The sequence below is a fragment of the Symphalangus syndactylus genome, chromosome 22, assembly GCF_028878055.3.
Source record: "Symphalangus syndactylus isolate Jambi chromosome 22, NHGRI_mSymSyn1-v2.1_pri, whole genome shotgun sequence".
NCBI classification, from domain to species: Eukaryota; Metazoa; Chordata; class Mammalia; order Primates; family Hylobatidae; genus Symphalangus; species Symphalangus syndactylus.
In genome coordinates, this window is record NC_072444.2 from 12,456,081 (window position 1) to 12,598,835 (window position 142,755).

At 48.5% G+C, this 142,755-nt stretch overlaps 1 protein-coding gene and 3 long non-coding RNA genes across 6 annotated transcripts in view; 2 read left to right on the forward strand and 2 right to left on the reverse strand.

Moving 5' to 3' along the window:
• The first annotated feature begins 557 nt into the window (after positions 1–557).
• On the forward strand, positions 558–45,618 carry LOC129471951 (uncharacterized). 2 transcript variants are annotated; one of them, XR_008653814.2, is made up of 3 exons: positions 558–654; positions 1,460–1,537; positions 45,512–45,618. It is a non-coding gene; the product is annotated as an uncharacterized lncRNA (long non-coding RNA). The 2 variants fall into 2 exon arrangements; XR_010118932.1 differs by lacking the exon at positions 45,512–45,618 and adding an exon at positions 4,162–4,305.
• A 150-nt stretch (positions 45,619–45,768) lies between these two features.
• On the reverse strand, positions 45,769–49,822 carry LOC129471950 (uncharacterized). The gene is made up of 3 exons (XR_008653813.1): positions 49,750–49,822; positions 48,113–48,166; positions 45,769–45,930 (listed from the first exon to the last, which is right to left on the reverse strand). It is a non-coding gene; the product is annotated as an uncharacterized lncRNA (long non-coding RNA).
• Positions 49,823–52,962: 3,140 nt separating this feature from the next.
• Positions 52,963–53,364, forward strand: LOC129471947 (interferon-induced transmembrane protein 3-like). Its single transcript, XM_055261135.1, has one exon. The coding sequence runs from the start codon at positions 52,963–52,965 to the stop codon at positions 53,362–53,364; it is 402 nt and encodes a 133-aa protein (XP_055117110.1).
• An 82,314-nt stretch (positions 53,365–135,678) lies between these two features.
• Positions 135,679–142,755, reverse strand: part of LOC129471949 (uncharacterized) — a 14,044-nt gene continuing 6,967 nt past the window's right edge. The window contains exons 2-4 of one of the 2 annotated variants that reach the window (XR_008653812.2): positions 138,748–139,664; positions 138,488–138,605; positions 135,679–135,862 (exon numbers count right to left, since the gene is read on the reverse strand). This is a non-coding gene — a long non-coding RNA (uncharacterized lncRNA). Of the gene's footprint in view, positions 135,863–138,487; positions 139,665–142,755 lie in introns of both variants that reach the window. The other variant, XR_008653811.2, reaches the window with a different exon arrangement.

Here is a 142,755-nt window from a genome sequence, read left to right on the forward strand (position 1 = left end):
GGGGAGAAGGCCTGGCTTACAGAGCAATGATCAGAGCGGGCCCTTGGCCATGTGCCCAGCTCTGTATATTAACTAAGCAGTTTCTGTATATTAACTTACGTAGTCCTTACATCAAGCTTATGAGATTCCTGAGATTATCCTGCCCATTTTACAGGTGAAGAAACTGAGGCCTGCATTCAGCAACTTATTCTCACAGCCAGCAAATAGCAGAGCTCAGAGGCAAACACAGATATGAGAGTGCCAGGGTCAGTGCTTGTGACTACTACGTAGGCTGCCTCCTGCCTGTAGATTTCACACTCAGAGTTGGGGGGTGGGTTGGTGATGGAGAAAAGGTGAGATTCCAGAGTGAGGATGCTAGAAAGTGTAGCTATGCAGGCAGAAGTGGGAGGGTGGCTGTCATAGCCAGAGAGAATACTGAGCACATTGTAACATTCCAAGAAGGCCTAGAGTGGAACCCTCACTCCTTCCTGGGTTGGAGCCTGTTATCGCCTTGAAGGCAGAGGCAGAGTTTTCTAGGCCTTTCTGTCTCCCTCCTCACCTAGCAAATGTCATTCACATGGAAGATACTCAAAAAATGATGCGTAGTTGAATTTCCAATCAGTTCCCACTGACAATACAATTTTATAGGTATTTCATGTGCTGAACATCCTGAGAGTAGGTGGTGATTGTAAAAGGTCCATTGTAACCCCCTTGATGTAGTTTGGATGTCTGTCCCCTCCAAATCTCATGTTGAGAGATGATCCCAGTGTTGCAGGTGGGGCCTGGTGGGAGGTATCTGGGTCATGAGGGCGGATCCCTCAGGAATGCCTTGGTGCTGTCTCCATGGTAATGAATGAGTTCTCCCTCTGGTAGTTCATGTAAGAGCTGGTTGTTAATTAAAAGGGCTTGGAACCTCCCTGCTCTCTTGCTCCCTTTCTTGCTGGTGACATGCCTGCTTCTGCTTCACCTTCTACCATGAGTAAAAGCTCCCTGAAGCCTCACCAGGAGCCAAGCAGATGCCAGCACCATGCTTTCTTTTTATTTTATTATTATTTTTTTTGAGATGGAGTCTCGTGCTGTCACCCACGCTGGAGTGCAGTGGTGCAATCTCAGCTCACTGCAACTTCTGCCTCCTGGATTCAAGTGATTCTCCTGCCTCATATCCTGAGTAGCTGGGACTACAGGTGCACACCACCATGCCTGGCTAATTTTTGTATTTTTAGTAGAGACAGAGGTTTCACTATGTTGGCCAGGCTGGTCTCAAACTCCTGACCTCAGGGTGATCTGCCTGCCTCAGCCTCCCAAAGTGCTGGGATTATAGACGTGAGCCACTGTGCCCAGCCATCACCATGCTTTCTATACAGCCTGCAGAACCATGAGCCAATTGAACCTCTTTTCTTTATAAATTACCCAGCCCTGAGTATTCCTTTATAGTGATGCAAAATGGACTAACACACCTCTGATGTCTTTCCTTTTCCAGGAGAACTTTCCCAATGAAAGAAAACGAATGAAACTATGCCTGCTGTCATTCCCAACTTCATACTGGGCCCTGTACTAGGTAATTTATACTGGTATCTCATACAATGACACAGACATGTATATTACATGACTTTTCAGTCTCAACAAAAACCCGTGATATGGTTTGGCTCTGTGGTCCCACCCAAATCTCGTGTTGAATTTTAATCCCCAATGGTGGAGGTGGGGTCTGGTGGAAGGTGATTGGATCATGGAGGTGGTTTCTAATGGTTTAACCCCATCCCCCTGGTGCGTTCTCAGGACAGAGTTCTCATGAGATCTGGTTGTTTAAAAATGTGTAGCACCGGCCAGGCATGGTGGCTCATGCCTGTAATCCCAGCACATTGGGAAGCTGAGGTGGGCAGATCACGAGGTCAAGAAATTGAGACCATCCTGGCCAACATAGTGAAACTCCATCTCCTAGAAATACAAAAATTAGCTGGGCATAGTGGCACATGCCTGTAGTCCCAGCTACTCGGGAGGCTGAGGCAAGAGAATCGCTTGAATCTGGGAGGCAGAGGTTGCAGTAAGCCAAGATGGCGCCACTGCACTCCAGCCTGGCGACAGAGCGAGACTCCATCTCAAAAAAAAAAAAAAAAAAAAGAAAGAAAAGAAAAGTGTGTAGCACCTCCTGCTTTGCTCTCTTCCTCCTTCTCTGGCCATGTAAGATGTGCCTGCTTCCCCTTTGTCTTCTGCCATGATTGTAAGTTTCTTGAGGCCTCCCCAGCCATGCTTCCTGTACAATCTGTGGAACTAGGAATCAAATTAAACCTCTTTTCTTTAGAAATTACTCAGTCTAAGGTAGTTCTTTATAGCGATTTGAGAATGGACTAATACAACTTGTAACCCTACATTGGCAAAACTAACAAACCCAAATCCACTAAGGTAGTGTATCAGTCCATTTTCATGCTGCTGATAAAGACATACCTGAGACTGGGTAATTTACAAAAGAAAAAGGTTTATTGGACTTACAGTTCCACATGGCTGGGGAGGCCTCACAGTCATGGTGGAAGGCAAGGAGGCACAAGTCACATCTTATGTGGATGGCAGCAGGCAAAGAGAGAGCGTGTGTAGGGAAACTCCCATTCTTAAAACCATCAGATCTCGAGACTTATTCACTATCATGAGAATAGCATGGGAAAGACCCACCCCCATTATTCACTTATCTCCCACTGGGTCTCTCCCACAATATGTGGGAATTATGGGGCTACAAGATGAGGTTTGGGTGGGGACACAGAGCCAAACCATGTCAGGTAGTCACCGTCTCTGTAAGTGGTAGCTTCCAGCCTCTCTTTTCTCTTTTTAAGCAATTTTATTGAGGCAAAATTTATATTCCATAAAATTTACTCATTACACTTCAATGCTTTTTAGTAAATTTACCGAATCATGCAACCATCATCACAATCCAGTTTAGAACATTTTTACCACACCAATAAGATCCCTTGTGCCTATTTATCATCCTTGATTCAATTCTCAGCCCAAGGTAACCACAGATCTACATTCTAACTCTATAGAGTTGCCTGTTCTGGACATTTCATATACATGGAATCATGTATTTTTTTGTTATAGAATCATGGTTTTTTGCGTCTGCCTTCTTTCACTTAGCATAATGGTTTGAGCTTCATCCACATTGTAGCAGGTATCAGTGTTTCATTCTTTTTTTATTGCTACCTAATATTCCATTGCGTGGACCTGCCATACTTTGTTTATCCATTCACCTGTCCACAGCCATCTGGGTTGTTTCTAGTTTTCAAGTATTATGATAAAACAGCTAGGAACATTCGTGTACAAGTCTTTGTGTGGGCACATGCTTTCATTTCTCTTGGGTAAATACATAGGAGTGAAATTGCTGGGTCGTATGGCAGATGCATATTTAACTTTTTAAGAAACTGCCAAACTGTTTCCAAAGTGTCTGCCCCATCCTTACATCCCTGCCAGCATCATATAAGGGTTTCCGTTTCTCCCCATCCTCGCTAGCATTGGTTCTTCTCTGTCCTTGCCAGCCTCTCTTCTTAAGGTAAATGACTACAGTTGATTTTGTTTTATTTTTTATTTTATTTTTTTTGAGGCAGGGTCTCACTTTGTCACCCAGGCTGGAGTGCAGTGGGAATGATCACAGCTCACTGCAGCCTCTACCTCCCCAGCTCAAGCGATCCTTCTACCTCAGCCTCCCGAGTAGTGGGGACCACAGGCATGTGCCATCATGCTGGCTGTACAGTTGACACTTGTTGAAGACTTACTGTGTGTCAGGCACAGGTGGCTGTTCCTCAGGCTTTGTCCTCACAATCCTATGAGAAGGTGCCCTCGTACACCCATTCAGCAGACAAGGGGACTGGGGTGTGGAGATGTGAGGTGTCTGCAAAGCAGGATGAAAAGCTGAGTGTGTGCGCGTCAGGCCCAATGAGAGCAGAGGGGAGCTGAAGGTGCATCTGAAGTGGAGCAGAGAGGCACTGGGCCTGTCCCGGAGAAGCCTGAGGTCTGGGGCCTGGAGGAGATGGGAAAATGAGGCCAGGAAATGTTCCCTGGACAACAGTTAGGAAGGTCATACTTCCCAGGGAACGGGCATGACTGGGAATGACCAGCAATTCCCAAGGCCAGTGCCCGGGAGTCCAGGCCCTCCTGAGTTTCTGTTCCATGGAACAAAGGGGCCTTTGCTCTCCCTCACAGGCCTAGAGAGAACCACAGATTTGGGTGCCCAAAAGAGGCAGCAGCCTGTTCTCCCTGGGGATGAACTCTCACATGGCGCCTTGCTCTGGACCCTCATCCATTAGCCATGCCAAGATTCAAGGAAGAAAGTTACCATCCAGCAGCCGGCAGGTAGGAGGTGGCCTGCTCTCCGTGGCCCTCAGTAAATCACAGCACTCAGTTGGCGTCTTGCTGGATTGCAATTACAATCCTTCAGGCCCGACACAAAATCATTGGGCTGGTAAGAGGAGAGTACCTGGGTAATGTGTTTAACAAAAATTAACCTGGTTAAGCCCTGACTCTATAGAAAATGAGAAAGTGTGGATGGGCCTAATCGATTCGTCCACAGCCCAATTTACTCCAGGGCTGGCTTTGGGTTTCAGTTAAGTGTGTCCACCCGAAAACAGGGATACTCGTTTTATTAAATTACCTCTTTGATTATAGAGTTCAGAATATGGCAGAGTTTGTTTTTATGCTAGCCTTGGGGGCTGGTGGATGGAGGAGAGGGGGTTTTGGTGCACACATAGGCTTGCACACGCTTGCACCCATGCACACGCCCCCTTGTCCATATAAGCATGCAAACAAATCTTTCCAGGGTGAGAAGGGTTAGTAAATATTTACCTCCCCTCCCACTGGGAGTCGAAAGTATGGATTTGATCAAATACTCATTTACTCTCTGCCCACCACCACTCCCCATCCCCTTGGCCTCTTGGCAGATAAATGATGTTATTTGAAGGTATTCTTGAAATTTCTGATGGAGACTGTTTCTTAAGTGCTTTTAGAGTAGGCCTATACTTTGTAATACTTGTCATATTCTGGCTAGTAAACTCCTGGCCTTTAAAAGCCGGAACCTTTCTCTGTTTCCTGAATACAAGGGAATAGGTCATTAACTATGAATTTCAAATGAAGCAGATTTACAGTATATATCACAGAAATATGTTTCTGAGAGACAGCAAATACCAAGGAATCCATGGAGCAGAACAAGCCAAGAACTCAGGGAAAGATCAGCTGGTCTGGGGAGTAGGCTTTTGTTTTTCTTTCTCACGTTTTTGTGGCTTACTTGGCCCAGTCCAGGACTCTTGTTCCAGGTTCCTTCTAGAAACACCTTTCTGGTTCCTTTTGCTCCCACTTCAGTGTGGAGCCCTACCCGGTGAGGGCCCTAGAAGACTTGACGGTGGAAATGACCATATCTGGAGGTTAATCCTGGGGAGCTGGGGATGGGGAATTGGTTGGGTAGGGTTAATTAGGGAAGTGAGAGAGATAGTAATGGAAGTACATTAAGGTTGGGTCAGCTGGTTTGATGGTTTATGTGTCAACTGGCTAGGCCATAGGACCCAGTTATTCAACCAAACACTAACCTAGATGTTGTTGTGAAGGTATTTTGTAGATGTGGCTTACATCTGCAATCAGTTGATTTTAAGGAGATTACCCTAGATAATACGGGTGGGTTTCATCCAGTCAGTTGAAGGCCTTAAGAACAGAAACTCAAGTTTCCTAGAGTAGAAGAACTTCTGCTTAAGACTTCAGCATCAACCCCTGCCTGAATTTCCAGACTGCTGGCCTGCTCTGCAGATTTTGTACTTGTTGGTCTCCAGAATCCTAAGAGTCAATTCCTTAAAAATCCATCCACCCATCCAACCATTTGCCCATCCATCCATCCATCCATCCATCCATCCATCCATCTGCCCATCCATCCACCACCCATCCACTCATTTATCCACTCATCCATCCATCTATTCATCCATGCATCTACCTGTCCATCCATCCATCCATCCATCCATCCATCCATCCATCCATCCACCCATTCATTCATTCATTCACCCATCTATCCATCCTATTGGTTCTATTTCTCTGGAGCACCCTGACTAATACAGCTGGCTCCTGGCAATAATTTTTGGAGCTCTTTCCCTCATCATTTCTCAGCATCCTTTTTCACTGGCCACCATCTTGAATGGGAGAGCCCCATGTCAGCACTTTGCACAAAGCCTGGCACATGGTGAGTGGCCCAGTGAGCATTAGCCAGTTCCACTCTTATTGCTCCCTACCTGGGATGACTTTTCAGTTTCGTTTGAGCTCTCTGAAGTTGTGGTCACTATTGGCTGCCCACTGAGCCTTCACCTTTCTTCTTATAAATAAATAAATCGAACCCTGGTTTTGTTCCAGCAATAGAGTGCTCAGCTCCAGGGGCTGGGTCATGACTGGTCTTGGCCAGTCATAGTACTTCTACCTCTCTTTGCTGGTGATGGGTCTCTGGTGGGTATGTGATCCAGCTGTGGGCCAAGAGATGGTTGGGGAAAGTTGCTGGGGCATTTGGGAACATTTTTGGCCTGATAGGAGAGGCTCAGGTAGCAAATACACTGTTCTTCCTTTCTCTCTCTTCTGGATCTTTGATTTAAAATAAAATTTAGATGAAATGCACACATCTCAATGAATTTTTGCATCTATGTATACCCAAGTAACCATTATGCCCATGCATATATGCTACCCAGATCAAGGTGTAAGCCATTTCCAGCACGCCAGAAGGCTCCCTCCTGCCCCATCCCAGTCAATAGCTCCTACCAGAGGTAATCATTCTTCTAACTGCCACTAACCTTTTATCACCATAGATTAGTTTGTTTGCTCCTGAACTTTACATAAATGAAATCACTCATAATGTCTTCATTTGTGCATCTTTTGCTGCACATTATGACTGCGAGAGTCACTTATGTTGTTAATGGTAGCAATGCTTTATTCTTTTTTTAATTGCTGTGAGCTTTCCATTTTGTAAACACACCCCAATTTATTTATCCATGTTTCTTATTTTTATTTATTTATTCATATGTTTATTTTTAGTTTTTAGAGACAGGGTCTCACTCTGCCCCCCAGGCTGGACTGCTGTGGTGCCATTCTAGCTCACTGCAGCCCCAGACTCCTGAGCTCAAGTGATCCTCCTGCCTCAGCCTCCTGAGTAGCTGGGACTGCAGGTGCATGCCACCATACCTGGCTAAGTTTTTAATATTTTGTAGAGACAGGGTCTTGCTCTGTTGCTCAGGCTGGTCTTGAACCCTGGGCTCAAACGATCCTCCTGCCTTGGCCTCCCAAAGTGCTGGGATTACAGGCGTGAGCCCCTGTGCCCTGTCTGGGGCCCATCGTGACTTTGCTCCTTACTCGTGGTGGTGCTGGCGTTTTGCGTGGCTGTGCTCATCTCTCTCAGCAAAGCCAACTGGCCCCGTTCACACCCTAACTTCCCCAAGAAGCCTTCCCAGATGTCCCCTCTAACCCCACAATGCCCCCATTTCCAGCTGTGACTAATCTGTCACCTCTGAACTCCCACCAGACTGCAGTTGTACCCGGAGGAACTTTATTTAGTCATGCCTTCATTCATCTATTCAACAAGTATTTGTTAAGTGCCTGGTCCAAGTAACTATTCTAAGCATAGGGGATATAGCAGGAAATAAAACGAGCCCAGGTCCTGCCCTCATGGAGGTTTTTTCAGATAGGGAGGTAGGGTAGATAGGTCACATATCTGATGATGGCCATGCTGTGGAGAGACGCCCGTATGGGGAATAGGAAGAGTGAGGGATGGGCAGTCAATACTTTCAATAGGGCTTTCAGGAAGACTTCACTGATAAGCGGTGGTGTGAGCCTTGTAGGTAGCTGGGGGGAAGGGTGTTTCAGGCCGTGGGGACGGAACGGCAAGCGCAGAGGCCTCTGGGAGTATTGAACAAGGAGTCTGAAAGAGTGAGCAAAGGGACCCTGGGAGAAGATGAGGTCGGACCATGCAGGATCTTGTAGGGCAGGGTGAATACTTTGGCATAGGCTGTGAGTGACATGGTAGCTACTGGAGTCTTTGAAAAAGGTGTTATCTGAACTGCCTTTCATTTTGTTTTGTTTTGTTTTGTTTTGTTTTGTTTTGTTTTGTTTTAGAGACAGAGTCTGCACTGTTGCCCAGGCTGGAGTGCAGTGGTGCGATCTTGGCTCACTGCAATCTCCGCCTCCCAGATTCAAGTGATTCTCCTGCATCAGCCTCCCGAGTAGCTGGGACTACAGGTGACCGCCACCATGCCCAGCTAATTTTTTTGTATTTTTAGTAGAGACAGGTTTTGCCATTTTGGCCAGGCTGGTCGCAAATTCCTAACCTGAGGTGATCTGCCCGCCTCGGCCTCCCAAAGTGCTGGGATTACAGGCAGGAGCCACTGCGCCTGGCCTTTTGTTTTTTGAGCTGCCTTTCCTTTTAAAGCTCTCTCTGTTGCTTTCTGTTGAGGAAAATATTGTAAGGTGTGCAGAGGGGTCAGCAGGGTGTCTAGTGAGGAGGCTGGTGAGAGAGGGAGGTGCGGGGGCTGCAGCCATGGAGATGGGGGTGATTGGAAATCCCTGGAGGGCAGTTTGGGAGTGGTGAAGCACCCAGGCACTGGAGCCACCTGTCCTGCCTTCGACCTCAGCCCCATCGCTTCACAGCTACTTAACCTCTGTGTGACTTAGCTTCCTCATCTGTAAAATGAGGATGCGAGTACCTACTCCATACAGCCACCACGAAGACTGAACAACTTTTTTTTTTTTTTTTTGAGACAGGGTCTCTCTCTGTTGCCCAGGCTGGAGTGCAGTGGAATGATCGTGGCTCACTGCAGTCTTGACCTCTCAGTCTCAAGCGATCCTCTATCTTAGCCTCCCGAGTATCTGGGACCATAGGTGCATGACACTACACCTGGCTAATTTTTAAACTTATTTTTTATAGAGACAGGATCTCGCTCTGTTGCGCAGGCTGGTTTTGAACTCTTGGCCTCAAGCAATCCTCCAGCCTCAGGCTTCCAAAGTGCTGGGATTACAGGTATGAGCCACCCGCCTGGCCAAAGGTTGAATAATTTAATACAGAAGGTGTTTAGAACAGCAGCTAGCATGCAGCATGTCTTACATGTGCTAGCTAATATGCAGCGGTGGAACCAGTGAGTCTGGCTAGCAATTAAATGCGATAGAGAAAGAGGGTCAAAGGTGGTTTCAAAGTTTTAGATCTAATATCTGGAGGAATCATGGAGGTGAATTTTAGATGAGTTTGAGATGCCTATTGTCACTTAGGTGGAGGTGCTCAGGAGTTCGGTGTACAAGTTAGTGGCTCACAGCACAGGCTGAACACCAACACGGAGGTGTTACTTTGCTCACTTGAACCTGCAGAATCCTTAGTTCCTAAGTTGTATTGTGTTTCGCCGGTCGTGTATTCAGTCTTATAAACAGTAGTCTCTTTAGTTAGCAGGAAATCTCCTGACTCTCTAGGCCTAGCTTTCTCCCTTAGGCCTGGGGCTTCTAGAAGATTCCAACGCAAACACAGTACAAGGCCAGGATTTGCGGACAGGCTGCCCATGGTCTGGCAGGAGTAACGCTCTTCTTAGGGAATCACAGGGCGGGGCTTGTCCTTGTTGGGAGAGGCAAGAGACAGGCCTTCCTTCTGGGGCCTCCATTCTATGCCTTTTGGAGATCTGAGTCTCTGAGCCTTGTAGTGATTCCTGGAGCACCAGCCCCATAGGGAGCTGGACTTACCTTTCCAACAGCTGGCCCCTGGATGCCCAAAGGACAATATTCCTTCCCTCCCTCTCTCCTTTCTTCCTTCCTTTTCTCCTTCTTTTCTGTTAGCCTTAAAAGAAGATAATAACTAACGAATTTTTATGTATATGTATGTATGTATATCTCTCTTTATCATCTTTCTATCTATACCACCATCATCCATCCATCCATCCATCCATCCATCCAACCATCTCTATCTATCTATCTATTCCTTTCAGGAGGATTTTGGGGATAAAATACATTCACGGGGCGTTCGTTTTGAAGGGGCCTTTAATTTCGTGGAATCCAGACTCCATTTTACTGCTCAGAGAGCAAAGTGACTTTCCCAGAGTAACACATGTCTCCTGCGGCAGAGCAGGGATTAGCCCCCAGGTCTCCTGAATCCCCTTACCCGTCCTGCGGCTGTGATTGCTCTCAGTCACCACACAGCTGGCAAGCCTCGGGGTGAGGCTGGAGGTCTCTCTGCCAGGGTCCTCTCTGAGGCCTGATGCAGCCTGCCATACCTGGGGCTGCCCCTAAGGTGCCCTGCTGAGGCATTGCTCCTTTTGCGGGGCACTAGCTGCGGGGGTCTGTTCCTGCGGACCCCTGATTCGGTGACAGATGAATAAAGTACACCAGCACACAGATATTCTGCTCTGCCAGTCCAGCTGAGGGTCCACTTACAGGCTCCGAGCTGAGTTCTGTAAACAGTTGTGACTCAGCCCTGATCAGCTGGTGAGGCTGGCATTTATTCAGTAACACTAGTTAACAAAAGTTGCAAGTAAACACCACTAGAGGGTAAAGATTAAAGGCCAGGTTCTGAGGCCTAAAGCAAACACCATTTGTGAGTAATAAACTTCTGCGGACCTCCCTAAGTAGGAGGCAGTAAAGTACCTGGTAGGACAAAGGTCAGTCTTAAGCCCGTATCAGTAAACAGGTTAGTAAGATAAACTTCCCACATTCCTTTGTACTTGCACCCTAATCATTCTGGCTCCTGCAAAGAGACCCTGGCTGCCTTCAGCCAAGCAATCTGAAGCTATGCAAACTCTCAGAGCTTCCAAGATAGTTTTTGGCTATTACTATAACTATCTGTAATATTTTTCCCACCAGCCTGATTGAACCCCAACACCCCGCCCCCTGCTGCCCTCACCTCCTAGTGTTTCAGTCCAGGCCACCTGGCGTAGGTGACTTTGCTGTTAGGTGACACCTCTCCACTGGGTTTTTTCTAGGGCATCACGGTAAGAAGAGCTACCATTTGTTGAATATTTACCATGCACCAGACACTGCACTTGGCACCCTTGAGGGGTCAAGGTCAGGCAGGTCATTGACTACCCAGAGATCCCAGCTACTAAGTGGTGCAGGTGGGAGGTCTAGCCCTTGGGTCTTCATTAGTTGGTCTGCAGCTGCTGGTGTGGAAACCACCTTGTACTCCCGGGAAACACACTGGGCAGGGGACCTGAGGGCCTGGGCTCTCTAGCTAGCTGTGTGACCTTGGTACGCTCTGATTTGATTTTCTCATCTGCCATGAGCCTCTCAGTTCCAGCCCTGCCTTCCACGTGCTGTGCTGCAAACTGTAAAGTGCTGTGCACCCTGGAGATGAGGCTGCCCGTCGACTTGGCTCATCTGCTGATGGTCATTCAGTTCAGCCGGTGCTGGCCACGTAGTGCTAGTATCCTGCCTCCATCTACCTCCTCATCTGCCAGGGATGAAATGTACCACACGAGAGCTCCCTCTGGGACCAGGGATGGGCTGTGTTCTCCTGCCGCTGCAGCTTTGATTTCTCTCCTCTTTGATGTGGGGGCTGGAGGATGGGGCGAGGATCCTGCTCTGTGGAGCCAGACAATACTGCCTTTGTGAACCCTGCCTCGGGGCATCTGCCCACAGAAACCTGCCCGCTCAGAACTGCCTCTTGGGGAAAAGCAGCCTTCGGAAGAAGGGGAACAATGCACTTGTCATGTTGAGGAGCCAGCGGAGCCTGGGCCAGGGCTGGTACTGGGTGATTTAGGAGGCAGACTCTGGGGCCCTGTTAGCACTTGAGAAAGACATGGCATTAGGCTGGCAGGGATGGGAGCCTCTGGAATGTGTGGGAAGGGTGTGGTCTTCTGTGGCTCCAGGATCGAGTCCCCACCTACTTCTCTCATCCTGTGCCACCTTGTCCCTTGGCCCCACTCTCCAGCCCACAGTGGCGGCACTTCGTCCTGCCTCAGGGCCTTGGTGCATATAGGGCCTTTGCTCGAGATTTTAAACTTTCAAATATGCAGAAAATTACAGAACATAATTATCCATATACATCTGGGTGCCTATATCTGGACAGATATGAACATTTTGTCACTTTTGCTTCAGAATACTGCTTTTTAAACCATTTTTATTCAAAATTCACAGCGTAGAAAAGGATATGCCGCATCCTCCCTCCCTGAACCTGCAAGCACCTAGTCACTCTCAGAGGCCTCTGATGCCATCGTTCTAGAGTGCGCTTTCTGAGATATTCTGTGCATACTTCCTCCCTCCCTCCCTCCCTTCCCTCCTCCTTCCCTCCCTCCCTTCCCTCCTCCCTCCCTCCCTCCCTTCCTTCTTCCTTCCTCCCTCCCTCCCTCCCTCCCTCCCTCCCTGCCTGCCTTCCTTCCTTCCTTCCTTCCTTCCTTCCTTCCTTCCTTCCTTCCTTCCTTCTTTCCATCTTTCTTCCATCATCTATTTGTGTCAGTATGGACACACGGTATTTATTTTATACTTTGGGTTGTAATCTAAAAGTTTATAGGGACTTTTTTTTTTTTTTTTGAGACGGAATCTCACTCTGTCGCCCAGGCTGGAGGGCAGTGGCGCGATCTCTGCTCACTGCAAGCTCCACTCCCAGTTTCACATCATTCTCCTTCCTCAGCCTCCCGAATAGCTGGGACTACAGGCGCCCGCCACCAGGCCCGGCTAATTTTTTGTATTTTTAGTAGAGACGCAGGTTTCACCGTGTTAGCCAGGATGGTCTTGATCTCCTGACCTCGTGATCCACCCGCCTCGGCCTCCCAAAGTGCTGGGATTACAGGTGTGAGCCACCGTGCCCGGCCTGTAGGGACTTTTTTTTTTTTTTTTTTGAGATGGAGTCTCGCTCTGTTGCCCAGGCTGGAGTGCAGTAGCGTGATCTTGGCTCACTGCAAGCTCCACCTCCTGGGTTCATGCCATTCTCCTGCCTCAGCCTCCCGAGCAGCTGGGACTACAGATGCCTGCCACCATGCCTGGCTAATTTTTTTTTTGTATTTTTAGTAGAGACGGGGTTTCACCATGTTAGCCAGGATGATCTCCATCTATAGGGACTTTTTAATATAGGGAGTACATTAAGTCAGGGAAGGAAACTAGTAGTTTGCTTTTTTAAAAATTAAGGTAAAATTCACAAAATATAAAGTTAACCAATTTAAAGTGGACAATTCAGTGGGAGTTAGTCTATTTATGATGTTATGCAACTACTGCTTTCGCCTAGTTCCAGGACGTTTTCATCATCCCATTAGGCAGTTACTCCTCATTCTTCCTCTCCTCCAATCCTTTCCCCCACAATCTGCTTTCTGTCTCTATGAATTTGCCTATTCTGGATATTTCATGTAAATGAAACCATACAATATGTGACATTTTGTGTCTTATTTTCTTCACTTAGCATGATGTTTTCGAGGTTCACCCATGTTGTAGCATGTCTCAAGCACTTTATTCCTTTTTGTAGTTGAAGAATGTTCCATTGTAGGTATATATCACAATTTGTTTATCCATTCATCCATTGCTGGACCATTGTTTCACAATGTCTTTTGGCTGTTTTGTATAGTGCTGCTATGAACATACATGTATTTGTTTGAGTAGCTGCAATTTTTTTTGGGTATATATCTAGGAGTGGAATTGCTGGGCCATATGGTATCATTTTGAAGAACTGCCAAACTGCTTTCCAAAGTGGCTGCACTGGCTGGGAGCGGTGGCTCATGCCTGTAATCCCAGAACTTTGGGAGATAGAGGTAGGTGGATCACTTGCGGTCAGGAGTTTGAGATCAGCCTGGCCAACATGGTGAAACCCCATCTCTACTAAAAAAAAAAAAAAGAAAATTAGCTGGGTGTGATAGCTCATGCCTATAATCCCAGCTACTTGGGAGGCTGAGGCAGGACAATCAATTGAAGCCGAGAGGTAGAGGCTGCAGTGAGCTGAGAGAGCCTGGGTGACAGAGCGAGACTTTGTCTCAAAAAAAGAAAAAAAAAGTGGCTGCACCATTTTACATTCCCACCAGCAACATATGAAGTTTCCAATCTCCCTCACCCTTGTCAACACTTATTATTTTATTTATTTATTTTAAATTACAGTCATGCCAGTGAGTGTGAAGTGGTATCTCATTGTGATTTTTAAAAAAATTCTTTAATTGACAAAAATTGTACATATTTATGTGCACAATATGATGTTTTGAAATATGTATACATTGTAGAATGGCTCAGCTGAGCTAACTAGCATGTACATTACCTTGCATACTTATTTTTTCTGGCAAGAACACTTAAAATCTAGTCTTTTCACCATTTTCAAGTATATAATACATTGTTATTAATTACAGGTGCCATATTGTACAATAGATCTCTTGAACTTATTCCTCCCATCTAACTGAAATTTTATATATTTTAACCAACACCTGCCACCTCTCCACCCCTCACTGTGGTTTTGACTTTTATTTCCCTATGCTTGTTAGCCATTTGTGTATCTTCTTTTGATAAATGTTTATTCAAATCCTTTGCCCATTTTTAATTGAGCTATTTGTCTTTCTGTTGTTGGTTGCAAGAGTTTCTTATGTATCCTGGCTACTAGACCCTTATAAGATATGTGATTTGCAAATATTTTATTACATTCGGTAGGTTGTCTTTTCACTTTTTTTGCTGCAGAAAAGTTTTTAATTTGATGAGGTCCTACTTATCCATTTTTTCTTTTGCTGCCTGTACTTTTGGTGTCATATTTAAGATTTCACTTCTAAATTCAAGGAGGTTAGATTTGCCCTTATGTTTTCTTTTAAGAGTTTTATGGTTTTAGCTCTTATATTTAAGTTGTTGATCCATTTTGAGTTAATTTATTTGTATGGTATGAGGTTGGAATCCAAATTCATTTTTTAGCATGTGAATATCCCATAAAATAAACTTTAAAAGGTTAAAAAAAATGGAAACAATCTCAAAGTTGCAAGAATGGTACAAAAACCCTTTTTTTCTCATATCGTTTGACAGCAGGTTGTCAACATCGTGCAACCTACTGTTTTTTTTAAGAGGTTCTTTTTAAAAAAATTTTACATGAAAATATTTCATCCTCTCCACACCTCCATCCCTCATTCCCCACCCTGCTTGGCCCAGGACATGCCTAGCAGCAAGTCAGAGGCAGGTAGAAGCTCAGGTTTAGGCTGCCTGAGATGCCTCAAGCACTTTGGTCCATAGAGACAGTCAACAAGTGACTCTGGTCTCCAGGACCAGAAGGAGCCTGGTCATATCTGACCGTGGCTGTAAATAGGAGTCTGGCACCGGTAGTAGGCCCTGCTGACAGAGGATCGGTGAATGCCAGCTCCCAAGGGTAGGCCCAATGTTGTGGGAGTGGGGCAGGGTGAGGGCAGGAAGAGCACAGTCTCTGGGTGTCACACCCTCACCTGCTTGTCTGCCCTTACTCCTCAGGGCGGTCCTGGAAGAGGGGTTATCCCCTCAAAACCCCCTGCCTAGCCAGCCCTTGGCCTACAAGTTAGAGGAATGTGGTCGCTCTCTGCTTACCCTTGGCCTTGGACTTAATGGGCAATGGGCAGATCATGGCTGGGTTAGTAGGCTGGATGAATTTTTTCCAGCCACCAAGCCCACTGATGTCGTTACCACACCTTTGCTGTGACAGGGCTCTGGTCTGGCCCTCTTGGGCTGTTTCTGACCCAGGATGGCATTCGGATGAAAATAGTGAAGCCATCTGATACTTTAGTATCAGGCACCATTGAAACTTGAGTGTGCATTTCTCACAATCAAGGTAGGTCTACAGAACCGTCGAAATCAGGACATGAGCATGGATTTGTCACTGCCGTCTAATCTTCAGACCCCATTCAAGGTCCTCCAGTTGTCCCCATATAGCAAAGGACATGATTCAGAATCAGACAGCTGTCATGTCTCTTTAGTTCCCTTCACTCTGGAACAGCTCCTCAGCCTTTCTTTGATTTCCATGAGCTTGATGCTTTTGAAGATTACAGGCTAGTGTTTTTGTAGTTTGCCTCCTGAGCTCAAACAATCCACCTATCTCGGCCTCCCAAAGTGCTGGGATTACACGTGTGAGCCACTGCACCTGGCCTATTTTTTTTAATAGGCTTTATTTTTCAGGACAGTTTTTGGTTCACAGAAAAATTGAGTGGGAGTTACAGAGATTTGCCATCTACCACCTCCCCCTACATATACAGAGCCTCTCCACTATCAACGTTCCATGAAAGAGTGGTCCATTTTTTATAATTAGTGAATCATCCAAAGTCTATAGTTTACATTAGGATTCACTCTTGGTGCTGTACGTTCTATGGGTTTTGAAAAATGTACAATGACATGTATCCACCATTATAGTATCATATAGGATAGTTTCGCTGTCCTAAAAATCCTCTGCACCATTCCTATTCATCCCTCCCCATCCATATTTTTGCCTTTTCTGGAATGTCATAGAGTTGGAATTATTAAGTATGTAGTCTTTTCAGATTGGCTTCTTTCACTTAATAATGTGCATTCAAATGTTCATAGCTTGATAGTTTGTTTTTAGTGCTGAATAATATTCCATTGTCTGGATGTGCCACAGTTTAGTTATTCATTCACCTACTGAAGGACAACTTGGTTGCTTCCAAGTTTTGGCAACAAAAATGTTATAAACATTGTGTGTAGGGTTTTTTGTGGACATGTTTTCAACTGATTTGGATAAATACCAAGGAACACGATTGCTAGATCATATGTTTAGTTTTGAGTATATTATGCTTAGTAAGAAACTGTTAAACTATTTTCCAAAGTGGCTGTACCATTTTGCACTCCCACCAGCAATGAATGAGAGTGCCTGTTGGATTTTGGACATTCTAACAGGTATGTAGTGATATCTCATTGTTGTTTTAATTTGCAATTCCATAATGACATATGATATTGAGCATTTTTTCATATACTTATTTGCCGCCTGTATATCATCTTTAGTGAAGAAAGGGTCTGTTCAGGTCTTTTGCCCATTTTTTAATCAGGTTGTTCATTTTCTTATTGTTGAATTTTATGAGTTATTTGTATTTTTTTCTTCCTGAGTTGGGGTCTTGCTATGTTGCCCAGGCTGGAGTGCAGTGGCTATTCACAGGAATGATCGTAGCACACTACAGCCTTAAACTCCTAGCCTCCAAGTAATTCTCCTGCCCCAGGCTCCCGAGTAGCTGGGACCACAGGTGTGTGCCATGGTGCCTGGCTGTATATTTTGGATAACAGTATTTTATCGGATATGACTTTTGCAAATACTTTCTCCCATTCTGTGGGTTGTTTTCTCATTCTCTTGGCAACGTTTTTCCCAGAGCAGATGTTTTCAATTTTAGTGAAGTCCAGCTTATGAATTATTTCTTTCATGGATTGTGCCTTTGATGTTGTATCTAAAATGTCATTGCCTCACACAGGGCTAACTAGTTTTTCTCCTATATTATCTTCTAGGAATTTTATAATGTTGTGGTTTACATTTAGGTCTCTGATTCATTTTGAGTTAATTTTTGTGAAGGGTGTAAAGCCTGTGTCTAGATTCATTTTTTTTTTGTATGTGAATGTCCAGCTATTCTAGCACCATTTTTAATCAACAAAATAGTTTCTGTTGATTAAAAAACTATTTTTGGTCCACTGTATTGCCCATGGTCCTTTGTCAAAGATCAGTTGACTATGTTTATGTGGGTCTATTTCTGGATTATCTATTATGCTCTATTGATCTATTTGCTTCCCCTTTTGCCAATGCAACACTGTCTCGATTAGCGTAGCTCTATAGTGAGTGTTGAAGTTGAATAGTGTTAGTCCTCTAACTTTGCTCTCTTTCAGTGTTGTGTTGGGTATCCTGGGTCATATGCCGCTCCATATAAAATCAGTTTGTCACTATCTACAAAATAATTGTAGGATTTTGATTGAGATTGTATTGAATCTATAGATCAAGTTGAGAACTGGCATCTGTCCAGTTCATATTCCATGAACATGGACTATCTCTCCACTTATTTAGTTTTTGATTTAATTAATCAGAATTTTGTAGTTTTCCGTATATAGATCTTGTACTTATTTTGTTAGATTTATAATTAGGTATTTCATTTTTGGGGTACTAATGGCATTTTTTTGTTTGATTGTTTTGTTTTTTTGAGATGGAGTCTCGCTCTGTCTCCCAGGCTGGAGTGCAGTGGTATGATCTTGGCTCACTGCAGCCTCCGCCTCTGGAGCTCAAGCGATTCTCCTGCCTCAGACTCCCAAGTAGCTTGGATTATAGGTGCCCACCACCACGCCCAGCTAATTTTTGTATTTTTAGTAGAGATGGGGTTTCACCATGTTGGCCAGGCTGGTTTTGAACTCCTGACCTCAAATGATCTGCCCACCTTGGCATCCCAAAGTGCTGGGATTATGGGCGTGAGCCACTGTGCCTGGCCGGTATTGTGTTTTTAATGTCACATTCCACTTGTTCATTGCTGGTACATAGGAAAGTGATTGACTTTTATATATTAACCTTGTATTCTGTGACATTGCTGTAATTGCTATTCATCCCAGAAGTTTCTTTTTTCTTGATTCTTTCAGATTTTCTACATAGATATTTCTGTCATCTGTGAACAAAGACAGTTTTATTTCTTCCATCCCAACTTGTATGTCTTTTCTTTTTTCTTTTCTTTTCTTTTCTTATTGCATTAGCTAGGACTTCCAGTATGTTGAAAAGGAGTGGTGTGAAGGGACATCCTTGCCTTTTTCCTGATCGTAGAAAAGCTTCTAGTTTCTCACCATTAAGTATGATGTTGTCTATAGTCTCACAGCCTTTTGGCTAAGATCAAGTGAAGTATGATGTTATCTGTGGGTTTATTTGGTAGATGCTTTTTGTGAAGTTGAGGCAGTTCCTCTCTATTCCTAGTTTGCTGAGAGTTTTTACTTATTTTATTTTATTTTTTTTTTTTGAGACAGAGTCTCGCTCTGTCACCCAGGCTGGAGTGCAGTGGCGCGATCTCGGCTCACTGCAAGCTCCGCCTCCCGGGTTCACGCCATTCTCCTGCCTCAGCCTCTCCGAGTAGCTGGGACTACAGGCGCCCGCCACCACGCCCAGCTAATTTTTTTGTATTTTTAGTAGAGACGGGGTTTCACCGTGGTCTCGATCTCCTGACCTCGTGATCTGCCCGCCTCGGCCTCCCAAAGTGCTGGGATTACAAGCATGAGCCACCGCGCCCGCCCTTACTTATTTTTTTATGATGAATTGGTATTGGATTTTGTCTAATGCTTTTTCTGCATCGATTGATATGATCATGAGATTTTTCTTCTTTAGCCTGTTGATGTGATGGATTACATTTAAATTATTATTATTATTTTTAAGACTCAAAGTGTCGCTGATTTAGCCAGTGGGAGCCCTTTTAGGCTGCTTTCTGTCCTTTTGAAAGGACAGTGTTTTCTTTCTTTCTGGCACAACAAGATGTTCCAGGCCCATCTTATACTTTCCAGGCCCCAGCCCTGGAACAAGCCAATTCTCTAAGGATGTGTGGTTCTTTTCAGGAAAGAATGTATTTAGAAACCAAGATCTGGGCACTAGGTGTGCTGGTTGCTGTTGTGGGTGGGGGTGGTGGCAGCTGCTCCCAGGTATCTCATTACTTTTCTATTTATTTCACCCTACTGAGGGCTGACCTCCTGTACACACGTCCTCCTCACTATGCTTGGGGCCTGATGCTTTGCCCCTGAGAAAAGGCAAGCATTTCCATTCGATGTGTTAGATTTGGGATGCTGATTAGACATCCAACTGTGGAAGTTGAGCAGGCTGCTAGAGCTAACAGGGGACGTTCGGTTAGAGATAATCAATGTGAGGGTCTTCGGTGGACAGGTGACATTTAAAGCTGTGGATTGGGTGAGTTCCTAGAAGCCTAAGAGATGAACCCTGGGGTACTTGAGAGTTAGAAGAGGAGTCAGCCAAGTGTCCTGAGTATGTCAGTTTCCTCATCTGTAAAATGAGTATAATACCTCTCTCATTGGATCATAAGGATTAATGAGTTGATACGTAGTAAAGGCCTTAATGGGGACCTTTCCATCCTCCCCCGACTTGTGGTCTGTCTTTTCCATTGTTCCCACCAGACTCTCCTATCTTTCTTACTTGCTTGTCTCTCCCAATTTTCCTCATCTCTGCTTTCCAACACACTCAGTAAAGGGTACACGGGGCCCATCTTCCCTCCTTTCAGTGAAGACTGACTTGGAAAACCTCCCTCAATAAATTAACATTGACTCCTCTCTTCCTCCCCATCACTCACCACCTTTTGTAAGAAAACAACTTTACCATTACATTTGAGGTCCTTTGTGTGCTTCCTTTTCAATCTTATCCCCTAACCTTCCCACCTCAGAGGTATTTTAACTGTATGACTGTCTTTCTGAGAATAAATATTGTCTAGTTTTTGCATTTTTGAAGTTTATAAGCATATAATCTTATATTCTTCCATGACTTGCTTTTAATAGTCAGCGTTTTGTTTCTGAGATACATCCATGTTGCTGTACATAGTTGTAATTCATTATTTATTTTCTCTGCCATATTATCTCACATTCTACATGCATTTATTTATGCTCCCCATTTGTTTTATGCATTCTCTAGTTGGTTGACTTTCTAATTATTTCCAGTTTTTGCTGTTACAAACAGTGCTACTATGAGCATTTTGTCTACATTTTCTAGTGTGTGTACAGAATTTCTCCAGAGTAGATACCTAGGAAGGGAAGAGAAGGTACATTGTCAGCTTTTCCATATAACATAAAATTGTTTTCTAAGGGGCTTGATTCAATTTACCCTCCCACCAGCAGTATATATATTCCCTGTAAGATCAGAATCAAGCACTATGACCGACTTTGTTCAACAATGTACTGTTCCACGATCCTTGATTACACTCAATATGATTAGACTTTGTGATTCTGCAAATGTGGTAACACATTGCAGTTTTAATTTGCATTTTCTGAATACTAATGAGGTTGGGTGTCTTTACATGTCTATTAGTTATTTGAGTTTTCTCTTCTGTGAACTGCTTGCTTTAAGTCTTCTATTAGATTGTTTTATTTTTTACTTCTTGGTTTATAAGAGTTCTATATCAGATGTTAATCTTATTATGGATGGCAAATGTCTTTTCCAAGTTTGTGGCTTGTTTGCTCACTTTGTTTATAATGCATTTTGATAAAAGAAATTCACATTTTATGTGGCATATATATATATATGATGGAATACTACTCAGCCATAAAAAGGAATGAATTAATGGCATTTGCAGCAACCTGGATGAGATTGGAGACTATTATTTTAAGTAAAGTAACTTAGGAATGGAAAACCAAACATTGTATATTCTCACTCATAAGTGAGAGCTAAGCTATGAGGATGCAAAGGCATAGGAATGACACAATGGACTTTGGGGACTCAGGGGGAAAGGGTGAGAAGGGGGTGAGAGATAAAAGACTAAAAACTGGGTGCAATGTATACTTCTTGTGTGATAGGTGCACCAAAATCTCACAAATCACCACTAAAGAACTTACTCATGTAAGCAAACACCACCTGTTCCCCAATAACCTATGGAAATAAAAATTTTTAAAAAAGGAGTTCACATTTTAATGAATCAATTTTATCATTCTTTTCATTTGTGGTAAGTTCTTTTATCTCTTGTTTAAGAAGTCCTTCTTCTACCCCAAAGTCATAAAAAATTATTCTCTTTTATCTACTAAAAACCTTTTTAAGTCCTTAATCTACTTTGGCTCATTTCAGTGTATGGTGTGAGGTAAGGATCTAATGTCACCTCTTTCCCCTATATATAACCAATTGTCTTGCAGCCATCTTTGAGGAATCCATCCTTTTCTCATTTATCTTTAATGCCAAGTTGGTCATAACTTTTTTTTTTTTTTTGTGACAGAGTCTCACTCTGTCACCCAGGCTGAAGTGCAGTGGTGTGATCTCGGCTCACTGCAACCTCTGCCTCCCAGGTTCAAATGATTCTGCTGCCTCAGCCTCCTGAGTAGCTGGGATTACAGGTGCCTGCCACCATGCCTGGCTAATTTTTGTATTTTTAGTAGAGACAGAGTTTTGCCATGTTGGCCAGGGTGGTCTGGAACTCCTGACCTCAGGTAATCTGCCCGCCTTGGCCTCCCCAAGTGCTAGGATTACAGGCGTGAGCCACCGTGCCTGGCCAGGTCATAACTCTTGTGTTGATGTATTTCTCTTTCTAGCCTCTATTCTTTCTATTGATCAATTTGACTATCCCATGCCAGTATTTCATTGTGTTAATAATTAACAGCTTTAAAATAATCTTTGATATTTTTAAAGACAAATCCCATTTTGTTTCTCTTTTGAAGTATTTTTGTGTTTTGTACTGTGGCATATATTGTAGAATTAGGCTGAATGTTCCACAAAATAAATACTGCTGGGGGTTTTACTGGAATTGAATGGAATTAAATTGAATTTATAGAGTAGTGGAGGGAAAACTGTTGTGTTTATTTTGTTGTGTCTTTTGATTGATGGTATCTTTCTGCATTTATTTAAAGAGAGATGTTTATTTTCTCTACAAAGGCCTTGCACAATTTTTGTTTGATTTGATTCAGGGTACTTTATATTTTTTTGATGTTACTGCAAATTTTGTTTATACTACATTGTATTTTTAAACTGTCATTTTCAAATTTTATTGCTGGTGTTTAAAAATGCAATGGATTCCTGGAGCTAAACTACTCGGAGACGACCTGCTTCTGGGTCGGGGTTTTGTACTTAGCAGAGCAGCTGCCTTGCTGCAATCTATTGAAAGTCAGCTCTCGACACAAGGGTTTGTAGATTAAAATAAAGACAAGAAAATATTTACAAAATTTTTTTTAAAAGATTAAAATACAAAAGTTAAAACAGGCTGGGGGCAGTGGCTCACACCTGTAATTCCAGCACTTTGGGAGGCCGAGGCAGGGGGATCACTTGAGGTCAGGAGTTCGAGACCAGCCTGGCCAACCTGGTGAAACCCCATCTCTACTAAAAACATAAAAATTAGCTGGGCATGGTAGTGGGTCCCTGTAGTCCCAGCTGCTCAGGCGGCTGAGACAGGAGAATCGCCTGAACCTGGGAGGCGGAGGTTGCAGTGGGCCGAGATTGCACCACTGCACTCCAGCCTGGGCAACAGTGAGACTGTCTCAAAAAAAAACAAAAAAACAAAACCAAACAAATAACAAAAAAAAGTTAAAACAAGAAAGTTTAAAAAAGAAATGCAATGGATTCCTATAGACTTATTCTGTATTCTATAATCATTCTTCATATTTTTATTAATTCTAATAATTTGTGTGTAAATTTTGTTTCTATACATAATAATGGCATTATTTTTCTTCGTTTTTCATGTGTATACCTCTTGTTCGTAAGTATTCTGTAGCTACATTAGCTAAGAACTTCAGTATAGTGAGAAGTAGAGCCATTGATAGGGTCTCCATAATGAGATCCCTAACCAGCTCATGATCTTAAAGAGAATGCTTTCAGTGTTCATAATTGAGTATGATGTTTGTTTAAGGTAGATTTATTTCTTCTCTTTCTCTCAGGTACCTTTCAACAAGTTAAGAGATTTCCTTTTTACTTTTTTTTCTCAAATGCTTTCAGCAGAATCACCCTTTTACTTCTACTTTGCAAACTTTTATTTTTGTTATCATGAATGGATATTGAATTATACCAAATGATTTTTCTGCGTAACTGAAATAATCACCTTCTTCTTCTTCTTCTTCTTCTTCTTCTTCTTCTTCTTCTTCTTCTTCTTCTTCTTCTTCTTCTTCTTTCTTTTCTTCTTCTTTCCTCCTCCTCCTCCTCCCCTCCCCCTCCTCCTCCCCCTCTTCCTCTTCCTCTTCCTCTTCCTCTTCTTCTTCTTCTTCTTCTTCTTCTTCTTCTCCTTCTCCTTCTCCTTCTCCTTCTTCTTCTTCTTTCTCCCTCTCCCTCTCCCTCTCCCTCTCCCTCTCCCTCTCCCTCTCCTTCTCCTTCTTCTTCTTCTTCTTTCTTCTTTCTTCTTCTTTTGAAACAGGGTCTTACTCTCTCGCCCATGCTGGACTACAGTGGTGCAATCTCAGCTCACTGGAGCCTTGACTTCCTCTTCCTGGGCTCAAGAAATCCACCTACCTCAGACTCCCAAGTAAATGGGATCACAAGCACGCACCACCATGGCCTGGCTAAGTTTTGTATTTTTTGTAGAGACTGTGTTTCACCATGTTGCCCAGGAACTCCTGGACTCAAGGGATCCGCCCACCTCAGCCTCCCAAAGTGCTGGGATTACAGGCATGAGCCACCATTCCTGGCCTATTTTTCTTTTTTTTTGAGATGGAATTTTGCTCTTCTTGCCCAGGCTGGAGTGCAATGGCACAATCTTGGCTCACTGCAACCTCCGCCTCCCGGGTTCAAGCGACTCTCCTGCCTCGGCTTTCCGAGTAGCTGGGATTATAGGCGCCCATCACCATGCCTGGCTAATTTTTTGTATTTTTAGTAGAGATGGGGTTTCACTGTGTTGACCAGGCTGGTCTCGAACTCCTGACCTCGTGATCCGCCCACCTCAACCTCTCAAAGTGTTGGGATTACAGGCATGAGCCACTGTGCCCAGACTGTTTTTCTTCTTTAATTTGTTAATGTGGTGAAGTATATTAAGTGGTTTTGTAATGATAAACTAATCTTGGGTTCTGAAATAATAACCACAGCTTGGTTATGGTGTATTTATTACCCTTTTTGTTACCTATGCTAGGGCTGGTTTTCTAGTATTTTACTTAGAATTTTTGCATCTATGTTCATGAGTGAGATTGGGGTTGGTTTTCTAGTATTTTACTTAGGATTTTTACATCTATGTTCGTGAGTGAGATTGGCATGTAATTTTTCTTCATCATACTGCCCTTAATAGGTTTTAGAATCAAGGGTAAGCATAATGAAATGAACTGGGGAGTGTTCTGTCTTTTCTATGATTCTGAAATAGTTTGTGTGAATTTGGAAATATTTTCTCCCAATTTTTTTGGATAAAATCATCTTTGTTGATCTTTTCTTTGTGAGGTTTATATGGAAGCAAAAATTTTAAATAGTTTTAGGGTTATTCAGAATTTCTATTTCTTCCTGAGTCAGTTTTGGTAATTTATACTTCTTCCTTGGAATTCGTCCAATTTGTCTAAGCATTCAAATTGTTTGTAATATCTGCTCATCTTTTCATTCTCCATAGCATCTGCAGTTATGACCTCTTTTTCATTTCTATTATTATTTGAATTTTCAGTTTTTAAAAATCAGTTTTGTCAGAACATCTTTCAGTTTTGTTAATCTTGTCTCTTATTTTGTGGCATAAATTTTGCCACAACATATTTTGAAAAGTTTCAAACCTATCAAAAGTTGCAAGACTTATTCATTATTTACGTAGATTCACCAAGTGTTAACATTTTGCTGTATCTATGCCCACTTTCTCTCTCTCTCTTCTCTTTTTTTTCTCTCTCTCCTCTTTCTCTCTTCTCTCTCCCTCTGCCCTCTCTGTTTCGCTCATTGATTTCAGAGTTATTTTAGGGTAAGTTAGAGATCTCATGACACTCTACCCAGAAACAATTAATCATATATTTCCTAAAAGAAAAGACATTCTCCTACACAACACAATACGATGATCACACTTGGGAACTTTAACATTGGTAAAATACTATGATCTAATATATAGTCCAAAATCAAATTTCTCCAATGTCAAAATAATGAACTTTATAGTTGTTTTATCTCTTTTAATCCAGGATTTAATCAGGTATTGCATATTGCATTCAACTGTCATGCTTCTTTGCTCTCCTTTAATCTACAACAGGTTACCAGCCTTTTTGTTTTTTTTTTAAATCTTTTATAACATTGGCATTTTTGAAAGGTTCAGAACAGTTAACAGAATGCCCCTCTATAGGCAGAAAAATGGCCTTGCAAAGATATCCATGCCCTAATATCAGGAACCTGTGGTTATGTTACCTTATATGGCAAAAGAGACTTTGGAGATGTGATTAAGGGCCCTTGAGATGGTAAGAGAATTCTAGATTATCAAGGTGGGCTCCATCTAATCACATGGGTCCTTCAAAGTAGAGAACCTTTATGGGCTGGGTCAGAGAGATGAGGTGGAAGGAGGAGAGTTTCAAAGCATGAGAGGGACTCAACCTGCTGTTGCTGACTTTGAAGATGGAAGAGAGGATGTGAGCCAAGAAATGGAGGTGGACTCTTGAAGCTGGAAATGGCCCTAAGCTGACAGCCAGTAAGGAAATGGGGATTTCAGTCTTGCAACCACAAGGAGCTGAATTCTGCTAATAACCAGAATGAAGAAGAAAACGGATCCTCCCCTGGGGCCTACAGAAAGGCATACAGCCCTGCTGACACCTTGACTTTAGCCTGGTGAGATCCATCTCAGACTACTGACCTACAGAACTGTAAAATAATATATTTGTGTCGTTTTCATCCACTAAATTTGTGGTAATTTGTTAAAGCAGCAATAGAAAATTAATACATCCTTAAATTCGAATTTGTCTGATTGCTTCTTCATGGTTTAGCTTCAGGTTTATTGGTTTTTTTCAACTAATTCGCTTTTAGATATATTAATCCTCTAAAATGTATGTTCTCGATTTCATTAATTTCTACTCTATCATTTCCTTCATTCCACTTTCTTTGGAGTTATTTAAGCAGATATTTAACTCAGTTTTCATCCTTCATTCTTTGTGATATAACCATGTAAGGCTATACATTTTCTTCTAAGTGTTTCTATACCTCATCCTACAAGTTTTTTTGTTTTTGTTTTTTTCTTTTTTTCCCTTTTTGTGGAGAACCAGGTCTCGCTATATTGCCCAGGCAGGACTCGAACTTCTGGGCTCAAGCTATGCCCTCACCTCTATCTCCCTAAGAGCTGGGATTACTGGTGTGAGCCACTGTGCCTGGCCTGCATCTTACAAGTTTTTATATATTTACATTCTAAATATCTTTTAATTTCTACTGTGATTTTGTTTTTGGTCCAGGAGTCAATTAGAAATTTTTTTTATTATAAATTAGGAAACATATGGAGCTTCTCCAGTTAGTTTTTTGTTTGTTTGTTTGTTTTTCGAGACTCGCCCTGTCACCCAGGCTGGAGTGCAGTGGCATGACCTTGGCTCACTGCAACCTCCGCCTCCCGGGTTCAAGCGATTCTCCTGCCTCAGCATCCCGAGAAGCTGGGACTACAGGCACCCGCCACCATGCCCGGCTAATTTTTTGTATTTTTAGTAGAGACGGGGTTTCACCATGTTAGCCAGGATGGTCTCGATCTCCTGACCTCGTGATTCGCCCACCTCCCAAAGTGCTGGGATTACAGGCGTGAGCCACCGCGCCCGGCCTTCAGTTAGGTTTTTGTCATTGATTTTCTAATTCATTTGTATTGTGCTTAGAGAATCTGATCTGCATGACACCAAATCTTTGAAATATTTATGAAAATTGTTTCATTTATGCTTGAAAGTATGCTGAGTGCAATAGTCTATATACATATTCATCACATCAAGCTTCTTAATCACTTCAGTCAAATTTTTTGCATGCCTAACTGACTACTTTTGGTTTGTGTTTTTAGTTTTTCAATTACTGAAAAAAGTGTTAAAATCTCTACTATGATGGTGGATTTGTCAATTTCTGTCAAATTTCCCCTAAATGTTTTTAGGTTATATTATCACTTGCATATAGGTTTAGAATTATTGTATCTTCCTGGTAAAATGAACCTTTTATTATTACTTAGTGACCTTCTCTATCCTTAAAGACACCTTTTGTGTTAAATTAACTGATGTTAATATAACTACCCAATCTTTTCTCATCTTGTTAGTATTTGCCTAGAGTATATTTTTCTATTCTTTACCTTTTAGCCTCTCTGGCTACTTATGTTTTCATTGTGACTCTCATAAATGGTACTTACCTCGTTTTTAAAAAACCTACCCTGATAACTGAGATTTTAGGTAATCTACAATTTATTTGTATTTTTTTCTTTGTATTTTGCTGCTTCTGTTTTTTTCCCACTGTCTTTTCTAGCCATTTTGGGGAGAGTGATTATTTTTTTAATTCCATCCTAATTATTGCCTTGAAAGTTATATACTTTATTGCAGTTCTTTTAGTCATTATTCTATACCCACTTACTTAATCAGATTCTAAAATTAATCACCATTATCCTCTCCCCACAAATACAAGCATCTTCTAAAACTCCATCATCCCTCTTCCATTCTATTGTTGTCATGTATTGAAATTCTACTTTTTAAAAATTTTATTTTAATAGACAGGGTCTCACTCTGTCACCCAGGCTAGAGTGCAGTGGTGTAATCATGGTTCACTGCAGCCTCTATCTCCTGGGCTCAAGCAATCTTCCTGCTTCAGCCTTCTGAGTAGCTGGGATTACAGGCATGCCCCACTATGCCTAGCTAATTTTTTTAAAAGTTTTTTTTGTAGAGGCGAGGGTCTCTCTGTGTTGCTTCTGATTATGAACTCCTGGGCTCAAGTGATTCTCCCACCTTGGCCTCCTGAAGTGTTGGGATTATAGGTGTGAGCCACTGTGCCTGGCCACCAGCTTGGGTTTTTAATCCTTATAATATTAATGGTTTGGTCAATTCTATTGCTTGGATCTACTTACATAGTCACCATCTTCCTTGCTGTCTGTTCTTTTTGCCTCTTTGACTTCCATCTGGGATCATTTTCCTCCTGCTGAAGGAGTACTTTAGCATGAAAAAAAATGGCAGGGGAGATCTGTTTATGGCAGACTTGCTCAGTTTTTATTTGTTTGAAAATGTCTTTGTTTCAGTGCCATTTAAAAATATATTTTTTCTAGCTATAGAATACTAGTTATGTTTTTTCCAACACATTGAAGACATTATTCCACTGTGTTTTGGCAACTCTTATTGCTGTTGAGAAGTCAGCTGTTAATCTAATCGTCATTGACTTAGAGGCCATCTGTCTCATCTCCTTGGCTGCTTTTATAAATTTCTCTTTTTTCTTTGGTGTCTTGCAGTTTCACTGTGCTATGTCTAGGTGTTAGAGTTGCCAGAAAAAATACAGAATGCTCAGCTAACTTTGAATTTCAGACAAACAACAAATACATTTTTAGTATCAGTATGTTCTAATTATTGCATAAGGCATATTTATACTGAGAAAAATTCTTCATTGCTTATCTGAAATTCAGATTTAATTGGGAGTTTTGTATTTTTATTTGCTAAATATCATAACCCTATTAGGTACTGATTTCTGATTATTTATCTGCTTGGGCTTTTTTTTTAGGTTCTTAAATGTGTGGCTATTTACTTTCATTATTTATGCAATATTTATGAAATTCATGGACATTTCTAGAGATGCTGGGTGATTTCATGACCATTGTCTCTTCAAATATTGCCTCTGCCCCATTCTTTTTCTCCTTTTCTTTTGTAATCATGATTAGGTATATGTAACAATTTTTCACACTATTCTCCATGTATCTCACTCTCTCTTCTTTATTTTCCACTTCTGTGATTTCTGCTTCATTCTTCTTCAACTGTGTCTAATTTACTGTTAAACTAATCTACCAAGTTATAAATTTCAGTCATTCTGTTTTTTCATTTCTAGAAGTTCTTTTTAAAAAATCTATGAAGTCACTTTTCTAGATGCTCACTGTTTTTTTTATTTTGCATTTTTGAGATGGAGTCATACTCTGTTGCCCAGGTTGGAGTGCAGTGGCACTTGGCTCACTGCAGCCTCAACCTCTTGGGTTCAAGCAATTCTCCTGCCTCAGCCTCCAAAGTAGCTGGGATTACAGGTGCCTACCACCATGCCTGGCTAATTTTTGTATTTTTTAGTAGAGACGGGGTTTTACCGCATTGGCCAGGCTGGTCTCGAACTCCTGACTTCAAGTGATCTGCCTGCCTCAGCCTCCCAAAGTGCTGGGATTACAGGCGTGAGCCACTGCGCCCAGCCGATGCCCACTCTTTACTCATAATTTCGAATACCCTTTGAAAACATCATTAAACATGTTGAAATCTTTTAAAATCCTATGTCTAATGATTCCAGTGTTTGAGGTCTTCGTGGGTCTAAATCTACTACCTGTTGTTTCTGCTGATTCCTGGTTACCTTGTGTGTTATGGAATTGTGACAGTGAGTTCATCTATCAGAATGTTACCTCTGGGCAATCTCTGAGACTGTGTTGAAGGTGGATTCCTACAGGGGATTTGCATTGACTTCTGCCAGAAGCCTGTGGTCGATACCAATTTGAGACCACTTTAAACTAAATTCTTGGCATGGTATTTTTGGACCATCCAAGTAGAGTGAATTTAGGCCGTAAATCCTCTTATTGGGATTGGCTTGTAGCTACACATTCTAAAGGAGGGCTTTCCTCTCTATCATCATTGCCAAGGCTCAGTATAAGCAATTTGCCTTGTAGTCCCTAGGGAGTAGAGAGTAGGGTGGTTTGGTTCTAGTTCACCTTGACACCAATGTATAACTTTTTGGGGTCTTGGCTTTATGCAGAGGGGATTTTCTGTTGCAGTCCTCACCTTGGGTGGGCTCTGGGCTTTGTCTCCGATCTCCACTCCACGTAGCTTAAGGGCATCATTATCATCTCTGAGTTCCAGCCTTCACTTAGTTTTTGGTTCTGAATATGCCTTATGTTTTTGAGAATTAATTGATGCAATTAAAGCTTTTCTTTTTTTTCTTCTAGCTGGCATATTTGGTTGTTTCTGGTGGGAGTGTCTAAAGAATATCTAGTACACCATCCTGCTGGAAATAAGACCTCTTTTTCTCCTGCTAGTAATTCTTTAGTGAAAACCTGTAAGATCAGCTTCCGAGGGTTCTTAATTTGTTTTTGGAGTCCAAGTAGAGGACACTGTAAGATATGTCAGTCACAGCATTGAATCTTTAATTTGGGCTAGCAAATTCATTCATTCATCAAATTTTATCAAGCCTCTGTTAAAGGCCAGGGTTTTTGTTGGGTCCTGGGGATTCAGGATGGACAAGGCAGACTCAACTCCTATCTGCCCTCCTGAGGCTGACAGTCTAATGACTTGAATTTACAGTACAGTACTAAGCACTTTACATCCTTGTTTAATTTAATCCTCATTACAACCCTGTGGGTTAGGTACAGTCCTTTCTAGGTTAGGAAGAGAAGGCACAGAAAGACTTTGTAAATTACCCACGATCAGACAACTTTCAAGAGGCAGATCAGGAACTCAAATTCAGGTCGTTCTGCTCTACCGTCTTTGTCCTTAACGGTTATGCTCTTGGTTGTGCCAGGAGAGGGCACTGTTGAGTATGCCAGGAAGAGAGGGTGCTTTCTTTTTTATATGTGTGAAGGAATTTGCCTGTAGAAGCCATTGTCAATTTTCTTAGGATAAATTTCAGTGACAGGTCAGGCCAACCCACCATCAGAGTGTAGAGCTCCAAGGTACAGCACTGAGGCAGACGACGGCTCATTTTCCAGACGTCAGTAGCTATTTGTGTGACACCATAACACCATTCCTAGATACTTGCCTGTGCTCATGGAAGACAACCAGGAAGAAGGACTCAGTAGCATCCAGAGCGGTACCGTGGGGTCATGGTGCTGTTGTTGCTGCTTACTTCTAGAATATGCACCCTGCAGAGCAACAGTGTCAGAAGCCAACCCTGTCCTTGAATGTGAGGCTAGCTGGTTTCCTGGATGAAAAATCAGGAGATCTTGGTGGCAAGATCCTTCCCATCGGTGGAACTCAGTTTTCCTCATATATATAACAAGGACATCGGACTCTATGTTCTCTAAAGGACCCTTCCACCTCCAGCACTCTGTGCTTCTGTGATTTTGTGTGATGCCCAGAGAGGGACCATTTTCTATTCTGTGTCCAGGGAAGAGCAGGGGGTAGAAAGTTAGGGAGCAGGAGCCCTAGCTTTTCCTGCCCCCAACTACTGTCCCAGTTTGGCTACAGTGAAGTGAAATAGTGCCACATGTCCCAATCTTGCAATTCCTGGAATTCCTACAACTCCTTCCCAAACCAGCCTCAATGACATCTCTTCTAAGAGGCCCTCCTTGATCCTCCTGTTTTGGGATTCCCAGAACACTTTGGCCAGACTTCTTCTGTAACACCTGTGTTTCCTTTCTTGCTAGACTGTTGAGCTTCTTGAGGGTCAGGTCTGGGTCTCTTGCATCCCCACACCCCCCACAGCATCCAGAGCAATGCCAGGTAAGTGCATGAATGCAAGAAGATCCAGCTTTTTTTTCCTCAAACAAGTCTATGGGTAGGCCCAGATTTAAAAATAGGTAGCTCTTCTATATTCTATATATATATTGTAAACACATTTTATATAGCACATAAACATAAAATAGTATTTCTATGGATTATAAATGTTCATGGTGGAAATTTAATAAAGGTTAAAAAAAAGTAATGATGAAAATAACCATCCTCACGCACCCCCTCTCCCGTCCTCTGATCACCCAGGGAATGCCATTGCTAATGTTTTGGTGGATTTCATTCTAGTCTTTTTTCTACATGTAACAGTCCTGGCCACTTACTACATATAGAGTTTGCTTCTCTGTGCTTATTACTCAGGAGTTGTTGGAAGCCTTTCCTCATAGCCTTAAATGTTCTTTGAGAACATGATATTTAATGGCTGTCGGGTGTTTCAAACCTATTAAGGTCGGAGCTGTGAAGAGCTCAGCTGCCCAGAGGACCTGAGCTCAGTAGTGAGAGGCTTGTGGGGTCCTTGGAGGCTGGAAGTAGACCATCTCCATCACCTCTGCTCTCAGGAACTGTGCGGTATCTCCTCTAACTCTCCTAAATGATGGCAAGGAAGGCTGTATAGAGACAGAGCCTCTGGAAAGCTCAGAGAGATGAAGTGACTCACTGGAAGTGGCCAGCACACACAGTAGAGGAAGACGCCTATTCCCAAGCCTCCTGCAGTTATTTATTTATTTATTTATTTATTTATTTATTTATTTATTTATTTATAAGACGGAGTCTTGCTCTGTCGCCAGGCTGGAGCGCAATGGCACGATATTGGCTCACTGCAACCTGCGCCTCCCGGGTTCAAGCAATTCTCCTACCTCAGCCTCCTGAGTAGCTGGGATTACAGACCTGTGCCACCACTCCCAGCTAATTTTTGTATTTTTAGTAGAGACGGGGTTTCATCGATTGGCCAGGCTGGTCTCGATCTCTTGACCTCAGGTGATCTGCCTGCCTCGGCCTCCCAAAGTGCTAGGATTACAGGCGTGAGCCACCGCGCCCGGCCCTGCAGTTATTTTTCACGTTGTCGTTGGCAGTCGAGGTTGCTGCCGCACACACCGAAAAAGAGGAAACAGTAACGTCTGGAGCAGGACCCTGTGGTTGGGCTGCTGGTGGGAGGCAGCCGGCCCTCCTGGGAGGGAGAGTTGGAACCTCGCTCAGTTTGGTGGTGCTTCGGCTTCCCGGACCTCGAACTCCTGGGGCCCGTCCGCCTCCCTGCTCTGGCTCCAGACGCTGGCTGGAATGCTGCTCAGCACATTAGCTGTGAAGTTAACTGGCTGCGGATCACAAGTTCACCGCTCTCTGTTCAGGGTGGCAAAAGGAACCTCGTCTGGTGGCCAGAGCCAAGGGAGGGAGAGAGTGGGAGGCTGTGGGGCCCCTGAGCAGTAAAGCGTCTTCTCTGATGACTCCTCTCCCTTACATAGTCTTCAGTGACTCCTTAGCATGGAGAAGAGGCTACTGAGTTGGCTAATTATGAAGGGGGAAGGAAAAAACACAAGAAAACCCCGAGCTAGCCTGTAACATAAAACGCGGCCTCCTCGAGACCTTTGTCGTATTGTTCTCGTTCCAGAAACTTGGGGTTTCTCACCCGTGTGATATCTGTGCCTGTGCGTGCACCATTTGTCACTCTCAAAAACTGGCCCAGGAACACTTGGTGAGGGGTTATTGTGCGGCAGGAACGGCTCTTACATGGACAGGCATTCCTTTCCACCCACATGCTTGAAAACTTCCTGGTTATAATTAGAACCATTTCTAGCTGTTCTGACACTTACAGGGGGAGTGTTGGTAGGGGGCCTGCCCAGAGCCCTGACCAAGCTGCAGAAGGCAGAGCCAGAAAGTGGGTTCTAATCCCACCCTCGGCCACTGTGGCTATTAGCTATGCTTCACTAAGAGTCTTCAGGTTGGAAGTCCTTGGACCGTGAAGGAGAGAGCTGCACCCCCGCCTCGCGCCACCCCCGTCACATCCTGATTCTGTCTCTCAGGCCTTTCTCTCTCCTTCTGCCGGGCAGCCTGGGAGGGAACAGTTCTAGCCTGAATCCACAAGACGTTTGAATTTTGATATATTTCCACATAAAAATGTCAGCTTTTTAGTGGAAGGGACTTTAGAAATAATTTCATTGTGTGGTTTTCAACTCTTGGGGAGACTTCAAAAAAAAAAAAAAAAACCACCTATCTGGGCCCCACCCCAGTCTCCCAGCTCAAGTGGTATTTTGAAAGGCCTCTCAGGTGGGTTTTCCTTTTTAATTAAACTTCTAATTTTGAAATAATTGTAAATTCACATGTAGTTGTAAGAAATAATACAGAGAAATCCTTCGTTCTCTTTGCCTCGTTTCTCCCAATGGTAACATCTTGCAAAACTATAGTAGGGTATTGGCTGGCCGCTGTGACTCACTCCCGCAATCCCTGAACTTTGAGAGGCTGAGGTGGGTGAATCCCATATATATATATATATATATACATATATATATATATACACATACACATGTATATATATGTATATATGTGTATACGTATATATATACACGTATATGTGTATACGTATATATGTGTATACTATATATATACATATAGACAGAGAGACACAGAGACATATATATATATATAGAGAGAGAGAGAGAGAGAGAGACAGAGAGAGAGCTCACACCTGTAATCACAGCACTTTGGGAGGCCGAGGCAGGAGGATCACAAGGTCAGGAGATCAAGACCATCCTGGCTAACACGATGAAATCCCATCTCTACTTAAAAAAATACAAAAAATTAGCTGGGCGTGGTGGCACGCACCTGTAATCCCAGCTACTTGGGAGGCTGAGGCAGGGAGAATTGCTTGAACCCGGGAGGCAGAGATTGCAGTGAGCCGAGATTGTGCCACTGCACTCCAGCCTGAGTGACAGAGTGAGACTCCATCTCAAAAAAAAAAAAAAAGTGCTTCCTGCTGAGCCCTCTGCCCATTAACACAGGTTCTCTTGTTATTTGAAACATCTTTAGTGACTTATACTGTGCCATGTAATGTATTGGTCACATCCATCAGGTGCACTTGGCTGGTGCCCATGTCTCTGGGTCCACAGGCCCATGGGACTGGAACCCAGACCTCTGAGGAGGAGGCAGTGGCAGGCTAGTGTGGGGATCTGGGTGGGTGAAGGTGGGGGCAATAAAGCTGTTCTGCAATTGTTGGAAAAACTATAAAGTGGATTCAGCTGCTGCTCCCAGAAAGCCTCTGGCTGCCAAGGTGAAGGAGACAGAATTTAATACAAAGAATTGTTAACTAGGTATGAAGTTGTTTTTTTTTTTGTTTGTTGGTTTTGTTTTGAGATGGAGTCTCACTCTGTCGCTCACGCTGGAATGCAGTAGCACGATCTTGGCTCACTGCAACCTCTGCCTCCCTGGTTCAAGCGATTCTCCTGCCTCAGCCTCCTGAGTAGCTGGGATTACAGGCACGCATCACCATGCCTGGCTAATTTTTGTACTTTTAGTAGAGACGGGGTTTCATCATGTTGGTCAGGCTGGTCTTGAACTCCTGACCTCGTGATCCACCCGCCGTGGCCTCCCAAAGTGCTGAGATTACAGGCGTGAGCCACCAGGCCGGGCCTCTGAAGTTATTAATTAAGTAACCAAAAGGGTCAAAATAGAACGCTGAGGTATCATAGAAGTAATAGCCCCTAGAGCTGGGAGAACAAAAGGAAGAAGTGGGAATTAGACAGAGAAACTCGGCCTTCTGAGGAGCAGGTACTTCGCAGCTGGGGCTGGTATTCCTAATCTCAGAGGAGAGGCCTCGTGGGCCCTGGACCCAAACTTTTAAGGAAGACAGGCAATGAAGCTGGTTCTGCAATTGCTGGAAAAACTGCAAGCAGATTCAGCTGCTGCTTAGGAAGGACTTGCTCCTGCTGGGGTGAAGGAGCATTCCGAGGGTGACCCTTTCAGGAACAGGAAGCGAACGGAGTGAGTCCCTTCCTCTTCCAGCCTTTCCAGCCTCCCATTAGTCCCCTGCAGGCGGAGACAAACTAGCTGGTTAACAGAAACCTGGTTTGTGGGGTCCCTGCCCCAGCATCACAGAGTAGACATGGAAGGGCAGGTTTCGAGGTGAGAAGCAAGAGCTCAAGGACCGGCATAACAGCCAGGAGTTCGGGCTCTGCAATCAGACAGGCCTGGGTTGCAATCCTGGCTCTTTCCAGCTCTGTGGTTTGGAGCAGGTCACTTCACCTCCTGGAGGCTCAGTTGTCCCAGAGATGAAGTGAGGATAATAATGTTCTCATTTATGAACTGTTTATGAAACTGAAATGAGAGAATGCAGGTAAAGCAGTTGGCAACACGCCTAGTACATGGAGTATTCAATAAATAACACTTTGTAATGCATATACTCACAATCGATATATAAATGAGTGGTTCTGGGGTATTTTGAATAGGAGCCTGTGACGATGGAAAGGGCAGCGGCTAACAAGCCAGAGACCTGAGCTGTCATCTCCGCTCTGCTTGCTGTGTGACCTTGTAAAAATCACTTATCCTCTCTGGACCTTAGCTTCTTCAGCTGTAAAGACAGAGGTTGGAATACGTGGTCTCCAAGACATCTTTCTAGTAGATCAGACATGGCCCCTGCCATCAAGGGGCCATGGACAAGTCACGTTTGTAGCAAACGTTTATTTGTACAGGGAATGAAAAGTAAACTGGTCAATGACATCTAGTGGATGGAAAACAAGACTCCGTGTACTTAGGGTTCACATGGTCAGGACAGGGTCCACTTGGAGTTCTTCTAGCAAAAGAACAGCGCAGAGAGAAGTTCAAGATGCTGATGAAAAAAGGAAGCAAGGGAGGAAGAAAGGAGAGATGGATGGTGGGAAAGAAAGCACCCCTCTTGGCTTTGGAATGGCAGCAGAGTCCACACCCTCATTTGCTGGGGAAACACTTGGTCTAGCCCAGTGGGTCCCAAACCTGGCTGATTGTTCTTTTTTTTTTTTTTTTTTTTTTTTTTTTTGAGGCAAAGTCTGGCTCTGTCGCCCAGTCTGGAGTGCAGTGGCATGATCTCGGCTCACTGCAAGCTCTGCCTCCCGGGTTCATGCCATTCTCCTGCCTCAGCCTCCCAAGTAGCTGGGACTACAGGCGCCCGCCACCACGCCCAGCTAATTTTTTGTACTTTTAATAGAGATGGGGTTTCACCTTGTTAACCAGGATGGTCTCGATCTCCTGACCTCGTGATCCGCCCGCCTTGGCCTCCCAAAGTGCTGGGATTACAGGCGTGAGCCACCGTGCCCAGCCCCTGGCTGATTGTTCTAATCACCTAGACAGGTTGTAAGAATATTAATTCTTGGGCTCCGTCTCAGAGACTTAAAATCATTAGATCTAGGAGTGGGACCTGAGAATCTGTCTCTTTAACAAACAGCCCCCTGGAGGCTGCTTCACAGACTAGTTTTGGGGAACCTCAGCGTGATTTTGTAGAAGGTGTTATCCCCCGTCATTACAAGTGATGTCCTTTCCTGGCACATTGTCATAGCCACTTAACATGAATAAGAATAGGTAATGTTTGTTAAGCACTTACTATATGCCAGGAATTGTTCTAAGCATGTGTACATACACACAATTTATACTCATCTATATTGATGTGTGTGTGTGTGTGTGTGTACACACACCTTCCAATAACTCTGTGAAACAGGTGCTATTGACATCCCTGTTTTTACAGATGAGGCAATCAAGCAATTTAAAGGTTAGGTAAGGGCAGAGCTGCTTGTAGCTGGGTGTTGGGGTGCATACAGAGTCGAGATCATAGCACATGTGCCAGCAGAGCGCTCTGGTAACATGAGGTCACAAGTGTGGAATCAGGAGAGGCTGCATGGAGAAGGCAATCTTGGCTAGTTCTGCTTGTCCCTGGATAGGAGGACACACCACCTGTGATGACAGTCTGCCTGCTGGGCTTCCTTCCCTGTCCCTATGACTTCTGCTTTGTGGACACGAGGCATGTGGCAGCCAGGGCCAGACGGCACCTTCCGACCCAGGGGACCAAGCCCCCTTCGGGCCGGTGGTCACTTCCTCCTGCTTTCTGTCCACGGGGAGTTCCACATTCCTAGGGCTCTGTGGGGCTCCAGCTCTATGACAGGGGATGAGATAAGTGTCACTCAGACCCCATCTGGGCTTAAGATGGGAGAAGAGGAAATGGGCTGAGTTTGCCGCAGGCACGGTTTAGAGTTACATACCAGGGGGTTTCTGAGGTGGTTTTAGGGGAGAGGCACCAGGGGAGAAGCTCTTGATCTGGGCTCTGGGATCAGCCAGGCCTGCAGTCAAGTCCAGACTTGTGATCTTGAGCAAGTTACTCAACCTCTCTGATCTTCATTTCCCCACCCATGAGAAAGAGATAATGATGGCAGCTGCCTGCCCATGGGGTGGTGTGCACTTAACTGAGATGGGAAGTGTAGGCACTTGGCACAGCTCACAGCACATGAGATGCACCTAATAAATGTCTGTTTTATTGCTATTTAAAGATCTTGGTCAGGCACGGTGGCTCATGCCTGTAATCCCAACACTCTGGGAGGCTGAGGTGGGACGATCGCTTGAGCCCAGGAGTTCAAGACTAGCCTGGGCAACTTAGTGAGACCTCGTTTCTGCAAAAACCTTAAAAATTAGCTTGGCATGGGTGCATGGCTCTGGTCCTAGCTTCTCAGGAGGCTGAGCTGGGAGGATTGCTTAATCCAGGGAGTTGAAGCTGAGGCTGCAGTGAGCTGTGATCACACCATTCGGTGGACAGAGCTAGATCTGGGCTGAGTAATGGAGCTAGATCCTGTCTCAGAAAAAAAAAAAAAAATCTTTAAGGGCACATTAGATACCCACTGCTCATTATTTTCTGCCTCAAAAATGGAAGCGGTGGACCACACTGTGGGAAATTGACATTCATCTCTTCTCTTTGACATACTCTGGGCTGGGGTGGGACACAGGGAGCTCCCCAGGCACTGGGGAGCCTGTGCCTTTTTGCGGAAGGGGGTGGCAAATGGTTTCCCAGGATTAAGCCTAGGCATGCAGGAAGGGTAGGAGTTAGCAAGAGGACCGGGAGTGAGAGGTGGCTGAGGGAATGATGTTCCAGGCAAAGGGAACTGCAGTTGCAAAGGAGGGAAAGTGTGATGCATTCTAAGAACTGAAAGCAGTACTATGTGTTGGCCTTAGAGAAGAGGGAGGCTGGAGGGGAGGAGATGAAGCTGGAGAGATGGCCCCTGCAGGACTTCAAGGTCTCTTCCTTCTCCTGTAGTTGGTGAACCTTCAGGGGAGGAAGACACCAGCAGCTTGGCTGAGAATCGGAGGGGCCCAGGTGAAAGCTCTCGCCTGGCTGCCTGGGGATGAGTAGCTTCTGCTCCATCATCAGTCCCTGGGGTCTAAACAAGTCCCGACCTGCATCGCGCTTCCTTTGTGTGTGCATAAGGAATTCTGGTCTTTACCACTATTTTCCCTGGACAGCATTTCTGTTTCAGTGATCCTTGGCACCCTTCGCTCTGCCCATTCCCTATTATTTAATTTAAAACCATTCATCTAATTAGCATCTGTCGGGAATAGTTTTGGTGTGGTTTTGCCTGGAAGGACTGGGCTGCATTGGGCGACATGTTGGATTTTTTTTTCCAGCTTCAAGACTCCACCATAGGGTTCCCACATTTATTTTGGCCCAAGAATGTTCCGAGGCAGAGATCAGAGGCTAGAGATTTGGGAGCCTCTGTTGTCTCTGGGGCTGGCGGCTTCTGGCAGCAGTGCTTAGTCTTTTGCGTTGATCATCAGCTATTTCTCCATCCACAAAGGGGCTGGCGCTGGGGATCTACCTACCTTAGGGAGTGTTGAGCGGGACCCGTGGATTTGGGACGGGTTTGGGGTTTAATGTTCCAGCTCCCTTCCTCGGTCTCTGAGGTTCCTGTTCTACCTCCACTCTCCCATCCAATCTTTTTCTTTTTCCTAATGTTCCTTTGTGTTTTTGTGTCAATAAGGAGCTATGGCAGGAATCAGTGGGGATCTCCCTCTTCACCTGGATCCTTTGTGGTGTCCTCTTGTCACTTTATCTTATTTGATCTTGATCTTTTCTGAGCCTTTGTTTTGTTAGGGGCCTTTGTTCCTAAATTCACCCTAAAGGCTGAACTCTGCAGCATCATTGAATAAAAAGGGCTCAGAAGGTAGAATCAGAGAGCTATATTTGCCTCTGGGACTCCTCATGTACTTGTGTGTCTCTTGGGAAACCACTTTCCCTCTGAGCCTCGGTTTTCTCATCTGTAAAATGGAAGATAACGATGATGATGACGATTGATGATGATGATGATGGATAATAATAATGCTTAACATTCATTGTACTCAATCTCCACCAGGCACTGAGATAAGACATTTACATATCAATCTCAGTAAACCCTTAGAGTAAACCTGATACAGAAACTGAGGCTTAGAGATTATATGACTTGTCCAAAGTCATAGAGTAGCAGAGCCAAGACCGGAACCCAGGCCTGCGTGATGCCAAGCTCATGAAATCTGCCCTAGGGTTGTTGCAAGGATAAAGGGGTCACAAGTGATCGAAGGTGCTTTGGCAACCTCACAGTTAAAGGTAATGGAAGGGATTCAGAAGACTTTGGAAAATGCCTTCTGAGTCTTGAGTCTCTGGTTTTGCAGTATGTGTGTCTCACAGTAGAGTGCAGTGTGGATAGATAGTAATTAAGGGTTTGGATGAGAGACCAGAAGAAGGAAGCAGAGTAGTCTTAAAGGCTGCACCCTGTGGTTGTTTTGTTGCAAGCTGTTGGGTTTGCTAGCCTTTGACATCATCTGGAATGTCACAGTAGGAGTATTCTTTGCAAACTAGTGCAAGGGTTGGATTTATTCCACGTCAGGGTTAGACTAATGATCATTGGTGAAAACATCTTCAGAAATTGGATATTTGGATCTGTTCTTTTTAGGGTCTCATATTCAAGGGAATGCATAGGAACAAGAGCCACTGGAAAAACACTGTTGTTGGTAGCTCATTACACCCCAAGCTGTGGAGTCCCTGCCTGGGTCAGGAAGGGAAGCGGGTGTGACTTGGAGAGAAGCTCTATTGAGCACAAAGGACCCTTGAGACTAAGTCATTTTTCTGACCATGATTCTTTTCAAGAACATCGTGTCCCCTTCTTCTTATGATCTGCCACTGCACAGAGCTTTGTCCAGGCCACACTCTCTGGGACCAGCCCAGGGGGTTGAGCTGCCTCGGACTCCACAGCTCCTTCCTCTGCAGGAAGAGGGTGGGGTGGGGGGCACATGTGGAATCTTCTCAGAAGATCTGTTGGGTGGGAAATGGTTGCTCAGGAGGAAGGAACCCCCCTGCATTAATCTGCTTACTCAGAGGGAACAAGAAGCTGCCTGGGTGGATGAAGGATGAGGACAAGAGTAGGGACTCTGGCATGTGTGACCTTGGTTGGGGCTCAGTCTCCTCATCTATACAGAGGGAATGATGGGCCCTGGTCCTTGAGCTTCCAGTGGCCCACCGGGATCTCCTAAGGGACAATAGATCAGATCTCCGATGAAGACCCTGGTCCAGGCTGGCTTTTGTGAAGATCCATTTTGGGGCTCCATTTACTACAGACAGCACACAATAAAATTGAACTGCTGCCTTCGAATCCCCATAGCACCAATAATGTGTAGAGATCAGGGAGAGTGAGAAGCCACAGGGAGCCAGGGACGTGGTCAGGTGGTGGCCTGGGGGTCAATATGGAGAATAGGGGTTGTAGGGGCCAGAAAAGGGATAGCAGGCATGGGGCAGGCGTGGGGCAGGCGTGGGGCAGGTACGGGGCTGGGGTATTTGACAAAGGGTTTTTTTATTTTTTTTGAGATGGAGTCTCCCTCTGTCACCCAGGCTGGAGTGCAGTGGTGCAATCTTGGCTCACTGCACCTCTGCCTCCCCAGTTCAAGTGACTCTCCTGCCTCAGCCTCCCAAATAGCTGGGACTACAGGCATCCGCCACCATGCCTGGCTAATTTTTGTATTTTTAGTAGAGATGGGGTTTTACCATGTGGCCAGGCTGGTCTTGTACTCCTGACCTCAAGTGATCCACCTGTCTTGGCCTCCCAAAGTGCTGGGATTACAGGCATGAGCCATCGCACCCGGCCTTTTTTTTTTTTTTTATTAATAGGAGGTGAGGCTTGAACTAGGTCAAAAAGGATGGGCAGATGTCAGAATCCCAAACACCACATTTCTTTTAGAACTTTCAGGGCAAATATTACCTCCTGTTTATGTCCTCAATAAAGGGCACAAACATGTGATCACTGAACCAGAGGTGTCTGGAAGCAGGCCAGTATGAGACAGGAGTCCCCAGGGACTCTGGGGGGACGGTTCTCCTAGACTCCAGGGCAACAAAGACAATCAGCCACCAAACAGATCCTGCAGCATTTTGCTGACCCATAGGTCCTTGAATCCGTTTATAAAGGGGGTTGGGGGGGGTCCTTCAATCCCCTTCTGTAACACGGGGAGTCCTTGAATCCCCTTCTATAACAGTAGAGAATGCTGTTTTGTTCAGTGGCTCCCTTCGGAGATTCAGGAGCAGTGGATGGGCATCAGGGCTAAGGCACTGCAGCAGGGTCCCCAGTCACTCCAGACTACTGGGGCCCAAAACTGGCTGCATCTCAGAATTACCCTGGGGAGCTTAAAAAAGCACAGATTCTAGTACCCCTCTGCTGGCCTGAAGAATCAGAATCTCCGGGGGTGGGGCGCTGGTATCTGTAGCTAGGAGAGGCTGATGCAGGCCAGGAGGTCTGTATTTGAACATCTCTTTTTCTGGGTCATTTAGTCCATGCAAAAATGTTGGCCTGGACTTTCTAAAGTTCCCCACCAGCCTCCATGTCCTGGTATAGATTTCTGATGTGGGCCATGGCTGGGATGTTGGAGGAAACCTATGCAGCCTGTCCCCCTCATGTATGTAGAGCTCCCACCACTTGCACCTCAGCAGCTCCAGTCCGCAGGGGAGCAGATCCCCTGGACCCTCCCCAAGCTCTTCTCCAAAGCAGGAACCACTTAGCATCGACAGCTGTCCTTTGTCCCAATGGAGAGAGACCAGGACATGCATAAATGCAATTATAAAAGCAATTTTTCTCAGACAGGAACATATAAGACAGTTCCTCAGCATTCAAATTATTATAATGAGCCGAGTTCCACTTCAAAGGGGGCTAATTTAATAAGAGGAATTGCTGGGGCTCTAAGGAATTCTAATTAGATTTCTTTCCACACCCACCTTGTGTATTTTTCTGAAGAGCAGCCAGGGCTGCTAGATTGTGTTGTGTTTGGGTCCAATGTGAAGAAACTGGGAAGCCAAGCCTAGCCAGAGAAGGCCATCCATCTGCCTTGAGCCTGACAGCCCAGCGGGAGCGGGGCCTGGCCACCACGAAAGTCAACAGGATTCAGGGCAGCGGGGATGGGGAGGGGGCTGGGGGTTGCAGAGGGTTTCCTGTGCCAGTCTGGGGACATGGTGGGTGGGGTGGGCTAGGAGAGGGAGGTCTGGAGCCAAACTGCCTGCGTTTGAATCCCAGCCCTTCCCTTTCCTAGCTGTGTACCTGGCATTACCTCTCCACACCCCCTCAGTTTTTTAATCTGTGAAATGGGGCTAAGGATAGAACCCACTCCATTAGGGACTTGGGAACATTATGTGTGCTAGGGCACATAAAGCGGCTAGAATAACACCTGGCACAGAAAACTATTGTTATTACTCTCTAAAATAAGGAAATCAAAAGATGGGAAGGGCTTCCCAAGGTCAGGACTGATTTAATTTTGCAGGAACCCCTTGGACTCAGAAGTCAGGTTGGAGGAAATACCTGGGAAAGGATCCATCTCTTCTATGGTGACAAGGCCAAAGAGACCTCAGCTCCAATCCTGGCTTTGTCACTTATTAGCTGTGTGACGTTGGACAAATTGCTTTACCTCTCTGAGCTTCTGTGTCTTCATCTATAAAGGAATGATAATAAACTCAAACAAACGAAATGTTGCATGGGGCCTGGCTCATAGTGGGGCCTTAATAAATATTGTTATCAAAATCAGTCATTTTATAAAGCAAATATTTCCAGGTATTTACACCTCTGGAGTATCATGCGTCTTACGATTAGTGGTGTCTTACAGTTGCTGTTGCCTGGGCAAACATGAAAAGCTTTCGTATCAACACTTGCAGAATGGGAGGGAGTGGCTTGGTAGAAAATCCGAGGGGAAATTAGGAACAAAATGGTTGTGGGAGGGATGTGGGAAAATGGTGACACTGACATGTTTAGCAGCGTTGCCCAACACAGGAGTCAAAAGTGAGCCAATGGATCGCTTAAGCCCCGGAGTTCAAGACCAGCCTGTCTGGGCAACTTGGCAAGATCCCATCTCTATTATTTAAAAAGAAAAAAAAAGGATAAAACAAGAAACTCCCCACAAACAAACAAAAAATAACCCCCCAAACCAAAAAAACACAAAAGTGAGCCAGCGCAATGCCACACGATGACAAAGCTGGGGTAAGAGCCCAGCACTCCTCGCTTTTTCTTCTTTCATGGAATCATTTGGAAAATGCCACGTCACCAGTGCTCTTGAAGGTAAGAGGACAATATTGTGTGGGAAAACAGGAACTCCAATGACTCTAAGTTGAAAGGAATTCAGAAGAGCCTGGCTTTGAATGTGAAGCAGTTTTAGGGAGATGGTAACAAATTTAGGTGCCTTATTTCATTTTATGTATATGCAAGAGAGATAGACGAAAACCCACATCTAAGTTGAAAAAGCTTTCTCTAAGCATGTAATCAAAATTCTAAGTGATGAGAAAGCATTGAGTCATAGTTTATTTTGCAGTGTTTTCCATTCTGAGTGGTGCAGACATTCATGGTGTGTTTTATGATCAATGTTGTCTTAGATCTGATGACTTACTTTTGATCCTATTTTTCATCTTCTCACACAAACCTGTCTACATTGGGACCAAGAGGATGTTGGCCCTGCCTGTTCTGAGCGTGTCCTGAGTCTGGCACTGTACTCTACATTTTACGTGGTATTTCACTTATTCCTCCTGTCTTAGTCCATTTGGATTGCTATAAAGGAATACCTGAGACTGGGTAATTTACCAAGAAAAAAGGTTTATTTGGCTCACAATTCTGCAGGCTGTACAAGAAGCGTGGCACCAATGTTTGCTTCTGGTGAGGACCTCAGAAGCTTCTAATCATGGCAGAAGGGGAAGGGGAGATAGAGTGTCCCATAATGAGAGAGGAAGGGAGCAAAAGAGAAAGGGGAGGAAGGTGCCAGGTTATTTTTAACAATCGGTTTTCCTGTGAACTAGTAGAGCAAAAATTCACTCATTCTTGCAGGATGGCACGAAGCCGTTCATGAAGGATCCATCCCCATGACCCAAACCCTTCCCACTAGGCCCCATCTCCAACATGGGGGATCAAATTTCAACATGAGATATGGAGGACAAACATCCAAACTATATCACCTCTCAACGAGCCCATAAAGAATTTTCCTCTTCACTTTGCAGATGAACTGGGGGCTCACACAGGAAGTGGCTAGCCTAAGATGGCAGAGCAAGAACTGGATCCTGGATTGGAATGCATTGAGCATGTGGCTCTATCCTGAGGGTGGAGGTAAGAGGTATGGCCTTCCTCCAGAAGTTTCCCTTCTGCTTTGTGCGGTGCTACTACCCAAGAATCCTCTGTGGCCTGTGTAAGACCTCTCAGATTCAGGGTCAAGAAACATCACCAAGACCCAAAGTCTGGAGTCATCATTTATCAGGCAATACATAATTACCATTTATTGGGTGCTCAGGAAACACGTCAGTGACAGAAACAGTATTGAATTAGGTGCCAAGAGATATGGGTTCTAATTCCAGTGACATCATTCACTAGTTGTGTGGCCTTGGCCAAGTCACTTAACTTCTCTGGGCCTTGGTTTGGTCATCTGTAAAGTGAATAGTTTACAATGAGATGTTGGTAGGGTCCCTTCCAATTGTAACAAATCTGTCTTTTATGCAGGTCTTGGGGGCTGGGCGAACTTGACAATGGATTTAGTCCACCTGGAGTCAGGCAGGAGCTCTGGAAGCCTCTGATGGACACAGGGAAGCAACTGGCCTTCAAAGGTAGGGTCAGTGCAGGATGGATGGAGAGCACAAACACGCACTTCTTGCACGCTGGGACACCAGGATCTGGAGCCTCCGAAAGATCTGCTCCTGTCCTGGGAGGGATGTTGGGCCCCCTGGTGATGTTTGTTCAGAAAAAGTTCTGTGGGCAGCCCGGGCCTAGGAATATTTTTGATAAAACAGCACTTGAACCACATTCTTTATGTTTCACCTTATTCCAATCCTGTGCAGGATTGGAGGTGCATTAGGGCTGGAAGGGGTTCAAGGGGCTCCTATCTGCTCTGATTGGTTTGTGGAGGAGGAAGCAGTTATGTAACTGCTGCAGCTGTGTCTTTCTTCACTTCCCAAGTCAACTGTAGAGTTTTGGGGAGACGGGACCTGCTTGCTTCCCCAGGAGCCCTCACTGGGCTGAACAAAGAGCCGAAGAGGTCTTGGCTGCTGCAGGTAGCCTTGCCATGCCTGAGACAACTGGAACCATTAATACACACAGTTATTGGGGGCTTCCAACGTGCCAGGCGCTGGGCTAGGTGCAAATGCATTATCTCTGTCCGCATTGTGGCCATGCAATGACAGCTCTGGTTACTTGACGTGAGTCCTTGGCAAGCATCATTTCATTTGATGCAGAGGTGGCACATATGGCAGATGGGCTGAGCCTAGGGCTTGTGGCCTTAGAGGACATGGGTTCACACCTTGGCTTTGCTTCTTTCTCATAACCTTCTGAAGTTCTTAACCTATTTAAGCCTCAGTTTTCTCATCTGTAAAGTGGAGATAATCATAGTGTCCTAGGGTATTAAAAAGGTTAAATAACACATGTGATGTGCTTTGCACAGCTTCTGGCATATGTAGCAGGTGTTCAATCAATACTAGTAATTTTCTGTGTCGAAAATAACCTGCCTGCAATCTGAAAAGTTAGGTATTACATCTCCATTGCAGAGTTGAGCAAACAGAGCCCCAGAGAGGTAAAATGACTTGTCTAAGGTCACACAGTGAGTAGATGTCTAGGCTAGGATTCAAAGCCAGGACTGCCTGACACCCATTGCCTGTTCCCCTTTACTCAGTGTTCTGATGCCTCCTCGGGGACCAGAGCTGCTCTCCTCCTCAGGTGTCCAGTCCTGGGGGGACAGGCTTCTACGGCACTGTCCCCAGAGATCTCAGATAATGGGAGACAGTGTTGCTGAGTGGTTAGGGTGTGGGATCTGGAGTCCACCTTCCAGCCTTACGCTCCCTGGCTGTGTGACTTTGGGCAAGTGACTTGACCTCTCTGGGTCTCTGTTTCCATATAGGTAAAAGGAGGATGGTAATGATAATATTGAGGATTGAATGAATGAATGAAGAAATGTCAAGTGTTTGGTGTCAGGCCTCCCTGTGTGTCAAGAACTCAGAGCTGGATTTCCCTAAGTGTAACGTTGTTAGGGTTACCGTGATCACTGTGGGGCAGCCATCCCCTTTCTCCCCTCCGGGTACACCAGAGCCAGAGAGCAGCCCAGCAGGGCCTTCAGGGGCACCAGGATTTTCAGACAGTGGCATAGCTGTCGTCCTCCATTTCCCTGGCCAGGGCAGGGGTCCAGTGGGGCTGGCCGGCAACACCTGCTGTCAGGATCTGATTGGAGTTTCATTAGTAGGAAAGGCTGGATCCTGGCACCTGCACACCTCCAGGAGGGAGTGTGGCTCCCAATGCCCATCTGGGGACATTGCATTAAAGGGTTCCTTTCCACAGGCTCAATCTTCGATGCCTCAGCCCTCCCCGAGCCCTGACCACAAGCCAAATGGCGCTGGGCCACAGTATCAGGGTTCTCCAGCGACTCCATCCTCCAGGGAGGAAGAGGCGGTAAATTTCCGAGCTGGGACAGAACCCAGAGTGGCTGGAGCAGGCCAGCACCTCGCCTCATATACTTGGAGCCTGGAGACATCAGGCAGCAAATGAGAAGCATTTGAAGGTTCTCTGACTATTTTCTTTTTTAATTAATTAGTTAATTAATTTTTTAATTTAAAATTTTTTCTTACCTCTGGTTCAAGTTCTCATGACTGATTCCTTAAGGTTGCAACACATGAACACGCCTTTCCTCCAAGAAAATTTAGAGAATTCAGGTTAGCAAAAAGAAGAAAATAAAAGTCCTCCATAAACTTATAATCTGAGGATAATGTCTTTTAATGTTTTTTCCTTCCTGTCTTTTTTCTATGAGCAGATATACATACAGGCTTTAAAAATATACCTTGAAAATAGAAGCATTCTCTATGTGAAGTGCTTAGCATATTACCCAGCACATAGTGAGTACTCAATAAACCTTTACTGTTACTACTATTATTTCTATTTTATAGCCTGATTTTTCTCTCTTAAATGGAATTTCGGCTCGATGAGAATTAGAACCTTGTATGCCTCATTAACCTCTGTTAATCTAGTGCTTAGCACATAATAGGTGCTCAATAAACATTTTTAAATAGATGAAAGAATAAACATTTTTCTATCTCGTTAGATTTGCATCTGTAATATTTAATGACAACATAATAATGCATTGCTGAATTTGTTTTTAAACTTGGCTGGTAATTGTTTGAAAAAACCACTCCCAACCTCCTAACTCTCCACGTCAGTCAATCCCCTCATCCCAGGCCTCATCCCCACCTTAACGAGATGGAGGCTGCTGGGTTCCCCAGAACTTTGGGGACCCAGCATCGCTTCAGAGAAGCCAGAAGCCAGCGTGTGGGCTGCCAGCGCCCTCTTTGGCTCACAGAAACCACTAATCATTGACTTAAACCGTCTAGGTAGCACGCAGACGAGTAAAACCCCAACTCCTGCATTTTTGATGAAGCTGACATTAGACAAACACTCACAGCTTACTTGGTCAGACCCGGCAGTGAGGGGCTGAATCAATAATGAAACACTGGGAGGAATAAAGCATTAAACAGGGCGTTCTGCAAGGCAAGCAGCTTGGGGGTCGTCAAGTCAGGGGACCCAGGATGGCCCGTGGCCAATAGTCCTTTCTGCCTGGCTGCCAGGCAGTGAGATGGCTGGGCATGCAGCTTGTCCTCCATTCCTACAAGTCTGGTAGGCAGTGTGACTTCTTGGGGAAACCTCTAGGCCTAGGCTAGAAGCCCGGAAACATGGAAATAGTATTAACTTTGTGGCCTTAGGTTATTTTTTGCCTGTCTGTCTCAATCGGGAAAATAGATCCTTGAACCAGGACACCACGGTTCTTCCCAGCTGAGAGATTCAGTGCATTCAGCTTGAACTTGGGAATACGTATGGTCCAGACATAAAGTCTGTTAAATGTCAAAAATGAACAGGACCCAGGAAATCCACCACAGTTCCTTTCTTTATGCTGGAGAGAACAACCTCCTTCTGCCTGTTCTGACGTTCTTGGCCTTGGGGTCATTGAGAAAATACTTCATTAGGTCTCTGTTCCATCCAGAGGATGTTTGAAGATAATTCTCTTAGAGAAAAGGACTCCAAGCTCCAGATTCCACCTTTCACCTTAGGTCACATCTTTGGGTGCGATAAGACCCTCAAGTTTGGAACAGAAATCTGGCCAGTCCCCAAAGACAAGAGGCTGAAAATAGGGAGGAAAGATGACCCAATGGGAAGGAGTAAACTATGGATTCAGCTGCCAGGTGGGAGTCTCTGCATTTGCTCTAAGACATCTTACCTTTGCCTGCTCATTTGCATTCTAGAACTTCAGTACTCAAAGCCTGGTCTATGGACCAGTGACATTGGCCATGTCTGGGAGTCTGTTAGAAGTGCAGCATCTCAGCACCCGCTCCCACATCTACTGAAGCAGGATCTGCAATTTCACATTCAAGCTGGGGGAGCTCTGCTCCAGAGAGTCCCACCCATTGGGGACGGGGTGGAGGTATGTTGCTGTGCACAGGGCTGTTGCAGAGAGTGGTGTTACAGTTTTGCATCATTCAGCTCATTCAGGAGTCTCTGGCCTCACAGTGATGGTTTCACTTCATGGGAGGGGACACTTTTGAAATACCTTTTCTCTGAGATGGTTTATTTATGCTTATTTTTGAAACCAGATTGAGTCAAGGGACATACAGAGTTTCTGTCTGTTAGTTTAATGGCATTTCAGAGGACTTTCCCACTCTTTCGGTTGTGAGAGTAAAAATAATACATTCAACAATTACTCAGAGCCTGCTAAGGGCCAGATCTGGGCTTGGGGAGGGGATCACAGGCTGGGATATGATACAATCTCAGGAACCCCCATAGCCAGGCAAATCCCCACACAAGGCCTCTAACTACAGCAAGGGACTCCTTAGACACTGGATTTACCTTTCTTACTCGAATGAACAGAAGATCTTAATCATAGAGGAACTGCCTAGAGAATTTATTCAAATTGTATTTGCCAGCCAGGCACGGTGGCTCATGCCTTGTAATCCCAGCACTTTGGGAGGCCGAGTGGGGGGTGGATCACTTGAGGTCAAGAGTTCGAAACCAGCCTGGCCAACATGGTAAAACCCTGTCTCTGATAAAAATACAAAAAAATTAGCCAGGCGTGGTGGCAGGTGTCTGTAATCCCAGCTATTCGGGAGGCTGAGGCAGAATTGCTTGAACCCAGGAGGCAGAGGTTGCAGTGAGCCCAGATCTCGCCACTGCACTCCAACCTTTGCAATAGAGCAAGGCTCCATCTAAAAAAAAAAAAAAAATGTATTTGCCTGGGTCATCTCCCAGAGCATCTGATTCAGTGAAACTAAATGAGAAAGAGCTTCCATGGTGATTTTGATTCTCAACTTTGACCCACTAAGAATTACCGCTTTCTATTTATTTCTGATTTTTAATTAAATTAAATTAATTAATTATATATATATTTTTTGAGACGGAGTCTTGCTCTGTCACCAGGCTGGAGTGCAATGGTGTGATCTCAGCTCACGTCAACCTCTGTCTCCTTCCTGGGTTCAAGCGATTCTCCTGCCTCAGCCTCCCGAGTAGCTGGAATTACAGGCATGCACCACCATGCCTGGCTAATTTTGTATTTTTAGTAGAGACTGGGTTTCACCATGTTGTTCAGGCTGGTCTTGAACTCCCTACCTCAGGTGATCCGCCTGCCTCAGCCTCCCAAAGTGCTGGGATTACAGGTGTGAGCCACTGCACCTGGCCTTATTTTTTACTGTTTTGAGATAGAATCTTGCTCTGTCGCCCAGGCTGGCGTGCAGTGGCATGATCTCGGCTCACTGTAACCTCTGCTTCCCGGTTTCAAGCAACTCTCATGTCTCAGCCTCCCAAATAGCTGGGATTACAGGCGTGCACCACCACATCTGGCTAATTTTTTTGTATTTTTAGTAGAGACGGCGTTTTACCACGTTGGCCGGGCTGGTCTCGAACTCCTGGCCTCAAGTAATCTGCCCACCTCGGCCACCCAAAATGCTGGGACTACATGCGTGAGCTAACGTGCCTGGCCAGAGTTACTGCTTTGTAATGTAGTCCAATTATTTCTTGCCTCTAGGTGATGAAATGGACTTGTCTGCTATGATCAAAGGACCGTGTCATTCCCTGGGGCAGAGACTGCTTGCTGTGCACCGAAGTTCATTCTCCTCCCCTTCATGGGCATATAGCCCGACCACAAGTCCCAGCCTCCCTTGGGGCTGAGAGTGGTCATGTGACCTTGTTCTTACTAATAGAATGTGATGCATATCTCTCTGGGCTAAGCCTTGAGAAAGTGGCTGGGTCTTCTCTGTGAGCTCTGCCCATTCCCTACAGCTGAGTCCTCAACCATGAGGGTGATAACATGTTCCCAACAGATGTCAGAGCCATCAGGTGGAAGAAACCTGAATCCCTGAATCTCTACATGCAGTTGAGATACCTGCCAACTGTAAACATTCACCTTGGATATGAACGAGAGCAGGAATATGCTTGCCTTTTTTGCTCTTAAAGACACTGCATTTAAGGGTCTTCTCATATTATAGCAGCTTGTCTTACCCCAACTAATATGGCACTAACAGTCCCAGTCACTTTCTCCTAATACATTTTACCTCAAGGTTCAGAATTCAAGACTTAGCTTTACGCCACTGCACTAAGGCTCTTATTTGAGAGTAGAGCTTTTGCTTAGTGTATCCTAATTCTCAGGATGGAATCAGGTTTCTAGTTTAGTTTCTTTTTTGAGCAGTTCTGTTGTAAGGATTGACATTTCACGGCTTTTATTCTTCCTTAGAGATCTTCCAAAGAAAAAAAGAGAAATTGCATGTTATTTTTAAACAGAAAAACATTACTTTATCTTGCAATTACCACACGGGCCCATTGGACACCTTCTTAAATCTAAGATATATCATGGGATTGTATGATCTCATTTTTCCTATCTCTTGAAAAATGTTGCTATTTCCTCAGCCTAGAAATTACTTCATCATCACTTATTAACTATTCTAAGCTATGCTGAAAAGACTAAAATAATAAGAAAGTGGAATGATGATGGAATTGCCTAGGAGGATGATGGAAAAATAATAGAAATCATCAGTGTAATATCACCCTACAGTTTTCTTTCTTCTCTTTTTTTTTGTCTTTTTGAGACAAGGTCTCACTCTGTCACGCAGGCTGGAGTGTGGTGGCGTGATCACAGCTTGCCGCAGCCTCGACCTCCTGGGCTCAGGTGATCCTCCTGCTTCAGCCTTTTGGGTAGCTTGGACTACAGGCGCATACCACCATGGCCAGCTAATTTTTTAAATTATTTGTATAGATGGAGTCTCACTATGTTGTCCAGGCTGGTCTTGAACTCCTGGGCTCAAGTAATCTGCCCATCTTGGCCTCCCAAAGTTCTGGAATTACAGGTGTGAGCCACCATGCCCAACCCAGTCTACAGTTTTCTTATTGTGTTGTCTTCAACAAAATTATAAGCCATTAACAATTTCAAAAATTTCTTCAAGTGACCATGAACCACACTACCCAAACCTTCTTCACTCCTGCCAGCACCAGCTGCCCCCCAGACTATCAGATGCTCAAGGAGGAGCATGAGGTGGCTGTGCTGGGGGCACCCCACAACTCTGCTCCTCCGAGGTCCACCGTGATCCACATCCACAGCGAGACCTCTGTGCCCAACCATGTTGTCTGGTCCCCGTTCAACACCCTCTTCATAAACTCCTGCTGCCTGGGCTTCATAGCAGTCACCTACTCCATGAAGTCTAGGGACAGGAAGATGGTTGGCGACCTAACCGGGGGCCAGGCCTATGCCTCCACTGCCAAGTGCCTGAATGTCTGGGCCCTGGTTCTGGGCATCCTCATGGGCATTCTGCTCATCATCATCCCAGTGTTGATCTTCCAAGTCTATCAATAGAACAGGAGGCAGCATCCAGGCCAGGAGCTCTGCCCACGACCTGTCGCCCACACACTTCACCTTCCATTCCTTGACCTGCCCCCGGAGCCGAGTCCTGTATCAGCCCTTTAACCTCACACACTTTTCTACAATGGCATTCAATAAAGTACACGTGTTCCTGCTTAAAAAAATTTCTTAAAGTATTGCACTTTGAGTTTGCAAGTGCAAGAAGGAAAATCAGAAATGATGAGAAGCTAGAATCCAATAGAGATGCATTTTGAATCTGAAATCTGTATTTACAAGATGCATGTGTTCCTGGTCCATGCATAGCAGTTGATGAGAATTTAGGTGTATTCAGAGACTGTTGTCCATTTAAAGTATGTACCTTCCAAACCAGGAAAATAGGAAATAAAAATTTAGGTTTGTTATGTTTAAATTCTTTTTAGAATATATAATGAAGTTGTTCTTCACTCTCCCTTTGTTTTTATTTTTGTAAGTTTTTTTTTTAAAAGATTTAAAATATTTAAGAATGTTCCATATCACGAGGTCAGGAGATCGAGACCATCCTGGCTAACAAGGTGAAACCCTGTCTCTACTAAAATTACAAAAATTAGCCAGGTGTGGTGGCGGACACCTACTTGGACAGCTACTTGGGAGGCTGAGGCAGAAGAATGGCGTGAACCCGGGAGGCGGAGCTTGCAGTGAGCCGAGATCGTGCCACTGTACTACAGCCAGGGCGAGAGAATAAGACTCCATCTCAAAAAAAAAAAAAAAAAAAAAAAAAGAGTGTTCCATTAGTCCTAGATGGTAAATGATAGTGGGTGTTTTCCCTCATATACTGAAGATTAAAATAATCTGGCCAGGTGCAGTGGCTCATGCCTGTAATCCCAGCACTTTGGGAGGCCAAGGCGGGTGGATCACCTGAGCTCAAGAGTTAGAGACCAGCCTGGCCAACATGGTGAAACTCTGTCTCTACTGAAAGTACAAAAATTAGCCAGGCGTGGTGGCATGCACCTGTAGTCCCAGCTACTTGGGAGGCTGAGGCAGGAGAATTGCTTGAACCCAGGAGTCAGAGGCTGCAGTGAGTACCTTAAATACCCTGGAAAGACATATAAGCCCTACAAAGATTTGCAGACCTGCCACATTGGTGAAGTTTGCTGGGATATGATGGTCTGGGGAGTGCTAGTACATTTCCTCTAAAGTAAAAGACAAGTTGTTGTACCTTACACATCTTACTGCTAAGCAATAGACACAATGCCTGGTGGGTCCCTTTGGAGTTTGGAGGCAGCTTTTAGCGTACTTGCTAATACTGCTCTGACTCATTCCTTAGATGACTTAGAACGCTGCCAGTTTTGAGTGGGCAGACAGCAAGAGAGGGTTCTGCAGTGTGTCCAGACTGCAGTGCAAGTGGGGCCTGCTTATCCACAGGGATGAGGCCTCCTGATATTTTCATGGGCCCACAAAAAGATTTTAATTTATTTTGAAATCAAAAGAAAAATGAATATAATAATAATAATGATCCATTCTAGATTATGCTCATTTTTATACCACCAATGGAGTCACAAAATAGAATTTTAGTTTTTTTTTTTGAGATGGAGTCTCACTGTGTCGTCCAGGCTGGAGTGCCGTGGTGCCATCCTGGCTTACTGCAACCTCCGACTCCTGGGTTCAAGCCATTCTCCTGCTCAGCCTTCCGAGTAGCTGGGATTACAGGTGTGCGCCACCACACCCGGCTAATTTTTGTATTTTTAGCAGAGATGGGGTTTCACAGTGTTGGCCAAGTTGGTCTTGAACTCCTGACCTCAGGTGATCCACACCTTGGCCTCCCAAAGTGCTGGGATTACAGGCGTGCTACTGCACCTGGCCTTAAATTTTTTTTTTTAGATGAAAGACGAGGCCCGCCAAGGCAGGAATGCCTAGTGTCCATGAAAGTCATAATGCAGCCCTAGGTACAAGCTGCTGTGCCCCTTAGACCATACGATCCAGCCGATCTGAAAGTGTCAGAGGTGTCGCTGCTAGATTGGCACACCGTGCAGAGCAACTTGTGAGATCCACGGGGAGGGTCAGAGCGCAGATCCCTAGAGTTCTGTTATCAAGGCCAGGCCCTCTTTGGCAGAGAGGACTTTCCATTGGAAAAGCAGCTCCTGGCATGACACTGAACCACAGTAGATGTGGAGTACTTCACTGTGGGATGCAGGTGACCACGTGGCAGAGCTGTCTGTCCGTTGTGAGCTGTGTATTGTCAGAGCTTCCAAATAAAAATGCTCGTTATAATGCTTCAAGTTATATGATGGAAACGGTTTATTTGGGGTTGGGTCCAAGCAGGTTCAGGAGGCACAAATAAATTATATGAGCAGATAGCAGGGGCAGAACCCATATAACTACCTTTTCCAAACCGACACCTCTCTCTCTCTCTTTTTTTTTAATAGAGATGGGTCTCGCTATGGTTTTTTTTTTTCTTGTTGTTGTTGTTGTTTGTTTGTTTTGTTTTTTTGAGACAGAGTCTTGCTCTGTCGCCCAGGCTGGAGTGCAGTGGCACGATCGTGGGTCACTGCAACCTCCGTCTCCTGGGTTCAAGCAATTCTCCTGCCTCAGCCTCCCGAGTAGCTGGGATTACAGGCATGCACTACCATGCTAATTTTTGTATTTTTAGTTGAGACAGGGTTTTGCCATGTTGGCCAGGCTGGTCTCAAACTCCTGACCTCAGGGGATCCGCCTTCCTAAGCCTACCAAAGTGCTGGGATTACAGGTGTGAGCCACCGTGCCCAGCCAGGGTCTTACTATGTTGCCCAGGCTGGTCTCAAACTCCTGGGCTCAAGAGATCCTCCCACCTCAGCCTCCTGAGTAGCTGGGACCACAGGTGTGTGCCACCACGCCCAGCTAATTTTTATTATTATTATTATTTTTTGTAGAGACGAGGTATTGTTATGTTGCCCAGGCTGGTCTCGAACTTCTGGCTTGAGCAATCCTCCTGCCTTGGCCTCCCAAAGTACTGGGATTACGGGCATGAGCTACTGCACCTGGCCAAACTGATAGCTCTAACTCAGCCCACAAGTGTGACCTCAGAGGGTCCTTTAGGATCAGCTGAAGAAAAGAACTCGGCTGGTTCACAGGTAGGTTGGAGCCGTATATACCACTGCCAAAACATGGACAGTTACCACCCCCTGGGGTGACCCTGGAAGACAATGGTGAAGGTAAATCCTCCTAGAGGAACGGAGCTGTGGTAGCGATACTCCACGGTTCCCACTGCACAGAGAGAAAAGCAACTCCCTGTGTGGGAACGCATGACTCCTGGGCGTGGCTAATGGCTTGGCTCTGCTTTCTGGGGAAATCCGAGCTAGGACCTCAGGCTTACTGTCTTCCAGGCACTCATTAAATCCTTACGCAATCTTATCAGGTGGGTATTTTTGTAATCCACACTTGATAGATAAGGAAACTGAGATACAGAAGGCTTTGATGAAAGTTGCTCAAAGTCTCACAGTTAATAAGTGGCACTCTGGCTGGATGCGGTGGCTCACGCCTGTAATCCCAGCACTTTGGGAGGCTGAGGTGGGCAGATCACAAGTTCAGGTGTTCGAGACCAGCTGGCCGACATAGTGAAACCCTATCTCTACAAAAAGTACAAAAAATTAGCCGGGTGTGGTGGCAGGTGCCTGTAATCCCAGCTAGTCGGGAGGCTGAGGCAGGAGAATCGCTTGAACCCGGGAGACAGAGGTTGCAGTGAGCTGAGATCGCGCCATTGTACCACTCCAGCCTGGGCGACAGTGTGAGACTCCGTCTCAAAAAAGAAAAAAAAAAAACGCTGTTGGGTGTGGTGGCACAGCTGTAATCCCAGCTGCTTGGGAGACTGAGGCAGGAGAATTGCTTGAACCTGGGAGGCGGAGGTTGCAGTGAGCCGAGATCACATCACTGCACTCCAGCCTGGGAAACAGCAAGACTCCTCAAAAAAATAAAAATAAATAAAGTGGCACTCTAAGGTTCAAACTCAGGCAGTCCAGCTTTCCGCTAATTTTCATGGTAGGGTAGAATGACTAGTACCACGCTGGAAGTCGAGACATCTCTGTGTTCGAATCCCAGTGATGACACCAATATCTTGGAGGGGCCTTGGGACAAGTTTCGTCTGTACTCTAGGGCTGTTTTCTCTTGTAAAATGCTTGAACTCTATTATCACGAATGCTTCTAAGTTACTTGATTCTTCTGGGCATTCCAGGGGTTCAGGGTGGGTGAGGTACAGGGTGGTACACATATGAATAAGCCATAGTCCTCCACTAACACTGCAGCCCTCTCCACAAGTGACAGCCATAAAGGCTGCATTCTTCACCTACCTGAGCAATTATGGGTTTGGAGGTTTTTAAATAATGATTCCAGCATGTGCTTTGTATAAATAAAGGTTGGGGCAGGGGGAGATGAGGGGAATGTGGGCCTGGCTCGTTTGCACGACTAAAAATAGAAACGTGAAAGTCCTATAATGATGAGGCAGAAACTTAAAACAAATTTCTTGGAAAATTTCATCCCCACCCCACATTGCCCAGGTATTTCCCCCTTTTCGCCTTGTGCAGAAGGAGCAGGGGAAATTGGGGTGAGGGGCGGGTATCACAACACACCCTTCCTTCCTGGCGCTGAGAAGGAGGGGCCGAGGTGACCAAACTGGGAACAGAACGTCTGTTCAGGAGCCTGATGCAGGCTGACACGGGCCTTTGAGCTCCCTGAGTGGCATTTACAGCCACAGATATGGAAAAGAAAATAAATCTCCCAGACTTGGCATCTTGCTTTAATTAATACCATAATCAAGTTTCTGGCCTTGTGGAATGGAAGGATTTCAACACTCAAGGCCCCTCTGGCAGCCGAGCAAGAAGTGGGCCCCTTGGCCAGGCAGCCCCCAGGGCAATGGGCTGGCCAGGCAGGGCCAGGAGATCAGGGAGGGTGTGATCAGGGATCCCGGACAGAACAGCAAGAGATGGGCTCCAGGTGTGAGGCAGGGGGCTCAGGAGGGAAGAGGGAAGCCTCTATGGAAGGTCCTAATCCCTCATGTTTATTGTGCATTTATTATGTCCTGAGCTTTCACCTTTATTTTTCCATTCAATCCCTACAGAAGAATCGGGGAAGTTGTACTCCTCATTTTCCAGATCAGGAAACAGACCCAGAGAAATGGTGTGATTTGCCCAGAATCACACAGCTAGAAGGTGGTGGAGCTGGGATCTGAACCTAGGCTCCGTGAGTCGAGAGAGGCAGAGCATGGGGAACCAGCTCACTGAAGGATGGAGGACTGGTGCCTTCCATGTCACCCCATGGCCTGGGTGGGAGGTAGGGAGGGCATCCCTCTTAATCAGGATCACCCACTGTCTCTGTTTTAGCTGATAGAAGTCTTCCAAGGAGGGGCTGGGTGCAGTGGCTCACGCCTGTAATCCCAGCACTTTGGGAGGCTGAGGCGGGTGGATCACTTGAGGTCAGGAGTTCAAGAGCAGTATGGCCAACATGGTGAAACCCTGTATCTACTAAAAATACAAAAATTAGCTGGGCATGGTGGTGGGCGCCTATAATTCTAGCTACTGGGGAGGCTGAGGCAGGAGAATCGCTTAGAACCCAGGAGGTGGAGGTTGCAGTGAGCCGAGATTGCACCATTGCACTCCAGCCTGAGCTACAGAGCAAGGCACTGTATAAAAAAAAAAAAAAAAGAAGAAGAAGAAGTCTTCCAAGGAGGATTTAGGGGATTGAGAGGCGATGGCCATATTTTAAAAGTGGCCTCAAAAGCAGAGAAGTGGTAGGTGCCGAGGAAGGTGGAGGAATGAGCACGTGGAGCCCACGTTGGTTCTCCAGCAAGTGCCCAGCTCTCCTAGGAGCTAGGTGGAATGGATACCCAGGGGTGCCTCCAATACGCAGTCTCCACAGCACCATGAACCGAGAGCACAAAGAAGGAACCACAGTCCTGGCTGGCTGGGCCTCTGGTCCCCTGGGTGCTGAGTCAGTGTTGGGGCCAGGGCCTGATTTCTGCCATTCCCTCTCCCGCAGGAAGGCCCTTTTTGGACAGCCTCCCTGGCCTACATGCCTGGCTCTGCTTGGAGGCTCCACCAAGTAGATAAACATGGGAAGTCATGAAATCATGATCTGGCCCCATACCTCTGTCTCTCCTCTCCCCTCCCACACTCAATGCTCCAACTAAGCCGGTGTGCACGTGGGCTCCTGAGGGCCTGGGTTTGCGTGCTCAGGCTGTTCCATCCCCACCGCCCAGAGGGTGGTTTCCCTATCACAGACGCTAAAGTCCTCTCCACCCCTCACTGGCTGGCCCAAAAGCTACCTCCTCCAGGAGGCCTCCCGCGAGCATCTCAGCCAGGAAGTAATTCTCCTTCGTTTGGGCACCCACAACATCCTTCTGACTTTGAGCACCCATCTCCCCCTTTCTCATGACCAGGGTGCTTTTCATCTTGCACGGAGTCACTCATTCATTTGAAACACTCATGGATGCTTGCTTCATTTCTGGCATATTATTTTGTCTGTGACGTACCTCTAAGTTCCTGGAAAGCAGAAGCTGGTCGCAGTTATGATAATAATATTTCCCTTTGTTGAGTGATGACTCTGTTACCAGCACGTAAGCACTTCATGTGGATCTTTTAATCTTCACAAAACCCTATGGGGTTCATTATCATCCTCCATATTTTACAGATGAAGGAACTGAGACAAAAGAGGTTAAGCAGATTGTCCGAAGTCTAGCAAGTGGTAAAGCCGGAACTCAACCCAGTCAGTCTGATACCAGAGTCTAAACTTGTAACAACTAGTTTAATTTCTGTAAAACTTGTGGATTTGCCTGCATAGTGCCTGGCCAGTAGAAACAGACTTATTTATTTATTATTGTTTTTTTTGAGATGGAGTCTTGCTCTGTTGCCCAGGCTGGAGTGCAGCGGCACAATCTTGGCTTACTGCAACCTCCGTCTCTTGGGTTCAAGCGATTCTCCAGTATCAGCCTCCCGAGTAGCAGGGATTACAGGCATGCACCACTACGTCTGGCTAAATTTTGTATTTTTAGTAGAGACGGGGTTTCACCATGTTGGCTAGGCTGGTCTCGAACTCCTGACCTCAAGTGATCTGCCCACCTCGGCCTCCCAGAGTGCTGGGATTACAGGCGTGAGCCACCACGCCAGACTAGAAACAGATTCTTAATGTTGCTTGAATGCAAACTCCCCACAGGGCCCCATATTGGACTTTGTATTTGATTGTTTCCAAAATTTGTTCGTTGAATCAATGAAAAAAATGGCTAAGGAACGAACTCATGGTTAAGTTTTGGAAGTTTTTCTAGTTATGTACTGCTGCATAACAAACCACTCTAAAACCAAGTGGCTTCAGATAACTGTATTATCTCATGATAATGAGATTGGTTCTGTAGATTGACATGGCTCAGCTGGGTGGTTCTGGCCTGAGGCCTCTCCTGGGGTTACAGTCAGGTGGCAACTAGAGCTGGAGCCACCTGGTGGCTCGCCTGGACAGGACGTCCAAGACGGTTTCTTCCCTCCTGTGTCTGGCACCTCAGCTGGGTGGCTAGAACAGCTGGAGGCTGGCTGGCATCTCTGTTGCTACATGGACGCTCCATGTGGCTAGCTGAGATTCCTTATAGCACGGTGGACTCAAGCTAGTTGGAATTCTTCTGTGGTGTCTGGTTTTACCCAAGGCAGGCATTCCAAGAGGCCCTGGCCAAAACCTTGGAAGTCATAATGACCTAGTCTCAAAAGTCACATGCCATCCTTTTGTTGCATTGAATACAGGGAGGCGTGGTTCATTGGTTTGGGGAGAGGACATCTTTAGAGACAAGTTACTATGGGAGTAGCATTGAATTGTGAGGGTCCCAAGGTTTCTGTTACTCTGGCGTGACTGTGAATCAGGATCTAATCAGGAACTGAGGATCGAGTGTGGTTGTGAGGGTAAACTTCGAAATGAGGAGAGCTGACACCCATAATGTCTCAGCCTCTCCCAAAGAACAGAAGTTTGCCTAAATTGGGGTGCTGGAAATTTTGCTTCCTATTCCTTCCAGACCCAAATCCTCTAAATCCAAGTCAAATGGAAAAGCCTTTCTTGAGCACCTACTATGTGCCCTAACCTGGGATTATTTTTAAATAATCCCTAATGCTTTTGAGTGTTTGCGCCTGACATTCTTCTAAGTGCTTACCCATATTGTATGTAATTCTCATAACCATTCTATTTGTTAGGTACTTTCGTTATTCCCATTTTACAGGTGAGAAAAACAAGTCACAGAAAGGTTAAGTAACTTGCCTAAGCTCCACCTAAGCCAGTCTGCACGTGGGCTCCTGGAGGGCCTGGGTTTGTATGCCAACCCCTTCCTCAGCACCTACCACTTCTCTCCTTCTAGGTCCACTTTTAAAATCTGGCCATCAACTCTCAATCCCCCCAAATCCTCCTTGGACGGCTTCTGTCGGCTAAAACAGAGAAGGTGGGTGATCCTGATTGCATCATCATTTCCTACCTCCCACTCAAGCCTTCGGGAGAGGTTAAGTAACTTGCCTATTGATCGAATCGGCTACTGAAGCTTGTGCATTCGTCATGTAGTTCTCGTGCCTTGGTTTTCAGCTCCATCAGGTCCTTTAAGGACTTCTCTGCATTGGTTATTCTAGTTAGCCACTCATCTAATTTTTTTTTCAAGGTTTTTAACTTCTTTGCCGTGGGTTCGAACTTCCTCCTTTAGCTCGGAGTAGTTTGATCGTCTGAAGCCCTCATCTCTCAACTCATCAAAGATATACCATGGAATACTATGCAGCCATAAAAAATGATGAGTTCATGTCCTTTGTAGGGACATGGATGAAGCTGGAAACCATCATTCTCAGCAAACTATCACAAGGACAAAAAACCAAATGCTGCATGTTCTCATTCATAGGTGGGAATTGAACAATGAAAACACATGGACACAGGAAGGGGAACATCACACACCAGGGCCTGTTGTGGGGTAGGGGGAGGGGGGAGGGATAGCATTAGGAGATATACCTAATGTTAAATGATGAGTTAATGGGTGCAGCACACCAACATGGCACATGTATACATATATAACTAACCTGCACGTTGTGCACATGTACCCTAAAACTTAAAGTATAATAAAAAACAGAAAGAAAATAAATCTGAAAACAAGCCAAAAAAAAAAAAAAAGTAACTTGCCTAAGCTCCTCTATCTGATTACTTAAGTTCATGTAATTAGCAAACAAAGTGAAAATACCTGAGGATTTGAACTCAGGTATATTCTGACTCCAGAGCGCATGTTCTTTACCCCTTGCCATCCTGAGCCCTGCTCTGTGAGAGACCTGAGCCAAAAGACATTGTTTCTCCCTTCCAGGAAATGAGTCTAGTAAAGAAAATAAGACTCTTGTCTAAGAGTCTTAGACATTTGTTTAGGAAGCAATTCTGTTATTTTTAAATGGTCGGTGGAAAGGTATCTACCTCTCTGTAATAATGGTAGGGTGTAAATTTCATTTCACCAGAAATTCATTTCATTTCATTTGAATTTCTCCTGAATTACCCATCAGAATCAAGAGGAAACGTTTGACATGAGATCATAATGGAAAAACCTCTATCTAATTGGACAAAAGAGGGTCCTTAGTTGTATCGGTTAGCATTTGCTGCATAATCAACCACACAAAAATATAGTAGCTTGAAACAGGAAGGTATTTACTCAGGATTCTATGGTTTGGCAATTTGGGATGGGATCAGCTGGGCTGTTCTTCTCTTAGTCTCAGCTGAGCTCTCTCATGTGTCCACAGTCAGCTGACGGACAACGGTCTCACATTTAGTACGTGGTTGACTGTTTCCTGGGGTGACTGAGCTATGTCTCGTACCATTAGTAGGTTACCAAGGGCTCTTCCACATGGATATGGTCACAGGGCTCCCAGGAGTAGCAAAGGAGGCAATGCCCTAATGCCTTTGCTTGCGCCATATTTGCTTATGTCCCATTGGCCAAAGAAAGTCATGTGGTCAAGCCCAGTTTCCAAAAGTAAAGAGATAGACTCAACCTCTTGATGGAAAGGGTTGCAAAGTCATGCTGAGAAGGGGCATGAGTATAGGGATGGGAAGAATCTGGCTTATTTCTGCACTCTATCACATTAGTTTCCCTGAAGTCAAAAGACACCTGTGGCAAGCAGAATAATGGCACCCCAAAGATGCCAGCATTCTAGTCCTGTAACCTGTGAACACGTTACCTTACACAGCAAAAGGGACTTTGCAGATGTAATGAAGTCAAGGATCTTTTGATGGGGAGATCCTCCTGCACTATCTGGGTATGTTCAATGTAATCACAGGGGTCGTTAAAGGGAAAGAGGCAGCAGGAGAGTCCCAATCAATGGGGAGAGGTGGCGATGGAAGCAGAGGTCAAAGTGATGCCACTGCTGGCTTTGAAGAGAGAAGACAGCCATGAGCCATGGAATGCAGGCAGCCTCTGGAAGCTGGAAGAGGCAAGGAACGAGTTCTTCCCTGGAACCTCCAGAAGGAGCTCAGCCTTGCTCACACCTTGATTTTAGTCCAGTGACACTTCTGACTTCCAGAATGGTAAGATAAAAAAATGGTGTTGTTTATGCCACTATGTTTGTGGTAATTTGCTACAGCATCAATAGGATGTAAATACAACACCTTCAGCCATGTGACCTTTTTCTCCAGACCAGTAATAACCTGCTTGGTGATTACTCAAAAGCAGGCAATCACATCTCTTTTATTAGAAGGAACAAAGATAAGGGCTTTTAAATACCCACTCCTGAAAGTCCTCAAACCCTAGAACATCAACGCTCAGTGGGAAGGCCCACTGGGAATACTGTCTTCTTAAAATCAATTTGAGATGAAATTGGAAGAAGTATTTTGACAACACTGCAGACAAAACCATGGTTAGAATGAGTAGAGTTGAATGAGCGTTGTAAGAAAGGTATCGTGTTATGTTCACCAGCTGCTTTCCTTACAGATCTTGATCTTTTAAGGCTACTTAACTTTTAAATATTTATTTAACCATTTTAAGAGCAATTTTAATTTTTTTTTCAAAATAATATAATGGAGTATAAAAGGTTCAGACCATTACCAAGTTTCCATTGGTCCCCTGCTGCCGGCATATCTTGATCGTCGTCAAAATCCCTAAGAGGAAATAAGAAGCTTCTCTCTCAATAATGCTGAATCAATAGTGACAGCCACGTCACACTCAATAACAGACAACAAAGTCGGATGGCCCATAATCTTGGAGCAGAGTGCATGGAAGCGCCCCTGTCACCAGTGAGGAGGCACTGGTAAATTCAGCAGTGAGATATTGACGGGGTCTCTCTCCAGCGGGAATGAATACCAGCCTGCCCCCTTTGGTCTGACTTCTTACTCATGTACCCCAATTTCTCTGGTTAAGACTTCAGCCAGCTTAGCTGGGCACGGTGGCTCACACCTGTAATCCCAGCACTTTGGGAGGCCGAGGTGGGTGGATCACTTGAGGCCAGGAGTTCGAGACCGGCCTGGCCAACATGGCGAAACCCTGTCTCTATTAAAAATATAAAAATTAGCTAGGCATGGTGGTGGGCACCTGTAATCCCAGCTACTTGGGAGGCTGAGGCAGGAGAATCCCTTGAACCCAGGAGGCAGAAGTTGCAGTGAGCCAAGATCACACCACTGTACTCCAGCCTGGGCAACAGGGCAAAACTCCATCTTAAAAAAAGAAAAAAAAGACTTCAGCCAGCAGATCAGAAAGCAGAAAATGCATTTGCCTTAGTAGTGAGTCGACAGAATTCCAGAGACTTGTAGCCGTATCAGGCTCTCCAAGCTGGAAGCAATTTCAAAGAGCAAAGGCGCAACCTCTCATTTACAGATGGGGAAACTGAAGCCCAGAGAGAAGTAATTTGTCTGAGGTCACCCAGCAAGGTGGTGACAACACAGGAACTGGAACTCATATTTCTTCACTCTCAAGACAGACTCTGGGCTGCCCCTTAAGGAAAAAGTAGAGAAGGGAGGGGAGAAAAAGGTAGACATGAAGGAGAAAGAAAAGGATGAGGGAGAAAAAAGAAAGGACAGAGAGAAAAAAAATAATCAGAGTAAAGGAAGCAAGCGTTCTCTAACTCCTGACCTCGAGTGATCCTCCTGCCTCAACCTCCCAAAGTGCTGTGACTACAGGCGTGAGCCACCGCGCCGGGCCTCAACCAGCGTTCTCTAGAGCAGTGGATCCCAAATGCCATCCGAGGACCAGCAACAGCAGCGGCATCTGGTAAGATCCAAGGAAAGAACGTATTTCCTAAAATAGAATGCTGAGGAAGAAAAGAGGCAAGTTTAAAAATAATGGAAAGTAATTTTACAATAAAATACAATGATGGGGTACTAATACTTAGCTCATGTTTATTGTAAAGACTGAGCAAGAGTAAGTATGTAAATATGCCAGTTTGTAAACTATAAATCCTGATGGAAGGCACCTAGCTGTGTGACCTCAGGCAGGTTACTTCTCCTCTCTGAGCCTCTGTTTCCTCAGCTGCAAAATGAGAGCGTTGAATCAAAGGAGGAACAACGTTCTTTGAGTAGCTGGTATTGGCAAAGAACTGAAATTGCTGAGACCAAAGAGAAAGAAAACTGTGTTTCTGTTCAAGAAACTTGGCCGGGTGCGGTGGCTCACACCTATAATTCCAGCACTTTGGGAGGCCGAGATGGGCGGATCACCTGAGGTCAGGAGTTCGAGACCAGCCTGGCCAACATGGCAAAATCCCGTCTCTACTAAAAATACAAAAAAGCTGGGTGTGGTGGTTCGCACCTGTAATCCCAGCTACTCGGGAGGCTGAGGCAGGAGAATCACTTGAATCTGGGAGTTGGGGGTTGCAATGAGCCAAGATCGTGCCACTACACTCCAGCCTGGGTGACAGAGCAAGGCTCCATCTCAAAAACAAAAAACTCCCTCAGTCCATTCTCCCCATCACATTTGCTGCCATCTACTCAAGCTAACTGCAGTGGAAGACTGATCCAGACAACTAGAGTGACAGACCACTTTTGTCTTGATTGTCTAGATGCTGTTGAGTGTGACACAGCTGGGTCATCCCAGTTCTGCCCCGCCCGCAGTGCCCCGCCCGCAGTGCCCCGCCCACAGTGCTCTGCCCGCTGGGACAGGCCAATGCCCCTGACTCACAAGACAGCACCTTCTGCCCAGCTGCTCAGCAGCTTTGGGCCAGCAGGACCAGACCGGGAAGGCAAACTCGCAAATTCCATTTCTGGCTCATCAGCGACTCATTTTCAGAACTCATCCTCTGGGGAGCTTGTTAAAAGGCCCTTGGCATCCCCAGGAGGGGGGCTCAATTGGCCTTTATGAATGAACCGCTCCAGAGAAATCAATAAACATGTCATTCAGGTCAAGTAAACAAACTCGTTTTCTCCCTGGGGCTTAGAGCAGGGCAGCGAGCCTCCCCGTGGGCAGGGGGCTTCCGAGAAGCTGCTTTGTCTGAGCCCAGCCCTGGCTGCAGGTCAGCGTCCTTGGTAGGGCCCTGGCTCCCTTTGAACTCCTGGCAGACCCACCCCTACCTCCTGGTCCCCAGCCCTTTTCTTGAGAGGCCAGTTCCCAAAGTAGAAGCAGCTTCTCTGATATTTTATGATTGGGAAAGATCCTATAGAGAATTCTTTCTTGACTTCTGCACTGCCACCTTTTCTCTTCCTCATTGATTGACTCAGAGGACATTGATTAAACACCTACTGTGTGCCAGTCACATATGTCCTAGGGGCAGAGACTCAATGATGCGTAAGACCTGGGCTTTTGTCCTCAAGGGACTCACACTGTACAGTGGTTCCTCCTGCCCCAGGATCACTGGAGAAGCTTTGAAAACACACAAATCCCCAAACCATCCACACACGTGTGACATTGGAGGTCCACTCATGCCCATTCACCTTCTCTCATACTCACCTTCGATGGTGCTATTATCAAATTTTTATATTTCAAAATCTGACTTTTTTTTTTTTTTTGAGACGGACGCTCTGTCGCCCAGGCTGGAGTGCTGTGGTGCGATCTCAGCTCACTGCAACTTCGGCATCTTGGGTTCAAGTGATTCTCCTGCCTCAGCCTCCAGAGTAGCTGGGATTACAGGCATGCACCACCACACCCGCCTAATTTTTTTTTTTTTTTTTTTATTATACTTTAGGGTTTTAGGGTACAAGTGCACAATGTGCAGGTTTGTTACATATGTATCCATGTGCCATGTTGATTTCCTGCACCCATTAACTCGTCATTTAGCATTAGGTGTATCTCCTAATGCTGTCCCTCCCCCCTCCCCCCACCCCACAACAGTCCCCGGAGCGTGATGTTCCCCTTCCTGTGTCCATGAGTTCTCATTGTTCAATTCCCACCTATGAGTGAGAACATGCGGTGTTTGGTTTTTTGTCCTTGCGATAGTTTACTGAGAATGATGTTTTCCAGTTTCATCCATGTCCCTACAAAGGACACGAACTCATCATTTTTTATGGCTGCATAGTATTCCATGGTGTATATGTGCCACATTTTCTTAATCCAGTTTATCGTTGTTGGACATTTGGGTTGGTTCCAACTCTTTGCTATTGTGAATAGTGCTGCAATAAACATACGTGTGCGTGTGTCTTTATAGCAGCATGATTTATAGTCCTTTGGGTATATACCCAGTAATGGGATGGCTGGGTCAAATGGTATTTCTAGTTCTAGATCCCTGAGGAATCGCCACACTGACTTCCACAATGGTTGAACTAGTTTAAAGTCCCACCAACAGTGTAAAAGTGTTCCTATTTCTCCACATCCTCTCCAGCACCTGTTGTTTCCTGATTTTTTAATGATGGCCATTTTAACTGGTGTGAGATGGTATCTCACTGTGGTTTTGATTTGCATTTCTCTGATGGCCAGTGATGAGGAGCATTTCTTCATGTGTTTTTTGGCTGCATAAATGTCTTCTTTTGAGAAGTGTCTGTTCATGTCCTCTGCCCACTTTTTGATGGGGTTGTTTGTTTTTTTCTTGTAAATTTGTTTGAGTTCATTGTAGATTCTGGATATTAGCCCTTTGTCAGATGAGTAGGTTGCAAAAATTTTCTCCCATTGTGTAGGTTGCCTGTTCACTCTGATGATAGTTTCTTTTGCTGTGCAGAAGCTCTTTAGTTTAATGAGATCCCATTTGTCGATTTTGGCTTTTGTTGCCATTGCTTTTGGTGCTTTAGACATGAAGTCCTTGCCCACGCCTATGTCACCCGCCTAATTTTTGTATTTTTAGTAAAGACAGGGTTTTGCCATGTTGGCCAGGCTGGTCTGGAACTCCTGACCTCAGGTGATCCTCCTGCCTCGGCCTCCCAAAGTGCTGGGATTACGGGCATGAGCCACTGTACCCGGCCTCAAAACTTGATCTTTTTTTTTTTTATTGTAATTTAGGTTTTAGGGTACATGTGCACAATTTGTTACATATGTATCCATGTGCCATGTTGATTTCCTGTACCCATTAACTTGTCATTTAGCATTAGGTATATCTCCTAATGCTCTCCCTCCCCCCTCCCCCCAACCCCACAACAGTCCCCGGAATGTGATGTTCCCCTTCCTGTGTCCATGAGTTCTCATTGTTCAATTCCCACCTATGAGTGAGAACATGCGGTGTTTGGTTTTTTGTCCTTGCGATAGTTTACTGAGAATGATGTTTTCCAGTTTCATCCATGTCCCTACAAAGGACACAAACTGATCATTTTTTATGGCTGCATAGTATTCCATGGTGTATATGTGCCACATTTTCTTAATCCAGTCTATCGTTGTTGGACATTTGGGTTGGTTCCAACTCTTTGCTATTGTGAATAGTGCCGCAATAAACAATTCAATTAGGAAAAGAGGAAGTCAAACTGTCTCTGTTTGCAGATGACATGATTGTATATCTAGAAAACCCCATTGTGTCAGCCCAAAATCTCCTTAAGCTGATTAGCAACTTCAGCAAAGTCTCAGGATACAAAATCAATGTACAAAAATCACAAGCATTCTTGTAAAACTTGATCTTAAAAAATAAATGTAAAAGGTAGACTTAAAAAAAACTCACAAACTTTACCTCTTACAGACACAACATACTCAAAATGTTGCGTTTATAGGTTAATGGAGTTATGGTGACACTGAAAATTCTTCCTGTGTTGGCATCTGACAGAGGATTTGAAACTGAACGTTGAACTCATGTTAGGAAAGTGAAGCAGCAGGTTCTCTGGAGAGAGATGATCTCTGCGTAGCAGAAATGGAGTTCCCCCAAGGGAAGCTAGTCTGGCCGCTGGGGCGCTGGCTTCCTCACACAGACACCAGAGAGGGAGCTTGCTTCCACATTGTCATCTGAAGATTTCTCATCATTAGCCTCTCTCAGCGCACGCAGAATGGGACATGGTGGGTCTGCAGAAAAGGAAACAGTGTTTCCAGATCCTCAAGGCCTTCTAGACACACACTTAGTGCATTAAAGGAAAATTATTCACAGTCTAAATGGGTTAAAAGTACTTCTGCAGTATAAGTGTAGTTTTAAAGCTAAGAAATATGTTCATTTTTCTTCTCAAGGCATATTAAAATTAAATTTAAAAAGTCAATTCTGGACAATCAGACTTATTGTAATAAAAAGACTATCAGGAATTTATTACCTTACACAGTGAGACACAACATGAGAGTCAGAGAGAAAATCTCAACAGTCTTTGGTTTGGTTCCTGGTTCCAAGTGTTCTGAGGCCCAGTCATATTTCCGCTGAGTTTCGTAAGACACCCATATATATTAATGTTTAAAATTGCCCTCTTTGGCTGAGCAAGTTTAAATTGGTTTGCTGTGGCTACTTGCAACTAAAAAGAGCCTTAACTAGCACAGACCTGAAAGAATTCTGAAACACTTTCTAAGAGTCAGTTGGGCTGCTTTTGGCTGCAAGTAAGTAAATTAAAATTTAATTCACTTAAGAGGTTTCCCACTCCTTCTCTCATTTAACAAGAAGTCTGCAGGTTGATTATACAAGACATAATTATATCCTCAGAGAACCAGGGGCTTTCCAATTATGGGCTTTTGTTCTGAGGCTTGTTCTCTTGTGGTCACAAGATGGCTGCCACAGCAACAGTCCTCACACATCCTCTGTGAGCAGGAGGGATGTCTTCTTCTCACCTCACACATCCTCTATGAGCATGAAGGCTGTCTCCTCCTCACCTGTCTTTTCTTTTTTTTAAACCAGAGAGAAAAACTTTTCCCAGAAGTCATTTCAGCCAACTTCCTCCCAGCTCCCACTGGCCAGAATTGGGTCACGTGACCAGCTCTAGCTGCAAGAGAGGCTGGGAAAGTGACCAGCTGCCATTTTCAGCCTCTGCGGTAGAGGCAGGTTGGCTGTACACAGGCAACAAATGGTGCCTGCCACACCATTACTTCTCAATCACCACTGCAGAGTAAGAGGAAGATAGATACTGTCCAAATGACAATCTTCATGAATAACACATTTATCCAAGGGAAATATTCCACCTAACATGGTTGCCTAGGCATACCTGGTGGTGGTGTACTTGGGGCTACACATGGGCTGCCTCTACTGTGTAGTGAGATACTGGTTTTGAACTGTCAGCTGGGAGGTTTAGGTTTCTGGTGTTTTCTTCCTCTCCTTGACCCTTCCCTTCAGTTGGCCGGGCTTTTCAGTTCATTGACTCAGGGAAGGGGAAATGCAGAGAGAAAAGGAACAAATTCTTGGCTTTGAGTTTCAAAAACAGACTAGAAATGACTCCCAGTGATGGGGGAAAAGGAGAGAGACAGAGGGAGAGCGGCTGGCGGGGAAGAGGACAAGGAGTGGGCCCTGGAGAGACCATGTGGATGTGAGAGGAGTCAGGTCCATCTCATGGCAGCCTCCACTCCCGAAGGAACTGTCTGCAGCAGAACCCACAATGCCGAGTGGAGCTGAGCTTGTGCCTACCGATGACCCAGTCTCTGTGAGCACACACGTGGGTCTTCCCATTCATGGCAGCAGAAGCATTGCCCACCGACCAGCCACCTGGCATGGTGCTTTCTGTGTCCTTGGGGACAGTTCCCTCCCTCCCTCCCTCCCTCCCTCCCTCCCTCCCTCCCTTCCTTCCTTCCTTCCTTCCTTCCGACCTTCTTTTTTCTTTCTTTCTTTGTCTCTCTCCCTTACCTTCCCTTCCCTCCTTCCTTTCTTCTCTCTTTCTCTCTTTCTTTCTTTTCATCTGGCTCTGTCGCCCAGGCTACAGTGCGGTGGTACAATCTCTGCTCACTGCAACCTCCACCTCCCAGGCCCAAGCAATCCTCCTACCTCAGCCTTCCTAATAACTGGGACTACAGGCATGTGCCACCATGCCCAGCTAATTTTTTAATTTTTTGGAGTGATGGGGTTTCACCATTTGCCCAGGCTGGTCTTGAACTCCTGGGCTCAAGTAATCTGCCTGCCTCGACCTCTCAAAGTGCTGGGATTACAGGCGTGAGCCACCGTGCCTAGTGGAGACAGTCTCTTTTTACATCCCTGGACACTCAAATCCCCAGGCATGGGGTAGAGCTAGGGCTTAGTGGAGTCAGGAGCAAGATGAAAGGCAAGCCCCAGCCACTGTCCCTGTCCCCAGACTTGGTTGGAACTGAACAGAACCAGCTTCTGATGGGCCGCTAAGCTGGGAACATGGAAACTCCTTCTGATCTGATGACAGAGTGGGAGGAGTGCTGGTGGCAGCCACTGGCATGGCTCCAGCAAGGGGGTCATACACTTCAGTTGGCTGAAGTGACGTCTGACGTGGTTCAGTTTAGCATAGACCCAGAGAAGGGTGAACCAAAGACAAGTCCCATCACCTGAACCCGTTTCACACCTTATCAGTCCACACCCCAATCATGGCCCTGCAGCTGGACTCTACACCAGGATGCCTGGTGCAACCCTCCCACACCGCGGGTGCCTCAGCACACTTTTCCCTGAGGACCACTGCTCGGATGGGCTGATCCATGCATGCCTGTAGGGTGGGCTTTTGTTAGGAGCTGAAAGCACTTATTCATCTGTTGTAGCATAGGAGCCCCGTTCTAGTTTGACGATAGGAAAACTGAGGCCCACTGCGGTTACTCATTGAGTTCTTGTGGTGTCTCAGCTCTGCACTAACGTCATTCTCGTATTACTTTGTTTGACTCTTTCAGGAATCCCGTGAGTCTCTGCCTGACTCCATTTTATACATGGAGCAACGAAGGCTCAGAGAGTTTCACGAACTCTCCCAAGGCCACACAGCTGAGTGGCAGAGCTGGATTCAAACCCAGGCCCTCTCACTCCTGCCTGTTTTGCCAGTCTCCCAGTCCAAGGTCACACTGTCACTGAGGAGTGAGCTGAGACCTAATCCCATGACTCTGAGCCCATCCCTAGCATTCCACGTGGCCTTTGCCATCACTTGCAAAGATGCCAAATGGGAGTGGAGCAGGCAGTGGAGAGGAGCGAAGATGGCTGCGTGGAGGGCTCCCTCAGTCCTCTCCCTCAGACCGCAGCCTAGGTGGCCAGAGGCCGCACGTGGCCCTCTCCTCGCGCCCCCACCCCGCCCATTCCTGCTCAGCTGACCCGGGAGAAGGGCTCCCACCGCAAACACCCCACTGTTTACTTGCCCCTGTAGAGGGTGAAAGGCGTCAGGGGCTGGCGGGGAGAGAGCCGTACCAGCCATCACCTGGAATACATTACGGCAGCTGTGACTAATTAAACTTTGATTTCCTCAAATTTCTATCTTCTTGGAAATTCCTTCTGAGCCCGATGGTATTCAAGGCTGTGGCAGAAAGTAAATACCAGGCGAGCCGTGCCACAGGGCCTCCAGGTGGCCCGTTCCCCACCTCGCTCTCCTGCTTTCTCTCTGCCTCCCTCTGTGTTGCTCCTCGAGGTCTCAGAAGAGTGTCCCCTTAGAGGATCTCCAAACCACAGCCCCCAGACGCCGATTTGGTGTTTCCACCCGGGTGAAAAAAATGCTCCCCTCCTGTGCTCCTGGGAGATGGTGGGGATGTGGCAGTGGAGTGTCACACCCTCCACCCACCATGGGATGCCTGGAGGCATGAAGACAGCTGTCTGGGTGGCCTGTGTCCTGGGGTTGCCACCCATAGCTTGCTTTGGGGTCACCTCAGGCTGTCCAGTGTCCTAAGCCAGCCAGCCGAGCAGTGAAACCCAGAGAGAAGACAGCTGGGACCAGAGGGCAGGAAAGTGGCTCACAAGAGGCCCAGCCAAGGGGCCAGATGGCATGTGGGAGCCTGGGTTCTGTGAGGCGCCCACGCTGCCTCTTGTCTGTTCATGAGGGCAGGCTGAAGCCGATGGCCACCATTCACTGAGCATCTATTATGTGCCACGTCCCATGCTGAGTCATTTATGTACTTTCTCTCTAGTCTTCATGGCAGTCCTGGAGGAGAGACAGTAGGACCTTACTTTACAGAGGAGGTCCCTGAGGTCAGAGGAGGGGTTAAGTCACTGGCTGAGAGCCACACAGTGAAGCTGAGAGTCAGATCTGGGTCTGTTTGAAGCCAGCGCCTCCTTCTTACTGCCACCTCACCAGGACTTTACATCTGGAAAGTGCTTTGCATCTTCTACCAAGGTGGGGCTTTGGATGGAATGGAAGGAATGGCATGTCATTTCTCTGCACATCTTGATTTTGTTCCATTCTTTCTTCTTTCTCAAAGTTAAAGAGATTTTAAGTTTTTCTTTCTCAATTTAAAGGCATCAACAATACTTGTTTAGTATAGAAAAACTGGAACACACAGTAAGTGAAAGATGAAAACAAACCAACCAGAAACCACATCTGTTCTCATTCTGGTGCATGTTCTTCCAGATTTTGTGTGTGTGTGTGTGTGTGTGTGTGTGTGTGTGTGTGTGTGTGTGTCTTTCTGTCCATTTGAAAACATTCGTGCAGCATGTGCCATGGAGAGATTGCAATGCTATGGGAGAAACAAGAGAGGTGCAGTGCAGCCTGTGGACTCTCATCTGACACTGACACTGCCCTGGTCGGGTCCCACTCTGCCACTTATTAAATGTGACCTTGGGCCGGGCACGGTGGCTCATGCCTGTAATCCCAGCACTTTGAGAGGCCAAGGTAGGCAGATCACTTGAGGTCAGGAGTTCCAGACCAGCTTGGCCAACATGGTGAAACCCCATCTCTACAGAAAAAAAAAAAAATGAGCCAGGCGTGGTGGTGCATGCCTGTAATCCTAGCTATTTGGGAGGCTGAGGTGGGAGGATTGCTTGAACCTGGGAGGTGGAGGTTGCAGTGAGCTGAGATCATGCCGCTGTACTCCAGCCTGGGTGACAGAGCAAAACTCCATCTCAAAAAAAAAGTGACCTCGGTCAATGTCTTCATCCCATGTGGCTCAGTTTCTCCATTTGCCAAATGGAAATGATAGCAGTGTCTACCTCATAGGGTTGTCAAGAAGATTCAACGCAATAATGCTTGGAAAATATTTAGCACAATGCCTGACATGGTTAGCACTCAGCGAATGGCAGCTGTTAATATTTGTGCCAGGATGCAATGCAAAAATAGACTGGACTCTGCATGGAACCCTTAGGCAGAGGGAGAAAGCCATGAATCAAATAATCACAAAAGCAAGTGTCAAGTCGTCTCCCAAGGGCCACAGTGGTGAGTGAGGGAAATGGAGCTATGAGAATCTGTACTGGGGAGGGAGATCACTCTAGGCAGAAAAATCCTGGAAGGCTTCCATGTGGAGGTAACACTAGAACCAAGACCTGCAGGTTGTGGAGGAGTGTGCTGGGCCAGGTGGAGACGAAAGAGCATTCCAGGCAGAGGGAACAGCATGTGCAAAGGTCTGTGGGTGGGCACTATGGACAGCACAGGGATCTGAAGGAAGGCTTATGTGACTGGAATGGAGAGAGGGGGGAAGCAGGACTAGAAACAAGAATGGAGAGGTTGGCAGGGGCTGGACCCTGAGGGTCTCATAAGTGCCGCTTGAGAAACTTTGCAGCTATCCTAAGAGCAACGGAGAGCCATTGAGGGAATAAAGCAGAGGAGTGTGACATGATCCTCCTGGATTTTAAAAAGATCCCTTTGGTTGCCTCTAATAGGGACGAAATTGGCAGGGGAGGTCTGAGCAGAGATGAGGACATTCCTGTCCTTGAACCCTTCCCTGGGCTTTGCACTTTAGAGGGCCCTGCTCTGGCTCTCCTTGGCTCATGCCTCTCCCAATGGAAAGAAGTCTATGGGTTAAGGGCGTTTGCCTCTTGGGACCCCTACCCACAACCCCTCTTCCTTCAGGATCCTCTTCCTCATTCCAATTCCCCTAGGGGAGGATCTGCTTCTGGGGTGTACACCCCTGGGCTGAGGGTGGTGAAGAAGTAGTCATTTGCAAAAATGTGGCTGGAGCTTGAAAGTGCAGGCTGTGGTGTCCACACCCTACCCTTAAGAGTGATGGAGCAGGAATAACAAGAGAAAGAGGAGGGCAGGGGCTGCCTTGGCAGGGCCCACGCATGTTGGGGGCAGGTCTGTATGGGGAAACCCACAGTTGCCACTATTTAGGAGAGAGGTGGTCAAGTCGAGAGGCGTTCAGGAGGGCAGGAGGGGAAGCCTCTGGGAATCAGCAAAGGATGGGAGAGGGAGATGGGGCTGAGACGTGGGCTTCTGCCTGCCGACCTGGGGGTGCTGAGAGACTCCGTAGAGAGGACCGGCTTGGGTGAAGGGTAGATTCTGAGTTGGTTTTGCACTTGTTGAGACTGTTAAATGTCTCTTGGGACATTTAAAAGATGTCAGACAATTCTGTCTCAATCTATACACACACACACACACACACACACACGTGCAGAACTTACACAAAACCAAAAGTCATTCCATTTTCTACCAGATTTTCCTAGGATAATGTGTTGGAGGGCTCTGAACCCCAGAAGCTTCACACCTAGAGCTCTTCTGATCTACCCTTGGTCATTGGCATCCCAGCATGAATCAGTGACTCAGTCCTTCTGTGTCCAGAATTGGTGGGGTCTTGGTCCCACTGACTTCAAGAGTGAAGCCGCGGACCCTCGCGGTGAGTGTTACAGTTCTAAAGGCGGCGTGTCCGGAGTTTGTTCCTTCTGATGTTCCGATGTGTTCGGAGTTTGTTCCTTCTGGTGGGTTCATGGTCTCGCTGGCTCAGGAGTGAAGCTGCAGACCTTCACGGTGAGTGTTACAGCTCTTAAGGCGGCGTGTCTGGAGTTGTTCGTTCCTCCTGGTGGGCTCGTGGTCTTGCTGGCTTCAAGAGTGAAGCTGCAGACCTTCGCGGTGAGTGTTATAGCTCATAAAAGCAGTGTGGACCCAAAGAGTGAGCAGTAGCAAGATTTATTGCAAAGAGCGAAAGAACAAAGCTTCCACAGTGTGGAAGGGGACCCGAGTGGGTTGCTGCTGCTGGCTCGGGCAGCCTGCTTTTATTCTCTTATCCGGCCATACCCACGTCCTGCTGATTGGTAGAGCCGAGTGGTCTGTTCTAACAGGGCACTGATTGGTGCGTTTACCATCCCTGAGCTAGACATAAAAGTTCTCCACATCTCCATCAGATCAGTTAGATACAGAGTATGGACACAAAGGTTCTCCAAGGCGCCACCAGAGCAGCCAGACACAGAGTGTCAGTTGGTGCATTCACAGACCCTGAGGTAGACACAGGGTGCTGATTGGTGTTATTTACAATCCCTGAGCTAGACATAAAGGTTCTTCACATCTCCAGACTCAGGAGCCCAGCTGGCTTCACCCAGTGGATCCCGCACCGGGGCTGCAGGTGGAGCTGCCTGCCGGTCCCGCGCCGTGAGCTCGCACTCCTCAGCCCTTGGGTGGTCGATGGGACCGGGCACTGTGGAGCAGGGGGTGGCGCTCGTCGGGGAGGCTCGGGCCGCACAGGAGCCCATGGAGGGGGTGGGAGGCTCAGGCATGGCGGGCTGCAGGTCCCGAGCCCTGCCCCGCGGGAAGGCAGCCAAGGTCCAGCGAGAAATCGGGCGCAGTGCTGGTGGGTTGGCACTGCTGGGGGACCCAGTACACCCTCCGCAGCCGCCGGCCCGGGCGCCAAGCCCCTCATCGCCCGGGGCCGGCAGGGCGGGCCGGCCGCTCCGAGTGAGGGGCCCGCCAAGCCCACGCCCACCCGGAACTCCAGCCGGCCCGCAAGCGCCGCGCGCAGCCCCGGTTCCCGCTAGCGCCTCTCCCTCCACACCTCCCTGCAAGCCGAGGGAGCCGGCTCCCGCCTTGGCCAGCCCAGAAAGGGGCTCCCACAGTGCAGTGGGGGGCTTAAGGGCTCCTCAAGTGCCGCCAAACTGGGAGCCCAGGCAGAGGAGACGCCGAGAGCAAGCGAAGGCTGTGAGGATGCCAGCACACCGTCGCCTCTCACTTCCAGGTTGGTTCCCTGCCTGAAGGCAGTTTCTATTGGAGTAAGCTGGGAACGTGGTATCCAACATGCCCCATCATTGAGAAGCCCCTCATGCAGGGAGGGGGACCACCCTGGCTCATCTTGACATCACGTTCCCCATGAGCAGAGAACAGCTGGCTGTGGCTCTGGCTCCCAGGCCTAATGTCCAAGCCCCACCTGAACTCCCTAGAGTCCGTTTGGCCCTGGCTCCTATCCCTGCCTTTCGGCCTCAGGGCATGTGGGCCTGCGTCTGTCAGCAGCTCGCTCCCAGCTTGCAGCATGGCTTTACGCTGTGCAGGGATCTGCCGACGACAGCCCACAGCCACATGTGGCTCTGACCTGAGGCCTGTGGCCTCTTGCTCCCCTCGGCCTGGGAGGGAAGTCGCTGAGCCCCAGCACTTCAGCGTTCCTGGCCCTGCCTGTACACATGGGTTCTCAAGCAAGGCTGTCAGGCAGGGCTGGCCCCGGCTGGCACCATGGCCCAGCAGTAGACCTGCCAGCTCCCTCTCCCACTCCCTGTTCAAACAACCACATGTGGGCAGCTGCTGAGCTTCTCCAGCTTCCAGGGAGCTGGGGTGGGTGGGTAGAGGCAGCCCAGCTGGCTGTAATTATCCTAGAGGCCTCGTGTGGGCTGCCTGCCCTTGGGGAGTGGGCCTGCCCATTCGTCTTGGCTTCCTCCGTCCCTTCCCTGAGGGGTTTGGACCTGGAACTAGTGGAGGGGACCATAGGGAAGGGAGGAAGGAGGAGCCCACCATCCTCCATCACTAGGTCTGAGGGGCCTGCATTCTGGGGTAGGCTCTGAAGTCTCCCTGATCAGAGAGTCTCAGGCTGTCCAGGCATGAAAGGAGCATGGAATTGGAAAATGTGAGGCTCAGAGAAGTTGTGACTTGCCTGGGGTCACCCAGCAGTGGAGGTGGCCTTCAGCCCACATCTTTCAACCCTGACTCCGATTCTAGGACTCTCCTCGTGTCTCCCTTTCAAGCCCCTAATTTACTCTTTTAATCAACAACTGTTAGTTGAGCGCCTCCTGAGTGCCCATGCAGGTGCTGGGGGCTAGGACACAGACAAAACTTCTGTGGGGGTGGGAGGGAGGGCTTCCTTCAGGTGGTGGAGGAAGGCTTCTCAGCAGAGACAACATTTGAGGAAAAACAGGATGGACTCAGTCATGTGAAGATCTCGGGACAGGGGGTTCCACAAAAGGCCACAGCAAGTGCAAAGGCCCTGAGGTTGGATTGAGGCCGTCCGTTATGGCTGGAGCAGAGTGAATGGGGGGCAAGGGTGGGGAGATGACATCAGAGAGATGGGTAGAGGCCAAATGAGGCAGATCTTGGTAAAGAGATGGCAAGAAGATTCCAGAGAGTTTGAACTGGGGCCCTCTAACTCCTTAGCTCCAGGCAGAACTCACCCCCTGTCCCCCACCCCATGGCAAGTGGATGAAGCCCTTGGAGAACACAAGGCCTCCAAACCCAGGGCAGCTTCTTTTCTATCTGATTTTTTTGGGGGACAGAGTCTTGCTCTGTCGCCCAGGCTGGAGTGCAGTAGCGCGATCTCAGCTTGCTGCAATCTCCACCTCCCAGGTTCAAGCAATTCTCCTGCCTCAGCCTCCTGAGCAGCTGGAATTACAGGTGCGTGCCACCACGCCTGGCTAATTTTTGTATTTTTAGTAGAGACGGGGTTTCACCATGTTGGCCAGGCTGGTGTCAAACTCCTGACCTCATGATCCACCCACCTCGGCCTCCCATAGTGCTGGGATTACAGGCATGAGCCACCGTGCCTGTCCCGTCCCACCTATTAGAGAAGAGGAAGGCAACCTTTTGTGTCAATGAGCCCAGAGCTGGGAGTATGGGGACCCGAGTTCTGGTTTGAGTGGTGTGTGACCTTGAACTGGTCCCCTCTCCTCACTTGGCCTCAATCTTATCAGCTGTGGAGTGAGAGAATTGGAACAGAGGGCCCTCAGTTCTGCGAATGACACAGGAAGGAGAGGGGAGGAGGATAAAACAAAGCTCAAAGAGACTAAATGATACCCACGTGCATGGTGTCTGGCTGGGCTTGCAGCCGACTGCATCCAAAGCTACCCCAGGCGGTCATCATGGTGAGGAAGTTTGGGCCTGTTTACTACGAGGGCAATGGCTGGCATCGTTCTCTGTTCAATTTTCACAGTTTCTTAGGGCTGAGAATGGAAGGTCCTTTGCAGTACCAGCCAACGGACAGCAGAGGGCGCCAACTCAATGGTCAGGGATCCTGGAAGGAGGAAGTAGTTGGTCTGGAGTTTGCACAGGATGGTTGGTGGCTACCAAAGATTTCCCTTTCATAATAACTGGTGACAGCTCGTGTGTATCCATGTGGATTCATTGAACAAAGATTGACTATGGCTACTCTGCTGAGCATTGTTCTAGGCTTCAGGGAAACAGGGAATAATATAGGTCAGCAATGGCAAATGGCCTTTATATTTTTAAAAAATCAATTAATTTTAATAACTTTTATCTCGAAGGTTTGCTTGCATTGGAGAACTATGCTTGGAAAGTAGCGTTAAGAAAATTCTGAGGTTACTTCCTGGCTCAGGGAGATAGGATAATGTGATTGATTAACCATGTCTGTCAGGGTGAGGTTGAGGAGGGGGCAGTGTGAGTGTCACTTCTCTAATGCAACCTCATTATGGGACAAGTGGGTAAATAAAGATGCAGAGATAGCAAGTTTATTTATATACGGTCATGCTACTGGTAAGTGTTGGAGTTAGGACAATTGTGCAGTTGTCTAGTCATGTCTTTGGGCCTGAAGGAATGCATCTCCAGGCCTGCAGGGACTCTCTGGACAATGGTGCCATCACCAATGACCATTTTGGTAACCAGAATGCTTCGTGGTGGGGGAGGGCCTTTGATGTGGAGCCAACTGGGGTGGTGCTATGGTTTTGGGTGCTATGAAGGCCAAGCTGGTGGCCAGTGGGGGCAGGCTAGGCCATTCCAGAACCCAGAACCCATGGTTGGGACCAAACAGCTAAAAGCCAAGCAGTGGCAGGATTCAGGCTTGTCCCAGGCCACTGGACTGGGGAGCCCATGTTCGTTCTATGACCCCCACCCCACTTTGTGAGTTTCCATTGGCTTTGGATGGAGGAAGATGCGCTATGCTGAGCCCTGTGTGGGGACAGGGAGGTACCTGAGCTAGAGTTCCTGTGTAAGGCATTTCCTGCGATTGATGGGGACAGGAGTGGGGACAGCTTAACCCACACAAGGCAGAAGGGAGAGCTCCACAGGGCACCAGCAGAAAGGGGGAGATGGGAGGGGCAGTTACTTCTCTCTGGGGATGCCTGGGGAGGTGTCATGAAGGAAGTGCCTAAATATTTTTCTCTGATTACAAAAATAACTGTGTTTACTACAGACAACTTTTTTTCAGAAAAAAAATAAAATGATAAAAAGCCTCAAATCAATGTCATTACACAGAGATAGTGAATGTTAGTATCTTTTTTTTTTTTTTTTTTTGAGACATTGTCTTGCTCTGTCACCCAGGCTGGAGTGCAGTGGTGTGACCTTAGCTCACTACCACCTCCACCTCCCTGGTTCAAGAGATTCTCCTGCCTCAGCCTCCAGAGTAGCTGGGACTACAGGCATGTGCCAGCACACCCAGCTAATTTTTATATTTTTGGTAGAGACAGGGTTTCACCATGTTGACCAGGCTGGTCTTGAACTCCTGATCTCAGGTGATCCATCTGCCTCAGCTTCCCAAAGTACTGGGATTACAGGTGTGAGTCACTGTGCCCCGCCAGTATCTTAATCACTTATTTACACATAACCACAATGATATCAGGCTGTATATATTTTTGAATTTTCTTTATTACTTAATGTAGTGGCTCTCAAAGCGTGACCCTTGACAGCAACATCCGTATCACCTGGGAGCTTGTTAGAAGTGCAAATTCTTGCTTTCCCTCTCAACCCCAAACCTCAGAGACTCTGGGGGTGGGGTCCAGTGGTCTGTGTTTTAACAAACCCTCCAGATTGTTCTGCTGCTCTGCAAGTTCGTGAACCACTGACTTAGTGTATTATGAACAACTTCCCACTCTCTGACTATCTTATGGTTTAATGTGTGATCTTTTGTTGTATTGACCTGATGAATTCTGCTAAAGCAATGCTGTGGTGAACATCTTGGGCGCACATATGTCCCTGTGCACACCAGGGCTTGTTTTGTGAGGTGCCCTTTGAGCTGAGCTAGTGACAGGAGGCAGGGGGTGGCTGCATGCAGAGAGAGGAGGGGAAGAGGCTGTGACCGCAGCTGTCTCTGACCTGGGACTGCGTGCAGACAGGAGGCACCCGAGCTCTCCTTCCCCATCACGCCCTCCCTGGAGTGGCTCTGGCAGAGCAGGAAGCAGGTGGTGAATGTGTCAACAGCAACTGGAAGCGACTTAGGCTAAAGGAGTCCAAATCTCTCGAGGCCGATGGTCAGTGCCGTCTGGTCAGCAAAAGGGAAGCTGCACTCTGCCAGGAGAAGACAGAGAAGAAAGAAGCAGCCAAAAACGCGCTGCGGTGCCTTGTCTCTGCTGGCCTCAGCTTTGGTTTGTGATTGTTTTCTTGTGTTTCTCCCCGCTTCCCCTTGCCTTGTGTATGGAGAAAAGATGGACTCGTTGGTCTGAGAACGCTCAACTCTGCGAGCCTTGATGTGAAATGCCGTCATTAATCCACCAGCTTTTGTCCCGTTTCCTGACATAGGCACCAGATTTCAAATTTGGGTCTCCATAGGTCCTCCCCGGACCCGTCAATTTCAGTGGCTCTGCCCCAAAACGCCCCAGCCCAGCCCCTTCAGAGAATTCTCAAGACCTTGCTATCACTTTTTCTCTTGGCTCAGCTCCTGGGATTAGGCAGGTACAGATAGATCATTGTGGAAATGAGGGGGCAGCTCCCACCAGCTCACTAATTGGGATGATGAGTGAATAGGCAAGGAGTGATCATGAGCTGAGGCCAACCGCTCTGCCCACTCAACCCCAACGCAGGGGAAGGGGCCGATGTTCTTACAGCCAGGAGCCAGTCTTAGCTGAGCCCGGGGCACTGCAGAAGGGCTGCACTTTTGGGTGGGAACTGCCCTGAAGCCCAAGGTGAAGCCAGCCCCTGCCTGTGACTGGGAAGAGCTGGCTGGGGCCCTTCTCAGGTGCAGCCCAGGCTTGGGCACTGCTCCTGCCAGTCCACGGCTCAGGAACTTGCTGGGGCTCCGCAGGCCCATTAAAGTGCTCGCCTGGGGGTGGAAGCCCACCTTTCTATGGCCCCAGATCTCTCCAGCCGTATCCCTTAGAAGAGTGCCTGATAAATATTGGTACAACGAATGAATGAATTAATGAATGAATTAATTAATGAATGAAGACCTTCCCCTCCAGCTAGGCAGCTAGATCTTGTATTACCCTTGAAATGCAGGTTATGGGTTTCTGCCACCTTCTCTACTTATCCAGATTCTGCCAGTGCCTCAGCGCCTGGTCTACAGTACGTGCTCAGCGTACGTGTGTGGATGTCCTCCTGTGGCTATGTGGCTTCATGTCCACCTGTGCTGTGTGTGTGTGTGTGTGTGTGTGTGTGTTGGAGTTGGGGTTTCTGTGTACTCCCCACAGCCCCACAGAGCCCAGAGTTGTGCCAGACTCAAACCAGGTCCAGACAAGGCAGCAGGAGAGTGACAGTCCTGCCACAACCCACTCCTGATAGGGCTGAAGCAGTCTGTAAGTCGCAGATCCCTCCCCATTTGAGTTGGGAAGAGAATGTTCTTTCTTGGGTTGTCCACATTTATCACCAAATTTTACTCATCCTGATTCCAGAAAGGATGATGATGTGCTGATGCTAGAAACAGTGATTCAAGGCTAAAAGAACAAGAGCAGGGAATGGAACCAGGATGATGGTACCGGAAAACCTGGCTGTGCCCAAACGTGTCTCTGAGCTACTCCTTCACCAAGAGACGCACAGGATCACTGGCTTTGGGGTTTGGACAGGTACCTTCATGGTCCCCTGTGGAGCCTGTGACAGAGGACATAGCCTATCCTTGAACCACAGGAACCAGATTCCAAGCCCAGCTCTTCTCATTGTAGAACCTTGGATACATTTCCTTAAATTTGGGAAAAATCTCAAGCCATTATGTCTTAACATTTCTTTCCTTTCCCACTCTTGCTCACCTCTCCTTCTGAGACTCCAATCACACATACGTTAGACATTGTGATCTTGTCCCAAAGGTTCCTGAGGCTCTGTTCACCTTTCTTCAATCTTTTTTTTATCTCTTGGTTCTTCACATTGGGTAATTTTCATTGATTTGCCTTCAGGTTCACTGACCCTTTCTTCTTCCATCTCCAATCTGCTTGTTAAACCCATCTAGTGATTTATTTATTATTTATTTATTTATTTATTTATTTAATTTTGAGACAGCGTTTCACTCCCATTGCCCAGGCTGGAGTGCAGTGGTGTGATCTCAGCTTACTGCAACCTTTGCCTCCTGGGCTCAAGCTATTCTCCTGCCTTGGCCTCCCAAGTAGCTGGGCCTACAGGTGCACACCACTGTGCCCAGCTAATTTTTGTGTGTGTGTTTTGTGGAAATGAGGTTTCACCATGTTGCCCAGGCTGGCCTTGAACTCCTGAGCTCAAGTGATCCACCTGCCTCAGCCTCCCAAAGTGCTGGGATTATAGGCATGAGCCTCTGTGCCCAGCCTAGTGAATTTTTAAATTTTACTTACTGTATTTTTCAGTTCCAGGACGCTCATGTGGTTTTTTTAAAAATAGTTTCCATTTCTCTGCTGAGATGGGGTTGCATTTTCCTATTTTTGCACATGTGTTTAGTTTTGCCTGTAAAACATGCATGACTCATTGTAAAGATTCTGGATTCTCTTATCTTTCTCTGAAGGTTGTTGATTTGTGTTCAATTAGATAATTAATCACTGGCCGATCACCTGAAGTGTGTGTGTGTGGGTTTGGTTTTACACTTTGTTAGGGCAGACCTGTGGGAAGCCCAAGGTTTCTTCCAAGCCCTTTTAACTTGGCGGGACTCAGTCTCCACATTCCTTCTTCCCTGTGGTCATCGCCAAGGCTTGGCTTTCAGCTTTGGTAGAGAGGGTCTAGGGTAGCCTCATTCAAGGCCAGGGTTTCTCAACCTTGGAATGATTGGCATTTGGGCCAGGGCAGTTCTTTGTGGTGGGGGCTGTCCTGTGCATTGTAGAATGTTTAGCAGCATCCCTGGCCTCTACCCAATAGATGCTGATAGCAACTCTCACAGTTATGACAATCAAAAATGTCTCCAGACTTTGCCAAATGTCTTCAGAGGGGCAGAATCATTCCTTATTAAGAACCACTGCCCTAGTGTATGGTCTTTCCTTGGAGATATTTGGGAAGAGCCTCTCTTTAACTTTTGATAATCTCCTGAAATGACGTTACACACCCATCACACAGGGCCTTCAACTCAGCTGAGAGAAGAATCTGTTCCATTACTTCCCCTCACTGTGGAGGACACTACAAATTTACATGCGTTAGCATCAGTCCTGGAGCAATCTGGAGAATGTCACAACTAAATTGCACTGTAATCTTTAGGGTGTTAAGTTAGCTACATGTGAATATTTGAAATATATCTTGATATTTGCACTTTGTGTCAGTATTTCCTCCCACTTTTTAATATGATCAGCCTCCCAAGATGGAAGAGATGGGGGCTCCGCTTGCCCTCTGTGAGGCTCAGTGCACATGTTCTCCATGATCTCCCTGATCCATTTCCCCCCATGTTCCACGGAGCTGTTTCTTGCTGCCTTTCTGAGGAGGCCTCTCTATTCCTCCCTTCGTCCTTATAGTCTCTATGGTCAGTGCTTGGCCAATTTCCCACCAGAAGAACCCACGCCCCAGTGTCAGGGAGTGGTTCCAGGTGAGGGCTGGGGCTGGCCTCTCTGGAGAGCTTGGGGGAGCTGGTGCAGTAGAGGGTTGCAGAGAGAGCTTTCTTCAGGTCTGCTCTGGGCTAAGACGGCAGAAGAAATCTTAGAGGAAGAAGGAAATAGTTTGGCTGCTGTCTGCACCCTGTTGGGGCTTAACCCAAACCACACTGGTTTTCTCTACATGATTTCTTGGCAACTTGCAGACCAAATATGGTTAAAAGTAAATGGCAGCCCAAGATAGGTGAGAACATCACAGGAGAATACTAGGGTCCTTTACACGACTTCAGATCCTCAAGCCCTGCAAGAACCTCTGAAGTGACCCCACAATGTCCATCCCTAAGGAATGATAACCAGTGTGGCATTAGAAGGGTGGCGAGAGTGGGGAGGTTGGGGGGGTGGTGGGTGGTGCTGGGCTTTGTATCATTTTCAAAAAAGAGGAATAGTCAGATTCTGAGCAATTACTGACCAACCACGAGGCGTAGCCTTGCACTGCTGGAACATTCTAGAACAGTGAAAAACAACCGAAAGTGATGACTCCTGGGAATAAAGTCTTGCCGAACTAACTCCATTGTCTTTTTGATACGATGCCCAGGCTAGGTATTGGCAAGAACAGGTGGAACATTGCTGATAGAACAACCTTCCCAAAGATTATGCCCAATGGGTAGGTCCTCACCTCGAGCTCCTCTCTTCCTAGGTCCTGAAGCTCTGCCATACCCCTGTTCGTTTTAGTTCCCTGAGTACTCTCTTCTTCCTCTCACTTCCGGTGACTCTGGGCCTTCCTTCCTGTTGTTCCTTCTGCCTGGAATGCTCTTCCCCACACTCGTTTCCTAGCTGACTCCTCGCGCCTCCAGACTCAGCTGAAACGTCACTCCTCCAGGGAGGCTCCCACTGCCTGCATGTCCTCCTTCCTCCCGTGTTCAGATTCAGCACCTTGCCAAGGGTTTGTTCCATGGCCATCCAACTGTGAGCTCGCGTGTCTGTTTTGTGTGTGTCTGTGTGTTGAGGGCAGGTGGGGGGCACACTAAGGAGAGTATCTGTGAAATGATATAGGGAAAGCTTTACAACTTATCTCAGCCTGTGTCCTAAAAAGTGGTTAAGGGCCTGAAATAGCCATAAAAGATAATGTTCAGAGGAAAGCTGTCATTTAGAAGACAGACTAGAAATTATAAAGACTTTTCCAAAGGGCAGAACCAGGACCCACAGGTAGAAGTCAGAGGGCAACAGATTTTTGCTTACTCTAAGTGAAACCTGTCTCTGCCAGAGACTGGTGATTGCCTGCTCCTTCTTAGTACCAGAACCTCAGTTTTACTCAAGGCAGCCCGGTGTCTGTTAAAAGAACACATTTTCCAGTCTATCTTGTAGCTAGATGTAACCATATGACTAGATTTGTGGCCCAGTGAAAGTCGTTGGGAGTTTGGGGGGACTATTTGGAAAGCTCTGAAAGGCGATTCAGACAGCTGGCACTTGACATTTTTGCTCTTCTTGTGCTCCTTTCTTCGTACCTGGAATGCACACCTGATGGCTGATGCATCAGCAACCATTTTGGAACATGAGGCAACCATGAGGATGGAAGCTGGGTGCAAAGGATGGTGAGGGAGAAAGATACAAGGGGCTGAGGATATTGAGGACATTGCAGAACCACCATACATGGACTCCTACTTCCTAACTTATGTGAAAAATAAACCTTTACCTTGTTTAAGTCACTGTTACTGTTTTTTTCAGTATGCAATCAAACATTCTTAACTGATACACCAGGTATTTCCCTCCTCCCTTCTTGAGGGTCTCCATCCTCTGGTGCATTTAGGGAAAAGGCCATTTGCCCTCACTCATCCTGCAGAATGATTTCTGTGCTGTGGCCTTAGACATTCCTACTGCCACTTACTCTGGACACACCTTAGATTTCCTAGATGGCTTCCTCTCTTGCCACCATCTTTGCTCTATACTGGACACCCCCTCTCTGCCTCTATACTCCCAAAGCTCCCCCAACACAAGATACTGTATGCAGCAGACATTTCCTGAAAATTGGAGAGTAGCAGGGGCTAATGTCAGCACAGGGCAGTGACCAGTTTCAAAGTCGATGCTAGATATCATGCTTCTGGAAATGTCTTGGCCATGACCCACAAGCAGAGATTTCTTTTCTTTTCTTTTTTTGAGATGAGACAACCACACATTTGGGTAGTGTTTCTATATTCACCATCCTTTTTTTTTTTTTTTTTTTGAGACAGTCTCGCTCTGTTGCCCAGGCTGAAGTGCCGTGGCGTGATCTCAGCCCACTGCATCCTTTGCCTTCCGGGCTCAAGAGATTTTCCCACCTCAGCCTCCCGAGTGGCAGAGACTACAGACATGTGCCAGCACACCCAATTAATTTTTGTATTTTTAGTAAAGAGAGGGTCTTCCCATGTGGCCTGGGCTGGCAGCAGAGATTTCTTGTTGGCACTGTCCCTCCTTTGACTCTTTGTCAAAGACCCTGTTTCTCCTGTTTCTCTCACTCTGCTGCAGCCAGTGGTCCCCCAGTTCCAGTTCCTTTCCCATGCACAGCAGGTGGGCCCTGGGCCTCCTTTGTATAGAGCCACTCGCTCCCAGTCTTCATTCATGTATAGCATTACATGAAATTGTACTTTTTCTTTAATTTATCTTGGATCAAACTCTCGGGTAGGGCCTATTCCCCCTGAGGAAAGCAAACTCCGGGGCTGGTGGGTTGGGGGCTCTTTTCAGACCTACAGAATCAGCATCCCCCAGGTGAGGTCCAGTGATCTCTTTTGTTAATGAGTTTCCCAGGTGAGGCCCGGGGTGACCTTGGGGAACAGATCTTGGATCTACTGATGCCTCTTCCAACACGCTTAAATGAATCGAGGCCACAGTCTGGACACTGGGTCTTCCCTGTGAGATCCCAGTAGGTCTGCCAGCCACCCAGATCCCAGGTTCCCTCATCTGCTTCTGCAAGAGTCAAGGCTTGCTGGCTTGTCCCCACAGAAGGGACACATCCCTTTGAACTTTAGACTGGGAACATCAAAGAGAAACGCAGGAGCCCCTCTGGATGTCCTCACAGTTCTGGAAGCCTCCCTGCCACAGGCCCTGTGGAGACGTAGGGTGTGTGGAGATCACCCTTGGCCCAGAGGGGAACTGAGGCCCAAAGAGAGAGAGACAAGCTTTTGTTGTTTGGCAGTGTGCTTCATCTGGAACTGGCAGTGCTGCAGCTGCCAGAAGCTGTGCAAACCAGCGGGAGGGTATGTTCTGTTACTGTTTCTGTTCACATGAGGAAACAAAAAAACAAAAAAAAAAAGAAACTTTAGGCTAAGTGCACAGAAGAAAATAATGGAAGTGCACTTAAAATGGAACCTGGGGCCAGGCGCGGTGGCTCATGCCTGTAATCCCAGCACTTTGGGAGGCCGAGGCGGGCAGATCTCAAGGTCAGGAGTTTGAGACCAGCCTGGCCAACATGGTGAAACCCCGTCTCTACTAAAGATACAACAAAATTAGCTGGGCCTGCTGGCACATGCCTGTAATTGCAGCTATTTAGGACACTGAGGCAGGAAATCACTTGAACCCAGGAGGCGGAGGTTGCAGTGGGTCAAGATCATGCCATTGCACTCCAGCCTGGGTGACAGAGCAAGACTCCTTCTCAAAAAAAAAAAAAAAAAAAAGAACCTAACAAAATGGTTAGGGCTTATCTCTGCTGGTGGAGTTAGAGTAGTTTTTGCTTTTTCCCCTAAATCGTATTACTAATAACAAGATATATTTCTTTTTTTTTTTTTTTTTTTTTTTTGAGACGGAGTCTTTCTCTGTCCCCCAGGCTGGAGTGCGGTGGCGCGATCTCGGCTCACTGCAACCTCCACCTCCTGGGTTCACGCCATTCTCCTGCCTCAGCCTCCCAAGTAGCTGGGACCACAGGCGCCCGCCAGCACGCCCGGCTAATTTTTTTGTATTTTTTAGTAGAGACGGGGTTTCACCGTGTTAGCCAGGATGGTCTCGATCTCCTGACCTCGTGATCCACCCGCCTCGGCCTCCCAAAGTGCTGGGATTACAGGCTTGAGCCACCGCGCCTGGCCTGATATATTTCAATTTAGGACCAAAGGGAGGAAAGCTGTAAGCTCCAGGGATAACTGGGAACTTGGGGAACTCATGCTTCAGGGACTGTGTGCCCCTTTCCTGGCTTTGTGGCTGGGTCTGTGGGCCACCTTCTGCCTCTGGGGCAGGTGGGCCAGAGAGTCACATCCCCACCTGTCTCCTGGAGCAATGAGGACTCCCACTCCCCTGGGGACACTGGTACCTCCTGGCCCCTCAGTTCAATGTGTTGACACCTGGACTGGGGCTACAGGGGTTTGGCTTGTCGGATCTGTGCACAGACCATCTGGCCATTTGAATCTGAGCACGCCTGGCTGTGGATAGACAGATTTCTGATTATAGACAGATGCACAGAGAGCTGGATCTGGCTTGGGAAACACATGCAAGTGGTGGCCACCTCTGGCTGGAGCCCAGATGTCTGTGGCCTTATGGTCACTCCTGCTGAAAGTCTTGGGGCTAATTCTCCTCATCCCACCATGCCACAGGCAGAGTCAACATAGAGATCCGTAGGTTAAGGGGTTGGGGGCTGTGGTTCTGTTTGTGTCTGCACAATGTTTGGCAAATCATTTAACTCCTCTGGGCCTCAGTTTCCTCACCCACAAAGCCATGGAGCAGAGAAAGCTGACTGCTGAGGTCACTTCCACGGCTGACATTCTGGGATTCTATTAATATTTAGTCTCTGCTGGGCTGCACCGGTAGCCAGGGCCCCAGGGAACTGTGGGAGTGTTCCTGCGTGGAATTGCATCTACCCTGGTGGACGGACCCTGATGGGAGGTCGGGGAGGGACAGGACCCCAGCTGCAACGGCAGCCAGGCCTTTTAATAGCTCTTTTGGGGTGGCGTGGGATGTGGTTGGGCAGGGGTCCATGGATGAACTCAGGCAATCGTGCTCCTCAGAGCGTTGACTGTGTTTAAAGAATCTGAATTACAGAGCTCAGGTTGAAAAGGGCATGGAATCTTATTCACAAGGGTGATAAAGGCAGGAGCGTGAGTGAGTCACTTCCGCTCTCTGGGCTTTGTTCCCCAGCTGTTCAAAGAAGGGGCTAAACTTCTAGGTCTCTTAAGATCTCTCCAAACATACAACACCGATGCAACACTACAGCAACTGTCGAGGCTGCCATCGGCCGAGCAGAGCCTGTTTTCCAGAGGAGAATCTGAGGCTCAGAGAGGTGAAGCCGCTTGTCAAGGTCACACAGTGAGCTGGAAGTAGAGTGGAGCCTGGTCATGTCTCCTCGGAGCCTGGGCTCTTTGTGGCCCTGCTCTGCTGTTCCCTGCCCTGAGCTGTCATGATGCCCTCCCACCATCTGGGCAGCTTTTTTCCTCCCTCCTCACCCCCTTTGCCTCCTCCACCCTGCCTCTGCCTTCCCCAGCTCTCCGATGTCCACTGAGCAGGAAAAATGCTCAGCCCTGAAGTGCTCACTCTACCTGCCCAGCAGCAGCCTTGCCTGCTCCTGGGCCTTTCTGGCTTGCGACCAGTTGCTGCAGAGAAACCCTGAGCTCGATTTTTCTGACCGCCCAATGGCCACTGTTACCTCCACTTAATAAATTGCCCGGGAGCAATGGGTGGTCGACGGCAGAGGCCTGCACGGGCTGAGTTGGAAATTAAAAGCAGCGGCCGAGAGTGGGTTTGAATGCAGCAACAGGAACCATGAATATTTTACAAGAAACCAGAATTATTAATGTTTCAATAAAAAGCAAAACCCCAATGTCCATGCGAAGATTACACGTGACTTAAAAACTTCAGAAAACCGCTGTGGTCCTCCTCCGCTCTGCCTTAAACCACTCAGCATGGTTTCGCTTAAACCATCCCCATCTCGCCAACCCTCAACCCACTCGTCTAAATGGCGGTGGGGCGCGCTGCATCCGCCCGACCGCCCCGATAATTAGCACAGCCTCCCTCCCCCCACCCCCACAGCCCCCTTCCTTCGGAGCTACGGACGACCAGAGAAATATTTCTGGAAGACTATTTACGAACTTCCCCATAATCATCAATCATACGGTTAAGAAGGAATGGAGCAAGATTTCTTACCTCAAGTAGCCTCTAATGCAAAAAAGCTATTTACTGGGCACGGACGGGGGCTGAGATTTCTGATGCCATTACTATAGAATACATAATAGCATCAATAATTAAGTATAAATTGGATTTAATATTTTATGCTGGCGACATGTAATTTACACTCTACCCGAGAAATCAAAGGTCATGTCTGAAATAAATGAGCATGGGGTCGAGCCTCCAGTGGAATGAGCAGAGGCCCCTCCTGCAGCTGGAGCCGATGATAGAAGGGCAGGGGAGGAGCACTGGGCAGCGGGGTGGGAGGGGAGACTGGGTTCCGGGAGCCTTAGGGAGATGCAGGTCTCCGGAGTGTGGCTCTTTAACAGAGGCCCCAAGCCTCCCTGGAGTGAGTGGCCCAAATGGAGGGGATGCTTCTGGATGCTCTGGGAGGGCAGCCTGGAGCGCTGTCTTGGGAAGGTCAAACCCAGAAGCAAGTCCGCTGTGGAGACAGAAGGACAAGGTGGGGTTGTGGCATTGAAGACCTGGCAGTGTCCTCATGGGGGAACTGATATCCAAGGAGAGGACAGGGCTCCCCCAGGCTCACGGGGACTCGGGGGCAGGGTCAGAATAGGACCCAAGGTTCCCGGTTCCTTCCCTTTGTCAGGTGTGCTCTGGCCTGTGAGTGGGGGCGTCATCAGCCCAGACCTCGGAGTGTGTCCCTCAAACACACTGGCCCTGGTGTGCTCTGGCACCTGCCTCTGTCCTGTGTGGATCTGAGAACCATTCGGCCATGGCTGGGGGTTGGGATAGGGAGGCTTGGTCTTCCCAGGTGGAGGTTTGAGTACAACCAGCGTGTGGTGGTGTTGGGGGATGGGTAGGCAGGGACGTCCACCCTTACCCCACGCCCCCCTGCCATGCAGGACAGGAGATCTGAGTCACTGTTTGGCATGAGCAAGAGAAGCACAAGTGCTCACTAAACCCTTCCAAAGCTCCCACTGCCCCCAGGAGGAAACCCACTCTTCTTACCTTCCACAGCCCCTCCCCGTCCTGCTCCCACTCAGCCCTTCCTCCCGTTTTCCCCTCCCCATTTGCTCTGGCACACACGTCGACCCCAGCTGTGCCACACGCCCTGCACTGCCTCCTGTGGGCCATGCTTGCACACTCCCAGGCCTGTGCCCTGGCTGTTCCCTCTGCCTAGGACACCCTGCCCTTACATGCCACATGGCGCCCCCTCACTCCCTCAGGCTTCTGCCCAACACTCTTTCCCACAGAGGCCTCCCCCGACCACTTGATCCCAGACAGCCCCTGCCTGTCCTCCCTTCTCCCTCCCACCCATCTGTTCCTGCTTCATCTTCCTTCTTGAGCCCATCGCCACCTGCCGTTTCATCTACTGGTGGGTTTTTTGACTGTCTCCAGGAACCTCATCCATTTTGTTCACTGCCATTTCGACACCATCTCCAGCGCTAGGCTCATAGCATGTGCTCAATTAACATTTGTTGACTAAAAGAATAAAGGAATCTGATTAGCTTGAAGACAGCTTTTATGTCTTTGCACCAAATACCACCCCCCCGGCCCAGGGAAGGCTGACCAGCCCCCTCTCACCCCTGCCCACCACACTGAGCCAGGTGCTTCCTCAGCACCCGCGGGCCATATCCTGGCACCGATCACAGGGGTTACATCTGTCTGTTTTCTTGTCTGTCTCCTTGACCCATGTTCTAGTCTCTGAGGTCTCCTCAATGCCCACTGCAGGATCTGCATACAGCAGGTGCTCAGTAAATGAATGCTGGGTAGATGCGGCATGTCCTGGGCCATGGACTTGTGGCATGATGGTGGGCCTCTTGGCTCAGGAAGTAGACAGGAACAGAGAGCGATCTGGCTCCAGCCCCAAACTCTAGGCTGTGGGGACTTCTAGGAGCTGCTAAGGCTAGCTCTGGAGGTGGCCCCAGTGAAGAGGCAGGGGGAGAGAACAGGAAGTAGAGCCCCCCCCTTTTCCCACCCTCCCCAGCACATCTCAAGTGCACGGGGTTGGGCAGGGAGCTGGGAGGGGCCCAGCCGAGGAGCTCTGTTTCTGCATCTGTGCTCTGGCAGGTTGGACTGGCCCACCCCAAAACCCTTCCAGCTTGGCTGTGACCTAGGCGTGAGGGTGGGTCCCGGGAGTAATGGGTGTTTGCTGAGGACCAGACACAGCTTTGAAATTTTATAAGTCTCAACTCATGTCATCCTCACAGCCCCATGAGGCAGGCACTGTTGTTATCCCCACTTTACAGAAGAGGAAACTGAGGCACCAGAGGCTAAGTCACTTGCCGGAGCTCACATACAGTGGGTCTGCAGTAGAGTCCGGAATTGAACTAGCTCTAGAGTTAGACACCCAACACCATTGTCCTGCCTGATGGCTGAGGTTTGTCCACAGATATCAGCCTGGGGTTGGGGTAGGGGTGAGTGTTTGGTCTGAATGTTTGTTGAGGAGTATGCCAAATGCAGGGGCTGGGGACGGTGACTTCAGAGGCAGAGGGAGCTGGAATAAATGCCCTTCAGCCTGTTCCTCTCTCCTGGAGCTCCAGCTCCCTGGGGGTCCAGGGTGGCATCTTTCTTGCTGCCTCTCCATCCTCCCCACCCACAAATGTTGACTCGACTGAGATTTAGCTAGCCACCTGCTCCCTGTGTGACCCTGGGCAGGGCCCCCTTCCCTCTCTGGGCCCCAGAAGCCTCATTGATGGAGGTGGACACGAGCTCTCAAGTGCCCCTCCAGCTTTCCTGGTCTGGGGTGTTGAGTCTGTCTCTGTGAGCTCCTCTCTCTGTCTTCCTCCCCAGTCTCCCACCTGTGACTCCAACAGCTGAACCCAATGGGAAGCCGCAGGATGTGGGGTATATTGATGTCGCCCTTGCAGGTCAGCCTCCCAGGCTCAGAGAGGAGTGGGGAAAGGTAGAAACTGGACCCTGAGGGACAAGAGGGAGGGACAGCGCATCCTGCTGGTAAATGCGGAAGTGAATTGAAAAGGAGGAAGGGAAGGAGTTTTCCTCTAGAATCCTCCTTCAGGTGCCTTCAGTGGAGGCAGCTTAGCCAGGTTGGAAACTTCTGCCTGGTGGAGCTTTGTGTGCCTGGGGAGAGGGCTCCGTCTGGAGGGAGTGGGGACGGTTTGCTCAGGGGACCCAGAGGCTGAGTTTGGCCACTCTGTGGTCCTTGGTCTTGTCTGGACTCCAGGACACTGGCCGGGCATTGAACAATTACAGAGACGGATTCACAGCATCCCGGGCTGTGAAGCTGGAAGGATGTCAGGCTGGTCACTGATCCACTCTGGGTACCCTCCTGGCAAAGCAGGTACAGATCATCTCGTGATGGAAACACAGTACCTGTACATTCTTTACTTCCCATAGGAACCCTGCATCTGCATCCCATTTCTCAGATGAGGAAACTGGGGCTCAGAGAGGTAAAGAAAGCTGCCCATAGAAACACAGCCAGTGAAGGACAGAATCGAGATGGGGCCTAGGCCTGGGTGCTCTCCATGGGCCACTCTCTTCCCTGCTTCAGCCTCCCCAGGAGAGAGAGGTGGCCTGGGGAGGGGAGGTCGGTGAGATCTGCCTCCGATCATAGCCCTTCCCATCCCATGCCAGCTGTGCGGCCTTGGGCAAAGCACTCAACCTCTCTGAGCCTTCATTTCCTCATTTGTGGAGTAGGGCTCATGATCTCCAACCGGCAAGATGTTTTGGACATCATAGGGATGTATGTCAAGGACTGGCAAGAGGCTGACATGTCTTCAAAAGGGGGAGTTACTCGAATAAGCCAGAAATCTATGATTTTTCTAAACTTCTTGTTTTAGAACAGTTTTAGATTTACAGGATTATTTTGAAGATTGTTCAGAGTTCTTGTATATCCCCCACCCAGTTTCCTGTATTGTTAATGTATCTTAGTATGGTACATTTGTCACGATTACTGAATCAGCATTGATGTATTGGTATTAACTGAAGTCCATACTTTATTCGGATTTCCTGTTTTCAGGAAATAAGTTTTAACAAGAGTTGTAGGGGCTGAGACCAATAGCAACTCCTCCTTGTAGCCCAGGCCTCACAGGGGCATGGGCTTTTTTCAGCCAGTTGGTGTGGACTGTTATCGTGTTACAGAGAGCTGCGTGCATCCTTTGTTCGGCAAAGGAGAGAATAGAGGGAGGGACGCTCCGGGGTGTGGCAGGCCCTCCTCGGTCCTGCAAAGGTGATTTGCAAGAAGCTTCTTGCCACATATTCCTAGTGTCTACTACTCACAAAATTCATTCCCCCAGTCAGGCAAATTAAGGCAATGACAATCATTTTATTATTATCTCTCTTTTCTGGGTGTTGGCTGGGCTCAGCCGGTCAGTTCTTGCTGTGGTTTCTCATGCAGCTGTGGTCAGATTACGGCTGGGGCTGAAGTCATTTTGAAGCCTTTCTCAAATTTATGTCTGAGGCTGGCATCTGCTGGACCTCAGCTCAGCCTGTTACATGCAGTCTCTCCAGGTGGCCTGGGCTTCCTAATAGCATGGTGTCTGGGTTCTAAAATGGAACATCCCAACAGGGCAAAGGGGAGGCTGTGTTGCTTTTTATGACCTGGCCTCCAAGTCACGTAGTGTGTCTTCTACAATTGTCTCAGGCCACCCAGGATCCAGGGAGGGAACAGAGGTCATGTGTGAGAAGAGCATGTGGGATGGAAATTGTTGTGGTGGCCATCTTTGGAAACACAATTTGTCACACTGCATGAGCTCTGTGGCCCTGGAGAATTTACCTAAAAGGAGCTTTGATGCCCCATTAGCTTTCTTCTCCCACAGGAGATCCACATTTACCAAATTGCTTATCTTCATTGAAGACTGCAGCAACTAGAGCTACAGAATGGCCTTCAGTAAGACAATCATGGCTTTGCAGAAGTGGGTAAACGGAGACTCTAGCACCTTGCACAGGGCTGACACAGAGAAGGTGCTTCATAAACCTTGGCTGGTGGGAGCTCAGGACACCTCACACAATCAGCCCAGTATTCCTGGGAGGGCAGCAGAAGATGTGTGTCCATGCAGTGAGGTCCCTGGGGCTCGGACCTGTGGGCACCAGCACAGACAGATCGAAGGCCTTCCCTGGGTCACATAGCAGGCTACTAGGAAAAGCAGAAGCAGAATCCAGGCCTCCATTGTCTTGCTTGGGGCTTCTGCCAGAACACTAGGCAGCCTGTGAACTTGCAGAAGAAAACTTCAGGGAGCAGATGTTTCAGGGTTCGGGCTTCTGAGAGCCAGCTCTAACAAGGGTGTTAGAACTTTCTGCCATGGCTAAATTGCTGCTCTACCAGAGTTGGGTGGGGTGGGGCCTAGAGGGCACCCCACATGCTCTTCTCACCGTGTGGCATGACGCCCTCCTTGCATCTAGGCGTGGATGCATCTATGTTCCCTTCCTCGATTCTGGCTGAGCCTGTGACTGTGACCCTTACATTCACCTGTCACTGAAGGCTGGAGTCACCCTTCCTCTCTTCACTGGCTTTAACCAGACTCATAATTGGAGCTTCTGACCACAGTTGGGGCTTGGAGGAAGGAGAGGGACTGACACCCCTAAAATGTCATTTCCCAAAGAGTTTTCCCTGGTATACTAGGCTTTCAGCATATTAATGGATGCTCTGCCAAGATAAGGGGAGGGTTCTGTAATGAAGTAAGTCTGGGGAGTGGATTAAAGAAACTCCAACTCGACTGCAGGATTCCTCAGAGCATTTGCTGGACTTGTGTAACTCTGCAAAAGGGGACTAGCATTTGCAGTGCTTCCTCAACTTGCTTGACTGTGGAGCCCTCCCCGCTCTTTTTGTTTTCTATGCATCTGGAGAGATTAATGTTTCCTGGAACACATTTTGGGAGTTAGTGTCTGGAGCAACTTGGATGTTAACAATGGCAATTTTTAAATAGCAAAAGGAAATAGCAACAATAGTGGCACATCAGGCACTGAGGGACAGATACTGACGCTCTCTCGACTTCTGCAACAGAGGGAGTCTCAGGCCTTAGAGACATACCCAGGGCGTATCTAGGAGTGGGGCCCTGAGACCAGAAGGGGTAGATTTAGCCAATGAGAGCTGCCGCCTTGCTGCCTGTTGAGTGGCACCAAGAATCCCTGGGGCCCTGGGCCTTGAGGATGGAGAGGCAGGCGCCCCAGGCCAAAGACTCTGGCAGCTCCACCCCCGCCTGGCCTGCAGGCTGATGTCGCCTTAATGCTGTGGTCAGGTGGCCACATGGCTCGGCTCCCTAGGCGGGTAGGGCCACATAATGGACAATTCAGACCCGCCCGCTGACGGCTCCATTAAATGTGGTCGATTTTTTTTTTTTTTTTTTTTTGGTTCCTGGTGTTTTAAGCTGAGTGTCTCTGGGCAGGCATTCAAAGCCCCGGACCAGAGCTAATCTCAGAGGCAGGGACGGAGCAGGTCTGGTTGCATTAAATGGCTAAATCTGGCACAGGGCGGGCAGAGCTCACTCGAGGAAGGAATAGCATCACTGCGGTCTTGGACATCGGTCAGCAGGGCTGGCTGCTCTCCCTGTCCTTCAGGCTGTTGGAGGAAGTTCCTGGGCAGGGGTAGCGGGGCTCAGGAATGGTCTCAGGTGAAGACATTGAATTTTGGAGCTCCATGCCTTTGCTGTGTGATCTCCAGGCAATTGCCGACCCTCTCTGTGCATTGATTTTTTCAGTAGGACTCACTTCTTTGTAGGCTTCTCTATAGGGATGGGAGTTGAGAGGTTCAGGGAGCTGGATAGTCTCTGTGGTTGAAGGATACCAAGATGTTGGGGTTGGGAGGAACTTGAAGGCTTCTGAGGCCTTAGGAGACAGCCTAGGGAACAAGAGCCAAATGCTGGGGCCCAGGAGGGCGATGGTCCTAGAGGGTCTGAGAGGGGGGCAAGGATGGCCCAGTGATGGGGAGTTGGGGGCAGGAGAGACTCGGGCATCGTGGCTAGATTCTACTTGACATTGAATAATTTGAGCCCACCCGCTACCTTCTGGGTTGAGAATCCCAATTTTTGGGGCTGAAGCCCCAGGGAAGCTAGGCTGGAAGGTTGACTGTGCTGGTAGGTAAAAGCGAGGGGTGGGGCAAAGTCAGGACAGGGTGGGAAACACCTGTCTGTCAGCTCTGGGTTGGGGATTGGGCCACTGTAGCCCCGCTGGTGCAGGCCAGAGCTGGGAGAGGAGCTGAGCTGGCTGAGAGGCTGCAGGGGCCCAGCGGGGTGTCAGGGACAGGGGCTGAGAGCACAGCCGGCCTGATGGCAGAGCATGCCACACAAGAGCCAGAAAAGGCCCTGCAGATCAAGTCCAATCCCTTGATGGGGAAACTGAGGCTCAGAGAGAGGAGCTTGCTGTAAGTCACACCTCAGCAGGTCTGGAGCTAGAGCCGGGGCTCTATTCCCTGTCACATCACATTCCCTGATCCAGGGGTGCTCTGGGGTGAGGAGCTTGCTTGGATTCTCAACGACGCCCACACCCCCACCCCCACCTGCTCCTGGCCCCCAGCCCCTGCTTACCTCGACGAGGGAGGTCTTCACCACCTAAGGTGGGTCAGGGCTGGCCGCAGGCATGGGAACAAGATGGGCCAGGAGTCACGTGATGGAATTTCGAATCCCATCTTGGCCACCGGCTTGCTGAGTGACCTTGGTGGAGCCATTTGCTCTTTCTGGGGCTCAGCATTTGCGTGTGTAAAATGGGAGCCATTGGCCGAGCTTGGGGGCCCCTTCCAGCAGTGGGTTTGGGTTTTCTGCAGGGCCGCAGGGGCGGGCATTGGGGCCCTCTCTAGCCAGCATCCTGCTCCCTCCACCTTATTTGTCTGGTTTCATCCACATGTCCTCTCAAGCTTCCTCCTCTTGGATTCACTGAATCCCTCTCACCCCTGCCGTTGAACCGCAGCCCCTGAGTCATTATTAAATGCCTGTGTGTGCCACGTCACCGTTTGCTGGGTGCCTGTGATCAGGGAAACTGTGATTCAATTGTGGATACTAGGGAGACAGGATACATCCCCAGTACAATGAGGGGTTGTATACTCTCCTACTGCTGCCGTAACAAAACAAGTCACCACTGGCTTACTGGCTTCAAACAGTGCGAATCTCTTATTGTCTAGGTCTGTAGGTCAGAAGTGTCACTGAACTAAAATCCAGGGACCAGCAGGGCCATGTTCCCTCTGCAGGCTCTGGGGGAGAATCCGTGTCCTTGCTTTCTCCAGCTTCCGGAGGCCACTCATCTTTCTTGGCTCGTGACCTCATTCCTCTGTACCTAAGGCCACCAGCCTAGTGTCTCCTGTTCTCACTGACTCTGTACACCTGCCTCCCTCATTCAGGCAGGCCCCATGTATCACAAGGAATAACCCAGGATTCTCTTCCTATCTTGGGCCTTAACTCAATCACATCTGTGAAGTCCTTTTGCCATGGAAGTAATGTATTCACAGGTTTCGGGGATCAAGACATGGGGCTCTTTGGAGGCCATTATTCTGTGTCCCACAGCTATGCAGACAGCCCCTGCTTCCAAAATTGTCAGGTGGCACAGAAGACCCACCCAGGCATTGCTTGGAACCAGTCTCAGGTTCAAACATTCCAGTTTTTCTGGCTGTGAGCCTCACAGCCAGGGTAGGCAAATCTGTCAACTGCTCTGGACCTGTTTCCCTATATGTAAATCAGGATCATAACACCCACCTCACAGGCTTCCAGGCACTGTGGTTAGGATGCGGACCACAGCTCCCAGTCCAGAGTGACCACCTGATAAAGTGATCACATCTGCTTGTAGTTTTTTTTTGACAGCACATAATGTACCTTCTGGTTGTGAGTGGAGTGACGTGGGTGGGCAGGGACAGGGAGGCTTGTGTTCCATGCTGCACACCCTGCAATGCCACCTGGGCACGGGAAGGGTTCATGATGCCGAAATGCACTGGGCTCTCAGGACTGGGCTTGGCTCCTCCTGTCTCAACCCAAGTCTTTCATTTGTGTCACCAACATTTGCTGAGCTCCTACTGAGAGAGCGGTACCGTGGCGAACAGGACAGATACATGCACTCCTAAGAAGCTCGTGTTCTGATGGGTGAGTGTAACACACAATACATAATAAAACTCTTACAGAAACAAGGGAGTTCCAGCTTGATTAGTGTTAGAAAGGGCATAAACAGAGTAATATGGGAAAGAATAATGGGATGGTCAAGGAAGCCTCTCTTCTGTGACATTTAAGCTGAACTCTAAACTATGGGAAAAGGCAGGCCTGGGGAGAGTTGGGTTAAAGCATTGACCTGGGCCTGAGGAGCAGCCTGTGCAAAGGCCCTGTGGCAGGAACGAGCTTGCATATTCAGCAGGCTGCTGGAGCAAGCGGGAAGCAGGAGAGGAACTGAGAATGAGGAGTGCGGGAGGCAGGGCCAGGCCTGGCAGGAGCTGGGGTTTTATCCTAAGCGTGAGTGAAAAGTGGAGGTTTGAAGCAGGGGCATGATGATTTCGTTTGTTCTCAACTATTAGCTTCTCTTCCCTGTGGGAGGATCCTGCTTTCTTACCTCATTGACATCAGGTTTAGTCATATGACTTGCTGTGGCCAATGAAATATGAGTCGAAGTGCCATGTGCTACTTTTGGGCAGATGCTTTAGGGCATTGCATGATTTCGCAACATCTCCTTCCCCTCCTCCAAAACAACTTGTAGTGTTCTAGAAGGAGGCTCCATCCACCCTGGTTTCAGAGTGAGGATGACAACGGATCAGAGCTGCACCTGATCAGCAATGGACAGAAAGAAATCTTTGTTCCTTCAAGCCAGCCACGGAGTCAGCACAGCCCAGCCTGGCCTAATACAGGGGGCCAAAAGTGAAACTGGAGAGACCAGTGAGAAGACTGTCTCTCTGGTCAAGGTGAGAGTTAAAGTGGCCTGTGACCGAAGAGGTGGAGGAGTGAGGACTTTCCACCCGTTATTAAGTCTTCGTGAAGTGTGTTCGCTTGCCAGGGAGGAAGAGGCTGAGTGTTCTCCTCTCTGCCTGTGAGTCCGCAGGAACAACAGAGCCTATTTCCTGGGATTCATAGGCCTTGGCTTTCTGGCTCCTCTGGGCTCTCTCTGCCACCCAGAGATGCATTCCCAAAGGGCCTGCCCTGCTTAAAGAGAAAGATATCGCCCTCTGATATTAAGGCCACCTTGTATGTGACATTAGGACTGAAGCTACTTTTTTTTTTTTTGGCTTGATGGCCAAGAGCCTAGATAAAGCCACCAAATTTTGGTGAGCTTTGTATCCTGGAGGGGCAGGCTGGGGACTTCAGGAAGAAATGCTCCATTGAGAAAGTGAGGGGAGAAGGTAGCACAGGACATGGTGGAGGAAGGGTCTCTGTGCCTTTTGCACCAGCCAGAGAACTCCTGAATGTCTCTAAAAAGTCACCTGCCGGGCTGGGCACTGTGGCTCACGCCTGTAATCCCAGCACTTTGGGAGGACGAGGCGGGTGGATCATGAGGTCAGGAGATCGAGACCATCCTGGCCAACATGGTGAAATCCCATCTCTACTAAAAATACAAAAAATAAGCCGGGCGTGGTGGCATGTGCATGTAGTCCCAGCTACTCGGGAGGCTGAGGCAGGAGAATCATTTGAACCCGGGAGGTGGTTTCCTACAACCACAGGATTTTTGCACATGCTCTGTTTCAAATTCAGGTCTCAGGTCTATCATCGTTTCATCAAGGAAGCATTACTGATCCCATGACAAAGTTAAAGGCCACCCATTAGATGCCCTTATGTCACTTATGGCTGTGCAATAGATGAAAACCTCAGTCACAAACGGGCGTACCACACGTGGAATATATTCCACTGGTCTATTTTTCTTTCCTTACATTAATACCACACTGTCTTGATTACTTTATAATGTCTTGATTTATTGTGGGTTAAGTTCTTCAACTTCGCTCTTCTTCAAGATCATCTTGTCTGTTCTAAAACCTTGCATTTTTTATAAAAACTTTTAAAATTAACTTGTCTGTTTCCAACAACAAAAAAAGCCTGCTGAGATTTGGATTTAGATTGCAGACTAATTTATGGAGAATGGATAGTTTTTACAGTATCGAGTCTGCTAATCCATGAATATGGTATACTCTTCCATTGATGTAGGCCCTTTCTTTGAATACTGTTTTATAGCTTTCTGTTTATAGATCTTATAAATCTCCTTTGAAATGTATTTTTAATTATTTGATACTTTTGGTTCTGTTATAAATTATATATTTTACATTTTATGTTCTATTATTGTTATGGATATATAGAAATACAATTGTTTGCTAAATCTGCCAATTAATTTTAATTACTTATAAATTACTTCAGCTTTTTTTTTTTTTTGAGACAGAGTTTCGCTCTTATTGCCCAGGCTAGAGTGCAGTGGTGTGATCTCAGCTCACTACAACCTCCGGCTTCTGGGTTCAAGTGATTCTCCTGCCTCAGCCTCCTGAGTAGCTGGGATTACGACATGTGCCACCATGCCTGGCTAATTTTGTATTTTTGTAGGGACGGGGTTTCTCCATGTTGGTCAGGCTAGTCTTGAACCCCCGAACTCAGGTGATCCACCCGCCTCAGCCTCCCAAAGTGCATTACAGGCATTAGCCACCGTGCCTGGCCTACGTTAGAATTTTTGTGGGCCCAACCACAATGTCTTCTTCCTTTATAATCCTTAGATCTCTTCATTTCTTTCTCTTTTTTAATTTTAAAAACATATTGTTAATTTTTTTTTATTTTTTAGAGATGGAGGTCTTACTACGTTGCCCAGACTAGTCTTGAACTCCTTGGCTCAAGTGATTCTCCTGTCCCAGCCTTCCAAGTAGATGGGATTACAGGCACAAGCCACCATAACCAGCCTACTTCTTTTCCTTACCTTAGCATTCCGGCTAGAGTTTTCAGCACAATGTTGAATAGAAGTGATAGCAGACACAACTGCCTCATTAGCAATCTCAGGGGAAGATTCTCAGTATTTTACCCTTTAGGTATAATGTATGCTGGGGTTTCACGTAGATCAGGTTTATCAGGTTAAGAAAATTTCCTTCTTTTTTACATTTTTAAAAGTTTAAAAATCATGGATGGGTGTTGACTCATCAGATGATTTAAAAAAATCTACTGAGATGATTGTATGATTTTATCTTTTATTTTTCTTATTCTATTAATATGATCAATTATAATAATTGATCTTAAAATGTTAAACCAAACCTCTCATTATTGGGGGAAATGTCCAGTATAGTTGTGACTGTAACAGTCTTTGTACATATGAATTTTTTCAGTTCATCTAAATTACCAAATTTATTATTGTAAAACTTTGCACAATAACTTCTTAATTTTAAAATATTTTATTTTTATTATTATTTTTTGAGATGAAGTCTTGCTTTGTCACTCAGGCTGAAGTGCAGTGGCATGATCTTGACTCACTGCAGCCTCCGCCTCCTGGGTTCAAGCAATTCTCATGCCTCAGCCTCCCAAGTAGCTGGGATTACAGGCGCCCACCACCACGTCCTGCTAATTTTTGTATTTTCAATAGAGACAGAGTATCACCATGTTGGCCAGGCTGGTCTCGATCTCCTGACCTCAAGTGATCCTGCCTCAGCCTCCCAAAGTGCTGGGATTACAGGCGTGAGACACCATACCTGGCCTAAAATATTTTTAATATCTGTAAGCTCTGTAGTGATGTCTCCTTCTTTTCACTTCGGATTTTGGTTATTTGTGCCTTCCACACAAAACCAGCTTTGGGAACCTCGGTGAAGCTATCCATGGTCCTACCAGCCCACAAACCATCCACCATTTATGCTCTGGGATTTTGCTGCTTCCCTGGATTTTCCCTGGGAATGAGAATTCTAGATTTTTTTCAGATCCCATGAGACCATCTGCATTCTGTTGTCCTCCCCAGTACTTGGCCTGAGGGAAATATAACACAGGGTCCACCTTTCTAGGGAGCTACAATCTCTATACCACTCCACTGCTTCTGACTCCCCACAAGCCCGTATGCCCACTGCATACATTTCTACTTACATCAGTCCAGGGATCAGTACATAATCTGAGGGGTGGGAGAGTTTGCTCTCATTCTTTATACAATCACCAAAATTTCTCCATGACCTGAGGTTTTGATTACCTTTTTTGAAATTGAAAACCAGGAAGAAATTCCTATTTTCTCTCTGGGCTGTCTCATTGCTTCCTTGAACTGAGTCAGGTCAGAGCACAGAGAAATGGGGTGAGTGGGTAGAGATGAGGCTTGAGAAGTAGGCAGGTGGGCTTCAGTACATCACTTAACCCCTCAGAGCCTCAATTTCCCCAGTTATAAAATGAAGGTAAAGGATCTTATCCTGTCTTGCTCACAGTGTAATGACAGAGGATTAAATAAATGCTCAAAATCAAGGACACTTAAAGAATGTTTATTTTATTATGAACTATACAAACCACTCAAAAGGATGTGTAAACATACATGTACAGTTCAAGCAATAATTATAATGGTACATAATTATTAATTCAAGAAATCTCTCTAATAATAATAATGATAAAACAGACACCTGCCCCCACATCACTCAGCTTAAGAAATCACCGTACTTCAGAGGCTCCATGTGCATCTTGATCCTTTATTATGTTTCTCCCGAGAGATGGCCGACGTATTCAATTTTGTATTAATCATCTCTTTTTTCTCTTTATGGTTTTACTTCTTAAAAAGCCCTTAACAATATGCTTTTTAACTTTTGCCTGTTTTTGAGCTTTATATAAGTAGATCTCACTCTTTGTCTTTTGGCGTGATTTGCTTCTTTCATTTGACATTGTGTTTTGGAATCCATTCACGTGTTTATGTATAGCTATAATTCATTCATTTTCACGCTGTATAATATTCTGTTGTAGGAATATAACAGGATGGAGTATCATCCCCTGTTGATGGACCTTTGGATTGTTTCTAGTTGAATTACTTCAAAAAATGCTACTACACGTTTTCTCGTATGTGTCCCCACACCACAGCTGTAGCCTACTGCAGACCAAAGATTTTCCTTAGGAGTGAAATTGCTGAGTCTTAGGGTGGGTACATATTTAACTCAAAAATATTATTTACTAGGTGCATTAGTTTCATATTCCTGTTGTAATAAATTACTACAAACTTAGTGGTTTTTAAAGAACACACTTATTATCTTACAGTTTCAGAGACAGAAGTCCAGATTAGATCTCACTGGGCCAATCCAGGAGTCAGCAGGGCTGAGTTCCTCTGGAGGTTCTGCAAGAGAATGTTTCTTGGCCCTTTTAAATGTCTAGAGGCTGCCTGCATGCCTTGGCTTATGATCCCTTCCTCCATCTTCAAAGCCATCAGTGTAGCATCTTCCAGTCTCTCTCTGACTCTTCTTTTTCTCTCTTCCCCTTACAAAACCCTCATGAATACATTAGGCCCACCAGATAATCCAATCTCCCCATCTCAAGGTCAACTGTTAAGCAGCCTTAATTTCTTGTGCAACATTGATTCCCTTTGGCCATGTAACCTAAGATAGTCATAGGTTCTGGGGATTCGAATATGCACACATTTGGGTGTGGGGTGGAGTTTTATTCTGCCTCCTGCAGCAGGCAGTGCAAAATTTTTTCCTAAAGCTTTTGAGCCTTTTTGTGCCTCTGCCAGGGGAGGTCCAGTACTTTGCTCCTGCAAAAACCGCTTTTCAAATTTTAAATTTACTTATACTTTTAATTATTATTAGGATTATTATTATTGAGACAGAGTCTCGCTCTGTTGCCCAGGCTAGAATGCAGTGGCACAATCTTGGCTCACTGCAACCTCCACCTCTTGGGTTCAAGCGATTCTCCTCCCTCAGCCTCCTGAGTGACGGGGACTACAGGCGTGCATCACCATGTCCTAATTTTTGTATTTTCAGTAGAGATGGGGTTTCTCCATGTTGGCCAGTCTGGTCTCGAACTCCCGACCTCAGGTGATCCACCTGCCTCAGCTTCCCAAAGTGCTGGGATTACAGGCATGAGCCCCCACACCCGGCCTAATAGTTTTGATTATAATGTCTTTATTTTGAAATAGTAAGATTCACATGAAGTTGCAGAAATAGTACAGAAATTTCCCCTTCACCCAGCTTTTACATGCACTTTATTTTTTTGGAGAGTGTGTAGTTTTATGATATTTTATCACATGCAGACTAGAGTAACCATCACCACAGTCGGGATAAAGACCTCTTCAGACCCTAATCATGGTACAACTCTTAGTGATTGCCATGACAAGGCCAGCCCCCGAGGCCCCATGTGGGTAAGAGGAATGGCTCAGAGCCAGGGGATGTTCTGGGGTGAGACCGCAGGGGAGGTAAACGGAGGGTCAAGGCATCTGAGGTGCTGACCACTGGGAGGTTAGCCTGTCTCCGGGGGTCCTGGTGAAGGTCACCTTGACCAAGTCCTTCTCCATGCACCTGAGCACGCAGGCAGCAGGGAGACGCAACGCCTTTAACTCTTCCAGATTAATCCTTCTAAGTTGCAACAATATTGATATGCTATTATTTTCCATCTTTATTCATCCCCTGGCGAAGAAAGAACGACTCCCCCCAGGCCATTCATAATTGAAAAATGCTTTTAAGGCCTTTATGAGTTGAATACTAAATTTCGCGAGGTGCCTGCTTTATTGGGCCTCCAGTCACCGATGATACATTTGCTCCCTAATGTTCTTTAAGGAAAGGAGCTCGAGCGGCATGATGGATGTGTCCAATTGGAATCAATGCTCATTAGTGACTACAGTGGCCAGGTGGGCCTGGGCTGCTTGCTGGGCAAGGGACAGGCTCTCAGCAAGAGACAAGGGCAAGGCCTGTTGGCCACCATTTGCCTTGGACTGGAGCTTAGCCTGCCTGACTTCCTTCCTTCCTTCCTCCCTTCCTTCCTTCCTTCCTTCTATCCTTCCCTCCTTCCTTCCTTCCTTCCTCAATAGATTCTTACTCTGCCAACTGTGCCCCAGGCCCAACGCTGGATACAGGCCTGGATCAGGCCCAGACACTGTCCTCAAGAAGCTCCCAGGACACACACACAAACATACAAAGACAATAGAGTGCTCTGTGTTTGACAGGCAGAGTGTGCTTGGGGCCTGGGAGGCATGAAGAAGAGAGAGGTTAGTTTTACCTGGAGGCTAGAGGTCAGAAAACACTTCCTATCACAGGTGACAGTGGCACGTGATCAATATGTGTGGTGTGAACGAAGGGACTCGCCAGTGGAGGAGGAGGGAGTCACAGGGGCACAGGCAGGGAGGTGTGACCGGGATGAGGTGAGCCATCAGCTGACTTCTTAGATAAGTCACCCAGGTGGCCAGAGCTGCAGCCCTGCCGATCCAACTCATAGAATCTCTTACTTGACAAATAACAGAATAAGAGGGGTCCTCAGAAAATACCTGACCCCACCCCTCATGATTCTGATGGGCAACTGAGGCCCAGAGAGGGGACGGGACTTGCTCAAGGTGTCATAGTGGGGCGATGGGGAGAGCCAGGACCCGGGGATGAGTCTCTGGCTGGATCATCTTGAGACCAAAGCCCTGCTTCGGTGCTGACCTTGGAAGTCTTAGTGCTGACCTTGGAAGTCTTAGTTTGTCATTGCATGAGAGTGTGGGCTCGAGACTTGAAATTTGAAGTCTCTTCAACTTCCAAATGCTATGAAGACCGGAGAGAGAAAGGTCTGATGTCAGGTCACCACAGCGAGTTAGTGACACAGGTGGTGGTTGGGGATGTACAAATAAATTTAAGCTGAGTAAAAATAAGCGGAGAGAGGAGGCCAGCGTTCACTGCGCGCCTGGGGCAATCCGCTCCTTATCTGCGTCCTCCGGTTGGCTCTCTAGCTAGCCTTGGTGGTGCACCGTGCAGCTCCGGTTTTGCAAATGAGGAAACTGAGGATAGAGGCAGGGTGATTTGCCCAAGGTCATACAAGGGGAATCAGGATTTTAACCCGTTTTTTTTCAAATTTTATTTTTTACTATTATTTTTTAAAAGTCAGGCCCTCTCTCTGTTGCCCAGGCTGGAGTGCAGTGGCATGATTATGGCTCACTGCTGCCTCAACCTCCTGGCCTCAAGCAGTCCTCCCACTTCAGCCTCCCAAGTAGTTGGGACTACAGGTGTGCACCACCGTGCCCAGCCAATTTTTTAAAAAATTGTTTCTTTTTTATAGAGGTGAGATTTTGCCCTGTTGCACAGGCTGCTCAAACTGCTGGCCTTAAGCAGCATTCCTGCCTCGGCCTCCCAGAGTGCTGGGATTACAGGTACGAGCCACTGCACCTGGTCTGAACCCAGTTTTTTGAAAATGTCAAAGTGCCTGTGCTTTCTCCTGTCCTGGGCTGTCCCCTTATGCATCTCAAAGAGAAGCTGAGACTCAGACACAGGAGAGCTGCCCCCTCTAGGGTTCCTAAGGGGCCTCAGTCCAGGGTCTCTGACCATCCCCCGTGAGGCGTTAAAACCTGTCAAATAGTAAAGTGACCAGATAGACCTGATCCTTTGTCCTCCCCTGAGGAGGCTGATGCTCAGTCTGTGTCCAAAGCTCTGGGGTTGGGGGAGGGTGCCATAGGGAGACAGCCACCAGGATGGGCACAGGGGCAGGGCCAGTGCCCCAGCTCTGCCTCTCCAAGGGCCTCCCTGGCCAGGCCTCTCTCCCCATGGCCTGCTGAGGATCCAGGAGGTCTTGGTCTAACACAGACCTGGCATGCAGGTGCTGGGGGGCAGTCAGGCCTCTGATCCCTGCAGCTGGCTGTGAGCCTCACACCTGAGCTGTGGGCTTGGGATCTAGTCTCTTCTCCCTGAGTGACACCACCCTAGTGGTCCATGTGGGCCATGTGTCTGCAGTCACTTGCCCCCTCCTTAGGCCCGGGGAGCCAGCCACAAGTTGAACAGGCCCCTGGCAGTCACAGAGTCCAGCTGGTCTCACTCACAGGCTGCCTTAACTCAGCAAAGCTCAGGCCTGGGGGCCTCGCCCAGCACACCTTCTCAGTGCATCCAGCCACTATATCGAGGCCCCTCCAGCACGGACCTGGACGTGGCCAGGCCAGCTGACCAGAAGGAGCGGTGGTTTCTTGGGGTCCCCCAACCCAAGAGATGGGCAGCCTGGTCTCCTTCCTTCCTTGATCCATCTCTGCCCCTCCAAGATACTCTTTCTCTTCCTCACGATGCTGCAATTCTCACTTTGGGGTCTTTCCCCAAATCTTTGAGTGGCCCTCGGCTTGTAGCTCAAACATCACATCCCTATCTAGGATCTCTGGGCTAAAGCAGTGTCCCCTGCCCCGGTCACTTTCTGCCACATCACCCTGCATTGTTCTCTTTAAGGCATCGTGTCTCTGAAATCACTTTGTTGACATGTGTGTTGATGTGTATGTTTACCTGTGTGTTATCCATCTCCCTCATAGGGAAGTTGTATTTAGCATGGGTTAAATGAGTGAAGGAAGAAAGAGTGAACGAATGAATGGGTCGTGTTCTGACTGTTGCTCAGAGCTTAGAAGGGGTGCTCTGACTCAGTGGGCTTAAATCCCTGCCCTGCCGCTAACTAGCTGAGCGAATAGTAAACAAGTGACCTCACGTCTCTGGGCCTCTGTTTTCCCTTCTGCAAAGTGGGACCAGTGACAGCTTCTCCCAAGGAATAGGAGAGTGAACACAGCGGTCAGGTGAGGGTCTCAGAATGCAGTGAGAGCTCACTGCCGGGGGCTGATGAATTGCTGGGCAAAGAACATTTCCTTGGGGTGTGTGGGGCTGGGGTCGGGGCAGGCTGAGTGCAGTGAGCGAATTTAGGAACAGCGGGAAATTTGGATTCTGGTCCCAGCAGCTCCTCGCTGGCCATGTGACTTTGGTCTGATGACTGTTCAGGGCCTCAGTTTCTCCATCAGAGTCATGGGAAGACTCATTTTTCATGAAGACACACAAGAGAAGGTTTGGGAGCACACATGAGAGCATGTATCCGTGGGGCAGAGGGAGAAGGAGCCCACACTTGGGCATCTGATGGGCCTGGGCTTGTGCCTCGGCTTGGAGAACCACCAGCTGTGTGGCCTTAGCCACAGTGAAGGTGGGCCCCATTGAGAGTGGGACCAGCCCTAAGGGTGCCAGCTCCAGGCCTGCCCTTGGGTGCTCGCAGGAGGCGCTAAGTAGAGACAGATGGTAAAGGAACAACGTTGGCCCAGCAGGGAGAGTACACTCACACAGGAGGCCCAGGGTCTGTGGGAACCAGCCCTAACCCTGTGTCCCTAACCCAGACGCTGGGTCAAGAAAGGCTTCCCAGAGGAGGCAGGATGGAAGCCAAGACCCAAAGGGCAAGGAGGAGCTGGCCAGTGATAGAGTGAGGAATGGGGAGGGGGAGTGCCAGGCAGGAGAAACAGCTGTGCAAAGGTCTGGAGGTGAGCAAGAGCTTGTTCTCTCTAGGTCCCATCTGGTGGGTCTCCACTCCCTCCCTGGAGACTCCTGTTGTGAAACACCCCAGCCTAACGTGGAGGCTGTGGATCTCTGAACTCAGGCAATCAGCCATCAGCATTTGTCTCAGGCTGCTCAGTCTGCCCTGGTTGCTGTAAAAAAACACCACAGATGGGATGCTTAAACAACACACAGTTACTTCTCACAGCTCTAGAGTCTGAGAAGTTCAAGATTAAGGTGCCAGCCAATTTGGTTCCTGGTGAGGGCTCCCTTCCTGTCTTGCAGATGGCCACCTTCTCGCTGTGTCTGTGTGTGGTGGAGAAAGAGTGATTTCTCCTTCTTCCTCTTCTCATAAGGGCACTAATCCCATCATGAGGGGCCAGCCTCAAGACTGCATCTAACCCTAATTACCTCCCAAAGCTCCCATCTCTAAGTACCATCACATTGTGGGGGTTGAACTCCAACCAATGAATGTTTGCAGGGACACAATTCAGTCCATAGCAGCATTTGTTGGAGGCCTGAGGGCCAAGTAGGAGTACATGGGATCTGGAAGGACCCTCAGTGGTTTTATTCTAGAGGATCAGCATCATGAGGGCAGGTGCTGTGTCTGTCTGGGGCCCAGAACACAGTGTGGCACATGGCAGGTGCTTGGGACATACTTGTTAAATGGAAGGAGGAATCCAGCACTCTCCTATTAGATGGAGAAACTGAGGCTGAGCTAGCTAGGGCAAAGGGTACGTCCAGCATCATGCTGAAGGCTGATGGCCACACCGGGAAAAGGGCTGCTCCTCAGACCAGTTCAGCTCCACTTGCATCCTTTTATTTGACATTTATTTATTAATACCTACTGTATCCCAGGGAGCATTCCAGTGCAGGGGGTACAGCAGTGAGCAAAACTGACAGTGTCTGATTTCATGGCACCTACTCTAGTGGGGAGAGGTGGGCAATAAACAAGATTAAGAATTAAAATAGATAGGATGTCAGGTGCTGACAGATGCCATGCAGAAAAGGAGTAGATCCAGAGGAGAGAGACAATGAAGAGAGGGCTGGGGTCCTTAAAACAGACACGTCAGGGAAGGCATCTCTGGGAAGGTGACATTTGAGCAAGGCCTAAAGGAAGATGGCGGTTTAAAACTATGCCCCCAAATTCCTTGATATTCTTCCCTTCAAGAGATGAGTTTAGGCTGGGCACGGTGGCTCCTGTCTGTAATTCCAGCGCTTTGGGAGGCTGAGGTTGGCGGATCACCTGAGGTCAAGAATTCAAGACCAGCCTGGCCAACATGGTGAAACCCTGTCTCTACTAAAAATACAAAAATTAGCCGGATGTGGTGGCAGATGCCTGCAGTCCCAGCTACTCAGGAGGCTGAAGCCAGAGAATCGCTTGAACTCAGGAGGTGGAGGTTGCAGTGAACAGAGATTGTGCCACTGCACTCCAGCCTGGGTGACAGAGCAAGACTTCATCACACACACACACACACACACACACAGAGAAAAAAAAAAAGAGACGAACTTAATTTTCTTTCCTTGGAGTGTGGACTGAACTTAGAGACTCACTTCAAACTAGTAGAATGTGCCACAAACCATGGCCTACGACTTCCGAGGGTAGGTGATGAAATACCTTGCAGTTTCTGGTTTGCTCTTTCTCTTGGATGACCTGCTTTGGGCAAAACCAGCTGCCGTGCCATGGAGGGGCCCACCTAGAGAGGAACTAACCCCTTCTTCCAGCAGCCAGGGAGGAACTGAGGCTTCCTGCCAGCAGCCTTGTGAATGCACCATCTGGAAAGAGGACCCTTCTGCCCCGGTCAAGCCTTCAGATGGCTGCAGCCGCTGCCAACATTCCCACAACAGTGTCATCCGAGGGCCTAAGCCAGAATCAGCCACTCCTGGATTTCTGACCCATAGAGACTGTGTGATAATAAGTGCTTATTGTTTTAAGCTACTAAATTTTGGGGTAACTTGTTTCACAGCAGTAGACAAATACAGAAAGGGAAGAGTCAACCGTAGGGAAACTGGGGGTGATAGTGACTAGCAGAGGGAGTAGCAGGTGCAAAGGCCCTGAGCCTCCATGTAGGGAAGGTGGAGACAGCGCCTGTGGCCCAGCCCCCATCTGGTTGGTCCTCAGTGTCTTCGTTTGCCACCAGTGCTCTCTTGACCCCTCGAGGGGTATTATCGGAGGAGAAATCTGACGACAGACCCAGGAAGGCTCAGAGAAGTTAGGGACTTGCTCAGCCACATGGCCAGTTGTGGCGAACCTGAGATGCAGGCTCACTCCAAGCAGGCATCTTCCGTGTTATGGCCACCAACACTGACTTCTGACCCCTTCCCACACCTCCTGGATCAGACTTCCCAGAGGAGGGGCCTGGAATCCCCACTTTTATCACTTCCTGTGTGATTTGGATCCATGTTCCTGACGGTGAGCCCCTGCCCTGCAGGCCTCGGTTTCCTTGGGTTCTCTGCAACTCCTGATCTCCTTCAAGCCTCCCGGCCGAGACCATCTCACCCTTCAGAATCTACCCCAGGCGTTACCTCCTCTAGGGAGCCTTCCCCCTACCCTTCCCTGATCCCCAGGGTCAGAACTCCCAGCCACAGGTGGGTGCTGAGCCCTGCTGTGGCCCTTCTTCCACAGAGGTATTAATGATTGTCCATGTCATTGCTCTTAAACACTGGCTCGCCATTATTCGTTTAGACGTTTGAGTCCCTGAGGCTGGAGAACACATACGCTGTACCCCATATAAGCCCAAAAGCCAGTGCAGGGCCTGGAGCCTCGTAGACTCTCAGTACAGTGTTCTGGATGGGAAGAAAAATCAAAGGATGGAAAAAAAATGGGAAGAAAGGAAGAAAAGGATAGGAGGAAGATGGGGAGAAGATGAAGGAGGGATAAGAGGAGAGATAGGAAAATTGTGAGGAGGGATGAGAGGAAAGATGGGGGGAGGGTTGAAAGGCGGGATAGCAGGAGGGACAGGAAGAACCAGCGGGAGGGTGGGAGAGGAATAGGGAGAGTCCAAAAGAAGGCTTAGAGGAGGGATGACAAGGGGCTGGAGAGTGAGAGGATGGATAGGAGGAAGGTCGGGAGGGGAAGGGATGGGGAAATGAATGAATGAATGAGTATCCAAGTGGGTGAACACAGTATCTCCAACCACTGTGGCTCCCGTCTACCCAGACAGGAGTTGCAACTTGCCGTAACTCCAGGCGGGCTCGGCTAAGTTAACCAGGCCTGTTTTACTAACGCCCTCTTTTGCAGCAGAGGCAATTAGAGCTAACGGCTGGAAGCTTCTCCCCAGGCAGCCCCACCTGCCCTGTCCTGTCCCATTAACTTCCGATTCAACAGCCATCCCTGACCTGCAATGTATAATGAAAGACATTCAAAATATATCCAAATGGCATGAGTATTGATTTATTAATGCTGGGGAATGTTGCTCTAATTGAATTGAGATCCAGGAAGTAAGTTAATGTAGCTGACGGTGCTACAGGAATTGAATTACCCCAGGGCCCAGAATTATTACCTTTTCACTCTCTTTGTTGTCAGTGGGATAAATAACAAATCAATTGACGATTCACCCTGGTGGCAAGAAAAAAAAGGCCCACGGAGCCCTGGGCACAGGGCTGGGGAACAGGCGTGGGTGAGGGGTGAGGAGCTTCCTGGAGGAGGTGGAGTGGGAAGGGGAGAAGAGGAGGGTCTGCCCCTAAGCTTAGAACCCTGCCTGAACTCCCTCTTCTTGCCAGCTTCTCTACTCCAGCAGCCAGAGTTCCATAACCCACAAGCTGCCCGGGCTGGAACAGCCATTTCTGCCCACTGAGGGCATCCCTCACTGCCTCTCTGGGGTCCAGAGAGTGGGATGAAGTTTCTCCAAGTCACCCAGAGAGTCTCACCACATCCCTGGCCTCACTTCTGTTTGCTCATCCTCAGGTGTCTGTGCCTGGTCCCACTCCTTCTCCCTCCCGCCCTGGGCTTCCCATCCCTAAGGGTCCTCTGTGGCTGGAGGCCTCCACTGGGCAAGGGTTTCTGTCCCTCTGTGGAAGTCCCGATGTTCCTTTCACCTTGCCACTGAGAGATTCGTGCAAGAATTCTGGAAGTGTCTGAGAGGAAGAAAGATTCTTGTTTCCTCCCTTGTAAGGAAGAACCCCAAGAGTGAGGCCAAGAGGTTACAACTTCAACTAGCATCTTCCTTAAAATCCCCTGCACTCCTCTTCCCCGTTGTGTCTTCCAGCTTTCTCTCTGCCTCACCTCCAATGCCACACCTTTTAGGGGCGTGGCAGTCTCTTCAAAATAGAGACTTGTGGACAAAGCCATGCCTGGTTTGCAAACCTAGGAATGCTCATTGCTAGCTTTGCAACCTTATTGAATTGTCATCCCGGAGCCTCAGTTTGCCCACCCATCAAATAAGAGCAAAGCCCCCTTGAACCTCACACACTGGTGGCTCAGAAGTGCTGCAGAAAACACCCAGCTGTCAACGACAGCGGGGCTGGCGAGTGGCTGCCAGGGACCACATGCTCCTCCTGCCAGACACCTCCAGCCGTCAGCCGTCCAAATGGGTGTCTGCAGAGCAGCCCGGCTGGCTGAGTTCTGGTCAAGGAAGAGAAAGGCTGAGTTAATTAAATCAACAGCTAACAGTGCAGGTTACCCACAAAAGTGAACTTTAGTGCCCCTAAAACCACTGACCAAAGGAGGGCTGGGAAAAAAAAAAAAGAAACCACAGTTGGAGTAAAATGGAAAAAGAAATCATCAGCTCTCCATCACTTCAGCTGGCCACAGGTATCAGAATATTAATTGGTCTTTGACTCAATTTGGCTGTGGGAGTCAGGGCAGGCTGTGGCTTCAGGGATCCCGACAGCGCCATGGGGCCAGCGCAGGGCAGGCTGGGAGCTCACTGGCCGCAGGGGAGGGGAGGGGAGAGGGGCGGGGGCCTGGGGCCCGGGAGGACGCACTTGTGAGCAGGGGAGTGGGCGGGCGTGAGTATGGAAGTGGGTGTGGGCGCCCTGCGGGTGTGAGGCGTGAGAGGCACGTGTGAGTGTGGTGAGCTGGCCGGGCCACACACAGCGTCACTTGAAAAGAGCCCAATCCGTGCTGGGTGCAGAAAGGCTCTCCAGGCATGCTGGCTGTTGTTCTCATCTGGTTCTCACAACAGCTCCAGCAAGAAGGAGGCAATTCCGTGAAGGGGGCGGTGGAGGCTCGCAGGTAGGGCTTGTCAGGTCTCTCCGGAGCGCTCCCGCCGCAGCTGCAGCAGTCACGACACAGCTCATGATATGGTTGGCTCATATTTAGGAAGTGACTGGTGGGACTTGAGCCCAGTGCCAGGCACAGAGGTGGCACCAGAAGCATTTGGGTTGAATTTGCTCAGACTCTGAATCTGTGCTCTGGACAGGCACCTGTGCCCGGCCCAGGCCCTGCACTCTTTTCCGGTGGCTTCTCAGGGGTCGGCCTGCAGCAGCCAGGGGTGGGTATCCACGCCGTGGCGGAGAGATCAGAGTTGCATTGTGGGGAGTGGCTTTCTTTTGGCTGCAGCTGCTGTTTGGTGTTTTCTTCCGCTCACGGCCCATGGGCACAGAGATTGTGTCCTGCTCTTCTGCCTACTGCCCACCCATTACATGTGCCCACGGAACGTAAGAAGAGCAAGTCATCTATCTGAGGGGCATCCCTGCTGCTGGGGACAGGTTCAGTGGAGCCCATGAGTGGTGTGGAGGGGCAGCAAGTGCCCAGCAGACTCTCAGGAGCACCTGGATGCACTCTGAGTTTGGGGGAGTCAGGAGGATGCAGTCTCTTTGCAGCAGTGCCCCCCGTGCCTGGACAGAGGCCTTCAACCAAGGAAGGTCTGCTCAACTCCCCAGCCCTCTTTATTGATTTTGGGACACTGTGGGTAAGAAGGGCTCTTAGATCACTTGTCTGGCCCTTCAGTTCATAAAGGAAGTGATGAGGCACAGAGAGGGGAAGGGACTTGCTTGAGGTCACACAGCAAGTCAGAATGCAGGGCTCCAGGTTTCCAGCTCCAGGCCTCTGATACATCCATGCTTCCAGGGGTCATGTCGGTGACGTTAAAAACCACAGTGCAAGTGACAATGTGGCAACTGACATTGGCTTTAGTGTCAGGAAGGCAAGAGAGAGTGCCGGAGACTGTGGCAAACTGGAGAGTCCTTGTCTGATCCCAGGGAGCGGGGGCTGCTACCCAGCAGGAAGGTGCGCTTTATTCCACCAGAGCTTCTGCTTTTTCCAGCAAAGTTGAAAATCTGGGTTTTCATGTGATGTGAAGTTTTACAATTGTTAAATGTTGACAAAGCTAAAAAAACCCCACAAACTCAAAAGCATGGTGACATGCAAAGCAAAATGACTTGTTTGACACCTGTGGGCTACAAGTTTGCTACCTTGGGACTGTCTTTCTGTGGGGCTTGGTGGGTGGAATTGTGGGAGGTGAAAGGCCTAGATGCTGCCAAGAGGATCTGAGCTTTGAGACACTGTTGTCTGATTATATTCATTCATTCATTCATTCACCCTCTTGTCTGGGCTTTGCGGTCTCTCTTCCTTGTTTCAGGGGGTCTGCCTTCCCTTTGGCAAAATTACCTTGTCTGAGATTCCCAACATCCCAGCAGCCAGACTATGGGCAATGAAGGATTTCCAGGGAACATGGGAACCTGCTGGTACCTCTCCTTGCATCTTTCTAGATAAGGTTTAAGGGCTTTCTTGGTGTGGTGGAGAGTGATGCTGAGCTACAGAGCCCACTCTAGACAGACCTAGTCCTGGTCCCATTCCTACCCTGGGGATTAAAATTTGGGATTGGCAGATCAGGTTTGGATCCAGGCTCTGCCACTAACAAGCTGTGTGACCTTAAACCAGTGACTACCCCTCTCTGAGCCTCGGAAAGAAGACCCTGCAGATGCCTGGCCCGTGTCCGCTCGGCATTCACTTTTTCCCATTTGGTGCTGCTTACTGCACATGCCATGACTCTTTGCCCGAGGGCATTTCCTTTCTGTGTGAGTGAGATCGAAGCTCAAGGGCTTTGAACCCTGGAACAGACACGTCCCCTGAAGCAGCCCTCGGGCAGTAAGGCATGAAGGCGGACAAATATCCCAGCCCTCTGTCCCCTCACTTGGGATGATCCTGGGGCATATTCCACGCCATCTCCCAGCAAGCCCCAACCACTTAGGTTGCCAGCAGTGGTCATTTGTTTGATGACTCAGACTTTTATGACTTTCTTCCCTTCCCTGTCTCATTTCTCCTCTTCCTTACCAGTATTTCCTGGTATCATCTCTGAAATGCACTACTCACAGGGAAGTGAGCCCTTGCCTAAGGGCTGCTTCTGGGGGAAACCATACTAAGAACCTCAGTTTATGCAGCTGTAAAATGGGTCCACTTACCATCAGAATGGCTTCAGAATTGCTGTGAGGGTAAACAACTTACTGCATACGTAAAATGCCTGGGAGCTGCCTGGCACCCTGCTAGCCTTTCCTCAATGGGTGGTAGGTTTTTTTATTTTTATTTTTATTTTTATTTTTTAGACAGATTCTCACTCTTGTCGCCCAGGCTGGAGTGCATTGGCAGCATCTTGGTGCACTGCAACCTCCGTCTCCCAGGTTCAAGTGATTCTCCTGCCTCAGCCTCCTGAGTAGCTAGGATTACAGGTAACCACTACCACGCACGGCTAATTTTTTGTACTTTTAGTAGAGACGGGGTTTCAAAATGTTGGCCAAGCTGGTCTTGACTCCTGACCTCAGGTGTCCGCCCACCTCGGCCTCCCAAAGTGCTGGGATTACAGGCATGAGCCACCGGGTCTGGCCAGGTGGTAGGTTTTGTTGTTGTTGATGAAGTTGTTGTGACATTGGGCTGACCCCCAGGTCCCAAGGTCAGGTCCATTAGGGCAGTTTCGATGTGGGGGCCTGGCTGCTACAGGAGGGCCTCAGGGGCTGACTTGTGCACTGAGGGTGAAAGGGGCAGGAAAGACGGTGGCCTCTGTGGTGGGGACAGTGGGGATAGTGGGGTCTGGGTAGCAAGAGGGTTGGGCCCCCAGGGGAGCCCATTGGCACTACCCCTGCCCCCAGACCTCAGAGTTGTTATTGAAAATGGTGCTAATGGGGCCAAGCCCAGCTGTCACCATCAAGGGGGTGGGCACCGCAAGGGAAGGGGGCAGAGGATGAAGGGGACCCTGTAGCCTGGTGTGTCTCGTGGCCACCTCATGCTTTAGGAGTTGCCTGAACTGAGTCTCCAGCAGGGGCAAGGTTTAAGAGAGACAGAGTCTGCTGAACTCAGCACAGGAGACTTCTGGGGCGGTGGTGCAAAAGCCCGGCTGTCTCCCTGGAAGAGCACATACGAGATCTTTAACCTGCCCAGATTCTGGGGAGGCCACACAGGTCAAGATCCCAGTAGGTTCTTGAGCCAGATCCTTGGTCAAGACACTCCCCACCACCCGCCCCCTAATCAGTTTCCTCATCTTTAAAATGGAACTAAAAAGAATCCCACTGACTTCCTAGGGTTGTTTTGAAGTGTCCATAAAATAAAATTGAGCCAGAGAAGCACGTGCAAGCTCCTTCCCTGGGAAAGATCATGGCCTCCCTTCTCTGCCCAGGCCCTCAGCTTGTCCCTCTCTCTGCTTCTGACCTTCTGCCTGCCCGTTCTATGGCCTGGAGGGTGCGGGTGCCCCTCCAGATGTAGAAGATGTGCTCCCTACATCTTCTTCCGACTTACCTGCCTTTGGCTGCAAACCTCACACAAACTCAGGGGGCCTGTGGTTGCAGCAGAATCTTTACGTCCAAAGGGATGTAGCTCCCTTTGGGGTAAAGGATTTAGGGTGCTCCCCAGAGCCTTTAAGGAATGAGGTTCCAAGTGAATCTCTTGTCCTCAATCAGTAGTATCCACCCCTGCCACCAACACACACACACACACACACACACACACACACACACACACACACACACACACGTGTTCTCTCTCACAATCCTGCACGAACCTCCTGGGAGAGCTGTCCTGGACTTGGTCTCTGAGTTCCCACAGCCAGAATCACCCTCTCCTGCTTCACAGCCACCTTGCTCAAGAATCCTAAATCCAGCATCTGAGAGTGTGCAAAGCCCCGTCGTGGACTCAACTCTCTCATTTGCTCTACAGAATCACCCCTTGAGGGTTGTAGGTCACAGTTAAGATTCCCATTTTGCATATAAGAAAACTGAGCCAGTGGCCAGGACTAGGGTGAGGCGGGCAAGAGGCCCGGGGTGTAAAATCTAAGGAGGTGCTTGTGGTGCGGCACCCACCCGGCACTCGTGGGAGCCTGGGGGGTGAGCTGCCCTGTGCCCCTCGCTTGACCCATCCTCGCCCTGGGCCACCGAGTCCTGGTTCTGAAGCTGAGGCTGGAGGGGCTCCAGGACCTGCCTGAGTGTCTCAGTTGAGGAGGTGGCAGAGCTGTCACCAAGGTCCCTTTTCCCTGACCCTGGGCCAGGGCTCTTTCCTCTGCACCACAGTGAGATAATATTTTTGGATGGAGGGATTTTTAGTGGGGAAAATGACCCTGGTGGAAGGAAGACGGGTTTGTGTGGGGTTTGGGTTTTTGGTTAAATATAAGACCTGGAAGTACACCAGGAGTCTGTCCAGGAACAGCTGGGAAAGCCCTTCGTGCACACAGCATGAGGCCCAGTGAGGGGGTTTGCAATTCTCATGATTCTTATCAGTCTTCCAGAAGGAGGGGACAGCTCAGCATTGGGAGGTACTAGTGTCCTCAGGGCTGTGGGAACAGGACTATTTGGCAGAATCTGGTAACACTAACAAGTGCACAAATCCTGAGGCGCAGCCATCCCACCTCTAGAAGTAACTGGAGTGGCTGCTGAGGCTCCTGATGCGGCAGTCGTTGTTCTTAGTGCTACAGACGTGAGAACTCATTGCATGCTCACAGGGGCCTCTGAGGCAGGTGCAGTTATTGTCCCCATTTTCCAGGTGAGGAAACTGAACTCCAGAGAGACTGACCTGTCCAAGGTCATTCAGCCTTTAAGTGGCAGAGCCGGCTCCTGTGTCTGTGCTCTAAGCTGCCGTCTTTAGAAGCGTTCGCCTGAGGGTGATCACGCTCTCAGGACTGCAGAATGTTCACAAAGAAGGGAACCGCATCAGTGCCATGGACAGGGGAGCCACGCCCTCCAGAACATCCCACAGTCCTCCCGGACTGTGAAACAGAATGAACGCAAACTACACACCATTCCCCCGTGCTTTCTACCGACACTATATATGACTACATATTAGCGGGAAAAAAGGAACGTGCTACTCTGTACCCGAGCCCATTTGTTTAAGAGAAAAAGCAAAAGCACACAGAGCTCTCTAAGCATTGAAGGGGCTGGGGGTATCCAGACCAAGCGGATGCTGGTGCTGAGGCTGCCTCTAGGGATTGGTGGGGATGGAGAACCAGCTCTGGGAATGTGGGCAGTGGGCAGTGATCTGGAACAATGAGCTGGTGTTACTTTTCTAATTAATCAGGAAACACATATTTTTTAAAAGAAAAGGTATAAAAGGATCTTCAAAATGTGTCCTGAGGGGCCCTCCTTAAGTTTTGGCTCCCAGCCTCCCTGTAGAGGCCTCTGCCTCAATGACTCAGGCCTGCCCTTATGGAGAGGGGAGGGACGAACGTGTCACAAGGAAATATTTCTGCTTTTTGTCTTTCTCAGCTCACCCTTTAGCCTGGGGCAGGTGAGGGGCTGGGGGCGTGGTGCCTGATCTGCTGATGGCCTCAGTGGCAGAGGGCAGTGGGCCAGGAAACTGGACTCTGCCTGGGAGCCCTCACCCTTCCTGGGTCCCTATGTCCCTCATCTCCCTTTCCTGCCCAACCCTGACCACTCGTGTACACTTGGGGTATTTCTTTCCTCTGGCCTCAGTTTTCTCACCTGCAGAATAGGAATAATTTCTCTCCTAAACTCGCTCTAAGGATAAAGTAAAATGTACTTGAGAACTGTCGAGAAGGGAAAGATTGGAGGGATAATTACAGTTTTTATTTAGTAGTAACCTTTTGGATCAGAGAGATCTGGATTTGAATTCTAGCTCTCCCACTGACTAGCTGTGAACAAGGTAGTGAACCTCTGGCCTGTTTCTTCATCTGTGAAATAGAAATAAAAGTAAGTAATTTGCAGAGCTGAAATAGAAATTCAATGAACTAATTCAGGGAAGCATTCAACCTGGCTCCTGGCATACAGTAAGTGCTCAATAGTTGGTTGTCGTGATGAGGAGGAAGGGACAAGTTGCTGCCTGGGGTGCCTGCAGCTCACTGAGGCCTGAGGGCATTAGCGGCTGTGCTGCTGGGAGGATGGCCAGTGTGAAGGGCAGGCACTTGGGAAGCTGGATCTTCTTTCTGCCGTGACTTTGAGAAGGGGAACCGGGGCTGGGGTTTGGCAGGAGGAGTGTGGCCACTATGGCGAGTCCCACAGCCCGAACCTGGGGGCTGCTCTCCCACCGCACGCTGGTGGGCCGTCGGGGAATGGAGAAGTTAAGAGCCGTCTCCTGGGGAGGGCCAGACAGGCCTGGCCGAGGGTGGAAAATCCCTCCAGTCAGAAGGCATGAGGAGTGGGAAATGCTGGCCCCAGGCCTGGCCACCTGCACCCCCCACAATCCTCAGTCTCACACCCGCTGCCCGGGCCCCAGGCTTCCCCAGCTCAGCCCCACCAGGTTAACTGAGGCCAGGTTAACCTTCCTGAGGTCCAGCCGGGACTGGCCACTCTGCCGGTCAGGCCTCTCAGTGGCTCCCCAGTGTCCACAGACCCACCTCCTCACCCTGGCATTCTGAGCCTGCCTCAGTGCACCCTCAACTTGTCTTCAGCCTTCCCAGTGTGGCTGGAGGGGTGACGTGAGGCTCGACCAGCCCCAGAGTCTCCCGGGCTGATGGGGGACAGCCCTCCCTTCCTCAGCTTTGCCCCAGTCCGGCACCCTAGACTTCTCCCCTGCATGGAGTACACGCTGGCTCCTGTGGGGACAGCACTTCCCAGCTTATGCAGCAGATATTCCATAGTCCCACTGCACAGCAAGGTGGGGACTGGGACCTCCAGGTAGCAGCCATGGAGACGGCCCTGCAGCTCCCCTTCGGGAGATGCTTCCCAGAGCACAGCCACTGAGCTGCCAGCTCTCTGGACCCACCACCTTGTTTCCCTGGAGGCCACATGCCCTGCCCCAGTTTCTTCCTACCCTCCCTTCCCGAGCACAGTGGAGGTGTCAGACCTGCACCTTGGCCCGGAGCCCTCTCTGCCTGCTCCTGTTCCCTCTCCTGGTTAATGTGCCCAGGGTATCCCCCAAGAGGCCTCTTGCCCATCTCACCCCATCCTGGTGCCTGCTTGTCAGAGACCCAAACCAATGCACACATTCAATAGTGGGGTAAATGGAAACAGAAGTGAGAAGTGACTTCCCAAAGTCACACAACTAATTATGGCCAGATCCAGGTCCAGAACCCAGGTTTCTTCCTTCCAGCACTTTTCCCCATGGCCTCACCCCCTTGATCAAATACTGGGATCCAGTGCCTCCCTCACAGGGAACGAGGCTGCCCTGGAGGCGCTGAACTCAGGCAAGAGATTCTTACCTGAACCCACATCTTGAGAGATCTGGCCTCCTGCCCCCAGGAGCCAACACCCTCTCCCCAGTGGTGGTGGGGGCTCAGGTCCTGTTGCCTGTGGCGGTCCTGCCGGGATGGGGAGGACTGTCTGCAGGGAGCCTGGGCGCCTGAGCCACTGGCTTTTAAAGCTGCCCAACATTATTAAGTCCAGGCCGCAGCAGGAGGGGCGGGTGGGCGCTGGGGCAGGGATGACAGGCCCTAATGGCTTCTGAACGACTCCCTGTCGCCATTTCCCACTTCTGGGGAGGGCAGGGCGGGGGCTCAGGGCCCCGCATGCCAGGAGGGACCGCTGGTGGCTGGGAGCTCTGGGGAGCCTGATCTTGCACTTGGGAGGCAGCCCTTTGTGAGGGAGGCTGTCTGACCAGCTCCACCTTTCATTATCAAGGGCCTCATTCTCCAGGGAGGGAAGGCAAGGCCCTGGGTGCAGGGACTTACTCAAGGCCACAAGTTGAACCAGCACGAGATGCTTCCTGACCGCCTTTGCCCCTTGCAGTGATGTGCCCCCTGCCCCAGCCTGCCTTGCATCAGATTCTCTCCCGCTCTTCCCACACCCAGGCTAACCATCTCCATCAGCTCCCTGGAAGGAGGCAGGACTGCGGCTTCTCCCAGGGAGAAAATAATCCAGCACAGCCAGCGCTTCTGCCTGCTTGACTTCCTCATTTCAGTGGGGGATTATCTTCATCACAAAGCACACTCCTGTTACACATAAGTAATGCGATGTTAGCCTCTGCTCTCCAGGTGAATCGTGAGCCCGGGAGTTCCCACTTCTGCATCTTCCTTCTTGCAGCCACTCTCCCCGGCCCCCTCCTCTCGGTCCCTCCAGCACCACAAGCCCGTCCCTCCACTGGGCTTCAGCTGGGCCCTGCTCCCCCTGCTCCCTGTGCCCCACCACGGAGTTCCGCTCATCCCCCACATCCCAGCTTCAGGGCCACACCTTTGGAAAGGCACCCTGCCCCAACCCTTGATGCAGTGAGGCCCCCCACATATCTGTTCCTGACGCCCATTCCTGCTTGTCGTAATTATAGTCATTGTCAATACATTTGGGATTCTTTGGTTCATATGTTTCTCTCTGTGCTCTACAGCAGGCTCTGAGAGCACACAAGGTCAGCTCTTGTTGTGTTTACGGTAGCATTTGATAATAATGAAAGGAAGGAAGGGAGGGAGGAAGGAAGGAAGGAAAGAAGGAAGGAAGGCGAAAAGGGGGGAGGGGGGAGGAAAGGGAAGGGAGGAAGGGAGGGATGGAGGAAGGAAAGAAGGAAGGAGAAGGAAGGAGAGGGCGAGAGGAGGGGAGGAAAGGGAAGGGAGGGATGGAGGAAGGAAGGAGAAAGGAGGAGAGGGGGAGGGAAGGGGAGGCAAGGGAAAGGAGGAAGGGAGGGAGGAAGGGAGGGAGGGAGGAAGGAAAGAAGGAAGCAGAAGGGAGGAGGGGGGAGGGGAGGAAAGGGAAGGGAGGAAGGGAGGGAGGGAGGGAGGGAGGAAGTAAGGGAAGAAGGAAGGGAGGAAGGAAGGAAGGAAGGAAGGCAGAACGGAAGGAAGGATGGATGGAAGGAAGGATAGAAACTGAGATTCAAGAAATAGACCATCGAGCTCACACAGAAAAGAACACCATAAAGGCAAGATGATTGCTTGAACTGAGTTTGAAATTTGGCTTTGAGCTTCCCAGCAGCCAAAGCAGAAAGGAAGATATGATCAGTGACGTGAGTGTTGGTGTCAGAAAGAGGGAACCCACCAGTTCCTCAAGGAAGTCCAGCTGTTTGTGGGAGAGCGCACGGTGGCAGGGTGGCTGGGGTCCTCTGCACCCCTCTGTGTGTGCACTCATGGCTTTCTCGAGGCAGTCTGTGGGTAAAAGCTGAGACGCTGCTGAGCGACGGTGTCTGGACAGAGAGCTGAGGCGACGGGCCACAGCTCGCCCAGGGGAATGGGTGTGTGGTGTGCTCACTCCCCTACCCCATGTGCTCCCAAATTCTCCGTCCATGGGTCAGGGGTGATCACCCCAGCCTGGGGGCCCAGCTCCATGCCTGGCTCTTGGCAAATCTTGGCTCTCATAATATCCTAGACTGCGCCTCAAGGAGTTACCTCTGGTCGGGGAGAAGGGCCACCTGTGGCTGCAGGGTGTGGAGTGTGGTGGTGGAGGGTGGGCCCTGGAATCAGCCTAATTTACACACCTACTCCAGCTCTGCCATGTCCCACAGGTTCCCTCCCCTTGCCCTGCTTCCTTCCTGCTTTGTGGAATGGGATTGTCACAGCACCACCCTCGGGACGATGCTGGAAGGATTGAATGAGACAAAGCACATCCAGGAATCAACATCATAGGAGCCCAGGACATGTCAGCACTTGTTAGGGTCATTATAACTAGAGGTACCCGGTGCCAAAGCCAGAAGGTTCTCACCAAAGAGGCAGAGACTTAGTGAGAGGAATGTTTGCTTCCGAAATGAAAAAAACCAGGGAGACATTTCTTATGGTGCAATTTTAGACACTGTTGTCTTCAACCTCTCCCATGGACTTGCCCTGAACTTGGTTTCCCTGGAAGAAAGCAAAATGAGGCTCAGAGCCGCAGCCTTGGGCATGCCTAGAATGTGTGTGCGGGGATGGGGGTGGGTGGAGATGGGATGGACCATTTGGGAAGATGAAAAATACCAGGTATTAGGCAAATGCCCAGGCTCAGATATACCCAGGAGGGTCTCTAGGAGTTCTGGAGAGAAAGAGACCATGCAGGAGGCCAAGAAGAGGTCCCGGGGTGAACTAGGAAGAAGGGTAGGATTCAGGTGCCAGGAGGGAGGAGAAGGGCCTTGCAGGTGCAGAATTTGTTCAGGGGACAGCCATGGGAGCAGCTGCCACCTGGTGCGGGACTCCACCCTGACTGAGCTTTATCATATGTGCTTACAGTCCTCACAGCTCACATATGAGGAAACTGAGGCACGGGGAGACTAAGAAACCTGCCTGAGGTCACATAGCTTGTGTCTGGTCTGCTCAGGCTGCCATAACAAAATACCATGGATTGGGTGGCTTAAATAACAGAAATTTATTTCTCACGGCTCTGGAGGTTCGAAGGTCCAAGATCAAGGTGCCAGCAAGGTAGGCTTTATTACCAGAGAGGTTTCACCCTTCTCTTGGCTGTGGGCTGTTGCCATCTCACTTTGTGTGTGCGTGGAGAGAGGGAATGAGTTATCTGGTGTCTCTTCTTATGAGGACATTAGTACCCCCATTGGGTCCACAGGGCCCCACCCTCAGGACCTCATTTAACCTTAATTACTCCCTTAGGGGCCCCATCTCCAAATATAGCCACAGTGGGGGTGATGGCCTGTGAATTTGGGGGTCACAAATGTTCAGTTCATAACTTGCTGTCGAATCTCTTGGTCCTAGCATTGGTTTAACCAGGCGCCAAGTCGAGATCTGAACCCAGACCACAGCCCTCGCCTTGAGCACACATGTCGGGGGGATGAATGGTTGGGGCTCCCAGGCTCAGGGGTGTCTGGACAGAGTGAGGTCCTGCCAGAGCCAAGGAGAGTCTGGGGTGAGCAGCAGTAGCAGCCATGTAGAGGCAGAAGTGGAGTAAGGAGCTTCCCCAGGAAGGTCAAGGATCGATGGAGAGTAAGAAGAGCTGGTCTGGGCAGGGCGAGGCACTCATTAGTGGGAGGCCCAGCTGGCCGGCTGCTCCAGACCGTGAACTTGGCAAAGGGCAGCCACCCAGGGGAAGAGGGTGGCCTGTCCATGCAGACGGGGCTCCCGGGGGGTTCCTGGCCAGATCAATGCGGGCAGCCAGGTCGATGACAGCTCAGCAGGCCCTGGGAGTGAGACTCTGGCTCCCCACACAGGGGGATCATAATAGCACTCACGCGGCATCACAGCATGTGCTAAGCACTTCCCAGGCCACGGGTAATATTGCAGAAGCCCTCAATCAAGTTCACCGCCTTAGGTGTTCCACAAAACCACCCCGCAAAGCTGCTCTTGCAATCCCCATTTTACAGATGAAGAAATTGAGTCTTAGAGAAATCGAAGGAATGTGCCCAATGTTGGGGAGTGGCTCAGACCCAGACAGCCCGACTGCAAACCCCAGAGGTTTGATGATGAATTGTTGCAGGACCATCTCTCCTTGGCTAGGGCCTGGGCACCTGTTTCTCCTGCGGGCTTGGTGGACAGACTGGTGGGCGGTCTTATCCCCTCTCCTTTGGCTGTCTCTGGTTTGGTTTCTTCAGTGAATGGCAGGTAGAGGTGGAGTGCAGAGGGGCAGGAAAGCAGAACTGAACTCCCCTGGGCAGCTGAGCAAACAGGCTGGCCTGAGACCCAGCGAGGAAGCTGGGGAAGAGGAGCTGGGGCTACCATTGTGCAGGTGTGTGCACTGGCTGCCATCTCTCCACCCTCAGGCCCCAGCCGTGGACTGGCATGGGCCAATAAGACTTCTCTCCCAGACTGACCCTTACGACCTTGCCCCTTCAGGTCACTGAAACCTGGAGCCCCATGTTGGTGGCGGGGGTACCAGCCCAGTGTAGATTGTTGTGTACCTACTGTGTGCCAGGCACAGTGGTAGGCACAAAGGATTCCATGGCAGGTTAAACCAGGACAGTCTCTACTTACATGTGGCTTACCATCAATCAGGGAAGTCTGGCATTCATCACCTAATCCCACACAGCAAGGTGAGATTGTGGCTGGGACCAGCGCTGCGGAGGGGTCACAAGACAGAATAACGGTGGTGGTGGTGGCAGGGGGTGTGATCTAGCAAAGAGGATGAGGGAAGGCCTTCCCGAGGAAGTGGCAGTTGAGTTGTGCTCTCAAAGAGAGTAGGTTAAGAAGGAAAGGGAAGGCCGGGCGCGGTGGCTCACGCTTGTAATCCCAGCACTTTGGGAGGCCGAGGCAGGCGGATCACGAGGTCAGGAGATCGAGACCACGGTGAAACCCTGTCTCTACCAAAAATACAAAAAAAATTAGCCGGGCGTGGTGGCGGGCGCCTGTAGTCCCAGCTACTCGGAGAGGCTGAGGCAGGAGAATGGCGTGAACCCGGGAGGCAGAGCTTGCAGTGAGCCGAGATCGCGCCACTGCACTCCAGCCTGGGTGACAGAGCAAGACTCCGTCTCAAAAAAAAAAAAAAAAAAAAAAAAAAAAAAAAAAAAAAAAAAAAAAAGAAGGAAAGGGAAGAATGTATGGCCTGTGCAAAGTCCCTGTCTGGGGAGGAAATGAGGAGGATACCAGGGTCTGTAAGAAGGCAGTCAGAGGGCGGGAGCGCAGAGGAAGGGAGAATGGTTTGGGGAGGTGGCTGGAGAGGTAGGCAAGGGCTGGACTCACAGGACCTTGGGGTCACGTGGAGGAGGTGAGGCTCACTCTAAGAGCTGTGGGACATCACTGAAGGAGGGGACCTCATACACTATTTTGTGGATTCTAGAACGCACATTTCACCTTTGCCACGTATGAGACTGATGTGCATCTTATAATCCATGGCACCTGGCAGTGTCTTTCTGAGTGGTACATAAAACTGTGGTGTGTCTTACAATCAATCGAAGACACAGTCTATGGAATGGATGAGAGTGGGATGCTCCAGTTCAAGAGGTGAGGAGCCTGGGGTCCCACGTGCTCAGCTCCCCTCACCATGCAGGAGCCCCAGGTCCCTCCACCATTCCCAAGACTCCAGAGAACGCAGTTCACTTGGAAATTAAGGGTCCTGAGCTTGGGCATGTTTTCACAATACATATACTCAGGTGCCACCCCACACATGCCGAATCAGACGCCCTCGGGGGTGACCTGGGAGTCTGCACCTGTCAGAGCTGCTGGTGACTGTCATGTGCGCCAGACTTGGGAGCTGCTGGTCTATTTACTCTCCGAGACCTCAGTCCTGACTTTCCAGGATGCTGTTTCTGGAACGTGAGTTTTTAACTTACACAGGACGTCATGTACTTTAAAGAGCACCTCACATGCTGCGCACAGTAGGCTGGGTGTGGGACTGCAGACGTGGTGCAGCAGAAGTGGCCTGAGGTTGCTTCCCTGACACCTGTGGGAAGGGAGGTCCCAGGAACCCCTAGAGCTGCCCTGCTCCAAGAGCCTTTTCTATGCCAGCAAATCTTTTTCCTGAAAACCTTTCTGCAGCCAATGGAAGGGTTGCTTGTCCCCATCCTGGTTCCCACCCTTTCCTCTGTCTTTATCTTCACTCTTTTTTTTTTTTTTTGCACTGTCTGGGGCAAGGGCAGCTGAGTCGGGGGACCCCAGGCTCCTCCCATCTACAACTGAACAGAATCAAATAAACACACACACTCTTTGTTTTCAGGGCAGTTGCTTTTGGCTGGGTTGTGGCTAATACGGGTCACAGGAGTCACCCAAGTAATGAGGATCAATAGCAGATCCAATTTTTCCTGCTTCAATTTTAGAGCATTTCAGGTTCACATTAGTTTGATGCAATTGAACAGAAAAGCAGCTGAACAGCTGCCCAGATCCCAGAGGTCGTGCTGGGAGCCCCCTATTTTGTGGAAATGAACCTGCAAAGTCCTCTTCTCCCACATGGGCCTCTGAGGCCTGCCAGGGCCATATAGGGGTCCTCTGCCCCCTTTCCTGCCCCAGGTAATCCCTCTGCTGGAGGAATGAGGAAAGCAGTGGAGGGTGGGGTGGACAGCACAGCCAAGGCAAGGGGGTGCTGGGAAGATGGCCTGGAAGCTGCTTCTCTTCTCACCCCCAAACCAGGGTGTGGGGTCACCCTGGGCGATGTAATTCTGCAACCTGCTTGCTAAATGCAGACAAAGGAGCTCATCTGTTTATTTTTAGTGCCTGGCAGCTGCCTGAGTCTCTGGCAGGCTTAACAGTTCTGTTGCCTGGAGGAGGCTGTGTTGTGAGTGTGCGTGGGGTGGAGGGTGATTTTGGGGTCCCCAGATTTATCTTCCTTTCACAGGGCAGACATGTGGTTACATGCTCACCATCACGACACCACACAATAGTCCCCAGTTCCTCAGACTTCAGACCTGGGATGAGGAGTGCAGAGATATATAAGGAAGGGTGTTCATTTCAGCAATAGCAAAGGCCTGGAACTAACTGAAATGTCCATTAAGAGGGGAACAGTGGACAATGGAATCATAGTGGATAAACAGAATCTAGTGACAAGACAAGATTCTTGTCTTCCAGACAATGGAATCATAGTGGACAATGGAATCATAGTGGATAAACAGAATCTAGTGACAAGACAAGAATCTTGTCTTCCAGACAATGGAATCATAGTGGATAAACAGAATCTAGTGACATCAAAATGCACCAATCTGGAAAAATCTCCAAGACAGACTGCTAAGCAGAAAAATTAATAATAAAGCAACATGACTGGCATGATTCCACTCTGTAAGAAAATGCATGACTATGTCTGAAGCAGTGCACATCCACACAGCTCTGCCTCCGTAATCTTGGGAAAAGGATATGAAAGATTCGTATGCTATGTTTGGAGGATTTTACTTCTTCATTCATGTACTTGACAAAAAAGCTATGGGAGTATGGGTATTTAGCCTTAGCCTTTCTGTTTTCTTTTCAGTATAAAATCTGCAATAGCTAAGAATTATGGGAGATGTGTATATACAACTATGGAAAGATTTCCACACTACTAAAAGAAAGGCAAGTCAGAGAAAAATGTATATGGCTTGGCGCTATTTCTGTAAAGTAAATCCTACATATGTAGATCTCTGTAATATCCATGTGGAATTTTTTTAATGCACATAAAAGGCTCTGTAGAATAGACACCAACCTGCTAGTGGGGCTCACCTGCTAGGAGAGGCAGGGGATTGTAGGGAGGAGGAGAAGGTGAAGGGAACTGTCACTTTTTAACTCCTAGGGCTTGTGACACCATCAGAACATAGGGACTCTGAGAAATGGGGACACACGGGCAGTGAGGAGGGGTGTTGGGCCCAGAGGCCCTGGTGATGGCGACAGTGATGGGAGGCAGGTGGCTGGGTTGACTGTCTGTCTTTGAACGTCACATCCTGGGATCTTCTGCTGCTCCTCCTGCTGCCTCGGAGACTCAGGGGCCAGGAAAGGAGGGGGACACTGTAGGGAGACTGCGTGTGTATGGTGGGGTGGGGAGCAGGTAGGGGGGGCTTCTCCAGGGGCTGGCCCTGCCTGTCCCTGAGGTTGGTGGGTAGCTAGGGGAGCTCTGAAGTCCTTACCTGCTCCCAGTTCCTCCTCCTCTCCCAGCCCTTTCTGGTGACCAGGGCAGGCGAGCATGGCCTTGGACGCTGGCTCTCGCCCCAGGACTGACCATGGAAGACACATCCACAGCTCCTTTTCAGAGCCCTAATAAGTCATTCGTGTCTACCCACAGAGGCTGGGCCTGGCCCTTGGCTGATACCAGCCACTCCCAAGTCCCCAGGGCCTCCTGACTGCCCCTAAACCCCACTGAATAAATGAATAAGTGAAATGAGAGGGATAACAGATCTGCTGGTCACCTGGGGAATCAGAAGCAAAGAGAATCCTAGGGGGCCCTTGGGCTAACGGTCCAGCTCTGAACAGGAGGGTGGATGCTGGGATGAGAGGGCGAGGAGAGGGCCCAGGTATCCCAGCTCTGGGGTGGGGAGCACGGTCCCAGCAGAGCCAGAGGAGTAAGGAAGGGTTCCCAGGGCTGGGTCGGGCGGCCACAGCACAGGGTTCCTGCCATATGCCCAGCCCGGGGCTGCTACTTTGCTGTGAGGACAGTGTCCCGATGGGCTAGGTCCAGGGAAACCTGAAGGAGGCTGTTGGGAAGGACTACGTCTGGAGGGGCCAGTCTCTTGTAGCAAGTGGCTGCTACCCCTGGCCTCTCTGCTTTCTAGCTGTGTGACCTTCGGTAAAGGACTTCCCCTTCTGAGCCCTAGCTTTCATCATCTGTAAGACAAGGGTAATCATGGCACCTCCCTCACAGGCCTGTTTGGGATTAAAATGAGAGGCTGTATTTATTTAAAGTGCTTTGTGCAGCACCCAGCGTTTATTAAGAGTTGAATGAATGGCAGCAATTCTCCCTGCCCTCCACCTCATTCATATGAATATTATGGATTCGGGGTCTCGGAAATACACAGCTACTCAGGGGATGCTAGGCTGGATGCGTCAAGGACAGGATTTCATGAGGGGAGAGGCTGGATGGGGACTTCTGAAGGCATCCTCTAAAGAGCTGGTGCCCAGGAAACGCTGCCTCCCTGGGAGCTGCACCCTGTTGTGGGTTTGGGTCTAGGCACCACCAGCCTTGCCCAGGATGAAGTCAGAGCTGGTCGGTGGCACACGGAGTTGTGTGCAAGAGTGGGTCTGCAGAGCAGCTGGGTGAAGGGGGAGGGCTTTCATGCTCTGGGGCTGAGGCTGGGGTGTCTGATCCTCCTGCTCCAGCCCTGGGGTTGGGAGCTCAACAGCCACTTCCTCAAAGAGTCTTCAAGGGGCCATGACCTTGACACGACGCTGCCTGACCTGAGCAGGGATTCCTATGAACGCCTCCTTGAAGCCATGTGCAGTGGGATGGACAGATCAAGGCAAAACCTTGGCCCAGGAGCCAAGGCAGGTGGTGTGGGAGCCAGCATTCCCCAGAGGACGTCCTGCATGGCCCCTTTGGTATCACTCTTGAAAAACAGAAAGTGGAAAAAATAGCCCCCACATTGACTTGCAGGTGAGCAAACGGGCCTGGGAGGGGTGGGCCTGGGAAGGCAAGCATTTCTTCCTAAACCTGGAACCTGGCCTCCTTCAGGGACCTGGCCTCCCTGACAGCTCTAGGCCAGGCTGGTCACTTCCCTGAGTCTCAGTGTCCCCGTTTGTGACATGAGCTTCACAGCTGGCCTAATCTCCCCAAAGATAAAGCTCTTTGGAACATGTAAGCCTCAGTTTCTGCATCTGTAAAATGGGGAAAATTATAGAACGCACCTCAGGGGCTGTAGCGAGGGTTAACGGGTTGATGTAAAGCACCAAGGCACCAGGCCCAGCCCGAAATACCAGACAGTGTCCGAAGCAAAGGGGGTGGGGATTGCCCCTGTCCCCTCCATTTTACAGAGAAGCAAACGAGGCTCAGAGAAAAGTGGTTTGGCAAAGCTCACCAGCAAGGCGTGGCTGCAGCTGAGACTGGTCACCGGCCCACTGCCCTGCACCTCCCGAGCCCCACCCTGGACCCTCCTTTGTCTCCCGGGGCTGGTGTCAGCAGAGTGCAGGCCCCTGTGGACCCACAGCAGTAGCCCAGGTGCCAGCTCACACCCACCCCACCCGCTGTCACCTCCTCAATTCCCAGCTCCACCCCCGGGTGGACCTGTGGTCTGGACCAGCTGGACTCCTGTGGCTGGTGGTTGAGACCCCAAAGCCACAATCAGCCAGGCTATTGATTGAGGGCCCCCTGCATGGTGGGACCCTGAAATGGTGGCAGGGCCAGGCCCAGCCTTCCAAGAAAGCAGTTTGTCTCTGCTCAGCCCTGTGGTCGTGGACAGGGGGCTGGGCTTTGGAAACCCAAGAGGAAGCAGATCAGGGGCTCTTTGCCGGTGGTCAGTGATGACAATAGCCAACATTTATTGGGCCACACTCCACCGTTAGTGTTTTCCAAGATGAGATCATCTAATCCTCCTGGTTCTTGGAGGTAGGTAATACTGTTTGCCTCACTTTACAGGAGGGGAGACAGGAATGGGTTGAATACCCTGCCCTGGGTCATACCACAAGGCAAACAGCAGAACCAGGGTTTGAACCTGGGCCATCTGGCTCCAGGGCCTGAGCTATTTGTGCCTACTCTAAAGGGAAACCAGGGCCCATTACAGGCCCATCCTTGAGGGGGGCAGAGGCAGCTCCTTGACTGGAGAGAATCAGAAGCCGCTCAAGGCTCATGTGGATTAGTACCCACAAGGCCTGTCTCTGCGGTGGAGGCCTGAGCTGAGCCCCCAGGGACCCCACATCAGGCATTTAGTGCCTTGGTCCAGCAGCAGGGCCTTGGGGCTAAAAGGCATGGGCTGCATGAGTTGGGATAGGCTCCCTACCCTTAGTTTGTAACAGACTAAAATCTCTGCTCTCACAAGGAAACCAAGCACTATGAGGGGAGATCCTGCTAAGGGGTCATGACTGCTTTCTGGGATAACATGGAAATCCAGGTGTGCTCTGATTGCTTTTCTGTCCCAGAAAGGTGGGGCAGGAGATGCCTTCCCCAGTGGTCCAGGGACCCAAACTCCAATAGGCCTGTCCAGGGGCGTCCAGGAGCCTAAAGCCTGGGTCGCAGGACCCTCCTGGCTGATGGAGGTCACCCACTCCCTAGCCTGTTGAACTTGACTCTTTCCTCCTTCGTTTCCTCTTCCCTCCCCTTCCTTCCTTCCTTCCTTCCTTCCTTCCTTCCTTCCTTCCTTCCTTCCTTCCCTCATTTCTTCCTTCCCTTCTTTATTTTTCTTTATTTGTCTTATACCAAGAATAGTCAAGACACTATTTTAAAATTGGGGGCAGGGTGCAGTGGCTCACGCCTGTAATCCCAGCACTTGGGGAAGCCGAGGTGAGCGGATCACGAGGTCAAGAGATGGAGACCATCCTGGCCAACATGGTGAAACTCTGTCTCTACTAAAAATACAAAAATTAGCTGGGCGTGGTGGTACGCGCTTGTAGTCCCAGCTACTCAGGAGCTTGAGGCAGGAGAATCACTTGAACCCGGGAGGCAGAGGTTGCAGTGAGGCAGAGGTTGCAGTGAGCTGAGATTGCACCACTGTACTCCAGCTTGGTGACAGAGCGAGACTCGGTCTCAGAAAAAAAAAATAGAGTATAGTTTACATATAATAAAAGTCACCCTTTCTAGTATGTAGTTGGATGAGTTTTGAAAACATATACAGTTGTGAGAACATTCCCATCACCCCCAACAGCCACCCCACACTCCTTTGCGGTCAATCAGTTTCCTCCCCTGCTACCTGGCCACTGGCCGTCACGGATCTGCTTTCTGTCATGATAGCTGTGTATTTCCTAGAATTTCATATGTATTGAAGCCTATGCGATGTGTGCTTTTGTGTCTGGCTTTTCCACTTAGCATAATGCTTTTTTAGGGGACTATAATTCATTTGAGTTCATTTTTATAGATGGTGTGAGGTAAGGTCCAAAGTTGCTGCTGTTGTTGCTGTTTTGCATATGGAGGGCAGAGGATTTTTCCCAGGACTTGAAACCTGATGGAGTTTGTCTGATTGGATTTTGAAATTGCTTGGGACTGGTGACTCCTTTTTTCCTTCCATTTTCTCCCTATTTGAATGGAAATGTCTGTGACTGTTGTCTTATGCTGTCCCACCACTATATTTTGGGAGCAGAAAACTTGTTTTCTAGTTTCACACATCTGCACATCCAGAGGAATTTTGCCCAGAACTGATTATATCCTCAGCCCCACCCATACCTGAGACTTTGCAGATGTGATGAAGGATCTTGAGTTGGGGAGAATATCCTGGATTATCCTTTTCAGATGGATGCAGGAGGAGTCAGAGCTGGAGGAAAAGGCGATGTGATGACAGAAGCAGAAATTGGAGCGATGCACTTTGAGATGGAGGAAGAGGCCACAAGCCAAGAAATGCAGGTGCCTCTAGAATCTGATAAAAAGCAAGGGAATGGTTTTCCCTCAGAGCCTCCAGGAAGAAACATAGCCCTGCTGACACCTGCTGACACCTTATCTGTCTCAGGGAAAAATCTGAAATCTTAAACCCAAAGCTGTATGACAATAAATATGTATTGCTGAAAACCACAATGTTTGTGGTAATTTGTTTCGGCAATAACAGGAAACTAATGATGGCAGGAGTGGGCCATCTGGAGGAGCTGCTGCCATCACGCTGGCTGCATCAGGGAGGCATGGCCGGGGCTGCATGCTCCATGGAGCTGGCAGGAGCCAGGGACAAGCGGGAGCCCCACCCCCTTCTGAGTTGGGGCAGGATCTCCCCTGGTACCGCTGCAGCCACCCAAACCATGGCCACGGACCCGGGCATCCCTGTGCTCTCAGGACCTAGGAGCGGGTGGGAGCCCCACCCTCCTGGGTGGAGCCACAGCTGCCCAAACTGTGGGTATGAACCCAGGCATCCCTGCACTCTTGGGAACCCAGGAAGGGGCTCCCTGCCTTCACAGGTTCAGAAGTGCCCGCTCCCGCTGCATGGATTCTTTCTACTGTCGGTGCCTGCTCCGATCTCAGAGCAATGTGGGGCCAAGCCTGTGTGCTGTCACAGCCAGGCCAGCAGTGCACACACTTGGGGCAGCACTGACGTGCTGGCCCCCTGCTACCTTGGCCCCCTCCAGACTTTGGGCACCACAAACGTTGGGGAGGAAGCTGAGAGCATTGCTGAGGGTGGGTCAACGCTGGCCTGCAGGTGCCCATTGGTGGGTGCAAGCAGCCTGGGCGCCATGAACAAGCCTGGGAGCAAGAGGCAGACAGGCTCCTGGATGGAAGGGGATGGGTTCCCGGTAAGGCCCCACCTTCAGGCCAGGGAGGCCTGCCATCTGCCTTCAGAGAAAAGCAACCCACCCCAGGTCCTCCCCTCTGCTCGGAGGACAAAGAGACGATACGACGACCAGCTGTAGAGAGGAGCTAGCCTCTCTGCTGAGAGCTGCAGAGACAACGGGATAACCTGCCTGCAGAGAGAAGCCACCCCCTCTAGGGCCTCCTCTCTGCGGAGAGCTGCAGACAACAGGACGGCCAGCAGCAGAGAGGAGCAACCCTCTCTGCTGATAGCTGAACACTTGTCAGGACAACTAGCTGCAGAAAGGAGCTAGCCTCTCTGCTGAGACCTCAACACTTGTTGGAACCTGCGTGCGGGAACTACCCACTCTGCTAGGAGCTGAACACTCATCGAGACACTGTGGCTGCAGAAAGGAGCTACCCGCGGCAGGTCTCCTCTGAGCTGTGCTATCGCTCAGTAAAGCTCCCCTTCCTCTTGCTCACCCTCCACTTCTCTGCATACTTCGTTGTTCTGGACTGCAGGATAAGAACTCAGGACCTGCTGGATGGCAAGGCTAAAGAGCTGTAACACAAACAGGGCTGAGATATGTCCCTTGCTCGCCATGCTGCAGGCAAAGAGAAGGAGAGAGGAGCTGCGGCCCTTTAGGGAGCTCAGGCCTGGGTGCTCCCTGAGCCAGACCTAGGACTCCCTCCTTGGGTCCCTGTGGTTCCTGGCATCTCCAAGCTTCCAGGTGCCACTGTGTTCCCAGTGTCAGCTGTGGATGCTGCTTGCAATGCGCCTGGTCCAGCCACAGACTCACAGAAAGCTGGTGTGGGTGCTGGCACCTGGAGCTGCCTGCCCCACTGCAGCAGCCACACAGAGGTTTCCGGCCAGAAAAGTGACACCCCAAAGATCCTGTAACACTAATACACCAACTCAAATTTGAAGAAGAATATTAAGAAGGCCTTGTCTTTTTAGAGACCATGGCTTATTATAAAGGTATAGTAATTCAAGGACGATGTTCAAACAGTGGAAGAGAGAACCTCTGAACGCACCCACTTATAAATGGGCACTTAGCACGTGGAAGACATCAGCATTTACAGAGCAACCTATTTAATAAAGAAATGGTGCTAGGTCAGCTGGCTCTTCACACAGAAGAGATAAAATGCTATTCCTACCTCATACCAAACATAGCATACATTTCAGATGACCCAAAGCCCTGAATGGGAAAGAGCAAAATTTAAAATTTTTAGAAGAATTATTCATGACATTGGGGCAGAGAAGTCTTAAAACAAAAACAAAAACAAACTAGATACAAAATTCAAATCATAAGATAAAAAATTAATAGTTAAGACTACATCTGTGTTGAGCATATACTATGTATCAAGCATGATCCGCTCAACACTGTCACCAGAGCCACCCATCTGACCACGTCTGTGCCTGACTGAAGCCTCCTGAGCAGGGTGGTGCCCAGCCCACCAGGGGCAATGCAAGCCTACTTCAAGAGCAAAGGTTCCCACCCTCTCCTGAATGCATCACACCCCACACACTTTCATTGCTTTCCGGCATTCCTTAAATACAACACCCTCTTTGGTGTCTCTAAGCCTTTGCACCTGCTCTTCCTTCTGCCTGGAGTGCATTCTCTTATTCACCACCTGCACAACTCCAATGCATCCTTAAACATCCAGCTCAGGTCTCATGTCCCCAGGAAAGCATGCTGGCTTGCTGTGGGACCACTGCCTGCAGGACAACAGGCAGCGTTGCAGTGCTCTCATCTCCACAAGCGCTTACCTGGTGCTGTTCATTATGAAGTCTTTGCTGCTGCTTCCATTATGAAGGAGGTCCCTGGGGGTGAGGTGGGATGATGCATAACATGATAGTTGAGTATTGGCTCTGGAGACAGACAGTCCTGGGGAGAAATTCCAGATCTGCCATTTTCTTGACAATGACCTTAAGCTGTCTGAACATTTGTTTCTGTAGAGTGGGGCAGCAGGCCCACCTCCCAGGGGTGTTGTGGAGGTGAAATGAGATGACATGTGATGTGCTCATACCTGAGTTTGGGCTGATCTGAAAGCAGACCCTGCAACTCACACCAGGATGTGAGTTGCAGGTAGTTCATCTATGATCCCAAGGAATACCTGTAAGGGGGTGGGGAGGAAGCCAGGGAGGAATATGCATTAGCCAGCAAGTTACTGCTGTGGACAACCAGGGCTCCGTCCCACTGGGGAGCCTGGGAAGACAGCATAGAACACACCTGAGTTACCCCAGCTGAGCGGGGAGGGAGCTGAGTGTGTATTCCTCCGCTCCGTTCCATCATTGCTTGAGATTCGCTCCCAGGGGAGTGCGAACTCCCAGGACTCTGGCTTGCCCCCCACCACTGACCAGAGAACACTGTTGTGGGGAGGTGGGAGTTGCAGGTGCTGTGGTTGGAAGCTGTCCCATGGGCATGAGCCACAGGAATAGCCAAGGCACGCGGGCGGCACTGCCATCTGCTGCAACCACGCATGCACCTGTGCTCAGTCACCAGAAGTTGCCCACCTGTTTTCTCATTTGTTCCCACAACCATCCTGGGAAAGGCATTCTGCCCATTTACAGATCAGGAGACTGAGGTCCAGAGAGGTTACCTAAGAAGGCATTTGTTGAATAAATGAATCAATGAACAAGTGAACGCACAGACCTCTCTGAAGTGGTGAATTAAGTCAATCTGTGAAGACGAGAATCCAAGAGTTCCCGATTCCCAGCTGAGGCTTGCATTCTCTCCCCTCATGCCCAGCTATCTCCGCACAGTGCTCTGCTGTCTCGAATCCCTTTCCACTCAGTAATCACTGAGCCAGTGGTGACTCCACGTTCAGGCTCGGGGGGGGAAGCCCACTGGTGTAGGAGATTTGGATTCTGGTCCTGGCTGTGTCTTCATCTGCGCTATGATGTTGGGCGTGTCCTGGCCCTACTCTGGGCTCAGTTTTTCCATCTGTTAAATGGGAATGGGTGGGTGTTAGATCAGCTAAGTCCCCCAGGCTGTTGGAACAGTGGGGAGGCTTTGGGTTGGGTTGCCCCGACTTGCCGGGTCTGGCATGGGAGATGGAGGGAACTGATGTGTCCCCTCTGCCCAGCATCCTGCTTGACAGGGCTGGCAGCTCAGTGGTTACAGCATCTCCTGATTTGGCCCCGCCTGGCTGTGAGGTCAGACTTTGGCCTGATGCAACGCTGGTGGCAGGCTTCATTCCGCAGACACACACTTCCGACGCTGGCCGTGTTTGAGCCCTGACTTGGGCCTATTTGCTCTTTGACCCTGGTGATGGATGAAGCCCTGATTTGAACATAAACCGACTGCTGTCCCTTGTCACAGACTGGTCCCTCAGCCAAACCATATACTGACTCCTGCCTGGGTACCCACTGACCCCTGATCCAACCACAAACCTCTGGCCCAGGCTGACTGCTGACCTTGGCCCCAGGCTGACCACTGGGCAGCGGCTGGGCAGCCTGAGATTAGTCACCGGTGTTCCTCAGCCACTCTCCCCTGCTGGTAGACTTGAGATACAGCCCTTGTAAGTAGGAGGGTCCCCTTACTCTAAAGGGGGCACTATTGACTGGGCCTCTCTGTCCCACTATAGCCGAGCACGTCCCCCCAGGCTGGCTCTGCCTCCCCCAGGCTGGGATTCATCACCCGTGCTTGGTCCAGTAGCCTTTCTGGAGCCGGCATCGTGCCCTGGTCCTTTGGGGTCCCTGAACTTTGGGGGTGCCAGAAGTGATGCATTCCATCAGAAACTAAAGAACCTTGAGTTACTCTCGGAAGAGCTCTGGTGTGGAAGGCAGAAGACCGAGGCATGAATTCCAGCTACGCCACAGACTCACTGTGTGACTTTGAGCGTGACCTTTCTGGGTCTCAGTTTCTCCATCTGCCCCGCCTCTTCCCTGCCAGATGTCGAAAGTGCTCCTTAACTAGGGGTATCTATGAAATAGGAACAACAGTGATTTCTAACTCAAGGTTGAATGAGATGAATCAAGGAGACAGTTGCCTCAGGGCCTTTGCATGGCTATTGTCTCTGCCTAGAATGCTCTTCCCCCAGACACCCACGTGGTTCTTTCTGCCTTCTGCTTAAATGTCGTCTCGGGGAACCTCTCCTGACCACACAGCTTAAAGTACTAACACCTTCCCCAAATGCCTTCTCTCCTCCTCCTAATTAATTTTTCTCCAGAAGTTATCGTATGATCACTGGCACACACTGTATGTTTTTATTTTGCTTGTTATCTTTCTCTCATGTCCAGAATATAAATCTCATGAAGTCAGGAATTTTTGTCTGTTTTGTTCACTGTTGTGACCCAGCACCTAGCACACAGGTACATAGGAGATGCTCAGTAAATATATAAATGAATGAATGAGTAAATAATCCATGCAAAGTACTTAAACTGCAGCACCCAGCACTAAGTACTTAATGCATGGTACTTGTTGTTGTGATGATTGGTGTCACCAGTGGGTGATGGTAAGGAGTTGGGTCTTGTCTTTGAGACAGTGGAGCCCCACCTCCTCCTGGGAGCCTTCCAAGACTACTACAGTCCAAGCCTACTACAATCACTCGGAGCTACAGGGGTTATTGCATGAGGCAGCTGAACCAGCCCTTGACTTGAAATCAGCCGGTGTGGACCCCAATGGCAAGGTTACATCCCCTTGCTGAGCCTCAGTTTCCTCAGCTGTCAATGAAGGTGAATACAAGTACCTACCCCATAGGATGGTGTGGCCTAAAAGAGGTGAAGCATCCCCAGTGCTGAGTGCAATGCTGGGCGCACGGGGTGGCCATTGGCTGTAATTCCTGGAACTCAGGCACATGAGCTCTGTGTTCTGTTCTGGGGCCATCTTGCCTCATCCTTTGGCCTGTGAGTCCCTAGAGGGACTGGAACCTGGTGCTCTTGGTCCCTTGCTACCCCAGCAGCCTGTGGTCAGGCCTGGGCCTATAAGGTGTGGATGCATCCTCATGGCAGGTGGATTGACAAAATCGAGACTGTGCATTTGCGTACTGCCAGTCACAGACACCAGGGGGCGGCCTGGCTATGTGTGGCGGGGGGTGGGGAGGGAGGGTGGGGAATGGGGCTGGGGCATAGGGTGGGGTGCGGTGGGCTGGGGTAGGGTAGGAGGGATGGGAAGCAGGGTTAGGGGTTTGCCAGGCTGGTAACTTTCAACAGCCCTCTTCCAGAGCCCACCTTGTCTTGTTTTGACAGACAGGGAGACGTCTGGTCTATCTTCCAATCTGTCAGCTGTTTCTTGAGTTCTGGTTGGGAAAGAGCCCGGGAGACCTAGGTTTTTCAGCCTGGCTCTGCCACTCACTAGCTGCATGACCTTGGGCAGTGACCTTTCCCTTTCTGAACCTCATTTCCTCAGCTGTCAAACAGAAAATACCGGCCATAGTGTCCCATATGTGGTAGGTCCCAAGGTTTGTCTCAATTTTGTTTTTAATCAATAATTGCACTCATGCCTGCCACAAAGTATTGCCTCCTCTTCCTCCTAATTCCTTCTTCCTGGCTGATGGCCGGTCTCACCCTATTATACATGTTGCCCTCTGTTGGCTGGCAGTAGAACTACAGCTTCAGATACTGCCCTCTGTAGTGTGGCTTAGGGGAGGAAGGAAGAGGTGCTGGGGGAAGGGTTTGAAGCCCAGTGTTACCAATCAATTCACTTACTCAGCTAACATTTATTGAGCCCTTACTGTATACCAGGCCTGGTGGTAGGCTCTGAGAACACAGCAGTGGAAACGATATGGCCCATGCCTTCAAGGAGATCACAGTCACTTGCGGGTTTGCACACCTGGGATTTTCTTTGGGGTGTCCCATGCTCCTTCCATCTGACAGTGAGTGTAGTGGTCAGGAGCATGGACTCTGCGTGTTGGGATGCCTGAGTTCAAATCTTGGCCTTGCCATTTACTAAGTGCCTGGCCTTGGACAAGCTATTTCACTTCTGTGCCTTTGTTTCCTCGACTGCAAAATAAGGATAATAATACTACCCACCTCATAGGGTTACTACAAAGGTTGAATTAGTTCATATATCTAAAGTACTTAAAACAGTGTCT

Bases quoted from the DNA above. Each gene is read 5' to 3' on its own strand.
- LOC129471947 (XM_055261135.1), top strand. From the start codon at position 52,963: ATGAACCACACTACCCAAACCTTCTTCACTCCTGCCAGCACCAGCTGC.